General features: G+C 37.3%; 1 protein-coding gene across 2 annotated transcripts; it reads left to right on the top strand.

The window, feature by feature from the left end:
* The first annotated feature begins 44,425 nt into the window (after positions 1–44,425).
* On the top strand, positions 44,426–65,669 carry MGST1 (microsomal glutathione S-transferase 1). Of its 2 annotated transcripts, none has more exons than XM_025455217.2 (4): positions 44,426–44,583; positions 50,495–50,643; positions 52,711–52,805; positions 65,068–65,669. In XM_025455217.2, the coding sequence occupies exons 2-4, from the start codon at positions 50,518–50,520 to the stop codon at positions 65,312–65,314; spliced, it is 468 nt and encodes a 155-aa protein (XP_025311002.1). In that variant the 5' UTR covers positions 44,426–44,583; positions 50,495–50,517; the 3' UTR covers positions 65,315–65,669. The 2 variants fall into 2 exon arrangements, with proteins under 2 accessions (XP_025311002.1, XP_025311001.1); XM_025455216.3 differs by having other exon boundaries at positions 44,444–44,614.
* Positions 65,670–144,179: the final 78,510 nt, after the last annotated feature.

The following is a 144,179-nucleotide window of genomic DNA, read 5'->3' as shown; positions in this document are numbered from 1 at the left end:
GTAGACATTGTCCATCCATGACACATACTTTCACAATGTTCACAAACACCCAATATGTCACTATTGCAGGGCCTTTTCCTTAGCTTTTTCCTCTGTCTTGAATACTTTTCCCCTAAATATCTACATATCTAACTTCCTCACTTCCAACAAGGCTTTGCTCAGATACCATCTTCTCAATTAGGCATACACTGAACTTCCTCTTTAAAATTGTTTTCTGTCCCCCCCCCCCCCCCCCCAACACACACACACACGTTAGAGTGCCAACTTGTTCTGGTTTGCCTGGGATTTTTCTGGTTTTAACACTGCAAGTCTCACATCTTAAGAAGCCCTTTTAGTCCAGTATACCTTACCCTGCCTAATTTTTAACCAATGTATCCATCCATCTATCCATCCATTTATCTATCCATCCACACACACACACACACACACACACACACATACACACACATTTAATTGAATATTTCCCTATTGTAGATTAAGTTCCATAATAGCAGGATGCTTTGCTGTCCATCCTTACCCCCTCACAATGGAAACATCCAATAACCTCAAAGTAGTTCTCAAAGAATACTCACTAAATGAATGAAAAAATTTATATGTCAGGGCAGATTAGTAAAAATTAGAATAGAAAGGCCATGTTGATATTCCATCTGTCTAAATAGCTACCAGAATTAAGTTCTGATTTTTATCATTTTCTTAGCTTGTACTTACAGGTAAACTCTGAATGATTCAGAGTTTCCAAATGTAATGCCTTAAATACTGGTAGTTTGAACTGAAAATTGAGATTTATATAATGAAAATGCTGATTCATATCAGAATTGTGCTACAGGATAATCAGATTGAATAGAAATTTTCAGTGTGTCTCAGTCTGTTGGAGACACTGATAGAAAAATAAAGAAAAGAGAAGGAAATAATAGGCCTAAAAGAGCATTATAGAACTAGTTTGGCATCTGACTTTAAAGAAGGCATGGAACAGTAAGTACTAGCAGATTTAGATTCAAATTCAATCAACCAAAATGTACTGAGGCACTTTTATATGTAACATACAGATATATGTTATCTGGTAAAACAAAACAAAACAAAACACCAGAACACAAATATAATAAACCTGGGTATGTTATTAGATAGTGTTGGGGAGGAAAATGTTTCATTTACCCTTCAAAGATTCTTCCAGCTTGTCTAAGAATTAAGTTGACATGAGACAGACTAAGAGAAAAAAAATCAAATTTAATTTCATGTGTATGGGAATCCCACATGTATTAGGGGTTCAAAAACAGAAAGGCAAAATGAGATATATGCCATCTTGTGCTAAGGAATAGGATGGGGGACTGGGGCTTCAAAGGGGAGGAGGGCAATTCACAGGGCAATAAGAAGAGCAGATGTTTGGTAATTAGATGTTCACTCTGCCATGCTGAAGGGTCACTCAGATAAAATTTACCTCTAGTAATTACTTTAATTCTGGAAAAGACCTCCAGTTTGTATTCTTCTAGGTAGTAAAGGAAGGGGCAAAGAGTTTCTTGTGAGACCACAAGATCACCATATTTGAGCTTTTAGCTCAAAATAATCCACATGTTGGGGATTCTTGCTCAAATCCCTTCAATGGCATCAGTGCAAGTACCACAGGTAAAAATGAAGACTTTAGCTCAGGGAAATGGCATGATTTACCAGGATTACTCAGAGTCTCTTCCTACATGTCTTTATTATGTTTTCTGTTTAGCTTATGTCCTGGCCCTGGGGGTAAGCATTGTTACCTTTCATTGTTTCCCTTCCCCTTTCTCATTTAAACATCTGCCATTTGAGGTATTTCTCTTCTTTCACTGTCTTCCACATCCAATCAATCATTAGGCTGTAAGTATTTTACCTTCAGACACTTTTCAGATTGTCTCCTCTTTTTTATCCTTAGTGTTTCTTATTCCGGTCTTATTATCACTTGCCTTAATTATTGTAAGAGATTTCCTATTAATCACTTTGTCTGTACTTTGGTGACATTACAATCCCTTCTCTAGCTTCCATAGTCCTTTCCATATCCTGTCACTCCCCGGGATGAAGCCCTTGCTCCTTAAGAAGACTCTCATTGCTCACCATAATGTGGCTTCTCTCCCTCTCCCTTCAGGGTTCTCTCTGCTCCAACATTGAACTAATAGTTCCCAATGTAGCACTGGCCTTACTTTCTTTCCTTTGGCCATGAAGTTTTCTATTTTGTGAATACTATCCTCTCCAGTTGGCTAAGTTTTCTTCACATTTCCAGATTTATTTCAGCTTTTCTGTCCTCTAGGAAGATGTCCTTATGCTTTCAGTCCATGGCAGGTGACATGTTCTTTCTCTGTGCTTCTATGTAGCTGTAGTTCAAGATGTTATATTATTACACTCTATTTATATCACCTTTCCCCCACTTTGTCCTTCTCTCTTGAAGACATGGATGGAGTCTTATTCCTCTTCAAATTGACAGCATCTGGCAAAGTACTTGGTGATAAGACAACTGTCTATCAAATGATTGAATAAATGAATGAATGTTTATATGGCTTCACTGTTATCAGTGTTACATCTGTGGGCACGCTGAAGTCATTCATTGATCAGCAAAGGATTTCCTTTTAACTTTCTTTTCAAAGGACTCTCTTTTGTTTCTCTTATAGAGAATCTTCTTTTACTTCGACACCTGACAAATGAGTCACACCTCAGCTGTAATGAAATTTTCCTTCTACTGCCAATTCTCTGTTCCTCATGGAAGGATCCATGTTAAAACTTTTTACTTTATTCCCTTCAGACTATTGTAATAGTTTTTTGGCTGGTATCCCAGCACACATAATTAACAGACTTCAGTTGGTATGAAATGTTGCTGCTAAAATCCGATCCAACACTGGATCAAATAAGCACATAACTCTGGTTTTTGTGTCATCAAAATTAGAGATGGAAAATTATTATTAGTTCCGCATAGACCCATTCCTCTGGGGAATTAAGGCAAAATTATTCCCCTCTGGTGTTTTGTCCACTGAGTTTAAGTGAATCAAGCAACAGGTCCTCTACTATTTCCCTTGGGAGATTCTTTCACTGTCAAATAGAAGTGATTAAAAAGGAGAAGGAAAAGAAGGGGAAAAAAAACCTTTCAACTTATATTAGGTTTTCTTAACTTTTTTCTTTCTAGCCTCTGCTCAGTTGAATTCTGAAGCATCTGTACATGATGGAGTGTATCTTTTGGCCAAAAGGTTTATTTTCCTTTGCGATGCTCATTGAAGGCATTGCCTTTATAATGACCCATTTAATCCCAGTCACTTGGAAATGAGTTAAATACTGCCTCCTTCACACAATCTAAATTGGCTTAACATCTTTCAATGCAAGTTATTTATGTAATTCCCTGCACATGCTAATGTGTACACCTCAATCTGACTACATAGACATCAGGTCCAAACAAATGATTTCAGGGGCCCAGGAGTGAATTACTGTATTGATCTATTAAATAGACCTAAAATGCCTGTTTGGATTTGGAAGTCACTTGCAATCAACCGCATTTTAGTGAAAAGTCTAGTCTGGGAATGACTTAGTAGTAGGATGCAAAGCCATTGCCTAACTACTATAGGGATCAGTATTCTAAGAAGTTTCCTAAAGGTTTTCACTACTAGCAGGCTTTGCTATGAGACTTGATGTTAGTTTTCTCCATTAAAATAATTCTTGAAATTAGATTATGGTCATGGGGGGGAATTTCTCCATGAAGATCTCTTCACAGTTATATACTACATTCATTAGGGAGGATTTTAACGTAGGGGAAAGGAAGTTTGCTGGAATTTGAAGCCAGATGGACTTCCATTCAAATACCAATTCTTCCACCTTCTAGTGAAACATTAAAAACATTATTTGCCTCTCTAAATCTCTGATTTCTCATTTAAAAATTGGGAATGGTAATGTAATACTCATATGATTGCTGTGGGGATTAAATGAAATAACATATTTAGTCTATCTTGGCACATGGTAGATACTCAATAAAATTTTTATTTCTTTCTCCCCTTCCATAGTCTTGCTAAGACTATTCTACTACACAGACCAATGAGGATGTGTTGGAAAATGTAGATGAGCATCTGGAAGAAATTTAAGATGTATTTCATAGAGATAGGAAATCAAGGTACAGTTTATGTTTAATTATTAACAAATTATCACAAATATTATTAAATAAAAAGTTCCATATAAGTTCAAGATACTGCTACTGCTAATATCCATTTAGTGATTCATCACGTCCCTTAATAGCTTCCTCTTCACCAATAAAACCTTTTAAACTCTTTTCCCAATTTATCTTTCTATATCCTTAAATATTTGGGACACCTCAATCTTACCTGTTTGCATCAACAGTGTGTAAATGTATCATACTAAGAAGTTATCTCCTATGTTCTGGAGGCACTTTCCCCCCTTCTTATTTACAATCAATTGGTCAATAATATTAATTAAGTTCTTGGAGCAAGCAAAGTATCTGTGTGTGTGTGTGTGTGTGTGTTGTTTTGGGGGTACACAGGAATGTTGAGCAAAAAGTGAAAGAAAGAAGCATTATGGTATTTAATTGGATCCTGTCTTCAAAGCTTCCATCATCCTCCAGGCTGGTTTTTTAGGTCCTTGATGCTTTATTATTTGTTTTGTGTTACTGTATGTATATCTTACTTTGTTGCTTAAGTAAAACACAGTAGATTTTATGGACTTAGGATGTGGGTGTGGTATGGGTGTCCAGCAAGAGTGACCCAACCTCACACTACCAGATGGATTTCTTGCTAGTCTGGGCCAAGACTATAGAAAGCCAGTTTGATTGAGGTCCTATAGGAAACTCAGGAGAGGATGGACTGCTGTGAGGATTGTGATCTTTAGTACATGATCCATAAAAAAGCTGGTAGTGTCAAGGATTTCTAGAGGGTGTTTCAAGCTAAGTTATGATTCAGGAAAGAGAATCCATCCTTTTTTTGCTTTCTGATTTGTTTTCCCACCCAAAAAAGTTTCTTTGCTGCCTTAGCATTTAAGTCGCATGTTGTATTTAAAGAAGTTTTCTAACTTTCTTTTTCCTTAAATAACTCTGTGAGACAGATCAAAATCAATCTTGGTTGAAGAAAAATAGTTCCTAGAGGCAGATGTTTACTTTAACTTGTTTCTATCTAGAAATAGGCTCTGATCCCATTAAAAGAAGTGTCACAGCAGTATTAATTTGGTTATTTTTACATAAATCTGCATTAATATCCAAGACCCTACTCCAAGTATGCAAAATAAAGTGGCATTAATTAATTAGTGCTACCTCTGTCAACTATATTCAGCCCAAGATTTAAAGCGTGAAAGTGGCTGAAACACACAACAGGTATATAAACCAATTAGTGCTAATTCATGCTTAGAGGACACACATAAAGCAAGTTTCCATACATGCACATGCAAAGGAGGATGTCAAGAATAGATACCTCCATATTTGTAACTGGAAACATGACCACTCCCTTTCCATTCCTCCCTGCCCTACTTACCCAAAGAGTCGTGTCACAAATAACAACATACACACGCAGACTGGAGGGACAGAGAACTTTTGTCAAAGGCTTAATAAAGGCTTCATGTACAGTTTTTCAAATTTTATTATCATTTTAACTTTTAGATATGCCCTACTCTCAAAACTTAATGCAGAATTAAATGAGGTGGGGATAGGGAGCTGAACTGCTCTGCATTGGTATATTGAGAGCATGTGGGGGGTGGTTTAAGAGAGAGGCAGAGGGAAGGGAAGGGCTGGGAGGAAAGGAGGGAGTAGCCAGGAGGTCTATGCAGTAAGGATGAGAGGAATCCTGCAAAGGCTGACTATATACTTTGATTCACTGGAGCAGACAATATTATATAGGGAGAGATTAAAGAACAAGAAGAGGACAAAACTTGGGGGGAAACTAATTTATGAAAAAGAGGAAGAAAAGTGCCTGTGAAGGAGATTAAAAGCAAGTTTTCCTTTTCCTGAGTATGCTCCACCTTCTTAATTTTCATAGTACCGACACAGCACATAGCTCAGAGTGTGGTTATCTCCATCCTGGACCATTGCTAACACCTTTTCTCTAAACTCTGGACTTTGGAGAAAAATTGAAAGCAACCTAATTTTCAACAGCAGGAGAATTAATAGAGAGCTTGTATGACATTCACATGTGAACATTATACAGCAGGTAAATTGAGTGAAGTAGAGCTACATGTATTAGAAAGGGACAAAAGTCCTCAAAAGCGTAAGGATGAATGGGAAAGAACGTGCAAAATGATATATCTAGTATGACACCATGCATATAAAGTTTAAAAACTAAAAAAAAAATCTGTATCCAGTGTCATGGACACACAGATATGAATGGGAATGGTAAACAGGAATTTCATGATAAAAGTTATAATCGGAGAGAGGGTAGAGGGAATGGGATTTCGTACAGTTGATTGGGCTACGTCTCTATCTGCATATCATATTACTTCCTTTCTTTTCTATAGGAATAGAACTTTCACCTGAGCTTAAAAAGGGCACTTGTCTGCCTAGCTAAAGGTTATGTTTTGCAGTCACTTTTGCAGCCATTGTATGCTCATATGACTAAATTCTTGGTAGTGTGATTAGAAGTGATGTTTGTGACTTCCCGGCCACTTCCTTAGAGAAAATTGCTGTCTTTGCATCTTCTTCCCCTTTCCCGAGCGCTGGAATATGGGTATAATGCTGGTACTTTTTTTAACCCTGAGGACATGGATAGTACCGTACAGCACGGGTCCTTAGGCCAATGACCTCATCTGATGCATATAATAGTAATTCATTAACATTCATTCCTAAATCTTATTTTATTGTGTGAACACACCATGGTTTACCCTGTTGATGGACATTTAGGTCATTTCCTGTTTGGGGCTATTAAGGGTATCCTTATATAAGTCTCCTTCCTAAAAAAAAAAAAAAAAAAAAGTCTCCTTCCTCAAAGATTAAAGTTTCTCTGTGGTAATTTTCTGTCTTAGTCTGTTTGGGCTACTATAACAAAAGTACTATATTCTGAGTGGCTAATTAACAAACATGTATTTCTCACAGTTCTGGAGGTTGGGAAGTCCAGGATCAAGGCGATAGCAGAGTCAACATCTGATGAGAACGGAGCTTCTATTTTTTTTCTTTTGTATATTTTTTTTGATTGGAGTTTGATTTGCCAACATATGGTATAACATCCAGTGCTCATCCCGTCAAGTGCCCTCCTCAGTGCCTGTCACCCAGTCACCCCATCCCCCCTACCCACCTCCCCTTCCACTTCCCCTTGTTCATTTCTCAGAGTTGTGAGTCTCTCATGTTTTGTCACCCTCTCTGATTTTTCTCACTCATGTTCCCTCCTTTCCCCTATAATCCCTTTCATTATTTTTTATATTGCCCAAATGAATGAAACCATATAATGATCGCCCTTCTCTGATTGACGTACTTCACTCAGCATAATACCCTCCCGTTCCATCCATGTCAAAGCAAATGGTGGGTATTCATTGTTTCAAATGGCTGAGTAATATTCCATTGTATACATAAACCACATCTTCTTTATCCACTCATCTTTCAATGGATACCGAGGCTCCTTCCACAGTTTGGCTATTGTGGACATTGCTGCTAGAAACATTGGGGTGCAGGTGTCTTGGCTTTTCACTGCATCTGTGTCTTTGGGGTAAATTCCCAGCAGTGCAATTTCTGGGTTGTAGGGAAGGTCTATTTTTAACTCTTTGAGGAACCTCCACACAGTTTTCCAGAGTGGCTGCACCAGTTCACATTCCCACCAATAGTGGAAGAGGGTTCCCCTTTCTCCACATCCTCTCCAACATTGTTGTTTCCTGTCTTGTTAATTTTCCCCATTCTCACTGGTGTGAGGTGATATCTCATTGTGGTTTTGATTTGTATTTCCCTGATGGCAAGTGATGCAGAGCATTTTCTCATGTGCTTATTGGCCATGTGTATGTCTTCTTTGGTGAAATTTCTGTTCATGTCTTTTGCCCATTTCATGATTGGATTGTTTGTTTCTTGGGTGTTGAGTTTAATAAGTTCTTTACAAATCTTGGATACTAGCCCTTTACCTGATAGGTCATTTGCAAATATCTTCTTCCATTCTGTAGTTTGTCTTTTAGTTTTGTTGACTGTTTCTTTTGCTGTGCAGAAGCTTTTTATCTTGATTAAGTCCCAATAATTCATTTTTGCTCTTGTTTCCTTTGCCTTCATGGATGTATCTTGCAAGAAGTTGCTGTGGCCAAGTTCAAAAAGGGTGTTTCCTGTGTTCTTCTCTAGGATTTTGATCGATTCTTGTCTCACATTTAGATCTTTCATGCATTTTGAGTTTATCTTTGTGTCTAGTGTAAGAGAATGGTCTAGTTTCATTCTTCTGCATGTGGCTGTCCAATTTTCCCAGCATCATTTACTGAAGAGACTGTCCTTTATCCAGTGGACAGTCTTTTCTGCTTTGTTGAATATTAGTTAACCATAGAGTTGAGGGCTCATTTCTGGGTTCTCTATTCTGTTCCATTGATCTATGTGTCCGTTTTTGTGCCAGTACCACACTGTCTTGATGATCACAGCTTTGTAGTACAACCTGAAATCTGGCATTGTGATCCTTGGCTCTGGTTTTCTTTTTTAATATTCCCCTGGCTATTTGGGGTCTTTTCTGATTCCAAGCAAAACTACAGAACACTTCTGAAAGAAATTGAGGAAGACACAAAGAGATGGAAAAATAGTCCATGCTCATGGGTTGGAATAATTAATATTGTGAAAATGTCTATGCTACCCAGGACAATTTACAGGTTCAAAGCAATCCCTATTAAAATACCATGGATTTTCTTCAGAGAGTAGGATGAAGCTTCTGGATGGCCACCTTTCCTCTGTGTCCTCACAGGACATAAGGGGTAAGGGAGCTTTTTCTAGTTGTTTTTATAAGGGCACTAATCACTGAGGGCTCTAGACTCATGACCTCCTAAAGGCCCTGCCTCCTAATATTATCACCTTGGGAATTAGGTTTCAACATATGAATTTGGGGAGATACAATATTCAGACCATAGCATATATATTTAGGAATGAAACTAATGAATCAGGATATATCTATGTTCAATTTTCCCTTGTACTATCAGAATAAACTTTTTTCGAAGTGGCTGCAACAATTTAAATCATCACCAGCAGTGTGTTAGAGACTCTCACCTTGTTTTTGATTGAATTTTAATTTTTTAATTTATCATTTTAATTTTCACAAAATTAATTACTCACTTTTTTACTTTGATTTTAATTTACATTTTTTTCTGATTACCAATGAGGATAGGGATTTTTTTTTAAAAGACTTTATTTACTTAAGAGAGAGCACGTGAGCACAAGCTGGGAGAGGGGCAGAGACAGAGGGGGGAAGCAGACTCCTTACTGAGCCGGAAGACTGACAGGTGGCTCAGTCTTCTTACCCTGAGATCATGACTTGAGCAGAAGGCAGACACTTAACTGCTTAACCAACTGAGCTACCCAGGCGACCCGAGGATAGGAAGATAAGCATCTTAGTATGTGCTTAGGGCTATTTGCCTTTGCTGTGAAATGCTCATTTATATTTCTGCCAATTTTGCTATTGTGTTGTCTTTTGCTTATTGGCTCTACATATAATTCCATTGTTAAAAATATGTGTAGTGAAAGTCTTCTGCTCTATGGTTTGTCTTTTTTTTAAAGATTGTATTTATTTATTTATTTATATGAGACAGAGAGAGAGAGAGAGAGAGAGAGAGAGAACATGAGGAGAAGAGGCTGAGGGAGAGGAAGAGAGAAAGAATCCCCAGCAGACTCCATGCTGAGCACTAAGCCCAAGTAGGAACTGATCTCAGGACCCTGAGTGAGATTAAGACCCCAAGAGTTAGCTGATTAACCAACTGAACTACCCAGGTGCCTCTTTGTGATTTTTCTTTTTAACCCCTTATGTTGTTGGATGAATTTAAGTTTTTAGATTGTTTTAGTTTTTAGATTCAATGTAGCAACATACCTATCTTTTACTATATGATGTGCCAGTTTTATTATTAGGAAGTCTCTGCACTAAAAGATATCCTGTATTTTATTCTATAATTTCTAGTTTTACCTTTCATATTTGCCTTAAATCTACAAGGAGTAATTCATTTTTGGATATGGTATGGGTTAAGAATCCAATTTAATTAATTTCCATGTAGATAACAAATTGTCCTAGACTCACTGACTTAATAACGATTATTCCCCCCATTGATCTCTAATTCCCGCACCATGTCATTTGTGTGGGATTATTTTAGGATGCTATCTTTTCTATTATTCCACTTATCTTACCCCATGCAAATGCCACATGTTCTTATTATAACTTCAAGAGAAGTGTTGGTGTCAGGGGCACCTGGGTGGCTCAGTGATTGAGCATCTGCCTTTGGCTCAGGTCCTGATCCTAGGGTCCTGGGATCCAGTCCCACATCAGACTCCCTGCTCAGTGGGAAGCCTGCTTCTCCCTATGCCTGTGTCTCTGCCTCTCTCTCTCTGTATCTCATGAATAAATAAATAAAATCTTAAAAAAAATTGTTGGTGTTATATAGGACAAATCTCCTTCTCCTCCTCTTCCAATGGAAAATTATCTTGAAAAGTCTTGTTTCTTTGCTATTCTATCTTACCTTCAGAACCGGATTCTCATCTTGTTCCTTTGTATTGTAGATTCCATTGCTCTTATAGATTAATCTGGGGGATAATTTTGGCTCCTGTTCTTAATTTGTCTTTAAGTTTACTTAAACACACTTCTTTTGTAAACTCTATCATAAGACTGACTTTTATACTCTTTTGTTTTATATAGGTTATAATCTTAATTCAAAATTAAACAGAAAAGTAAATAGGTAATCCGTAAAGAATGGTTTAAAAGAAGAAGAAGAAAAGAGTTTTGGTTGTTGCTTAAAGAAGAAATTTATACATTCAGGAAAAAAACAAACAAACAAACAAACAACCTTAGATGGAAACAATGAAAGTGCAAGCCATAAAGGACAAACATGAGGAGCAAAGCATGTGCTTGATCCTGAAGAGCGAGGTAAGGAAGTAGAGGCCATGCTGGCTACCAGCTGGCTGACATTGGTGTAGGATGGCTCCGCTGCATTCTGGAGCACTCCCTGAGGGAGAGAGTAGAGGATCCTGAGGTAAATACTGAGGGTGGGAAAGAACGAGTTCATTATGTAAATAATAGTTGCAAGCCAGATGTTCATAGCTTGGGTATACCTTACTTGCCTAAGGCAGTTGTACAATGCATTTTGAGCAAGTTTTCATATCCTCAGGGGCCTTGCTATCAAATTCCAAAATTACTCCCTTTCCTCAGACAGCTTTCCTCACAACTGCTGAAAAAAAGAAACTGTTAGGAGGGCTTCACATTGAGGAAATGCTGGTAAAGTGTGTTGCATGCAAACAGGAACATAGTGGGAATTGAGCAATTCAGATAATTATTGTCATGAATGTTGGACTGTGCGGAAAAAAAGAGATCTTACTTTTCAGTATTTATATACTGAAGTACATAAGATGAAAAAAGAATGCCATGAACCTAATTTTTAAAAAAACTAAGTAGGCTTTTGGCTGCTCAGATCCCATAAAAATCAAAAGGACAAATGTGACTTAAACTTGCTTTACTGAAGCAAATTTTCTCAACCTGGCATTTAAATTGAGCTTTGGGGCACTCAAATAATCCCACAGGCTTGTAAAATCTGATACTGTATCTGCATGTAAGTATTCTGCTCTGGGATTTGGAATCCCAATTGGCAACCTGGGAAAACCATATTACTTACACTTGCTCAAATAGTCTCTAATTAGTTCTTCTGACCCTCTTGTATACTAATAAATGGCCCATTACGGAACATTAAAACTGAATTCTTTCCATTAAAAATGATTTCCTTGCTAGTGAACATGATCTAGGTTTAATGTACAATGTTGGTTAACATTAGGTTCTTCTAATGTACAGTGAATGCTTTCCAGTATGAAGTGATTGTAGCACTAATTAGGCTTTCTGGTTCAGTCAATTAGCTGAGAGGGGGGGATGAGTCTTCCTACAGTGGTCTAAATATTGCTTATATTCTTAGTTTGTTTTTGGTCTATTACTTTTTGATCTAAAGAGCTGAAAACTCTAATGTGAAATTGTATAATGAGCCTTGGAAAATTATGAGCCTAAAGAGACTTTTAGATCACCTCATCAGGTCAATTTTCAAGTTTTATTTGGTTAAGCCTGGTACAAACAGGCTGATGCAATAAAAACTTCTTTTGCGATTTTGGCACACTCCTTCGACCATCCAACACCCCCTTGGCACCTCAGTGCAGTGTCACACGTAGTAAGGGTCCGATGACTACACGTTAGATTAATATAATAAAATGATTCTGAGAGACTGGTCATTAATATTTTTGAAATGCTATCTAATTAATCAATATAAACATGCTTATTGGGCATCTATACATGCCCAGAACTGTACATGACAAGCCCTAAGGAAAATTTAAAAGATGCATTAATAAGCCTCTGTGAAACAATATCACAGAGATTAGATTATATTTTATTATTTTGGATAATTATAATTATCTTAGATTAGGAGTATCCCCCCAAAACTGGGCCACAGGCTTACAAACCACATGTTAGTCAGAATGTTGACTAGAAGTTCAGGGAAGATTTTAAAACAGCAAGCACATTTTATATTTCTGAGTTGATATGGTGGGACTTGGACTCACTGGACTAATATTTATTGAGCCCCTGGCATGTGCCCAGTGCCCTGCTAGGTTCTAGGCCCACAGATAAAGAGTTATGACTGCTTTTCAGAAGAGCATGGTCAAATGGAAAAGAAGGAGACATGCAAACAAATAAGCATCATGATGCTGTGATTACAGTTTTAGACTGACTGACCCTGCTGAACTGGGCTCTGCTTATGCAGATGGAGAGGCAAGAAGCCTATGATTGGACAGGGATAGCATGTGAAGTCAAAGGAGTTGGTCAAGGATGTTGAATAAATAGGAGAGTACAAAGAATAGGAAGTAGATACAGGAAAGGGGATACTTGTTAACTGGCATAAGGTCTGGTGGAGCTTTGGGGACCTAGTTAGCACTTTAATTGAGTTTGACTCTTTATTGTCTCTGTGTCTTTTTCAAAAATTCTGCTCATTGCTAACAGCCCTTGACTAACACTGCTTCTCTATGATGCTCTTCCTAATCCTCCTTTACTCCTGTCCACAGGGAGATTCTTCCTCACTTGAACACACACTGTAACTTATTTCTCTCTATGGTGTCTTCTGTTTTATATTATAGTTATTTGTATATATGTATGTTTTCAACCTGTTTGATGACAAGAGAATCTTATTGTACTCAACTTCTAGTCTTTTTTCTCACTTTGCTTATGAAGCCAATGTCCATCTTCTCACTTCAGATGAAAGAATGAACACTAGAGATTGTATCACCCCAGGCACAGATGGATCAACCAAGGAACCTATAGAGATGCAATCCCACTAGCCTACAAGTTGTTAATCAGCACTACTCTGAAGATATAGTCACCAGATGTACTTAAAGAAATCTATAATGTAAAGAATAAATATATTTTTCAGATTCCAAGTCTCCTGAGGTGGAAAAGACCTACCAGGGGACTGAATGAAGTGACACCAGAGCATCTGCTAATATGATCTTATGGACCTCTAATCAATGGGTTCCACCTTCTCAGAAGATCCCTGCCCCAAATTTTGCCCTGAAAAGCTCTCACTTTGAAATAAGAGTTCAGGACTTCTGAGCATTAGCTCCCCATTCTCTTGCATGGTGCCATACCATAAATAGCCTATCTTTTCTTCACCTCAAAAGCTCAGGGTCAGTTTTTATTGGTTTGCTGAGCATCAGGTAGAGGAACTATCATTTGGATCTGTTTCTCTTCCAGCAATCTGCCTAATGTAAGACCACAAATACCAGATACAAAAGATAAAATTGAATGCTGGATGGAGTTGATAGCGACAGACTTGAAAATCTCAGACAGAAGATAGGAGAGATGGGAGAGATGTAGAGTTGTGATCTGCCTGAACACTGTTGGAAGAATCCCTCTTGCTCTCACTCTCTCTGTCATGTGTGCATATGTGTACGCGTGTTTGAGGGTCTTCTAAATATTTAAATTAAGATTAGGAAGTCTCTGCTAAAAGCATTAATAGTTGCAACTATGCAAAACCATTATAACCTCCTTATTTATTGTGTAATGAGATTGACAGCCTCATTTAAACGTTGTGAATAATGCAAAATGCCTTTGTTGTGGATTCTAAGGTACAATTTTCCAACAGCTTCAATTAATGAATACAAATTATTTTCAATGCCAATGATTTCTGAGAATGATTTGACCCTGAAGATTTTTTTGTTCTCCCCTTGCATAATAAAAATTTCATAAAGAAATATTTTACGTACATATATATCTTAAGAAAATTATTTAAAAGTGCAGCAGAATATTTGTGGATACAAACAGAAAATCTGAATTCAGTACTTGTATGATGAAAGATATGTATGAAAAAAGTAAAAGGAAACATGGGGAGGAAATAGAACAGCACATACATTCAAATAAACAGTGCTAATCTGTATCTGCTAACATATTTCCAGAGATAGCTAGCTTACAACTCCTGGTGCTCTTTTCATACTTGTAGGAGATAAGCATTTTTTCAGATGTAGAAACAGGCCTAGGAAGATCATGTAATATGTTCTAATTTTCTTTCATGCATGCTCTAGCTTTTGCTCTCTCTTTCCTCACCATTTAAAGAAAAATTCATTATGAATGAAGAACTGACTACTCTATACTCTTGCTGTATCCTATTTGCTGGCCAACCTTTTAATCCCAGATTTTACTCTAAAAGCATGAATTGTTGAAAGGCAGACATTGTTACTTAAATTAGGGAAAATTCTTTCATTTTAATCCCTTCTCTTTCTCTGTTATTCCACCTACCAGCTCTAAAATATAGTTACTGATCTTCATTGAATCCAGGCTTTATATTTGTATTATTATTATTACTGTTTTTCTGATAAGTAGAATGAAGCCTAAAAAATTTATGAGACTTCTCCAAAGTCACTGGGATTCTAGGATTACAGGTTGAATTGTATCTCTCTACCCCTTGCCTCTATACTCCCGACTCTATTCACATGCTGCAGTACTGACTCTTACTTCAGAATATGACTTTATTTGGAAATAGAATTGTTGCAGGTGTAATTAGAAAAATTGAGATGAGATCATACAGGAGTAGGATGGGTCCCTAATCTAATATAACTGGTGTCCTTATAAAAGAGGGAAAATTAGAAACAGACACACATACAGGGAAATTGCTATGTGAAGATGAAGACAGTTTGGGATGATGCTTCTATTAGCCAAGGAATTCTAAAGATTGACAGCAAACCACTAAAATCAAGGTGAGAGACATCGCACAAATTCTTCCTCATAGTTCTCAGAAGGAACTAAATCTGCCAATACCTTGATTTTGGACTTTAAGTCTCTGGAGCTATGAGACAATGCGTTTCTGTTGTTCAGGCTGCCCAGTTGGTGATACTTTGTTATGGTAGCCCTGGCAAATGAATATAGATTACAATCCAGACCACTCAGGTCCTATGCCCTTTCTACTACATCACAGCTGCATTTTCTGAATAGATGTCTCTGACTTGGGCCTTAAGGTCTAGGTTAAATTATGGGGAAACACAGAAGAGGAAGTGATTTCTTTTGTCTGGGTGTCCTAGAAGGATTTACTGAAAAACTATCATTTGTTAGGGGCTTTGATCATAGAGTTGCAGACCATCAGATGTAGGCAGATTAGGGTGAAATTCCAGAGCAGGAACAATAGCTCTTGCATTCAAAGATAGGAAAAGGGGAGCAGAGTAGATTAGAAAACAGATTAGGGAAGATAGATAGATTAGGAAAATATCCTAAGTAGGCTTCTAGGAATATAGAGTTTTCATATTTAAGGAAAACTTGTTGGGGATTGACATGTTTCAATAAAACCAGTTCTAATCACAAGGATGGACTTGAAGGGAGGCCATAGGAGGCTGCTGTCATGGTTATTGTAATAGATTATGTGTCAGCTCAGATCTACCTAGCTCCACCTGTCTCCAAACCCAGCTTATTGTCTGCCTCTCTCCCTGGCCTGAGCAGCCCCAACAATGTCACTAAGCAGGCTCTTGAGCCTCTATGATGGCCACAATCATTTCATCTCCTAATATCACAAATTGGCTCAACCTCCTCTGGAACAAGGTCATCCTCTGACACAACCTTCATAGCTACATGAGATACAAATCTCTGTTAAGGCTGTCTGTGGCCTTAACAGTGTGTTTTAACTTGGTAAGGAAGTGCCTAAGCCTATCATTTTCTTTCATTAAGACCTCCAATGCCTTCACGAATCACTATCCTATGATAGTGATTAACAATCCTCATCATTATCAATGCCCCAACTATAACAGACACTTCCTTTCCTGTTAATACCTTGCTTTTGCATGCATATATGTATATTAACCAGTTAACCATAGGAGTTTTTTTTTTCCCCCAGTTAACCATAGGAGTTAGCTTTAAGAACTGGGATGCCACTGCATCTAGAGATCTGATCCTTACATGTATACTTCAGACCAGTGGGTAATTCAACGTCAAAATTCCATTCTGAGTCTGCTGCCTAATATTACCTATCATATAGCTGTGCTAGCCTATCTCAGAAACAGGCAAAATATGCGCTCGTGTTTTATTTTGTGGGGAGGAGGGAGATGAAGCATGATAGCCTGGGAATGTAAGCAGTGAAGGAAAAGGAAAGTGAAGCAAGAAATGAAACAGAGCAAATGTAAAGTGCTGGTTATAGTATCTAACAGAGAACCAAACCCCATACCTGACTGGCAAGACTGAATAGCACTTCTATTCAGAACATGTCAAAAACAGAAAGCAGTTTATCTGCCAGTTCTTCCCTGTCTTCTGTCTTCAACTGGCCAAAATCCTATGAGTGTTGATGCCCATTTTCTTTTGTGTTGTGTTACCTGGCCCCTCTGGGCAGCTGCTGGCAAAGCCAAAGTTACCATGAACAGTTGATTCCCACTGTAATAGCAAAGAGTGTAAATACAAGGTAAATTAGTTGTGCTGTTCTGTGACTTTCATCCAGCATTGTCCTTGATACTCCAGGATTTCTCTAATGGGCCTATAAATAGAGTGACCATGGTGGCAGCAGTGGAGTCTAAAGATAAGTTCAACAACAGGGTCTTCCACTTACTAAGGCAATCTAGCAGCCAGCACTGTGGCATGTACAATTCACCAGCAGCTATGACTAACACCTCTCCTAAGCCACCATGTTTTTGGAGCCAGCCACATGATCACAGGTCAATTACACTGAAGGCCTTCCATCTTGAAGAAGGCAGTAACTCATCTTTACCAGAACTGATAATAGATTGAAGCATATGAATCTGTCAATATATGACCATTTTTGTGCTACATAAATGACAGTTTTATCTGGTTCAACAAAATGCATTATTCTGGATGTGGATATGGCAGACAGAATGATGTTGCCCCCTCCTCAAATATGCCTATGTACTAATTACTGAAACCTATGAATATGTTAGCTCATGTGGCATATGGGGATTAGAGTTGCAGATGGAATTAAAGTTCTTCATTAGCTGACCTTAGATAGAGAGATTATCCTGGATTTTCTAGATAAGCCCAATGTTAATTATTAGGGCCCTTGGATGTGGATAAAAGAATCAGAAAGACGGCAGTGTGAGAAGGACTCAGCTCCACATTGATGGCTTGGAAATTGAGGAAGGGGACAATGAGCTAAGGAATGTGGACAGTCTCTAGAAAGTGGAAAAGTCAAGGAAGCACATTCCTCCCTAGAACCTACAGAAAAGAATACACTTTGCTAACACCTTGATCTTAGACCAGTGAAATCCATGTTGGACTTCTGATCTTCAGAACTGTAAGATAATTAATTTGTGTTGTTGCAAGCCACTAATTGTGGTGATTCATTATAGTGGTAATAGGAGATTAAAAGAGTGGGATTGTTTTTCTTTCCTGCAGTACCCATATCAGCATTACATTCCAGTCCTTACAGAAAGGCTAATCCATTGACACAGTATCCCACACAATATTGCCTTGGGCTAAGAGATCCATTTGTTTGGCAAGGGAGGTACAACATTTGGCTCACTCCCAAGATATTCATGTGTGTTTCTCATAATTCACAAGTAGAAAGTTTGATAAAATATGGAATAGACTGTTGAAGGCTGATTTAGGACAATTTTTAAGGGAGTAAGCCAGTATATTTGTTGTACCTGCAACAAGTAGTTGGAACCATATCCCTAATAGCAAAAATATTTAGGATAAGGAATGAAAAGATAGGAATAGGATCTATTTTTATGACACTTTCATTCTCCCACTTACCCTATAAAATTTAGGCTTTGCGAAGTTAGAACTGAAAGCTATAATTACTGCTTGGCCCCTATACGGTTTTTGTGCAGTAGACCATCAGGCAAAAAAAAAAAAAAAAAAAGAGTTACTCTATAGGCCACGGTGATTGACTCTGATTACTCTTAGGATCCAGGGCTTCTACTACACATGGGAGCAGTAAGGAACATGTGTGGAACTGGGGAGATTTATTGGGCTTTTCCTTGGCGCCTGTGTGCATTATAATAATTGTGAATGGGCAATTGTAGCAATCACAACCTGCCTAGGACAAGGAAATTATAGCTCATACCCTTCCAGAAGGAAGGCCTAAGGTTATCCACTAGGTAAGAAATACAGACCAACTAGAGTTCTGGCCAAGAATGAATACAATCGAAGTGGATAGAAGAGAGATATAATATATATTGATGTGGCTATAGGATTGGCCAAAGCAGCTGGGAATGTAGCTTGTGTTGTTAACCTCTTCAAGTTGTTTTAGGCGATGGCGACTGGCACAATCTTGGATAACTGGTTTTATACATTCCCTCCAGAGAACAAATGGGGCCATCTTGTTTACATATAAGATCATATATTATTAGAGGGTGAAAATAGAACTGAATTGCACTGAGTGAGCTTTATCAGACTCAGTCAGTTGTGTCCTCACATCAGCTTGCCTTTTTACCGCAACCTCAGTGAATTGCCTTATTTTCTGTCCAGGTGGGTACCAGCAACAGCTCACACCATGCCATGCTGGAGTCTTAGTCACCTATTTCCTAATACCACCAGTCACTTACACTTTCCCCAGGAGTTGAGGACCGGGCTTCAGCACGAATGTCATGCCACCCATTGCGATGGGGGAGCCACAGTAGCTATGATGTTAGGTCCTACTTGAGTGGACATGTAGAGGCTCCAATGTCTCGAGTGGCTGTCCAGAGGGATCCAGTAACAAGATGGAAGTATGGGAAAGTTAAAGCCCAAAAGGAAGACTCTGAGCAGTGAGAGATAGAGATAATCTGCTCGTCTTTCCTTTCCTTTCCCATAGATCCTTCCTAGTAGTGCTTTATTCTGCCTTATAGAACTGAAAAATTCTCTGGATTTCTTTGAGAAGCTATACCAGCTCCATAACAGATCATCTTGTATTTGCTCTTCCTTTTTCCCTGGCCTCATCTTCTCATTGCTCCTTATCCTTCCCCTCAATAAAATGTTAGTGTTTATGCTCTGCCTTAAACTCTGATTTTTAGAAAACCTGGGTTAAGATATTGCACTAAGACATGTTGAAGACTAGGGCTACATGAGTCACATGCAGATGGCAAAAAAGGGTTGATGGGTGAGATAATTAGGAAGAACACATTCCTGCATTCGCTATTGCATTGGATTGGACTTGGAAAGCTGAGTAAGGATGAGGGAGGTGATTATGAAAACTTTGAAGTTTATAGTATTGGCAACGGCTGAAAGGATGCATTAACAGATCTCAAATATTAAACGTTTGGAGAAGGTAATGAGTGGAATTTTGAATCCATTCTGCTTGAGAAAGCAGTGGCACAGACAAGTGTTGAAGTGTAGGAGGAAGTTGGAAATGTGTTCTGGGAGCTAAGGCAGTGGCTTTGGTAAATGAGAGGTTGAGGTCAGCTCACTACAGTGTAAATTTTTTATACACATAGATTTTTTATGGCCACATTTCTGGCAGACACGTAGGTGTGTTTCAGCAGTGAATATAACACCTTTTGGAAAATAAATCATCCAATAGCATTTATTTGAATGTCCCATGCCCTAAAACATTTTAACACTCCTGTCATTTATTCCTTCCAAATCATCTATCATTTATCCTTTCCTGGCTAAGGCCACATTTATCCACAGGGCTGGCTATGATGTGCTATCAGAGGAACCAGTAAGGCTGCTGTGTCTCAGGAAGCATCTCTCTACTGTCTTGCTCACGCTTGATATTCACAATTAGTGGTTCTAGTATTGAAATGAAAGATGTAATTCATCAAAACTCTGTAGGTCATTAGTGGGTTTGGAGGGACTAGGAGTGACAGATTCCTCCTGAGGGAAGATTTTTATTTTAAAGAGAGGTGTGTGTGTGTGTGTGTGTGTGTGTGTGTGTGTGTGTGTTGGAGTGGGGGTGGCAGGGGTGGGGGAGAAAGAACAAGAAAGAGAGAAAGAGCATTAGGCATGTCATGAAAAGTGTAAAATAGTGGTTCTATTTAGTGGTTAGGAGTTCAGGCTGCCTGGGTTCAGTTCTAGCTGTGTCGCCCCTGGTTCCATCATATTGGAAAAATCATTTTACTGAGATTCAATTTTGCCACATCTATTAAATTAAGTGTAATCAGAGTAAATGCCTACAGGGCTTCTGTGTGAATTAAGTGAGAAAATGGATGAAAGGCACTTAGTGGAATGCCTGGGTGACTCAGTGGTTAAGCATCTGACTTTGGTTTGGTTCGTGATCCTGGAGTCCTAGGATCAAGTCCTGCATCAGCTCCTTGCAGGGAGCCTGCTTCTCCCTCTGCCTATATCTGCCTCTCTCCCTGTGTCTCTCATGAATAAATAAATAAAAACAAAAAAAGAAAAAAATGAAAGGCATTCAGTTTATATAAGGTCTCAAAAATTATTAATAACGTTTTTGAAGTATGGATTGTGAAGCCAAGGACAAACATTACCTACTTTATAATCCTGTCTGGAAAAGGCCTTTTTGATCATGTATCATCACTTGTTAGTAGACTTAGGTTTGGGATCCATTTTTTTCCTCTTAATTCATTTACAGCTCTAATTTAAATTAATAAATAGATTTTAAGCACCCCTTACTCCCACCCCAGTTGAAGTGTCATCTACCTGTCTCACTTCTTGGTTCACTGAGAAAGCAGCCTCTCCTGTTATGGTGCTTATCCATCTACTTGGAAGATGTACTGTCTGCTTTACCTCCAAGATACAGCTTAAAATTTTCACCTCTCATCATCTATACACTCTTGACAATGGTAGTGACCTCCTGATGGACTCTGATTTTTGTTTTTTGCCCATCCTGTTTGCCTCTCAATACAGAGACGGTATTGAGAACAATTCAGTTGGTTCCTGTTTTAATTAGAATAAAATCCAAATTCCTAAACATGGCCTCCAAGCTCTAATGTTAGTAGATTCCTGCCACATTTCACACCTCATAATGCATCACAAATGTCACAAGCGATGCCCCTCCTGTGATTGTTACCGTAACATTCTCTTCATTTTCTTCATAGTTCTTGTATCACAATTTTTGGTGATTATCTTGTTTATTATTTCATTTGTATAAACCTCTCTCTTCCTCTAAGGGCTTCATCAGGCTAGACGCTTTGTATCTATTTTATTTATCTTTGAATATCTAATGTTAAAAGGGATGGCACAGAGAAGTTACACAACAAAATTTTGTTTAGTAAATGAATGAGTGAATAAACACAAGGACAAATATTGCCCATCCACATCTCCATGACTAAAAGTATCAGAAAATTAAGTGACAAAGAAGACCATCCACATGATAATAAACACAAAGTGTCTCTGTGCTTATAGGTAGTCACAAAGAAGTAAATGTGAAGGTCTTAACAGTTGAGAAAACAGAGCATGATAGCAAACATATTGTTTTTGTTTGTTTATTTACCAGGGATGATTCCAAGAAATTTAATCATATGAACTCAGTTAGCTGTCACTATAACCTCACAGGCTAGAAGCTGTTATTAACATCCTTACTTTATAGATGAGGAACAGTCACAAAGGAGTTGAGCAAATTGATGCTCAAGATCACACAGTTAGCAAGTGTCAGGGCAGGGTGTGAATCCAAGCACTCAATGTTCTAGACTCGTGCACATGCACGCCCTACTCTCTGACTCTCTGAAGTCGTCTAACAGGCTCACCAATGTGATGCTGATGTGATATGAAGAAAACAAGGAGGGCAGCCCGGGTACCTCAGCAGTTTAGCGCCACCTTCAGCCCAGGGCCTGATCCTGGAGACTCAGGATCGAGTCCCATGTCGGGCTCCCTGCATGGAGCCTGCTTTCTCCCTCTGCCTATATCTCTGCCAATCTCTCTCTCTCCCTCTCATTAATAAATAAATAAAATATAAAAAAAACAACCAAGGACTATATCTCATAAATGTTTATATACACTCCAGCACTTAATCCATTGCCTTGCCTGTGATGGCTGTGTATCAAATTGAATCAGATATTAAAGTCCCTAAAACTGTCAGCAGGGCAGGTAAGGAAAGAAAGGCCTTAAGCTAGACCTTAAAAATTAACACGTTAATTGGGAAAATGTTCTGGAGATGGAAAAAAAGGGAAAAAAGGATGATTAAATAAAAATGGGAAGCATGGTGATAATAAATACAAATAATAGAATTTTTATGGAATCCAGAAAAAAAAGTAGGGTGAAAATAAATGTATTTCCAGGGAAAGAATGACATTCAAAAGAAAGAGCGTAAGTTTACTAGAGAACACAAATATGTGATTAAATTGGCAAACACAACCCTTCAGTGGAGAGGAATGACTCACTAGGCTGCATAGTTTGATGAAACTATCATCTCTTGAGGCCATGCGATTTCCATTTCTCTGATTCCATATTTACCAAGCAACCTTTGAATTTAAACTCAATTTCTCAATGTTTCCTAGCATAAATAAGAAACAAAAACCTAAAAACACAAATAACCTGTCTGCTTTAAAGCAAAAATTTTCATGGGAATTTCTTAGATTTTCTCTGGATTGATTCCCGCCATGCTGCTTGAGTACCTTAGAAGGAACTCTTCCAGCTGTGGATGTGAAGATGATTGGATCACTCTTCCTGCTCTCAGCTTCTCTACGAGGTTGTGAGGCTGCTTGCTTTTGGTATAAATGTGGGCCTAATTGTCATCTGGGTGAGGTGACCACTACATTTCTTGATCTGTAGCAGTGAAGGATCAATCCTGGATGCACACTGCCTTCTGGTAATATATCTCCACCTTAAATGCCCATTTTCTAGGAAGGAATTTCCCTTTCAGACAGTGTGCTTGTTTGGTCCTGTTCGACCTTGATCCTCCTCCTTTTCTAGCCTGTGGACTAGTAGTACTGATCTGGCCAGCAACAGCCATTTCCCCAACTGAAGGCTAAGGTAAAGCTTGACCTTCCCTGATAGTAGCACCCTGTAATATTGGTGTTGTAATCTCCTTTTTAGTTGTGGCCTTGGGAAAACTTAAGAGATAAACATTATGTGATCTTGGCAATAACTCGGAAGATTTTTATTATTTAACTTGCCTCAAAAAGCCACAGAAGAATAAAGCATTTAAGCCTGTTTTAAGAGCAGTTGTTTTCAATAAAGAACTACGTAGCATGATCTCTCTCTCTAACACACACACACACACACACACACACACACACACACACACTGCCTCCTCCCAACATGTCATTATATAACCACACTTATCATGTGGGGTGACGACTGGGGAAAGGTACATGGAGATAACATTACCTTGAAAGACTTAAATAAACATGTTTACCACTGTGACCTTCACCCTTTGTCTGACTTCTCAGGTCCTAACATCTAATGATTTTCAGCATCATCCCATAATCTTTGGTATGGGGGGACCCTCCCAGGGCTAATGTTAATAAGCAGACATAAAAATACAGTTACATAGATCTTAAATATGAACACATCCTAAGACAAAGGGAATGGAGTTTATCCCAGAATGAGTGATAGATAGGAAATACAGGCTGGATGGCTAGAACACTGCCTTGCACTCTCGCATCTGTGACCTTCACCCCATGCTTAAATGGCAAATCCTCACCTCCTCCTCCAGCCTTGACTGAAATCATCTAAACTATGAGGCTTTTTTTCTTCCCGTCCCTTTTCTCCTCCGTTCCATTACTTTTTCATAGTTAATGTCTATGTGGAACTAACTCACTGCACTGTTTTTCAATTCGTACTCCCTAAAGCCTCCTCTGGAGTCATAAAACCATGAATAAGAGGAATTAGCAAACAGAAAGCCAATGATTTTAGAGTATCTGGGGTAAATGGGAATATAATTAGGCTGGTGCTGGTTTACAATTAGGAGAGGGATTATATCTGTCTTTACTCACTATCTCTGAAGGTAACCTGGAGAAATATGACTAATTTGGGGGAGAATTATCATGTTCGCCCATAGCTCTAGGTCAAGCTCTCTCTCCCCGAGCTGGGGAACCCTACAGGCTCCTTCTTCCAGAGAAAGCACCAGCTAGCCCCCCTGCTGCTTTATCAATGTTCTCTCCAACCTGAAGGGATTGTGCTCACAGCAGAGTGCAATTTTCATTTAGAAATGGGCTTCCAATTGTGTTGACACACCTCATTAGCTAAGCCCTGCCTCTTAAGTCAGGGACTTTTGAACAGGTGTTAAGTAGTGGAGGAAGAAAAAATAACAAGGAAAGGTAGAAAAGCATCATTCTTCACCTAAATAAATAAGGGAGGACTGCATTCTTTATTCCAAGTCCCTTGTAACATGTAATTCTAAACTGTATTATTGTTGTTGCTATTGTTTTATTCTATTTCACTTTCTTCACCCTCAGGCAAGAAGTCACATTAGCTGTAGACGATGAAGGTGAGGTTAGATCTGGGTTTAGCTTTTGAGAATTATAGAAAAATGGCTCAATATTGCTTTTCTCTTGATGGCTTCCACCACTGTGCATTCCCTTCATTGTCAGGTGTGCCATTTGAAAGTATTCAGCTAAATTTATTTAAATGTTTTATTTTATCAGCCTCTGCTGAGGGCATATTTGGCGCTTTATTTTACTTATTGGCTTATTCGATGAGTTGTTTCTCAGTTGTCTAAGGGAATATGTGTCCTGATAACTACAGCAGGTGTTTAAACGCTTGGCAGGGCTTGTCACTTGGAAGAAGACCAACCCAGCTCGGGCCACATCCTGGGGTAGTAAATTTCAGCTCTGCTGTAGGTTTCTCTTGCTCATTGATGATTTACATGTCAGGAAGAGCATCTAGGAGGTTCTGTTGAGTTAGATGACTCTGCCATCCTCAGAAATATTTAATGAATCAATTCTTATTACAAGACCAGGCTAGAGACAATTGCTCATTCGTTTTGCTCCTTTTCTTGTTTCTTTCTAGCACTTTCCTGAGGAAGAGAATTGCATCATAAACCTGTGGTGTGCAATTAATATTGATACTTGCCTTTTTCTGGACACTTTTGTATGTTTTGTGATTAGCTTTTGCTAACTGCAGAAATAGGAGACAGAAGCTACTGAAAAGGCTTTATGTAACAAACCATATTGTCAGACATTACCAGAAAAAACACAGCTGCAGAATGGTGGCAATGTGCAGGGAGGCAAAGCACCAATGGCCACCACAGATAACAACGTACATTTAATTTCCTTTAAGTTCTTTATTTACAGGTTATGGTTCTACAAAGCATATTTTGGAATGCTTTCTGGGTAAATTGATAGTTCTTAGTCAGAACATTCTTCATAGTAAACTCAGTTCTCCGTTTCCAGGTTTCATGGAATTCTTTTTGTTTTAGCTCTCATTCTATGTCCTTTTCATTTGACCTATTTTTAAACTATAATCTTGCTTCATTCTAATTATTGGCTGTCTCTAATGATGTTTCCAGAGCTGTCAAAGAATGATTCTAGTTTTGAATCACACCACTCCACCTAAAACAATAAGCAAATAGCCCATTGCCTGAAACACATGTCCTATTCTGTTCAAAAACATTTCCTACAGTCCAGAATTTGTGTTGAAATCTTCACTGGCTCATTTAAGACATGGAGGTATCACAAGAATTTTAGTCAGTCTCAAATTGTGCTCTAGAAAAGTTGCTCTAGGGCAGTGTTTCCAAAGCTTAAATAACCATAAAAATTGGCTTCTTGAAAATACAGATTCTTGCCTGGAATTAATTAGACTGTTTTGGATCAGAATTTCTAGGGGATATGGAGTTGAACCACTTCAAAGATCCTCAGAACCAAGGGTCCATAGACATGGCAGGGCTTCTAGAATAGGACTGTAACCAGATTATTGCTCTGGACTCGGGAGGACAAGGACATGAGTATAAAAAGAGAAATTGAAATTGGGAGATGGTTCCAAGGAGAAAGAAGAGCTGGCATATGAAGCAGGGTTAGACTGAATCTCATGTGTCTTGCTAAGCAGAGATGGAGTTATTACGGGGTAATATTATGGGGTAACATAGTTATTATGGGGCCTGTCTCTATAGAGACATCTGTCAGAGATCCAAAGAAACAGATACTCAGACATTCAGCAGTAGATGTCAAGAACCTACATACAGGGATGGGGCACAAATGAGGTGAAAGACCAGGTGCTAAAGATGGCTCAGGGACAGGAATCCAGCCCTGCAGAAACTTGGTTGCCCTAATCACAATGTCATGAAAGCAATCAACCTGATTTAACATGGAGATAAAGCATCTTAAATATGGACCCTTAAATTCCTTCTGCCTAAGGACTGGGCTGATGGTACTGTATGGGGTAAGTTTTAACCTATAGGTGAAGGCTGAATGTGCATTTTCCCAAGCGATACTCGGCTTTATGCGGCGAGAGCCAAGCACATCACTGAAAACTCCAGGGAGGTACTGAGGAAGGAAAGGGTGAAGGACTGGGGCACTGATTTGCAGAAAGACAGGCTTGGGAAACAGGAGAAGTCAGAAGTCATGGACACTGTCTTTTGGTGATCCATCTGTCTTTTTCTTCCTACACTCATCAGCTCTCTGGGCCTCTCACCCATTCTTCTTCCATCTATTGCCATTTGCTCCCCAAATAATGTCATTGTGTGGAAGCATATCTCCATTGCCCTGGGGAAGGATTATATACATTTATTAAATGGAAACAGAACTATATGTAATAAACGTATTTTTTTTAATTGAAAATACTACTCCTAAGGTAGTGACAGCCATGTAGCCTGCAACCCTGTCGTTGAACTACCGTTGGAGGGAAGAATCCAGCAGCTGGCACCTCTGCGAGGCTGGGAAAACCACTGGAGCCAAAACTAAGAAAACTTCATGTTTTGTAACCCACAGCAGTATTGATTATTCTCTGCTGCCTTCTGTGGGAACCAGAAATAATTGCAGCAAGAAGGCTGGCCAGGGGCAAGTGGAAAAAGAAGTTTCCATGTAGTTGAAGAAGCACCAGGGAGGGGAGTATCTATCGACTGGTGCCAGGCTGCCTATTGCAACCTGCCTCTTCCTCCATTTACCTCTGGCCAGTGTTGATGTGGAGTAATAGGGAAGATTTCTTCATTCCATTATTAGCAAACTCTGAAGGGAAGTCTTACCAGACTGCCTCCTGGTTGCTCTCATTTCTAAATTTTGAGCTGGCGACCAGTTATTATGAGGTGGGTCCCGGGTACCCAATGACTGAAATAATGCATATTTATTTATATCTTTGAGTAAGTTTTTTTAGGCACTTATTGTTCTCAGAAATGTCACAGTTAAGCTGGGGGTGGTGAGTTTGGGCTGGAAAGACAGATTCTGTTTTCTGAGTTTAAATTAAATCCTTGGCATTAGAAAACATTACGGATACATTACCATTGCCGATTGTGTACTGTTCGTACGCTTTTGCTATTGCATTATTCAGAATTAAGTTAAAAATTCTTTTTATTGTGTCTTAATGTTTCTAGGATGTGGACAGATCAATATTTCTAGTCTGTGCACACACTCTACCTAAGGGCTGTGAGTCATATTTGCTTTGAAAGAAATAGCACTTAAGGACTGTCAGTCAAGTCAGTTGTAAGAAACATAGAACTCTTTAAGAATTACTGTGCCTCCTCCTCACATCTAAATATAGCTAACCAGTTGGAGTGTCTAAAAAAGATAGCTAAGCTGTATTTTAAAAAGTGGTGCAACTGCAATTATTAATGCAAATAAAAAACTCCAGGTCTTTTTACCTATATGTCTCAAATATAGACTCTTTATTAAATTAACATTTATAGGGCACCTGAGTGGCTCGGTGGTTGAGCTTCTGCCTTTGGCTCAGGTCATGATCCTAGGGTTCTGGAATCGAGTCCCACATCAGGCTCCTCACGAGGAACCTACCTCTCCCTCTGTCAATGTCTCTGCCTCTCTCTCTGGGTCTCTCATAAATAAATAAATAAAATCTTTAAAAAATTAACATTCATATAACACTGCAAGTAAGTAATATTTATTTGTAAAGAAATGACCTAGTTTATTAAAGTAATTTGTATGTTAATATTATAGTATTTTGTTTTAATAGGTCCCAATGCCCTGGCTGGCAAAGCACTGGACAGCGGGTTCACACACTAGGATGGAATTTGTAGACTCCATTTGGCCATCACCTAACCGCATGATTTTTAAAAGCTACTGCTTTCCTTTCTTCCTTCCCAAGGTCTGCATCTCCTTTCAGACTGCAAGTTGAGAACTACTATTGAGAATTAACTGTGTATATTTTCAGATTTACTTGCCGTATCCCCCATGAGCAGTTGGCATTAATATCGTACAGCTTGATATACAAGAAATCCTCCTTTAGCACTGGCTTGCCTAATTCAGGTCTGTTTACTGTTCCTGAAAGTAAATAAAAGCAAAATTGTCCCTTTCATAGCTAATAGACAAATAAGGCAACAACTATTTATCCAATGGTACTTACCTTAGGGTCGTCACTATGTTACGTGTACACGCGTATATTTAATCTTCTCCCTGAGTGAGCTGCCATTTACCTACCACATAATCTATATTTGCAAAGTGATATTTGGATTCTTCTGGCATATTACTGCCACGGGTGCCAATAAAGGAACCATACTGTGCCCTAATATCCCTGATTATATTTGTATCAGTGTCTGTAGAGGTTGTATCAGTAGATGGAACAATGGACTGTACCATTAAATTAGCACAATTTTGCAGCATTGCCTGGCAGACGCTCACACTTAATCCAAGAGGTTATTCAACCCTATCCAATATGATTACTCTATAAATATTTGCCCAAGCTCAGCACCAGCCGTTATATCACTAATCACACACAGGTTTGTTATAGCAAAGACCCCCAGTGTCAGCAATTTGAAAAACAAAGCTAATTAGTTTTGATTTAAGGATGGGAAGACTTATTAAGTTGAAAGTGAAGAGTTCGCATAGGATAGTGGCTATTTGGAACACATATGAATACGAAAGAGATTTACTATTGTTTGCATAGGATTTTGAGAAAGAGTGGAAAGACTGCTAGGTTAAGGATACTGGATATGTGACAACAACCAGAGATGATTGCAGTGAGGGTGGGGCAATAGAATAGTCCCCTCCAAATAAATATACATTAAATAAACAGTGCACTTTCTATGCAGCCCCCTTTAGGACAAGTCCTTGGCTTCCCCTTCCAAACAGATCACTGCTCCTAAACTCCTCCACTAGAGAAATCTGATACCAACAACAATGTTGACTCAGATGGTTTGATTTGTGGGGAAGATAGCAAAAGAAACTGTTACCCCTATATCCTCAGCTATAGTCTATTGTGGTGCTGGGGTGATGATGATGATGATGATGATGATGATGATGATGATGTTTGCCTCCTTTAAAAATACTTTGAAATGCAAAAATTTTCCTTAGTAATATATATCTTTATTAGCACCAAATAACACAGCACTATTTATTCCAGTTTTTGAGAGGCACTATAGGTCAATGAAAAGACCTCTATTCTGAGACATGAAAGGAAGAGAATTAATGTTAATTGAGCCCTTTCATTGGGTCAACCACTGTGCTACCCTCTTTATTTATTTATTTTTTTTTGCTACCCTCTTTAATACACTTTCATTTAATTCAATAATCTTAACATTTTTATTTGGTAGGGCTTATAATTTCCCCTTTAAAGATGAAGAAGCTGAGACCCCATGGTTTAAATGACTTAGCTATCGTCATCTCACACTGTCTCCCATTGAAAATCAGTTTCTTCTACTCACTGTTGAGATCTTGGGTAAGTTGTTTCTTTCTTTGGGGTCACTTGCCTCCTCTGTGAAGAAGAGGACCAAGTGAGATCACTGGTCTCTCAGCTTTTTTGATTACATTATCTTATCAGTTAAAAAAAATTGAGCATTTACCCTCTAACATATAGTATTATAAGATATATATATAAATAATATACACACAAATATGTTATCATGAATCCATTCATTAAATAACAAACTCATTTCTTTTTTAAAATTTACATTTAAAATACATAAAATATAAATCCTAAAGTATTTCTCCCTCAACTAAATGAATCAAAACTCCTGTGTACTCTACTTTGGAAACTACTGGACTAGATGATCTCCACAAGTTCTAAAAATTATGATTCTAGGTTGTCTGTTCAGTTTTATAAATTAAAGAAAGTATGCATTGATAAAAATCTTATTGGCATGGGTAAATTACAATGGAAGAGTCAGAGAGAACCTGAAAAACAATAGGTCTGGAAAGTTCAATTGGGAGCAGTGAACAATGTAATGTGGAGAAACTAGGAACTCAATAAATAGGGAAGAAGTAGAGATCAAAGGAAGTTATGATTAATAATAATAATAATAATAATAGTGCAGTCATATATTTTCTATGTTCAGGCCCTGTTTGTTTTTTTTGTTTATGTATTTAATCATCACATTCCTATAAGGTAGATATGAACTATATTATTATTATTATTATTATTATTATTATTATTAATTATTATCTCTAAGTGAGAAACAGAGGAGAAAACATGGAACAGAGAGGTCAAATAACCTACCAAAGGTCATATATTTAATAAGTGGCCGAACTGAATTTCAAATCTAGCCAGCTACTTGGTCTAAAGAATGAGCTACAAAAGGAAGCAGAGAGAACAGAAGGTCATAAAAAATTGTGAAAACTTTGTGGATCTTTGTTCATTGTCTAGTTAGACCCATGCCTTGCTATGTCCTCCCTAAGACCATTCCTAGTTTCTGTCTCAACATCTGGATGAAGCTCTCTCTTATTCCCACCTCTGGAGGAAGACCCATTCAGCAATTGTATTAGCCTAGGGCTCTCCAGGGAAATGGAACTAGTAGGATGGGTAGATAGATCAAATAGGAGATAAAAAATGTATTATAAGGAATTGGCTTGAATGATGAAGGAAGCTGGGAAGTCAAGATCTTTAGTGTGGGCTGGCAGCTTGGAGACCAAGGAGACCTGATGGTGCAGATGAAAACCTTGGGCAGTCTACCAGAGGATTTCTTCTTGCTCTCGTTGGCTGGTCTTTTTCTTCTATTCAAGTCACCAACTGGTGGGATGAGGCCCACCCGCATTATGTAGGACAATCTGCTTATTCAAGGTTCACAGAGTTAAATATTAATCTCATGCAAAAGCACCTTCCACACTGACATGTAAAATTAACCACCACAGCAGCATGAGCCATTCATTGTATTTTATCTACCTCATTTCAGAGATGGATGCATGACCCAATTCACACCAATTAGGGTTGGGAAAGCTTACCTCTTTGACTTGATACATTTCTGGAGACAGGACTACCTGGCAAACATGAGGGGAGAGGTTGCCTGGAATGCAGCTGACACCAAGCAAGCAGAGCTGAGTAATGAAGAGAGATTGCAAATGCATTTTGTAAAACTTGGTCTAAGCTCTAAAGAAACTAGACGTACCTGTGGACTAATCATTTATGTCAATTATGTGAGTTAATAAATCACTTTTAATTGAATTTGGGTTGGGTATTCTGATACTTGGAACATAAAAATTTCTAATAAATGTATAGAGAGAACGTAGAGGAGGATCCCAAACTTTTTGGCATCAACCTCAGGTCATAGGCAATTACCACTTTGTTTCATAAAAGGACCAGGGCAGCTGACTAACAGATCCAGAATAACATTGCAGACATTTTCGTATATTTCTAGGTGCAGAGAAAAGCCTGGATGATCTTTGTTGTCAGATGAACTCTTCCTTACCTCAGGCTTTCACCTAAGGCTCACTTAATGACTAATAAATACAGAGAAGGATATGACCATCTATGAATTAGATCCAAGGCAGAAATCTGGAAAGATTTGTGACTGAAGTTATCTTGACATACTATATAAAATAATTCATCTTAAACTCCAGTGAAAAATAATCTTTGCAAGAATCCCCTCTACAAACATTTTACTTTTTTTTTTTTTTTTTTAAATCCAGGTCAATCTCGATCTATTTCTTTAAAATGTTTTTTCTATTTTTATTGAGAAATGATTGACACACATCACTGTATAAGTTGAAAGTATACAGCATGATGGTTTGATTTACATATATTGTGAAATAATTACCATGATAGGTTCAGACACTATCCATCTTCTCATTGTATATACAACAAGAAGAAAAAGAAGGAAAAAAGAAAATGAAAGGGAAAAAAAAATTCTCCCCATGACAAGAACTCATGGGATTTATACTCTTAACTTTTCTATATATCATACAGCTGTGTTAGCTACAGTCATCATGCTGTACACTACAGCTCAAGTGTCTTAGAACTGGAAATTTGTACCTTTTGACCATCTTCTACCAATTTCCCCTCCTTCCACCCTCTGCTTCTGGTAACCACAAGTCTGATCTATTTTTCTCTGAGTTTGGTTTTTGTTTGTTTGGTTGTTTGTTTTTAGATTTCACATATGAGACCAAACAGTGTTTGTTTTCGAGTGAATGTTTGCATTTCCTTTGGATATATTCCCAGAAGTGAAATTGCTGGATCATAGGTAGTATTCTTTTTCTTTTTCTGAGGATCTTCTATCCTGTTTTCCATAGTGGCTGTACCAATTTACATTCTCACCAACAGTGTACAAGGCTTCCCTTTGCTCCACATCCATATCAGCATTTGCTATCTCTTGTCTTTTTTTAATAAGATTTTATTTATTTATCCAACAGAGACACAGAGAAAGAGGCAGAGACATAGGTAGAGGGAGAAGCAGGCTCCATGCAGGGAGCCTGATGCAGGACTCGATACCAGGACTCCGGGATCATGTCCTGACCTAAAGGCAGACGCTCAACCATTGAGCCACCCAGATGCCCCCTATCTCTTGTCTTTTTGAAGATGGCCATTCTAATAGGCATGAGATGATATCTCGTTGTGATTTTAATTTACATTTCCCTGATGACAAGTGATATTGAGTAGTTTTTCAAGTCTCTGCTGGCCTTTCATATATCTTCTTTGGAGCAATGCCTATTCAGTTCCTTTGCCCATTTTTAAATTGGGTTCTCTGTTGTTATTATTATTTTTGTTATTGAGTCATATGATTTGCTTTATATCGTTTTTCCTTAATCTCTTATCAGATACATGATTTGCAAAGAAATATTTTTTCTCATTCTGTATGTTGTCTTATTACTTGGTTGATGGTTTCTTATGATGTGCAAAACTTTTTAGTTTGATGTAATGCCACTTATTTATTTTTTATTCTGTTACTTATGTTTTCAGTGTCACATACAAAAAATCATTACCAGGGCCCATGGTGAGGAGATTATTACTATGTTTTCTCCTAGGAGTTTCATGGTTTCAAGGCTTACATTAAGTCTTTAATCCATTTTGAGTTGATTTTTATAAGTAGTGTAAGATAGGGTTTCAGTTTCATTTTTGGACGTATGAATATCCAAATGTCCCAACATCATATATTTAAAAGACTACCTTTCTCCATGCATGGAGTATTCTTGGCTTCCTTGTCAAATCTTAGCTGACCAGATATACTTAAGTTTATTTCTGGGCTCTTGGTTCTATTTCTTTTTTTTTTTTTTAATTTATTTATTTATGATAGTCACATAGAGAGAAAGAGAGGCAGAGACACAGGCAGAGAGAAGCAGGCTCCATGCACCGGGAGCCCGACGTGGGAATCGATCCGGGGTCTCCAGGATCGCACCCTGGGCCAAAGGCAGGCGCCAAACCGCTGCGCCACCCAGAGATCCCTCCTGGTTCTCTTTCATTGGTCTATTAGTCTGTCCTTATGCCAGAACCACATTGTTTCGATGACGGTAGCTTTACAGTACTCCAATCAGAAAATGTGAAGCCTCCTGCTTTGTCCTTCTTTCTCAGGACTTCTTTTGGAGTTTTTTGTGGTTCCATATAAATTTTAGGAGTGTTTTTCTCTATTTCTGAAAAAAATGCCATTGGAATCTTGACAAGGATTGCATTGAATCTCTAGATGTCTTTTGGTAGTATTGACATTTTAACAATGATAGTTTTTCCAATCCATGAACACAGGATACCTTTTCATTTATTCATATCTTCTTCAATTACTTTTATCAATGTCTTACAGTTCTCAGCATAGAGATTTTATTCACCTCCTTAGTTAAATTTATTCCTAAGTATTTTATTCTTTTTGGTGCTATTACAGATAGTATTGATTTTTCTTTCTTTCTCAGAAAACTTGTTGTTAGTGTAGAGAAATACTACCATTTTTTATATGTTAATATGTTACTTTTGTATACTGAAACTTCATTGAATTCATTAATTAGATCTAATGGCTTTTTGATTGAGTCTTTAGGATTTTCTCTATAGAAAATCATGTCGTTTGCACACAGAAACAATTTTACTTCTTTTTCAATTCTGTTAACTTTTGCTTCTTTTTCTTGCCTGACTGCTTTAGGACTTCTGGTAGTATGTTGCATAAGAGTGATGAGAATGGACACCTTCATGTTGATCTTAGAGAAAAGCTTATTAGTCATTTGTTGTCTTATACCATTACTTTGTAGACTTGTGTGCATGAAAGAAAAAAATATATATATACACCACTTCAATCATTTTTAGAAAAGCAAGACAGAATGTACTCTCACATTTTCTCTATGGCTTGGACAAGAAAGAGAGAGCAGAAAAGTGGAGAAACCTAAATGTGTTGTTCAGCAAGGGAGTGGTAAGTTTGGGGAAAGGCACATGGTATCTGGAATACTTTCAACTGCAAAGTCAGGCCAAATGTGGAATAGACATAAAAGATGTACTTTAAGGTTCAAACAAGTCTTCACTGTCAAAAGAGGAGGAGCCATGTAGTAATGAGCATCTGGTCAGATAACAGGCGAGGCGCTAAAGACAAGCCCTGGGAAATCAGAAAATCACTATTGAGGAACAGACATTTTTGGCAGAGAATGTTTCTCTCAGGTCTGGAATGAAAGCAGGACTCTAGGTATTGATGACTAGTAAAGGATAAGGACTCAAGAATTCAAATGAGATGTACGTCACAATCCAGAATTGAGTCAGGGAAATGTCATGTCCTAAAATAATTGCAGTCAGGAATTAGGATGGTATGACATAACAGCCAGAACCTTAGACTTAGAAAATGCAAGTTCTAGTTACCAGCTGTGTTATCTTGACAGATACTGTAACCTCTCTGCCTCAATTTGCTTTCTGGTAAAATAAGAGGATTGAGCTACATGAACCCCAAGATTCCACAAGAATGATTTAGGGATTTCCTAACCTAGGAAATGCATATTTGTCCTAGTCACTAGAGATTTAGGACCATCTGAGAAACCTGTACCTTGGTGTAAATTATTTTAAATATTAAGGTTCTGTTTAAGATTTCATTTAAAAACAGAATTATACTTTAAATAGTTTGAAAACCACTTGAACTAATGCTACTCGAGTTTGTTTTCGTTATATGAACATGAGAACCAAGATTATTTATCTTTCTTGCAAATAACCCTAGATGATAAGTGGTTTGTATTTTATTGGTATCATTTGAGAGTATTTTGTGGAAAAAAAAAAAAAGCCTGAAGTACCTTTGGCAAGGGAAGTTATCAAATATTTAAATTTCTAACCAAATATATTTATTGTATTTTACATTAAAAAATTAATAGATATAATGGTGGACATTTTTCAAAAATAGAGATATGTAAAAGGAAGAAGATGGAAATCATACAGATGACTTTAGGCCAGAAAAAACAATTATTACCACTTTATTTCCTTCTAGTCTTTCTGTGTGTATGCATACATGCATGCACACACACGCACATTGTTTCTTAATGAACTGAGGGCCATTTATGTTTTTATACTCCATATTTAAAGGTGAGCAAAAATAATCTAATGATAGTGTTAAAATATTACAAAAGTTATCAAATTATAAGATAACATAAACATACCATAAAGGAGTAAATAAAATCTCCATGAAAGTTCAGTAGAGGGGCACATCTACCTTTGGCTCAGGGCATGATCTTGGGGTTCCAGGATCAAGTCTCTCATCGGGTTCCCCTCAGGGAGGCTGCTTCTCCATCTGCGTCTGTCTCTGCCTCTCTGTGTGTCTCTCATGAATAAATAAATAAAATCTTTTTAAAAGTTTCATAGACAACAAAATCACCTTTAATTTGTGAAAAGCCTCAGAATTAAGGAAAAATAGAAGTTAGGTTAGGCAATTTAAATTTTAGATAAACTGAGGTGAAAAGAAGATATTGTCAGATAAGACAAATGAGGAGAAGTACAGCAATGGAAGCAGGTAGAACATATGTCATCAATTAACCAAACCCAGAGTAAGCAACACATATAGACTCTCCCCCGCCCAGTCTTCTGATTTCTCTGCCTGTCCTGGAATTTCACGTACAGTTAAGACCTCAATAATTTGTATACTGGCCCCATAAGCTATTAAAATATTTTGGCATTCCTAAGCCATTGCTGACATTGATTATGAAGGATGAAGCCTCATGGTGTTGACAGAAGTGTCCTGTCACTGTAAATGTAGACCAATCTATTTACAGACCTCATGTAAAGCAGGAAGCAACTCTCTTTAACATAATAGGGAGTTTAAACCCCATCTCTACCTTTCGTATCCCCTGTGAATGAGAGCTGAGATGGTCACTGATCTTACAAAGAGATGGCAGACATGAAGAGCATCACTGTCTGTGCTTAAAGACCACATTGAAAAGAAAAATCTCTCCATACAGGTCATTTGTAGACTCCCACATGAGTGGACTACACTATGAGCAGGTGCCCAAGTTAATACTAAGACTTCAGAGTAAAGTTTCTAAAGCAAGATGCAACATAGATTTTGCTGGACAAAATAGAGTAGAATGTACAGGAGAAAAATGTATTCTGTATTAACTTTTTGCCATTATTGAGTTATTGAATCCAATTATTGTCATTTTCTTCCCAAGGAAGAACTGAAACTGTGGTCAGAGCCTGCTGTGTGTTCATTTTATGTTAGTGGTTTATCAAAACATGGCTGTGTTCAAGGGGCCTCTCTGTTTGTTGGAGTCCAGCTCAGCATCTCTCAGGAGTTCCAGATAGAAAATCAACTCCTTAAGACTTTAGAGAGAGTTGGATACTTTACTGAAGAGTGTATGGGAAAAGAAAGAGGAGGAAGGTTACATCATATACTGTGTCTGAAATCCTGATGAAAATCCTCATTAGCCACATCCATTCTTCCTTTGAAGTTCTTTGTCATCACCAGCCATCCTATCTCTTTCTCAACCCTTTGCCCTATGGCTCCTGCTGACCTGCTGGCTTTGGTTTGTAAAGTTTCTGCTCTAATAACCCTCTCCTCTTTTTCATCTCTTCTATCATATACAGAGTTACTTAAACTCTCTCTTTTTTAGTTACCAACTACTTTTGAGGGTGTCAAGAAATTGTAAACTAAAAATGTTCCCTAATACAAATTTCATATTTTACATATGTATACTGGATTTATTTTCAAAATATCTGCTTAACAATTTCCAACAAATCCTTTATACTCCTTTTAAAGAGAGAAGTTTAAGTTACACATACATATTCCGTTGGGTGCAGGTCCAACTTGCCTTAGTATTACATCAAGATTTTCACCCCCAAAGTTTATCAAATGAGGTAAGAAGACCCAATCTATTTCCCAACATTTTACTTTTACAGTCATATGATATATCCTGCAGATGAGATTGGAAAGGTAGACCAGTTGAGATCACTGTTCTTAAATCCTACCTTAAGTTGCTGTGGAGGAGTGGCTTGATCAGAACTGTGCTTCAGAAAGTCCAGACATGCCAAGCTCGGTAGGATATACTCGGGGGGAGAGAGGCTAAAATTGGAGAATCCACCTGGAAAGGGAGGACTTCGTAAACTAGATCTGAGTAGTCTGGCCAATAGATAGGCAGAGCTTTCTCTTTTTACTTAAATAAGAATTCTAATTTATAAACAGCAATAATAAATATGTCAGTATGAATTAATTTTGGAGAGCCTGAACACTGGCCTGGTGATGTCAATAAGAAGGAAGTGTTTAAAGACCGGCAACTGAGAGGCATCTTTGTCATGATTCCCATCCTTCTTTTCTTTTTTTTTATTTTTTAAAAAAAATTATTTATTAGAGCCGGTGGGGGGCGGGGGCGTGGAGAGAGAGAGAGAGAGAGAGAGAGAGAGAGAGAGAGAGATAGAGAAGGCAGAGACACAGGCAGAGGGAGAAGCAGGCTCCATGCAGGGAGCCCAACGTAGGACTCGATTCTGGGTCTCCAGGATCACGCCCTGGGCTGAAGGCAGCACTAAACCACTAAGCCACTGGGGCGGCCCCCCCATCCTTCTTTACATTTTTCATGGTCATGGACACTTCAGGGTCATTTAATCTCTGTTCTTAAGCTTTTAAATCTATGCAAAAAAGATAATGCTTGTTCTAAAGTGTTGTTTTAAGAATCAAATTCTCCGTGGAAGAAAAGACCCTTGGGAAAGAAGTGTTGTAAAAATGTAAAGGGTAAGAGGTCCACTTTCAAACAGAAATTGTTTGGCCTGTGTTCCTGATGGGCCATACCTGGTTGTGTTGAAAGGGTAAAAAACATTTAACTTATAGAAAATGTATGTCCCTGTCTAGTAATGTTTGCTGTAACATGCTCCATTGTTGAGCATTTTAAAATGTTGAGAAATATTTGTATTAGATTTATATTATTTCTAGCATAAAAATTTTTAGTTGGTATAAATTGGTTAACCCCATAAAAAATATTCTTGAATGGTTAGGAAGATGTCCAGCTATAATGGGCCAAATCAGATATTCTCAGTTTGGGTAAGTTGTTCTCTGCTCACCATAAACACAGTCCTTAGCATTTAATAATCTCACTGCCTGAATCTCCCATTTCCAGCTCTCATGCCATACACCTCAGCCTTGCTTAGAAATTTGTATTGTTGCTACCACTGATATATCTGTTCTAGAAAGAAACAGGCTTTCTTTCCAGGACTGTCAAATCAGGAGCTTTCACAAGAACACAAAGATTCACTCTATTATTGCACATCATAGAACTCATGCCTGTAGCTTGAAAATAGAAGTCTTTGGTGTAGGCATTTGCTTGTTTGACAGTTCTGTTCTAAATTTTGAAACTACTGGTACTGTAAAGTGCCTGTCTGACAATGGTGTACCAGAGCTTAGTCATGCAAAATAATTATAGTTCACGGTTCCTTAGCTGAAGTCAATAGCTCTGTGCAAAACACAACATAATGCAGAGATCTAAAGTTACTAAATCAAAACTGAGAAAAAGGAGAATTTTAAACATGTCTGGCAGAAAAAAAAGTAGGTTCTACAAGATTTGCCAAGTGATTTCTCTCAGCACATGGAAAGTAATGGTAACTCTTATTAGTACGTCCTGGTAATTGTTGTCAGTAAGCTTATATGAAGTGATAGAAGCAAAAGCAATTATGGAGATATTAGCAAATGGTGCATAGTGCTTACTTTCTAAACTTGAAATAATATTTTTAGGTTTGCTTCTGTGAATTCAGTGTTTTAAAGCCTCCAATATATCATCTACACTGAAAGGAATGATTAGATTAGCTTAGATTATTGAACTAAATTGGAGTGTCAGAATGGACCTATAGTAGGGCTCATGAGTGAGAGTAGTGGTATCTGCTGGAAAAGTTAACATTAATCCTACAAATGGAGAATTATGTCTCCATGTTGCCCGAAACATTTCCCAGAGAATCTTGGCAAGATTAGGTGTTGCTATTTAACTGCTTCAGTGAAAAGGATGATGTCCTTCTTAACACTTGGCAGACAATTGCACTTAAGAATATCCCTCTTCTGGGAAAAGCAAATAATATCTACTGTTTCTGTGGAAGAGGAAGAAACAGAGTAATAAATTAGGGTTTTACAGTCTTTTCTGAAATATATTTACATTTTCCTTCCATACATTCAACCCAAAATTAAGATGGAATCGATAGAGGTGAACATGTAATTTTTTTGGTTTAGCTCTTTACGACCTTTCACAGAGTTCATATTTCAAAAACAAATGAATTTGTATCAAGCAAATAGCACCAATTTTAAGTGTACAGTGAGTCTTGATGAATGTGTATTCTCACGTAACTGATATCCTGAATATTTATACCCCTCCAGAAAGTTTTCTTATGGTCTTTTTCAGCCAACTGGCACCCAATCCCACCACAACCTCTTTCCTCATTTCTGTGGTCACCAATTAGTTTTGTCTTTGAACTTCATATAAATGAAATGTGTCTTGTTTCTTGATAGAGTATCAAAATTCAGTTGTGTTACCATGCATCCGTACTTTCTATTTCTTGAGACCTAGTTAGTATTTCTTTTTTTTTTTTTTTTGACCTAGTTAGTATTTCTGTATGAATGTTACCACAATTTGTTTTCTCTTACTCTACTGATGAACATTTAGGTTTTTTTCCCAGGCTTTGGCAATTACAAATAAAGCTGCAAAAAAAAAAAAAAAAAACCTAAAATAATTCTCTTTGTGTCTATATGTCCTCATTTCTCTTGAGTGATACCTCAGCGTGGACATGTTGGATGATAGCCTGGATCTATGTTTATAAGAAACTACAAGCCAGTTTTTCTAGTGTGGGTGCTCCATTTTATACTATCACAGTCAATGTATAAGAATCCCATTTACTTCACACCCTCATCAATATTTGATTTTGTCTGTCATTTTAATTCTTGCCATTCTAATGTTTGGGAAGAAGTATCTCGTTGTGGTTTTGATTTGCATATCTCTGAATACTAATGACACTGAGCACCTTTACATCTGCTTCTTAGACATTCACATAATTTCTTTTGTGAAGTGTCTATTCAAATCTTTTGCATATTTTTTCTGTTTTTAATTGTATATTTTTGTCTCTTAATTATTGTTATAAGCTATTCTTTATATATTTTGCATACAAAATTCTTTGTCAGATAAATGTATTGAGAATGTTTTCTTTCAGTCTGTGCTTGCCTATTCATTCACTTAATATTTTTTGATTAGAAGATTTCAGTTCTGATGAAGTCCACTTTTTAATTTTTTTTTCTCTTATAGATAATGCTTTTTGTGCCTGGTCTGAGAAATCTTTGCCTACCCCCAAGATATTTTCCTATTTTCTTCTAGAAGTTTCAGTGTTAGTCTTTAGGTCTATGGTCCATGTTGAATTAATTTTTATGTATGGTGTGAATTAGAGTTGAAGTATACTTTTTTCCTATATGGCTATCCAGTTGCTCCAGCTCAATTTGTTGAAAACTCTCCTTCGTCCATTGAATTGCTTTGGCACCTTGTTGGGAATCAATTGACCAATTAAGTGTGATTCTATTTCTGGACTCTGTTCTGTCTTTTGACCTACCTGCCTGTTTTATACCTTTGCCATATTCACTTGATTAGTTTTATGAGTTTTATTATTTTTTAGTCCTGTTCCTCTCATTGTGGCTAATTTTTCCTCCTCTAGGTTTTAGGTTCAGACTTAATTTTTTTTTTTTTTTTTTTTTAGGTTCAGACTTTATTACAGAAGCTGGTAAAACTTCCAAATTGCTTTGGATCTCAGAGTGCATATATACAAAATGGGAAAAGTTGGGACTCTGTTATAAGATTGTTGGGAGACATAATCTATCATACTTTTACAAAGCATATTGTCATTCTAAAATAAAATTTGTATGCTTAGAATGTTGCTAATTTTTATTTCATGTTTTGGTTCTCTTAATCTTAAAGGTTCTCAGCCATGTTTACTCAAATCTTCAACAGGATATGCACCCTTAGTTTCAGGTTATAGAGGCATTTTTTCTGTGGATTTAGAAAAAAATGAAGATCTGAGATATTTACAAGAAATGATGGGCACCTGATCCCCTCCCACTTACAATAAGCCTTGTCTTGTGGTAATGGCAGTCCTTTCTGATATTTCTCCTTTGTGGCTTTTCTTAAAAGGTAAGAACTGCTAGGCTGCAAATGCTTTATTCTTCTAGACCTTTCTGATCTGATCCTTCTTTTCTTTGTTGTGGCAGCTACTCTGCTGAATGACCTTTGCTCTCCCACCACAAATCACTGACTTTTTAAAACTGTTTTAATATTTAATAAGGAATTACTTGTTCTGAATCTTGGGTCGAGCTTTCCTGAAAGATTTTATTATATACTTAAAATGATGGTGAAGAGAAGGGTTCAAAGCCTGAACCCCTCCCTTTACCCAAAGTAGAACAAGCTGGATAAAAACTCTTTCTCTTCTGTACCCATCTAAGAGTTTGTAACAAATAGAAGGTGTAAATTCTTTACTGCCCTAGTTCATACTCCAGTTATCATTCTCATTTCTCAACTGAAATATTTTCATCCTAAAGTTTGGTGGCCTTCATACTTTTCCGGCCTTTGTGTTTACTAGATTATAAACTCCTTGAGCAAAATTATTTGATGCTGTTCATCTTAGTTGCAGATTTTAGTATCAAGCCAAGGGCCTTGTATTCACTTCATAAATGCCTTTTGAATTAAATTTATTACTGTCAGATGCTGATGTTGTACTAAAGACAGTGTCATATATATAACAGACAGGCAATAATTGTGCATGGTTTGTTGATAGCAAGCACTCAGGATTTGTTCATTGATTAGTGAAATTTGAATACATCTTATAATTAGAGCATCAGATGAGTCAGGTGCTCTTTTCAAAAACACGTTTAGGGATCCCTGGGTGGCGCAGCGGTTTCGTGCCTGCCTTTGGCCCAGGGCCCGATCCTGGAGACCCGGGATCGAATCCCACGTCGGGCTCCCGGTGCATGGAGTCTGCTTCTCCCTCTGCCTGTGTCTCTGCCTCTCTCTCTCTCTCTGTGACTATCATAAATAAATAAAAATTAAAAAAAAAAGATTCAAAAACACGTTTAGAACTGCTCCACTGGAATTCTGTAGATCAAATTATTTAATAATAGCTCTTTGTACCTTTTTGGTAATGTTACGGTTTGGGCTGTATCCCCTCATAGTAAGTTAAAATACTAAAGTCTTGTGGTGAGAATTCAGAATAGAAACATCTCAAAGTCTGTCCTATTCGAGTTAGTGTTACCGCCAGGTTCCAGAGTACTTAACTAAGAAGATAAGGAAATAAATATAATTTTCAAAAGCTAGAGACCTGAAAATGAAGCACTACTATCTTCTGATGTTGGATTTCCCAGTACTCCTACTGATAGGCTTATGTAGAAATTGTTCTCCGGCTCCTGATTAATTTCTGCTTCCTAGAGCAAACTGTTAAGTCTTACTTCCTTTTTTGGTAGAACACGGACTTGTCTATCAATTCCTAGACAGCTACTCCTGAGGGTACAGCTTAAAACCTGAAGAAGGTAAAATTAGGACAAAACAAAAGAAGGAAAGAAAAAGGAAGTATACTATACAGCAGGTGGTAAATGTGTGAGAAGTATTACCAGGAGAGAAGTAACATAGATTGAAAACATAAATCCTTAAACAGTTTTAGATAAAACCATGGAAGCTAGGTCCATAAATATTTTTGTGGGGACTCGGAAGCTTAGAAATATTCCCTGCTCTAGATACTGATGTCAGGATAACCATGCCTTCCTACAACACTCCCCTAAATGTCCCTGTAAAAACCATACTAGGCTGACTGTGTAACGGACTGACGCAATATAATCTCCAATTCCATTTTGGACTCTGCACACGAGGGGCCAGAGCGAGGAGGCAAATTGCTGGGGATTAGAGATCTGGAAGCCAATAGGCGATCTTGACTAAACGTTGCATCGTGTCCGTGCCAGCCTTTGCCTTGCCACGGGTACAGGGAAAGTGAAGCTCAATGGGAAGCACTTTTGTGAATGGTTCCTAATCAGTCCTCCCCTCTCCCTCCTCCTCCCAGAGATCTAACTCCTCTAAGAGCTTTTAAAGCTTTCAAAATTCAGCATCAGCACCTTTGCAAATGGTTTCCAGCTACTAAAAGCTTTGCCAGCCTCCAGGCAGCAGAAGTCCCGTGCGAACCGCTCAGGTCCCCGCCCCCACCGTAAGGGGACAGAGCCCGGGAGGAGCCGCAGGGGGTCAAGGAAGGAGACCCGGGGGCGGGGATTACCCTGGAACAGAAAATCAGGCGATTGGGGGAGGTGCTTGGCCGGGCTGGGAGTCCGGCTGGCAGCGCCGGAGAGCGAATAAGAGCAAACCAGCCAGAGCGGGTGCGGTGCTAGGGCCCCGGGGCCGCGCCGGGCAAGTCACCGCAGTGGCCGTGCGCCCCGCCGCTGGCACAGGTGCGCCGCCGTTGCTCCTGCTCGATTCGCAGTACGTGCCCGGGGTGCGGGGTGGGGGCGCGGGGCGCGGGCGCGGGGCGCGGGGGGCGGAGGAGCGAGCGGGGCTGCAAGGGCCTGGGCTTCAGGGCTCTGCGGACGCGGGAAACTTCGCTGCTCCCTTGAGCTGCTGCGCGCTGGCGTCTCAGTCCGCCGCCTCCGAAAGGCAGGTGGGCTCCTGCACCCTTGAGGGTAGGTTGTCCCCGTGGTCAGACTCCAGGGAGGAAACTTCCGAGAGGAAATCTTTTCAGGTCCCCCCAACTTTGGGGTCCCGGAGAAGGGAAATCACAACCTGGAAGAGGCGGAGCCGAATTCACCCCTACCCCAGGCCAGCTCCGGCCTCTGTGTGCCCAACACGCTGGGTGCAAACTGGGAATGTATGAAGTCGCTACAGTTTTAAGCAACTTATGTTCTATCGAAGGGTGTGGAGTCTTGCAGCGGCTCTGGACGAATTGGCCTTTGCACCTACTGGGGTCTAGGAAGGATCTGCTCCTCATGGTTCACTTTGTTAGGCAAGAGGAACATCAGCAAGTTAAATAATTACTAATAATAAAAACAATAACAAAGTGCAAGAGAACATAAACTTTGTGATACTATAGCCAACCCCTTCCAACCACCTAACACCCCCCCCCCCCCCCCCCCCCCCCCGACTCAGCTATTACTGCTCTGGTTGGCTGGCCTGGGGCGGTGGAGAGAAGGGTGCATGCAAATCCCCCATCTCATTACTTTCTTCAAAATAGTCCCAAGGCTTCTTAGTATTCCGGGCACCCTTTTGTTTTCTCCTTTGCCCTCTGCCTGCTTTGTCTCCAAGGGAGTGCCAAGTGGGTTATAATCAAGCATTGTTGTATGGTCACATGGAAAATCCCCAGATCCTCTAGCTTACAGCCTTTCTTCCACGTAAGATGAGTTCTTTAGGGCCTTAGCTTGCCTTGAATACCAAGCTACACATACCTTTTGCATACCCTGAAGGCCTTCCATTCTGGGAGATAAGATAATGATAGGGTCTGTTGTCCTTTTCTGTTTCCAAAAGGAGAGGACTATGTGGGGACTTTGGTCATTTTTTAAAATGGCAAATCAGTCCGATTTTGAATGTTGCTCTTGGTGGCAAACAAGTACAGTTTTTCTCAGGGTTTGCTTTAGGGTGTAGTTTACTAACCACGGAGGCTGGGAAGGGAGATCAGATCAGCACAGCACCTGAGAGCCGCCTTACCCCACATCTTCCCAGCACCCCCAGCATGTTCCCCCCAGCACCTGGACTCTGAAGCATAGGAGGCCAGGTCTGCAGTCACCTTGCCCCGTTCAGAAAATTCTAGAATTGATAAACAGCAACAAGGCCGTTAAATTATCTTTTTTTCTTTATCTTAAGGTAGTGTTACGTTTGTTTGGGAAGTCATAAAATTGCAGAGTCATGGCTCAGGGGATGTGTGACCAGATTTTTGTGTGTTTCACAATATTGATGTTGCAAGGCCACCATAAATAAGAAGAGAACTTTGTCCTTTTTGGCCAAGAGCCTGTAAAGAGGAATATTCCATGGTTGAGAAATAAAGACTCAACTGTAATAGATACAGTTGGGGTAGGCATTGTGTTTAGATAGGAGGGCGAGATAGGAATACAAGATGGAACAGAAAAAGGCGCCCCCAGAAAACCAGAGCGGTCTAGAATTCTTGACCTTGATAGTGGCCGCTCATGAATTAAGCACTTGAGAAAACTGGGTTCTAGTCTTGGTCCATCCACAGTGAATTTGGGTCGCATTACTCCCTGTACCTCTTCAGGCCTCCGTTTCCTTATAGATTAAAGGCAGAGACAAATACTCCTTCCTGGCTCTGACTACCTTAGAGTTTTCTAGATCAAGTGAAATCATGGGAAAGCTGTTTGAAATTTCTAAAATTATCTCCTCGGTGCCTAGGACAGTACCAAAGCAGGAACTTATTTCCTGGATAGTTACACAGCACTTAGTTCTAAGCTCTGTACACTTTACTCATTTGACTCACAAGAATCCTGCGCGTCGGAGGTATTATTGACCTCATTATCCAAGGAAGGTAAGTAGGTCCCAGATTATTAACCTCATTATCCAAGGAAGGTAAGTAGGTCCCAGAGAAGTTAAACCACAGGCAGTAAACTAGCAGAGCCGAATGTCCCCGGCCTCTAGCCTCGTCCTTGCGTCTCTGTGTGTTCCCCATGCTGCTCCTTGTCCCTTCAACGGCGGTCACCTCCAGCTCAGGGAATGGAGCCCAGCTCTCTGGTGTTCTCTGCTATGCCAACCAGTGATGGACAGCAAAGGGAATGACACAAGGTACATTTAGAATTTGTCATGACAACAGTTCAGTTTCCTGTTTTGTCTTGTCTTAGATTATTCACCCCTCATTCCTGGAATACCCAAAACACCTGACATTTTACCCTCTGAATTATTAGTACTATGACACTCCTCTCCACCCTCCAGGTGACCTTCTCTAGCAAAAAGCTTATCCACTAATTTGAGAGAGAGCACGAGTGGGGGTAGGGGGAAGGGCAAAGGGAAAGGGAGAAGTGAGGCTTGATCCTAGGACCCCGAGATCATGACCTGAGCCAAAAGCAGATGCTTATTCACCACCTGAGCCGCCCAGGCACCCCAGTAATTTTGTCTTGACTGCAGCGCCCAGCCACAATGTAGGTTCAAGGCAACTTACTGACAGCTTTGGAAAAAAGTCTAGGCCAGCACCGTACTATTCCATGCTTGAAATCACTTCTGTTTCTTCGTGTCTTACCTTCACTGCTGCACACCTGGCCCGCAGGCCTGCTGGAGTGGAAGGTACTGGTCTCTGAGGAGCCGTTCTGGGACCTGTCGGGTGGGAAGGCAGAGGCTCAGCACTGGCCCATCTCCCGGAACCACAGACTGGAGGAGTTAGGCCACATTCTTGGTGCTGGAAAACCTCTTTGTGTGAGGTGCACTGTCAACTTGTTCACATTTAATGGAAAACAAAAACCCTGGCTTTGCCTTTTTCTCCAGCTGCCGACGTCTTTGTGTTCTTTTCCCACCAGCAGTTCTGGAAGGCTTCTGCTTTTTCTCTTCTTTTTCAATGCCAGTTTTCACTAAAAGAAAACCCATCCTCTGGACTTTTATTCCATTGCTAAATCTATTTCGTTCTGTAGACATCTGCAGAAACCTACGGAAACTATTTTAGTTGTAAAATTATTGCTAAATAACAACAGTTCCGACTTGATAAACTTCTATGTAACTTTTTTTTTTTTATTACTATTAACATTCCTGCTGTGTTTCCTCAGATCTCTGTCCAGAGGCATAGGACTTAAGGATCCCTTGTTAAGCTAATTACTCTACAGGAGCTTTGAAGGATAGTGAGGTTTTAATCATGACTTCTTCCCCACTCCCACGCCCTCTACCAGAACAAGAGCAGACCCATTAAATGGTGGTAAAGTATTACCTTGCGCTGAGAGCTTATATCACATTATGTGTTTCAAGACTACTGACTTTTGGAGGTGGATTAATGTCTCCTATGCATTTGGTTTTGTTTTTTAAACTGGAACATATAGTTTCTGTTTGCTTAAATCCGAAGTACATATTCAGCCTGCCTTTAAAAATAGGGGTTATTGGGGCATCTGCGTGGCTCAGTGGTTAAGCATCTGCTTTTGGCTCAGGTTGTGATCCTGGGGTCCTGGGATCGATTCCTGCATCGGGCTCCCTGCAGGGAGCCTACTTCTCCCTCTGCCCGTGTCTCTGCTTCTCTCTCAGTGTCTGCCATGAATGAATGAATGAATGAATGAATGAATAAGTAAATAAATAAATAAAATGTTTTTAAAAATATAAAATAAAATAAAATAATAAAATAAAATAAAATAAAATAGTAAAATAAAATAGGGGTTACTTTGGAAGCTTTGGTTTCTTTATCTGGAAAATGGGAATGATAGTACCTATCCTGTAGGTACAGGTACACTGTAGCATAATTGGGAGAGGAAACATGATAACAAAGAGTGTACCAGCCACAGAGCAGGCTTTCAAAGTTAGTTGAATCAGAATTAAGCAGTTTGCAGTCTCTTCTTGAAGGAGACAGTGCAGTGTACTTAGTGTACAAGCTAGGAAGGCAGAGATATGGGTTGTGTCCTAGCTTGGCTGCTCAACATTTCTGAATCACATTTTCTTCACCCGTGAAATGAATATAGTTATGAGAACTATACTAGTATAGTTACAAAGGCTATGTAATGCACATAAAGTACATGGCATAGTTGAACGCATAGTGGACTCATAAAATTAAGCATATATGTATCTGTGTGGTTGTATATATCACAGTAACAGCAATACTTAGACAACCGTATGACCTGAACCGAGTAAAGAAAGAGATACAGATTTTTTTTTAAGATTTTAAAGATAAAAAAAAAAAAAGATTTTAAAGATAGAATGATCAGAATTTGGTAGATGTCAGCCTGATAAGGTTGTATATAGGAGTTGAGTTTTAAAGGCAGGAACGGACGTTGTGACCAAGAGACCATGCCCAGCAGATTAAGTAGTACGGAAGCTTGAATGTGAGAAAAGATGTGTGTTTATGTGGAAGGGAGAGAAGAAGCAGACAGCAGGGCTGATAATTGAACAAGAGGATGTTAAAAAAGAATGGCTACCGTTTAGGGTAGGAAATTTACATGTTAAGCTTTACCCTAAATCCCTATCCACTTTGACTTCAGTATCACCAGATTGCCTTAGCTTCCCTTCTGGGTACATTCTCACTTACACTTCCAACTTCAGACAGATAGTTACATTCAGTGGAAGGTGAAATAAACTTGAGTTCTGTAAAGCTAATCTCCATTAGCTTATTCCTTCTTTGAAAGTCCCATAAGTGCTACTTCCTTACTTGCATTTGCCTGGCATTTTGTTTCAGTATCCTGCTTCTCCTTGTTCACTTGTGTTGGTATTAATGATGACTATAATCATGGTGATAATGATGATCATAAAGTATAATAAACCTTATCGAGGGTTCTTCATGGGCCAGGTTCTGTGCCAAGTATAAGTATATTCCACATGTTATCTCACTAAATCCTGACAACAAACTGGTAAATTAAGGACTATTTCTATTCTCATCTTATAAATGAAGAAATTTAGTTTCAGAGAGGCCAAGTCTCTCAACCAAAGTTGATAACCAAATGGTGGGATTGGAATTCAAATCTTGCAGCCTGGGATCTTAAATACTCTTGAAATGAGAAAACACTGTAAACTGGGTTTCTAAAGAAGGATATATATTTGAGCTTAGGGATTTATTTATTTATTTTTCTAAGACTATTTGAGAGAGTGTGTGTAACCAGGGGGAGAGGCAGAAGAAGAGGGAGAGAGAATCACAAGCCAACTTTGCTATGAGTGCAGAATCCAACTCAGGGCTCGGATCTCATGAGCCTGAGATCATGACCTGAGATGAAATTAAGAGTCAAATGCTTAACCAAAATGCTTAACCAACTGAGCCACCCCCAGGGGCCCAGAACTTCGGCATTTCTAATCAACCATTAATGGTGCTACTGTGTACGTAATTTAATGCTACTGGAGAGATCAATCCATAAACTCTGGTCCTTTACATCCAACTTATGGTTCATCTTGATGCAAAAATAAGATTTTCATCTCACTTTATAGCATTGTACCCATTTGTGTTTGCTTCTCATTCCCCTATGTTTTCATTTTCACTCCATGCTTGTTTAATATCTTCAAGCTTAATGTTATAGAACTAGAAAAACACAATATTGTTTATTTTGAAATTTTAGCAAAGATTATTTCTTCTGCAATAACCCAGGATATTTTTTAAGAACAGTGTGGTTAATGCTGCAATATAAGCACACCAAGTGACCATCAAGTTTTTTGAGGTATTCCCATCTACTTTTCCTATCTTGTCTAAAATCTTTTCAGGATTCCAGACCAAAATTGAGAAAATGGTTGACCTCACTGAGCTAATGGAAAATGAAGTATTCATGGCCTTTGCTTCTTACACAACAATTATTCTTTCAAAAATGATGTTTATGAGTACTGCAACTGCATTCTTTAGATTGACAAGAAAGGTAAGACATTTGGAGGCAATATTTTCCTTGAAGGGTTGGCATTTTGGAGAACAATTTTCTTGATTAACATTTTTTTGGGGGGGGGGTAGTGGGTAAAGCCCAATGGCACAGTGTTTAATGTTGCAAATGAATTATGCCATTTTTGGTACAGATGCATCTGGTATATTTATGGAACAGGTACTTTTTCCTGGAAACTAGTAAATGTTTTTTTCATTGTGGCTTTTACCCTTTATCAGGTATGCTTAGTATATGAGATTCTCAGAGTATCAGAGTTTTCAAGAAAACTTTCTGTGATTTTGAAGCTAATTTTGCCAACTAGAGTTTAGAAAATAGTCATTTTCCAGATGGGTAACCAGTGTCTTCGTTCTATTACAGGTCAAGGATATACGTTTGGGGACAGAATTATTATTATTATCATCAGTAGAGCCTTTAATGATGGGGCAAGGCATTTGAATTATGTGTAGTTCTGACTTCTTAAGTGGGTGCTATTTCTGCCCAGCATTATAAGAATGATTTTTTCTTAATGGTTGGGGAAAGTGATAGAAAGATTTCGAAAGCATGACATATACTCAAACAGGGTTTGTAACCCAGTAAGGGAGGATAGAGCAAAACTACCTTGACAAAGCTAAACTATTTCCATTGGTGTGGTCCCTATCTCTAGTCAGCAACTTCTTCCTGGAAACCACCTATTTCTCTCTCTCTGTTTCTCTTTCTGAGTCTCTAATGGGTCCAGGAGTCAGAGCAGCAAGCTGTGAAATGACTGCTTACCACCAGGTTTACAATGTCCTCCAGAAACATAGTAGTACTAAGCATAGCAGAAATGTACCCCATCTTACAAGAAAGGGAGAAAGGAATTCAGATTTGTGGAGTGCCAGTGGTATGTGCCAGGAGCTGCGTGGTGCTCTTTGTATGTGTGAAATCATGGACTCATTTTACATAGTTTTTAGTATTATCATGTGAAATGAGCATTGGTCCCCCCATTTTACAGATGAGAAACTGGAAGTCCGAGAGGTCAGGTAGCTTACCCAAGGTTACACACCCATAAAGCATGAAGCTAAGATTCTAATTCAGATTGCTTTAAATCTGAATCGCATGCACTTTCCACTTTAATACATTTATTTACTTATTTGAAACACATTTATTGAACATAAATGCCAGACATTTATTTAGAATGCAGACAGACAAAGCTGGCCTCAAGAACTGATACTCTATTAAGTCCCTTCCCATCAGTTCTCCTCAACGTCTTTATCTGAAATAAATGCTTATGTCATATTAAGAAAAGTAGTATAATATTTATGAATTTCTAAGCTTAAATTAGGCTAATTTTGTAGTTCATGTTTTTCTTTATTATAAATTATTAAACAGTGGAACACACTTAAATATTTTTAAATGCATTTTTCAAGTTTCAAGGGATGAGGAAATCATATCAAACAGCATAATAATTTGCAGGAAGGGATAAATGAACATATGCCCTAGAACATGGACTTGGTATTTTTAGGAATGCAATTCTACTTCTTATATTTCACTACATTATTCAACCCAAAGTGTTCATTAATTCAATAAAAGAAAAGAGATACACATATCTTAACAAAGTACAAAATACATTTCCTGCCCCTCGCTCTTAGGCTTCTTGTCTGTTCCCTAACATATGTGGTTAGTAAATTAAGGACCTTCATATAAACCAATCAGGTGGGAATATTAATACTCTTAAGGGAAGTTGTATCAATATCACTAGGAAAAGATTCCAGTTCACCTTAATAATAGTCGATGATGGATTGGAATTATGCTCTCTTTTCCACTTTTCCTTTTTTTTTCACTATTTTTATGCATTAGTTTTTATTTATGTTCTTATTTATGCTTTTCTTTAAAAAAATTTTTTTTGCACTGTTAAAAACTCAGGTTTAACGTATAGACCCCTCCTGGTGTTTGAGCTCCAAATTTTCTTTTCATAAGGGCCAACCTGAATACCTGTATTTCTCCTGTTAAAATGCAAATAATTTATCAGATAGAATACTCCCACGTTATTTGGTATTTGAAATAATTTTTTTTTCTTGGTATTTGGAATAGGTTTTTGCCAACCCAGAAGACTGTGCCAGCTTTGGCAAAGGAGAAAATGCCAAAAAGTATCTTCGGACAGATGATAGGGTGGAACGTGTACGGAGGTAAACCCACTGTCCTCTAAAGTTATTTACTTGATCAAAGAATTTTGGTCCCAGAGTTCACTGAGGATGTTGGGGGGTCATAAAAAGGGATAAAAGTCAGTTATCTTAATTAGTCCATACAATAATGATAGAAAATTAGGAATCTAGAAGTCTCCATCTCTCACTGCAATTGCACATGCTGCCAATTTCTTACCTTGTCGGGGTTAATGACTTTGTACTGTGTAGGGATTTTTCAAAAGGTATTAAAGGTAGGAGGTAAAACGAGGATGGTAGATTCTTCAGTTTTGTCATCTTTCTCCAGAGGTGAGACTGTCAGCTTGTTTGAAAAGTTGAAGATACTTTTGCATAAAACTCGAAATGTGAACGTGGGAAGTCTTGCCTTCCTTTTTCTCTCTCCTTTATAGGTATTATATTTAATGTACTGAGAATTCAATGAGCAATGAAAAGCCATAAGCCAAGACACTATCCATACCACTTCCTAATAATATAATTAATACACTGTTTTAGAAAAGCAAATTGAATCTTAGTCCTAAAAGTATACTTCTTAATCTTTGCCATAAAGTCATATAAATTACAAACTTTTTTTCACCTGAACTGTAATTGACAAATAAAATTGTAAGACATATAAAGTGCACAGCATCATGATTCAATAACACGTATGTTTAAAAAGTTTATCTGCATCGAGTTTATTAACACATCCATGACCTCCATAGTTACCACCCCCTCTGTTTTTTAATGAGAGCATTTAAGGTCTAATCTCTTAGCAAATTTCAATTATACAGTACAGTGTTATTAACTATAGTCACCATGTCACGCTTTAGGTCCTCAGACCTTCTTTATCTTATAACTGAACTTTTGTACCCTACCAACCTCTCATTTTCCCCCAGCCCCTGGCAACCAGCTTTCTACTGTTTCTATGAGTTTGAAAAATTTTTTTCCAGTCTTTTAGATTCCACGTATAAGTGGTACCATATAACATTTGTCTTTCTCTGCTTTATTTTACCGAGCCTACTGCCCTTCAGGTTCATCTGTGTTGTTGGATGTAATAGGATTTATTTCTTTTTTAAGAGTGAATAATGTCCCATTGCACATATATACCACATTTTCTTTATCCATTCATCTATTGATGGGCACTTAGGTTGTTTCTGTATCTTGGCTATTGTGAATGATGCTGCAGTGAACATGGGAGTGCAGATATCTCTTTGGAATTTGGATTTCTTTTCTTTTCTTTTCTTTTCTTTTCTTTTCTTTCTTTTCTTTTCTTTCTTTTCTTTCTCTTCTCTTCTCTTCTCTTCTCTTCTCTTCTCTTCTCTTCTCTTCTCTTCTCTTTTCTCTCTTTTCTTTCCTTTTCTTTTCTTTCTTTTCTTTTTTCTTTTTTATATATACCCAGCAGTGAGATTGCTGGATCATCCGGTTGTTCTATTTTTAATTTTTTGAGGAACCTCCAAACTGTTTTCCATTGTGGCTTATACAAGTTTACATTCCTACCAACAAAGTTCCCTTTTTTCCACATTTTTGCCAGCATTTATCATCTCTTGTTCTTTTGACAATAGCCATCCTAAGAGAGGTGAAGTTAATCAAAATCACTGATTTTGGATGATTTTTGAATAAAAATCAGTGGTTTTGGATGTCTTCTTTGGATAAAAATAACTATTCAGGTCTTTGCTTATATTTATTAACTGGATTATTGTTATTGCTATAGAGCTGTGTAAGTTCTTTGTATATTTTGGGTATTAAGCACGTGTCGGACATGTGGCTTGCAAATATTTCCTCCATAGATTGTCTTTCCATTTTGATTATGGTTTCCTTTGCTGAGCAGAAGCTTTCTGGTTTGATAGAGACTCATGTGTTTATTTTGGTTTTGTTGTCTTTGATTTTGGTGTCAAATCCAGAAAAATCATTGCTGAAGCCAGTGTCAAGGAGCTTACCCTCTATGTTTTCTTCCAGGAATTGTATGGTTTCAGGTCTTACATTTCAAGTCTTTAATCCCTTTAGAATTAATTTTTGTGAATAGTATAAAATAGGGTGTGGCTTCATTCTTTTGCATGTGGAAATTCAGTTTTCTCAACACAGTTTATTGAAGAGACTAGCCTTTCCTATTGTATATTTTTTTTCCTATTGTATATTATAATTATTTTTGCTACTTGTCTTTTAGTTTTTATACTAGACTTATGTAATTTACCCACCATCATTACATTATACACCCACTGTGTATTTTGAATTTAATTATATTTGCTTTTACTGGTGAGTTTTATACTTCTGTTTGTTATCTTCTTACAAAATAATGTCCTTCTGTTTCAACTTAAAGAAAATCCTTTAACATTTCTAGCTGCTGTAGTGGTGATGAACACTTTCAGCTTTTGTTTAGAGAATTTGTTGTCTCTCCTTCAATTCTGAAGGACAACTTTATCAGGTAGAGAATTCTTTTTTTTTTTTTTGTATATTTTTTTTATTGGAGTTCGATTTGCCAACATATAGCATAACACCCAGTGCTCATCCCATCAAGTGCCCCCGTCAGTGCATGTCACCCAGTCACCCCATTCCCCCTCCCACCTCCCCTTCCACTACCCCTTGTTCGTTTCCCAGAGTTAGGAGTCTCTCATGTTCTGTCACTCTCACTGATATTTCCCACTCATTTTCTCTCCTATCCCTTTTATGACCTTTCACTATTTTTTATATTCCCCAAATGAATGAGGCCATATAATGTTTGTCTTTCTCCGATTGACTTATTTCACTCAGCATAATACCCTCCAGTTCCATCCATGTCGAAGCAAATGGTGGGTATTTGTCATTTCTAATGGCTGAGGAATATTCCATTGTATACATAGACCACACCTTCTTTATCCATTCATCCTTCGATGGACACCAAGGCTCCTTCCACAGTTTGGCTATTGTGGCATTGCTGCTAGAAACATTGGGGGAGGGGCAGGTGTCTTGGCTTTTCACTGCATCTGTATCTTTGGGGTAAATCCCCAGCAGTGCAATTGCTGGGTTGTAGGGCAGATCTATTTTTAACTCTTTGAGGAACCTCCACACAGTTTTCCAGAGTGGCTGCACCAGTTCACATTCCCACCAACAGTGCAAGAGGGTTCCCTTTCTCCACAGCCTCTCCAAAATTTGTTGTTTCCTGTCTTGTTAATTTTCCCCATTCTCACTGGTGTGAGGTGATATCTCATTGTGGTTTTGATTTGTATTTCCCTGATGGCCAGTGATGCGGAGCATTTTCTCATGTGCTTGTTGGCCACGTCTATGTCTTCTTTGGTGAAATTTCTGTTCATGTCTTTTGCCCATTTCATGGTTGGATTGTTTGTTTCTTTGCTGTTGAGTTTAATAAGTTCTTTACAAATCTTGGATACTAGCCCTTTATCTGATATATCTTTTGCAAATATCTTCTCCCATTCTGTAGGTTATCTTTTAGTTTTGTTGACTGTTTCTTTTGCTGTGCAGAAGCTTTTTATCTTGATTAAGTCCCAGTAGTTCATTTTTGCTTTAGTTTCCCTTGCCTTCATAGATGTATCCTGCAAGAAGTTGCTGTGGCCAAGTTCAAAAAGGGTGTTGCCTGTATTCTTCTCTAGGATTTTGATGGATTCTTATCTCACATTTAGATCTTTCATCCATTTTGAGTGTATCTTCGTCTGTGGTGTAAGAGAATGGTCTAGTTTCATTCTTGTGCACATGGCTGTCCAATTTTCCCAGCACCATTTATTGAAAAGACTGTCCTTTTTGCAGTGGATAGTCTTTCCTGCTTTGTCGAATATTAGTTGATTATAGAGTTGAGGGCCCATTTCTGGGTTCTCTATTCTGTTCCATTGATCTATGTGTCTGTTTTTGTGCCAGTACCACACTGTCTTGATCGCAGCTTTGTAGTACAACTTGAAATCTGGCATTGTGATGCCCCCCGGCTCTGGTTTTCTTTTTCAATATTCCCCTGGCTATTCTGGGTCTTTTATGATTCCACACAAATTTTAAGATTGTTTGTTCCCACTCTCTGAAGAAAGTCCTTGGTATTTTGATAGGGATTGCATTAAATGTGTAAATTGCCCTGGGTAGCATTGACATTTTCACAATATTAATTCTTCCAATCCATGAGCATGGAATATTTTTCCATCTCTTTGTGTCTTCCTCAACTTCTTTCAGAAGTGTTCTGTAGTATTTAGGGTGTAAATCCTTTACCTCTTTGGTTCGGTTTATTCCTAGGTATCTTATGCTTTTGGGTGCAATTGTAAATGGGATTGACTGATTCCTTAATTTCTCTTTCTTCAGTCTCATTGTTAGTGTATAGAAATGCCACTGATTTCTGGGCATTGATTTTGTATCCTGCCACACTGCCAAATTGCTGTATGAGTTCTAGCAATCTTGGGGTCCATGGAGTCTTTTGGTTTTTCTATGCACAGTATCATGTCATCTGCAAAGAGGGAGAGTTTGACTTCTTCTTTGCCAATTTGAATGCCTTTTATTTCTTTTTGTTGTCTGATTGATGAGGCTGGGACTTCTAGTACTATGTTGAATAGCAGTGGTGACAGTGGACATCTCTGTCATGTTTCTGATCTTAGGGGAAAGGCTCCCAGTGTTTCCCCATTGAGAATAATATTTGCTGTGGGTTTTTCGTAGATGGCTTTTAATATGCTGAGGAATGTTCCCTCTATCCCTACACTCTGAAGAGTTTTGATCAGGAATGGATGCTGTATTTTGTCAAATGCTTTCTCTGCATCTAATGAGAGGATCATATGGTTCTTGTTTTTTCTCTTGTTGGTTTGATCTATCACATTGATTGCTTTACCAGTGTTGAACCAGCCTTGCATCCAGGGGATAAATCCCACTTGGTCATGGTGGATAATCTTCTTAATGTACTGTTGGATCCTATTGGAAGGAACAAGAATTCTCTTGTTGAGAATTTTTGCATCTGTGTTCATCAGGGATGTGGGTCTATAATTCTCCATTTTGGTGGGGTCTTTGTCTGGTTTTAGAATTAAGGTGATGCTGGCCTCATAGAATGAGTTTGGAAGTATTCCATACCTTTCTATCTTTCAGAACAGCTTTAGTAGAATAGGCATTGTTTCTTCTTTAAACAAACGTTTGATAGAATATCCCTGGGAAGCCTTCTGGGCCTGGACTTATATGTCTTGGGAGCTTTTTGATTACTGCTTTAATTTCCTCGCTGGTTATTGGCCTGTTCAGAATTTATATTTCTTCCTGCTCCAGTTTTGGTAATTTGTGTTTTTCCAGAAATGCGTCCATTTCTTCTAGATTGCCTAATTTATTGGTGTATAGCTGCTCACAATATGTTTTTTAAAATCGTTTGTATTTCCTTGGTATTGGTTGTGATCTCTCCTTTTTCATTCGTGATTTTATTAATTAGAGCCTTTTCTCTTTTGTTTTTAATAAGGCTGGCTAATGGTTTATCTATCTTATTAATTCTTCGAAAGAACCAACTCCTGGTTTTGTTAATCTGTTCAACAGTTCTGATCTCTGTTTCATTGAGTTCTGCTTGAATCCTTATTAACTCTCTTCTGCTTGGTGTAGGTTTTATTTGCTGTTTTTTCTTCAGTTCCTTTAGGTGCAAGGTTAGCTTGCGCATTTGAGTTTTTTCCAATTTTTTGAGGGATGCTTGTATGGCAATGTATTTCCCTCTTAGGACTGCTTTTGCTGTATCCCAAAGATTTTGAATGGTTGTATCTTCATTCTTATTAGTTTCTATGAATCTTTTTTAAAAATATTTTATTTATTTGTTCATGAGAGACACTGAGAGAGAGAGAAAGAAAGAGAGAGAGAGGCAGAGACACACACAGGCAGAGGGAGAAGCAGGCCCCGTGCAGGGAGCCCAATGAGGGACTTGATCCTAGGACCCCAGGATCACACCATGTACTGAAGGCAGGCACTAAACCGCTGAGCCACCCAGGGATCCTTAATTCTTCTCTAATTTCCTGGTTGACCCTTTTATCTTTAGCAGGATGGTCCTTAACCTCCACGTGTTTGAGGTCCTTCCAAACTTCTTGTTGTGATTTAGTTCTAATTTCAAGGCATTATGGTCTGAGAATATGCAGGGGACAATCCCAATCTTTTGGTATCGGTTCAGACCCGATTTGTGACCCAATATGTGGTCTATTCTGGAGAAAGTTCCATGTGCGCTTGAGAAGAATGTGTATTCAGTTGCGTTTGGATTAAAGTTCTGTAAATATCTGTGAAATCCATCTGGTCCAGCGTATCATTTAAAGCTCTTGTTTCTTTGGAGATGTGCTTAGAATATCTGTCATTTGCAGAAAGCGCCGTGTTGAAGTCTCCCAGTATTAGTGTATTATTATCTAAGTATGTTTTTACTTTGGTTATTAATTGATTGATATATTTGGCAGCTCCCACATTAGGGGCATCAATATTCATGATTGTTAGGTCCTCTTGTTGGATATATCCTTTAAGTATGATATAATGCCCCTCTTCATCTCTGACTATAGTCTTTTGGATAAACTTTAATTTATCTGATATGAGGATGGGTACCCCAGCTTTCTTTTGAGGACCATGTGAATGGTAAATGGTTCTCCAACCTTTCATTTTCAGACTGTAGGTGTCATTAGGTCTCAAATGAGTCTCTTGTAGACAGCAAATAGATCGGTCTTGCTTTTTTATCCTGTCTGAAACCCTGTCTTTTGATGGGGTCATTAAGCCCATTCACGTTCTGAGTTACTATTGAAAGATATGAATTTAGTGTCATCATAATACCTATTCAGTCCCTGTTTTTGTGGATTATTTCTTTGGACTTCCTTTCTTTTACAGAACCCCCCTTAATATTTCTTGCAGAGGCATTTTGGTGGTCACATATTCTTTCAATTTCTGCCTATCTTGGAAGCCCTTTATCTCTCCTATTCTGAATGAGAGCCTTGCTGGATAAAGTATTCTTGGCTGCATGTTCTTCTCATTTAGGACCTTGAATATATCCTGCCAGCCCTTTCTGGCCTTCCAGGTCTCTGGAGAGGTCTCCTGTTAACCTAACACTTCTCCCCATATAAGTTAGGGATCTCTTGTCTCTTGCTGCTTTAAGGATTTTCTCTTTATCTCTGGAATTTGCAAGTTTCACTATTAAATGTCGAGGTGTTGAATGGTTTTTATTGATTTTGGGGGGGACCCCTTTATCTCCTGGATCTGAATGCCTGTTTCCTTTCCCAATTTAGGGAAATTCTCAGCTATGATTTGTTCACATATGCTTTCTGGTCCTCTGTTCCTCTTGGTGTTGTCTGGAACCCCAATTAAACATAGATTTTTCCTTCTGAGGTGGCCATTTATTTCCCTTAACCTTTCCTCATGGTCTTATAATTGTTAAATTATATTTTCTCTTCCTTCCTTGCCATCCACTTGTCTTCTTTGTCACTCACTCTTTCTTCTACCTCATTAATACTCGTCATTAGGACTCCCAGTTTGGATTGCATCTCATTTAATTGATTTTTAATTTCGGCCTGATTAGATCTAAATTCTGCAGTCATGAAGTCTCTTGAATCCTTTATGCTTTTTTTCCAGAGCCACCAGTAGCTTTATAATTGTGCTTCTGAATTGGCTTTCTGACATTGAATTGTAATCCAAATTCTGTAACTCTGTGGCCTAGAGTACTGTTCCTGATTCTTTCTTTTGTGGTGAGTTCTTCTTTCTAGTCATTTTGCTCAGTGCAGAGTGGCTAAAAAAGAGTTGTACTTGTTAGATGTACTTGTTAGATGTGCAAACTCTTCTCTCTGTAGCATTCCAGCTGTGCTCCCTTAAATCTCAGGTCGAATTTGTAGGTTTTCAGGATGATTTGAAAGTTATCTAGGTAAGTTGGTGGGGACGGGTGACTTGGGGACCCTACTCCCCTGCCATCTTGCCCCACCCCCCTGGTAGAGAATTCTTTGTGAAATATTTGGTATTTATTATTTTATTAATTATATTTTTAAGACTCTTAAAAAGAGTCCCATCACACTCCCTTCTGCCTTGTAGTTTCTGATTAAAAGTATGCTGGTAGTCTTATGCGGTTCCCTTGTATAAGACAAGCTACTTTTCTCCTGCTGCTTTTAAAATTTTCCCTCTCTTTAACTTTTGGTAATTTAATTATAATATGCCTCGGTGTGTCTGTGTGGATTCGTATTTTTTGGTACATCTGAAGTTCCTACATCTGGATGTCTATTTCTTTCTCTGGGTTGGGAAGTTTTTAGCCATTATTTTTTGGTTAAGCTTTCTGCCCCCTTTTCACTCTCTTCTACTTCTGGGGCCTCGGAAATAAAGATATTCATCTTTTTGATGGCATTCTATAAGTTCCATAAATTATATTTTTCCTTTATTTTTTTTCTTTTTGTGCCTCCAGTTACATGAATTCCACTGACCAAGTCATTTATTAAACGGAATGTTTTTCTTCTAAGAGTAAAGTCTGGCTAGGTAGTTTGAATAAAATGTTAACTTCTGCTTCTCTTAGTTATATATTTGTTAAGTTCACATACATGATGCTAATCATGACCTTATGCTGATAACGTTGCCCAGGACTTGAGAGTGATAATAATAAGACACTTGATAGCACTAGTGGGTTTGGACGGAAGATCCAAGCGTCATGTGTGAAAGCTTAACAAAATAGATTTTATTTTGAGATTTTAGATTCTTCCCCATTCTCCCCTTCCAGCCTCCCCCTCCTTGCCATACCCATAAGACTGTACTTCTAGAGGAGCAAACCATTATTGAACCTGATCTTCTAGTCAGGTTGTGAACAATTGACCTTAGTTCTGAAAGGAATCAGTGTCCTTGAAGAGGTGCAGCGACTGTGTGCATAGCGCCCCCTGGTGATCAGACGCTGGCTTTTCAGTGTGGCAACAGAAAGTCTCCGAGAAAGATAGGGTGTCCAGTTTCCAGTTGTATTGTTTGAGACCTTATGGACCCCATCAAAAACTTTCTAAGAACAGTTTACTTTCGGTGAAACTTTACTGATAAAGTGTTTCCAGAATCTCCCCCATCTCATTTTTAACCTGGATTTTTTTTACACTACTTCCACATGTGAAGCTATTTCTATTAGTATATGCCAATGGCAGGGATGAAATGGGGCCATGAATGAAGATATGCAATCTTGAGAAAATTAATACATAAACATGTGGGAAAAGTAATTAAAAACAAAGGAATATGTGTGGAAATGTCAAGATAAGTGACTTATAGGTCAGTGACTCGGTGCTTTGGGCAGACAGAAATCAGTGATGATTAGAAAACATTTTATGTATGTATCTATTTAATCCTATCTCACGAGGTTCTAGAAAGAATTTGAGATCATATATACATTTGTTACAACTAGATAAAAGAAAAGTGTAAGGTAATTAGGGCAGCTGGAAAAATACAGGGAACTTTTCAAAAGGGAAAGAATGAAGGCTTCGGTTTGGTATATAGGGAAAGGAGAGATGTGTAGAACATACTACCTTCTGAGGTAGAAAATACTTTTTCACTGAGTGATGGAATTTAGGTGATGCTCACTGGGGATTCTTTCAAGGGACTGAAGCTTAGTCTAGGAGTTGAACTAGATGGCTTCCCTTCTGGACCCAGTGCATGAATAAAACATTCATTGAGAGATTGTTGTGTGCTCATTGATGTCACTTCTTCTATTAGGATATGATAAAAGAGCTTTAAGACTGGATTCCTGCCCTGGAAGGATTTATAATTTTTACCATGAAAATAAGGCCAACACACATGTAGTAATTAGAGAATGATATAAAGCAGCCTCTTATTAGATGTTAAGTTGTGCGGTACAAGGTATAAGTTCCTAAAGGATTTAGGAATATTGGATGGATGAAGAGCTTGAAGGATATTAGGATTTGGGAAGAGGAAGAGAAGAGTGATCATGTCAATTTGGGATAATTTCTTTGTGGGAATTTGAGCACACTGCTATATTCTGAGTGTGAAGAGCTTTGGTTGAGATAAGGTCCAGGTCAGATGGGTGATGCTGAAATCCAAGTGGTTCTGATCTGAGGGAAGAAGGTGTGACTGGAGCATCATGAGCACAGAGTAGGGCTGTGTGAAGGTCAGCCATAGAGCAAGTCTATACCAAGGGGCATCTGTCCACATGAGAAAAGAAAATGGGAATAGGAGTCATGATGGAGGGAAGGGGACAGACCAGATAGAAAGTGGTCATGAAGACATCTACCTACTAATAGATTTTGGTAGCCATCTAGAAAGGACAGGAAGATGAAAAAAGCTGCCCCTATAAGGTAAGCTGTGTTGTTCAATCAGAGAAAGGATTCCAGTGGAAAGGTGATACTGATCTATAGCAAGTGCTCACCGGTAGAGCTCGGTATGTGTATGCCTGGGCCAGCCAGGGTCTAAAAAGAACAGCATGTAAAATGGCATGAGTTAGTATTGAGTATGAGCGTCTATTGAAAACAGACAATTTCTAGGACAATGAGCAGTGTTATCTATAAGAACATTTGGAAGGCTGAAGACAGGAAAGGCAAATTGAAGAAGGGAAATAAGATATAGGGAGGCCAGAAAAAAATGGAGGGACTAATACTGTCCAAAGAAGCCCTTCTCTGACCTTCCTTCCCTCTACCCCCAGTGAAACCCATTACCGCTTATTGTCCTAGACTTTCTTCTCTGTTTTAAAACTGTATTCTATTTGCCAATTGCTTAAGTAGACATTATTTTTCATGGGGTCTCCCTTTTAAAACTTCTTCCCCAACTTTAGAATGTCTTACCTTTCAGAAAGCTGTGGGGGAGAAAACTAACATGGCCATCATTGGAGGTGAAGCTATATCTGTGGCACGGCAGGAGAATTCAAAGGACCAAACCAAATAGCCTTCATATAATTGAAGTGGATCCTTCCTAAATAGGAAATAGTATTCCTGCCCCTTCTCATCCGCCTTGCTATCAGTAGCCTGTTCCATGAAAGAGAAGGGACAGGAACACTCATACCATTCTGTCTTTGTTTTTATTTAGGAACAGGCCTTTTTAAAAAAATTATTTATTCATGAGAGACACAGGGAGAGAGGCAGAAACCTAGGCAGAGGGAGAAGTAGGCTCTCTGCCAGGAGCCCAATGCAGAACTCGATCCCAGGACCCTGGGCTCATGACCTGAGCTGAAGGCAGACGCTCAACCACTGAGCCACCCAGGTGCCCCAGGAACAGGTCATTCTTTATTTAAAGTTTTCAAAACTATTACTTATCTAGGTTATTATCATCTTTGTCACCATCAACCTTCATGTTGTCACCATCTTTGTCAGGCAAGCTATGGGAAACAGGAGAAAGGAAAAGAGGTGGGAGATGATGGTGATTGCTGAGCAGGGGATATATAATAATTTTTTTGGTAGAAGAAAAAAGAGTGACATAAGACAAATTTTTTTTTTCATTTTGAAATGCCTATCAGTAGCTGATAAAGCTCTATCAAAAATCTCAACTCCTAGTCTAGATTCTAAAACAATTTTAGTTCTGGAAACTTAAACAGGGACATTAGATTTTAAAATTAAGCACTTCAAAAAAATCAAGCCAATAATAAATGCACCTTCTATTCTCATTCCTGGCCAGAGAAACCCAGGGTGCCATAAATCAGAGGAAAACTTGTAGTTAAACCATGATTTTTGTCTTCTTCTAGCTATGGTATATAAAGATAGAATTTAGGAAACATATCTTTCTATATTGTCTATCATTTTTGTGTATTCTTTGTACTTTGCTTCTTCACTTCAGTAATTCCTTTTATAATTTGAGGATACATTGGCTAAGATTTTCCCCATATTTGAAAGGCTACTTATGTATTCTGTTGTTTGGAAGTTGAGGGCATAAGATTCTTAGTATTGAAATGGTAAATTAATTGTTGACAACCTAGTAGTTTGGGTGGATGAGCAAGGATTGGCTGAGTAATAATTTTGTAGATTGGCAGAAGTGATAGAGGAGCCTTACGAAAGATTATAACCAAAAGGATTTTCTTCTTTTGGAAAGAAGTGTTTTAAGAAGAATCTTGAATTGCTATTGTATGAATCTCGGAAGAGCAAGTATTTCATATCTAAAAACTGAAGTGAGTTTTATGACAATAGATGCAGCAGTTTTGATATGCCTGAGCGTGCAAAGTGCCTTCTTTGTTATATGTTGAAATACACTAAAGATAGAAACAAAAATAATGAGATATTTAAAATAAAAGCTAAATGGTTGAAGAAGGAAGACAATTTGAAAAAAAGTGAAATAATTCTGCATTTTAAGATCCACTAACATTAGTTTTAGAAGAAAGGGAAAATGAACGTATTTCTACTGATTTTGAAGTCAGTGTTTTGCTAATCATCTTTTCCCACAGAGCTCACCTGAATGACCTTGAAAATATTGTGCCATTTCTTGGCATTGGTCTTCTGTATTCCTTGAGTGGTCCAGATCTTTCTACAGCCCTCCTGCACTTCAGACTCTTTGTTGGAGCACGGATCTACCACACAATCGCGTATTTAACACCCCTTCCCCAGCCAAATCGCGCTTTGGCTTTCTTTATAGGATATGGAGTTACTTTTTCAATGGCTTACAGGTTGCTGAAAAGTAGATTGTATTTGTAAAGAGAATCATATAACTTGTCATCCAATTACTTTCTAAGAATTCTACAATTTCAATTTATAATGAATAGTTTGTTAGATTCTAGGTGGGAGGGGAGCAGGAAAATTAAGATGGGGCCAACAGTCTGAATATCAACATCACCAATGTCCTTTATTGTTTCATATTTGTGCTTGAAATTTAATGTAATTCTTAAAGTCTTTTGACTTCTTTAAGTGCCTTGTTGTAAATTCTGATTATAATTCATAATATTCTTTCAACATTTAATATTTTAAATCTATAAAAAGGGTGATTGCATGTATGATAAACATATTGTAATATCACTGAATTGGGCATATGAAATAAAGAATTTAAAGAATAGTGTTATTTGGTTTAATTTTTTCCCAACTTGTATTTTCGGAAGCAAAGTCTGTTCAGTGAGCAACTTTAACCTGTGATCGGACAGCACAGAGAAGGGTGCATAGTTTACATTAACATTATTTAATGTCACATTACATCAATTATTACATTAATTAATGATGGATATTTTCATGTTCCTGATACTTACTTAGAACTCTGAAAGCGAAGATTATGGTTTATTTATTCTTGTGTGTGGGTTCTCATTCATGCACACAGACAAGCAGGAAAACATTCACACCCACACACATCGAATTCATAAACACCTCACCTACACACACCCATGATGAGTACCAACACCATCACCAGTACTAACCATTATGGATACTTAATGATGAGGTAGCTTGGTACTTCTTCATACTGTGCCATCTCCCTTCATGGTACTTTTTCATACTATGCCATCTCCCTTCACACGTGCCTTGCTCTCTCCTCACTTACCCTAAACCAACTCTATCATAAGTAAGTTGAGATCCTTCTGTAGAAATCAGAAGATACTTACCTGTAATTCTAATAGGTATAGTATCTAGGGCAGTGCAGGGAATTTTGTTGGGAGGTGCAGTGACTCTCAGATGAGGCTGGATGGTGGGCCAAGTTTTGTTGAAATCTCTACAGCTAGCGTTTATACACACAGATGTGTATATATGTGGAGTCTATATTATTTAGCACACAAGCCCTATTGCTTTATCATATGATATGCCATAGAGTCTTCTGAACAGGTGGGGACATCTTTTTACAAGAAGTACCTATTTGGCTTGTGCATGTTGAAACGTGGTGGTGGGATATGAGAGGTCCATGTGTATCAAAGGCCTTAGTACTTTAAAAAAGATTAAGAAAACTTTATCTAATGAATGCCAAATGAGTAAGTCCCTCTGTTTTGAAGGCATACAGATTACTCTTTCAAGGTATAAGTGCCATAAGGTCCTGAGGGATAGAGTCATAAGATCCAAAATATAGATAAAGTTGAATTGGAATGGTAGGGAATTCATCAAAACTTGGTCTTGTAACTGTCCCATAGTCTGGTGGTCTGAATCCCAGGGGTTAATCCATTCTGCCTCCATGGTCAAGGTGACTTGGAAGCTGAAATCATGATCAGAAAGCTTCTGTTGATGTTCTCTGAGAGAGCCCTGCCAAAGGTACTAAAGTTACTCTAGGACCCAGGGCTCTCCACGCTGCAGGCTGGGCTTGTGTGGCAAAAATGTATACTTGGTGGGCATGGGTTAGACCAAAGACAGTTCAATGAATCAGATGTTTGATGTCATAAGACTGAAATAATCTGATACCTCCACTTCAAAATAGAGATGATCTCATAAATGGGGTTAAAAATACTCATAGTCCATTGGCCACAGCATGCCACACTCATTTCCACACTTGGAACAGCCTTGGAGGTGGCACTAGCAAGACCACATCTGATGATGCAAACCTCTAACCAATGTGGATGCTTAGGCAGACACACTCAACATGTATCTTTGTATATTATTTTTTCCCCATTTTCTTAGCTATTTGATCTCTCTTCTGACTGAGAGTCTACTTCTTGTGTCTTTTTTTTTTTTAAAGATTTTATTTATTTGTTTATGAGAGACGCACACGCAGAGAGAGGCAGAGACATATACAGAGGGAGGCTTCATGCAGGGAGCCTGACATGAGACTCGATCCTGGAACTCCAGGATCACGCCCTGGGCCGAAGGCAGGCGCTAAACCGCTGAGCCACCCAGGGATCCCCTACTTCTTGTGTCTTAATGACCTGGAAGCTAATGAGTTATAGCTGTGCTATGGTCCTAGGAGATTAACCATCAAAAAGGAATTGTGCAACTTTTGGTTCCTAGTAATTAGGGGAACCTCCAGAAGCACCGACACACTGCTAACAGCTACCCTCCTGCTCTCACATTCAATGATTCTGTGGTCAGATATTTCTCTGGGCAGTGTGGAGAAGGTCATGGAGTTTCTGGTGCCTAAAGCATGAAACTTTAAGGCAGAGAGACTCAAGCCTTGGGATTCCTGTGTTGTATAAACCATTCACCTGAAGAGTCTACTTTATAAATACCAAAAAAAAAAAAAAAGTTTTTTTTTTGAGTTGCGTAGTTGCATCACACTGACTCTTCTTGGAGGCAGATGGTGAGACGTGAGGGAGTTTGCCTTGGGTGTCTCTACAATCCATTTAGAAACAGCGGCACAAAAATCCCATGATCATCTCCCCCCTGCCAGCCTGAAATGTCAGCCCTGTGGGAAGCTGATAGGTGTTCCTGCTATCAGCAGAAGCAGCACCTCTACATTCGTATCTTCCAGAGTACTTTATTCACTATATATCCTATGTAAACTGTTGGATTTGACAAGGAGGAGTTGTCAAAGGCAGACTTCTGGGAAGGGGCTGTGTTGGGTTGAATTTGGCACCAATCTCTCACACTTGACAGCTCAAGTACAAGATCGCGGATGAGCAATAGAACCTATGAGCCCCCTCAGTCAGCACACGCAGGCCCTAAGTCACATTTAATTCAGAAAGGCCTGACAGCCCTGCATAAAATGGGAGCAGTAAAATGGAGAAATAGGAGTTATGTGCAAGAGTAGGCCATTTAAGTTATTTCCTTTTACTGGAGTTTTGGAAAATATGAACCAGGACAATATAGACTATGATACACCACGAAGAGATGCACATTAGCAGTCTAAGGAATATAATCCAAACTTTAAGCCAGAGTGACATGATTTTTAATAACTCAAAGCTAAAAGGGGAAACAGTGAAGAGTTAGAAGCTGCCTGAAGTTCTTATTTTTTAGCTTAAATTGTACATATCAATATCTTTATCTCCATGTAAACAAACAGAGAAAGAAAAGTAAAGGATTGTATAGTGAATAGAACACTGGATTTGAAAACACCTATATCTGAGTCTTGGCTCTGACACTTTCTGGCTGCCTGAGATAATGACCACGGTATTTAACCTCCTTAAGCCCCATCTTTAATTCTAAAATGGCCAAATTAATACTTCACCTACTGTATGAATAATCCTCTGCCACAATAATTCTGTGTAACAAATCACCCATGACTCAGTGGCTTTGCGAATGATTCCGCAGGGTTGAGCTCATGTTGGCTGGGTTTGCTCATGTGTCTGCCGTAAGCTACACATTGGCCAGGCAGTGCTGCTGGACGTGTGTCTGGTTGTCTTATGTATCTGGGAATTGGCTGCAGCTTGGCTAATTCCAAATGATCTCCACTAGGATTACTGGGGCAACTCATCTCTATTCCATGTGGCTCATCCTCTAATACAGGGGTCAGCAAACCATGGCTCTTCAGCCAAATCCAGCCCATGGGCTGGTTTTATAACATTTTATCGGAATACAGTTGTGCTCATTGATTTTCATATTTTCTGTGGCTACTTTTGTGTCACTGGCAGAGTTGAGTAGTTGAAGAATTGGCAATAGAGATCACCTGGCCCACAAAACCAAACAAAATTACGATCTGGTCTTTTACAGAAAAAGTTTGCTGACTCTCGCTCCAGTAGGCTAGCCTGGTGTATTAACTGTGGCCACGGCAAAGAGCAATAGAAGATGCATGCAAGATTCTGTATGCATCACATCAGTTAACATGTTATTGGCCAAAAACACACTATGTGAATTACAGTGAGAATTGCAGAATTCAAGTGCTAGGAAACAGACTCAACCTCATTAGTGAGAATTGCAAAGTCACACGGTGAAGGGGCATGGATGCATGGAGAGATAAAGAATTTAGGCTATTTATGCGATCAATCTACCACATCTGCTCACGTTATGACGTTTGATGAGGTTCAATTGGAACACATGTAGAGCATCTTATAAACTCTACAACACTAAAACAGCATTCATCCTAATGTGTCACAATTTTATCAGATTAGTGGTAATCTGTTATATACTCAGTATGATAGCAATGGTTATAACTAAATAAAATATGCGATACTGGGTATGTGAACTTGGCCTTCTCCCTCTCATTTGCAATGTGCTGCATAGGGAGACAGATGGGACAAGGAACAAATATTTGGATAGCCTTATTGCCTCCATAATCAAGTTGGTTCCCAAACTGTGCCCAGTCTGTTCCCTTGAATTATCATCTGCACCCTGCTCCCAACCAAGTGTTTCATCAAAATTAATCAATTTCCGACTATTGTATTGAATATAGAACAGACAATATTACTGGCCCAAATGTAAAATTTTTGTTTTAGTATTTGCTGGAATGGTTGAATATTATCTTTCAAAGCATTGTATTCATCATGAAAATAAGAGCTGTGCTAAATTCTTGTCTGAGCTACTAAATCTATAAACTTGATAACTCCTAGGATGTAATTCACTTTTTCTTTATAACTCATATTTCGTAACAATATAATTAGACTTGAGAACCAAGTATTGGTTCCAACAATAGTTTTGCCACCAGCTTGCATAAGACACACTTGCATATCACCTACTCTTGCTCTCTCCAGTATTTCACATTTAAAAGAGATTGAATTAGAAAAACATTTGAAAAAAAAAAAAAAAGAAAAACATTTGAGATATTCTCTGACTCTAGAAGTTCTGTTTGTTCCAGAGTCAGGTTTTGGATTCCTATTTTTTCCAGTGGATAAAATATGAAGAGCAGGATGTGGGAATAATTAGAGTAGAAAGCGTACAGCCTCTATTAATGAGGTCAAAGATAAGATTGTGAGTTAAATAGCATTTTGTGGCTTAATGTCTTAGAAGATTAATCTTTAATTTTAATTAAGTAAAATTTAATTTTTTCTGAATAGCCAGTGTGATGCCACCCAAATCAAATGATCATATTTTTAATTTTCAAGAAAAAAATGCATCATTACCCCCCTTTTAAGGTTTCCTTCTATGAAATTTCTTCAGACATGAACCATGCTATCATTTCACTAGACCAGTTACTGGTAGCAGTGAGTATTTGTGGGGCGAACAAATAGAATGCCCAGAAGTAAGTGAAATAGGATTCCTTGGTCTTTTTAATTCTTGGCTCCCAGCATGTTGATTCTAAGACTTAGTGAGGTTCCTCTAGTCCAAGTATCTATATGTAAAAAAGCAGAGAATGTTTTATTCATTGCTTCAGGAAAGAAATATTCACTGAGGGCCTCCTATGTGCCAGGCACTGTTCTAGGTACCTGGTATACATCAATGGTAGACAAATGAAGATATTTGCCTTGCAGAGTTTGTGTTCCAATAGGGATCCTTTAATTTAGGGCTTGTAAGAAAGGCAAAAGGAAAGCAAAAGGATTTGTTGAACTTACTGAACCTGTGCTAAAATGGGAATTATCTATGCCAGAGTCTAGTCTGCTATGGCCTATGGGCCACATCTGACCTGTTGCTTGTTATTATTGGGCCCATAAGCTAATTTTTTGTTGTTGTTGTTGTTTTCTAATGAACATTTGCACTAAATTTGATGATTGGGCACACTAACCTTGAACCCCAATTAAGCAAAATGGTACCTTAGAATAAAATTCCATTCTTCTCACTAGTAGAATTACAAAAACAAAATTGTGCTCCATTATTATTGTAATCTTTTGAATTTCCTACAAAGACTGTGGAAATTTGTTTTCTCTCTTGTTATGAAAGTACCTATGTTAACAGTTGAATTTGCCTTTTAGTTCATGAAGTCTAAATGTTTTTATAGAAAAAGTTTGTTAGCCTCTGATCTACACAACTGAACCAAAAAGATATAAATGGATACAGAAATTTCTCTAGTTCTTTTTGACTAAATAATTGGTGCCAGAATTTAGTCAAAATGACTAAGGAAACTTTATTTCAACATTGGTCCATATATATATATATATATATATATATATATATATATATATATATAAAGATTTCTTTAAATTTATTTATTTATGAGACACACACACACACACAGCGAGAGAGAGAGAGAGAGAGAGAGAGGCAGAGACATAGGCAGAGGGAGAAGCAGGTTCCCTGCAGGGAGCCTGATGTGGGACTTGATCCCTGGACTCCAGGATCATGCCCTGGGCCAAAGGCTGGCGCTAAACTACTGAGCCACCCAGGGATCCCTGATCCTTTTATATTTGATCCAAATGATCTATTTTTGTTCCAAATTATTATGTCCTACAAGGTATGGAGAGTGTGCTGAAATATTTGGTCATCTTTTAAGCATTTGCTGAATTGTTAAAGGATCAAAATACTGTTAATTGACCTCTCTGAAAACATACCTTCTTACCAGCATGTTCTGAACTTAGATGTGTACTCCCTGGTAGCTGAATTTTCCTCCCTGAGATTGTACTCTTGATGTTACCATAAGGGACGATGAAGTTTTAAAGGCTTTTTGGCTAGAAAAGTTTCCTTTTCCTTGGATTATATATACAGAAATCATGACACTTCCAGTGTAACACTATTTAATCACTCACTTGTCAGAAACAGTAGTTAAAACCATTAATGTTTGATCACTTCTAGTAGTTTACATTAACATAGAGCAGAATAAACTGTGGCCAAATGAAAGTAAATGGAAGACTCAGAAACAGCTATGAGATCTAATTTAACATTTTTGTTTCTTCCTGGGACATTTATGCTCATGGTGGTGATTTTATATTGCATACATATAATATAGTCATGGTTATTGCTTTTAAAATGGCACCTAGTTTCTTTGATGACTTTAAATTTATTACTATTTTATGGAGAAATAGTATATTGTTCCACTAGAAAAATCACAACTTCTCATTGTTCTGTCACACAATGAATTTTAAATTCACAAATTAAAAAATCACCCCAAACCTTTTACCAAAAATTAAAACAGTAACTGTTATGTTTAGAATTCTAAGTTAGAGTTTTAAAATACATTTCAAAATGTGAACTGGGAAAATTACATAGATACCCATTTTTAGGAATCCATCCCAAATATATGCGGCCAAAAATATGAAAGTACTGTGAACAAGGCTGTATTCACTGAAGTACCATTTGTAATGGCAAAGTACTGCAATTAATCCAAATATTAGCCAATAGGGAATAGCTGAATAATCTATGATACACATGGATTATTATGCAGCTATGAAAAAGAATGGGAAAATTTCTGTGTTAACTATGGAATAATCTCCAGGATGCACAAAAAAATGTGTGTGTGGGGGGCACACACTCAGGTGCACATGCATGCATGTGTGCTTTTATTTTAAGAATTAATAGAAAGATAAACCATAAGGTTCAGAAAAAAATAGTTGACAGTAGGGGAAGAAGAGGGCAGAGTAGAAAGGAGAAGAATAGAAACTATTCTTTTTTTCTTTAAAAAGTTTATTTTGAAGATATGACTTTGGAAATATAAATATTTTCCACAATAATAAAATTAATCACAAAGAGCATTTCCTAAACATAGAAAGTCAAAGGAAAAAGAAACCTAGGGTCTCCTGCATGGCTCAGTCAGTTATGCATCAGTCTTCGGCTCAGGTCATGATCCCAGGGTCCTGGAATTGAGCCCTGCATCAGATTTCCTGCTTGGCTCGGCCCCTGCTTGTGCTCACTCTCTTTCTCTCTCCCTCCTCTAAAAAAAAAAAAAAGAAAGAAAGAAACCTCAAAGCATATCCTGTTGAGGCACAGAGGAACTATCCCAAATGACTTTATAGCATAGCAGATTGACCATACATCCTTAGTGGGACCAAAGAACATAAAAAACACATAAAAAATCTTGTTTCCATAATGGTATAATTGGTGGTAGTGTTAATATTCTAAGACTTTTTTGTATGAGACTCAGTGTGAAATAAAGCCAATGAGTAATTGGTGTCTTTGAAAATCAAGATTTGGGGGCATGGCAGAAAGGAGATATAGCTATGAATTCAGTTATGAAAAAGCCACTATTCTAGATTTTGAGTTGGAGGTATTAGTATGAATTTATGATGTTTTTCATTCAAAACAAAACAGATATAACCTTTTTTCTATCTATGTTTTATTTATTTATGACAGACATAGAGAGAGAGAGAGAGAGAGAGAGAGAGAGGCAGAGACACAGGCAGAGGGAGAAGCAGGCTCCATGCCAGGAACCCGACGTGGGACTCGATACCGGGACTCCAGGATCGCGCCCTCGGCCAAAGGCAGGCGCTAAACTGCTGAGCCACCCAGGGATCCCCTTTTCTATGTTAACTGAAAAGAACTAACAGATCCCTGCCGGAAATGTAAGATGAACTGGGTTTCACATTAGAAAATAAGGATGCTATTCAAGACTACTGATGTCATCTCAAAAGGCCTCCTAAGGGGCTAAATGAATAGACTACCATGTCAAAGCCAGGGTGATTTGAGTGCCAGTAAGAACAATAATTGCAATCAATTCTAAGACATCAAAGGTATTTAAATCCATGAGTTGATGAAATACTTACAAATATATACACATACGTATGTGTACATATATACCTATTGTATATAGGATATACTAAGCAGACCATATGTATTATCTTCTTTGAAGGCTGTTAGGGGCCTTATTATTTTTGAAAACTTAAAAATAAAGAACCAAGAGTTTACAAATTGTACTGCAGCATAATCAGTTGCTGTTGAGAGGGAAATATGTATTTATAGAAGCAAACTAGTTAATAATTAAAGAAATAATCTATCTTTTCAATACCTTATGAATTAATGGATCTAAACAACAAGTATTAATGGCTACTAACATCACAAAAAGAAGACAACCAGGGATAATTTATCCCTGAGGACAGTGTACAATACCACATATGAAACAGACCAAAAAAAAAAAAAAAGCCAGCATGAGTCTCTACAGTCTCTAATTTTGTTTTTTTTTTTTTTTTTTTTTTTTCTTTTCCTTTAATTTTTTTATTCCCTTTTATCCTTATTCTTTTTTTTTTTTTTCAGTTCTATTGGTGTTCAATTTACTAACATACAGAATACTACCCAGTGCCCGTCACCCATTCACTCCCACCCCCCGCCCTCCTCCCCTTCTACCACCCCTAGTTCGTTTCCCAGAGTTAGCAGTCTTTACGTTCTGTCTCCCTTTCTGATATTTCCCACACATTTCTTCTCCCTTCCCTTCTTTTCCCTTTCACTATTATTTATATTCCCCAAATGAATGAGAACATATAATGTTTGTCCTTCTCCGACTGGCTTACTTCACTCAGCATAATACCCTCCAGTTCCATCCACGTTGAAGCAAATGGTGGGTATTTGTCATTTCTAATAGCTGAGTAATATTCCATTGTATACATAAACCACATCTTCTTTATCCATTCATCTTTCGTTGGACACCGAGGCTCCTTCCACAGTTTGGCTATAGTGGCCATTGCTGCTAGAAACATCGGGGTGCAGGTGTCCCGGCGTTTCATTGCATTTGTATCTTTGGGGTAAATCCCCAACAGTGCAATTGCTGGGTCGTAGGGCAGGTATATTTTTAACTGTTTGAGGAACCTCCACACAGTTTTCCAGAGTGGCTGCACCAGTTCACATTCCCACCAACAGTGTAAGAGGGTTCCCTTTTCTCCGCATCCTCTCCAACATTTGTTGTTTCCTGCCTTGTTAATGTTCCCCATTCTCACTGGTGTGAGGTGGTATCTCATTGTAGTTTTGATTTGTATTTCCCTGATGGCAAGTGATGCAGAGCATTTTCTCATATGCATGTTGGCCATGTCTATGTCTTCCTCTGTGAGATTTCTGTTCATGTCTTTTGCCCATTTCATGATTGGATTGTTTGTTTCTTTGGTGTTGAGTTTAATAAGTTCTTTATAGATCTTGGAAACTAGCCCTTTATCTGATATGTCATTTGCAAATATCTTCTCCCATTCTGTAGGTTGTCTTTGAGTTTTGTTGACTGTATCCTTTGCTGTGCAAAAGCTTCTTATCTTGATGAAGTCCCAATAGTTCATTTTTGCTTTTGTTTCTTTTGCCTTTGTGGATGTATCTTGCAAGAAGTTACTATGGCCGAGTTCAAAAAGGGTGTTGCCTGTGTTCTTCTCTAGGATTTTGATGGAATCTTGTCTCACATTTAGATCTTTCATCCATTTTGAGTTTATCTTTGTGTATGGTGCAAGAGAGTGGTCTAGTTTCATTCTTCTGCATGTGGATGTCCAATTTTCCCAGCACCATTTATTGAAGAGACTGTCTTTCTTCCAATGGATAGTCTTTCCTCCTTTATCGAATATTAGTTGCCCATAAAGTTCAGGGTCCACTTCTGGATTCTCTATTCTGTTCCACTGATCTATGTGTCTGTTTTTGTGCCAGTACCACACTGTCTTGATGACCACAGCTTTGTAGTACAACCTGAAATCTGGCATTGTGATGCCCCCAGATATGGTTTTCTTTTTTAAAATTCCCCTGGCTATTCGGGGTCTTTTCTGATTCCACACAAATCTTAAAATAATTTGTTCTAACTCTCTGAAGAAAGTCCATGGTATTTTGATAGGGATTGCATTAAACGTGTATATTGCCCTGGGTAACATTGACATTTTCACAATATTAATTCTGCCAATCCATGAGCATGGAATATTTTTCCATCTCTTTGTGTCTTCCTCAATTTCTTTCAGAAGTGTTCTATAGTTTTGAGGGTATAGATCCTTTACATCTTTGGTGAGGTTTATTCCTAGGTATCTTATGCTTTTGGGTGCAATTGTAAATGGGATTGACTCCTTAATTTCTCTTTCTTCAGTCTCATTGTTAGTGTATAGAAATGCCACTGACTTCTGGGCATTGATTTTGTATCCTGCCACGCTACCGAATTGCTGTATAAGTTCTAGCAATCTTGGGGTGGAGACTTTTGGGTTTTCTATGTAGAGTATCATGTCATCGGCGAAGAGAGAGAGTTTGACTTCTTCTTTGCCAATTTGAATGCCTTTAATGTCTTTTTGTTGTCTGATTGCTGAGGCTAGGACTTCCAGTACTATGTTGAATAGCAGTGGTGAGAGTGGACATCCCTGTCTTGTTCCTGATCTTAGGGGAAAGGCTCCCAGTGCTTCCCCATTGAGAATGATATTTGCTGTGGGCTTTTCATAGATGGCTTTTAAGATGTCGAGGAATGTTCCCTCTATCCCTACACTCTGAAGAGTTTTAATCAGGAATGGATGCTGTATTTTGTCAAATGCTTTCTCTGCATCCAATGAGAGGATCATATGGTTCTTGGTTTTTCTCTTGCTGATATGATGAATCACATTGATTGTTTTACGGGTGTTGAACCAGCCTTGTGTCCCAGGGATAAATCCTACTTGGTCATGGTGGATAATTTTCTTAATGTACTGTTGGATCCTATTGGCCAGTATCTTGTTGAGAATTTTTGCATCCATGTTCATCAGGGATATTGGTCTGTAATTCTCCTTTCTGGCGGGGTCTTTGTCTGGCTTTGGAATTAAGGTGATGCTGGCTTCATAGAACGAATTTGGAAGTACTCCATCTCTTTCTATCTTTCCAAACAGCTTTAGGAGAATAGGTATGATTTCTTCTTTAAACGTTTGATAAAATTCTCCTGGGAAGCCATCTGGCCCTGGACTCTTGTGTCTTGGGAGGTTTTTGATGACTGCTTCAATTTCCTCCCTGGTTATTGGCCTGTTCAGGTTTTCTATTTCTTCCTGTTCCAGTTTTGGTAGTTTGTGGCTTTCCAGGAATGCGTCCATTTCTTCTAGATTGCCTAATTTATTGGCGTATAGCTGTTCATAATATGTTTTTAAAATCGTTTGTATTTCCTTGGTGTTGGTAGTGATCTCTCCTTTCTCATTCATGATTTTATTAATTTGAGTCTTCTCTCTCTTCTTTTTAATAAGGCTGGCTAATGGTTTATCTATCTTATTAATTCTTTCAAAGAACCAACTCCTGGTTCTGTTGATCTGTTCCACAGTTCTTCTGGTCTCGATTTCGTTGAGTTCTGCTCGAATCTTTATTAACTCCCTTCTTCTCTTGGGTGTAGGATCTATTTGCTGTTTTTTCTCTAGCTCCTTTATGTGTAAGGTTAGCTTTTGTATTTGAGTTCTTTCCAGTTTTTGAATGGATGCTTGTATTGCGATGTATTTCCCCCTTAGGACTGCTTTTGCTGCATCCCAAAGATTTTGAACAGTTGTATCTTCATTCTCATTAGTTTCCATGAATCTTTTTAATTCTTCCTTAATTTCCTGGTTGACCCTTTTATCTTTTAGCAGGATGGTCCTTAACCTCCATGTGTTTGAGGTCCTTCCAAACTTCTTGTTGTGATTTAGTTCTAATTTCAAGGCATTATGGTCCGAGAATATGCAGGGGACAATCCCAATCTTTTGGTATCGGTTCAGACCCGATTTGTGACCCAATATGTGGTCTATTCTGGAGAAAGTTCCATGTGCACTTGAGAAGAATGTGTATTCAGTTGAGTTTGGATGTAAAGTTCTGTAGATATCTGTGAAATCCATCTGGTCCAGTGTATCATTTAAAGCTCTCGTTTCTTTGGAGATGTTTTGCTTAGAAGACCTATCGAGTATAGAAAGAGCTAGATTGAAGTCACCAAGTATAAGTGTATTATTATCTAAGTATTTCTTCACTTTGCTTAATAATTGATTTATATATTTGGCAGCTCCCACATTCGGAGCATATATATTGAGGATTGTTAAGTCCTCTTGTTGAATAGATCCTTTAAGTATGATATAGTGTCCCTCTTCATCTCTCACTACAGTCTTTGGGGTAAATTTTAGTTTATCTGATATAAGGATGGCTACCCCTGCTTTCTTTTGAGGACCATTCGAATGGTAAATGGTTCTCCAACCTTTTATTTTCAGGCTGTAGGTGTCCTTCTGTCTAAAATGAGTCTCTTGTAGACAGCAAATAGATGGGTCCTGCTTTTTTATCCAGTCTGAAACCCTGCGCCTTTTGATGGGGTCATTAAGCCCGTTCACATTCAGAGTTACTATTGAGAGATATGAGTTTAGTGTCATCATGATATCTATTCAGTCTTTGTTTTTGTGGACTGTTCCACTGAACTTCTTCTTAAAGGGGAATTTTAAGAGGCCCCCTTAAAATTTCTTGCAGAGCTGGTTTGGAGGTCACATATTCTTTTAGTTGCTGCCTGTCTTGGAAGCTCTTTATCTCTCCTTCCATTTTGAATGAGAGCCTTGCTGGATAAAGTATTCTTGGCTGCATGTTCTTCTCATTTAGGACCCTGAATATATCCTGCCAGCCCTTTCTGGCCTGCCAGGTCTCTGTGGAGAGGTCTGCTGTTACCCTAATACTCCTCCCCATAAAAGTCAGGGATTTCTTGTCTCTTGCTGCTTTAAGGATCTTCTCCTTATCTTTGGAATTTGCAAGCTTCACAATTAAATGTCGAGGTGTTGAACGGTTTTTATTGATTTTAGGGGGGGATCTCTCTATTTCCTGGATCTGAATGCCTGTTTCCCTTCCCAGATTAGGAAAGTTTTCAGCTAGAATTTGTTCAAATACATATTCTGGCCCTCTGTCCCTTTCGGCGCCCTCGGGAACCCCAATTAAACGTAGGTTTTTCTTCCTCAGGCTGTCGTTTATCTCCCTTAATCTATCTTCATGGTCTTTTAATTGTTTGTCTCTTTTTTCCTCAGTTTCCCTCTTTGCTATCAACTTGTCTTCTAGGTCACTCACTCGTTCTTCCACCTCGTTAACCCTCGTCGTTAGGACTTCTAGTTTGGATTGCATCTCATTCAATTGATTTTTAATTTCTGCCTGATTAGCTCTAAATTCTGCAGTCATGAAGTCTCTTGAGTCCTTTATACTTTTTTCTAGAGCCACCAGTAGCTGTATAATAGTGCTTCTGAATTGGCTTTCTGACATTGAATTGTTTTTTTTTTTTTTTTTTTTTTTTTTTATAAATTTTTATTTATTTATGATAGTCACACAGAGAGAGGGAGAGAGAGGCAGAGACACAGGCAGAGGGAGAAGCAGGCTCCATGCACCGGGAGCCCGACGTGGGATTCGATCCCGGGTCTCCAGGATCACGCCCTGGGCCAAAGGCAGGCGCCAAACCGCTGCGCCACCCAGGGATCCCCCTGACATTGAATTGTAATCCAGATTTTGTAACTCTGTGGGAGAGAGGACTGTTTCTGATTCTTTCTTTTGAGGTGAGGTTTTCCTTCTAGTCATTTTGCTCAGTGCAGAGTGGCCAAAAGCAAGTTGTATTGGGAAAAAGAGAAAAAGAGAGGAGAGAAAGAAGGAAAGAAAAGAGAAAGAGAAAAAAAAAGAAAAAAAAAAGGGAAGAAAAAGAAAAAAAAAAATGAAAAAAAAAAAAAAAAGAAAAAGAGAAAGAAAAAGAAAGGAGAAAAAAAGGGGGTGGGGGAAGGAAACAAATCAAAAAGCAAAACAAAACAAAAACAAAAACAAAAACAAAAACAAACAAACAAAAAAAGAACCACCGGGGAGTATCTTCTGATTCTGTGTACTTTAAGTCCCTTGGCTTCTCCTGGAAGTTGTCCGTCTAGCTGGTGTTCTGGGGGAGGGGCCTGTTGTGCTGATTTTCAGGTGTTAGCAGTTGGGGGAGCTGCTGTGCCCCTGCCTGGTGCAGGGCTCGGTGGGGGTTGTTTACCCCGTGAGGCCCCAGGAGGAACAGCCCCAGTGGCGGGGCAGCTCTGGAAACCTGGATTCAGCTCCGGCAGGAACTCCGTCTGCAGGGCCTGGAGGCTCCGGGGCGGGGCCGCTGATCTGCTCAGCTGGGGCAGGAGCGTCCTCGCTGTCCTGGGCCCTCCCGGCCTCTGCCTGTCCCGGGGGAGGCGGGATCCTGGGCTGTGTCCCGGCGCCCTGTGCTCCGGAGCCTGCGCTGGTGGATTCGCGCTCCGGGCCGCGCAGCCCCCTCCGTGGAGCCGCCGCCCGAGCCCCTCCGAGCTGCTCCTGGAACCGCGCAGGCCCCTCCGCACGGAGCCTCTTCCTCTGCCCGAGCCCCTCCGAGCTGCTCCCGGGGCCGCGCAGCCCCCTCCGCGGAGCCGCCGCCCGAGCCCCCCCGAGCTGCTCCGGGTCCCGCCGTGCGCGCTGCAGCCCTTAGGGAGGGAGCTCGGCGCACTCTCCCGGGGCGCAGGTGTCTGTTACTGTCCCCGGGAGCCCGAGGGCATCCCCGCCCTCCTGGGTCCTGCTCCACCTCCCTGGAGCCCCTTTCCCCCGGGAAGGTCGGTGCAGCTCCTGCTCCTCCGGGACGGGGCTCTCCTGTCCTGGGGACACTCGCCCCGGCCTCAGCCCGGCTCCTCCCGGCCCCTCCCCCTTGGAGGCCTTTGTTTCTTTATTTCTTTTTCCCCGTCTTCCTACCTTGATAGAAGCGCGAACTCTTCTCACTGTAGCATTCCAACTGGTCTCTCTTTAAATCTCAGGCCGAATTCATAGATTTTCAGGATAATTTGAAGGTTTTCTAGGTAGTTTGGTGGAGACAGGTGATTTGGAGACCCTGCTCTTCCGCCATCTTGCTCCTCCCCCCCCTACAGTCTCTAATTTTGAATACAGATTTATAGGAAATACAAAGGACACAAGTCACCATGAGTATGCAATTAAAAATTCAGACTAAGGAAAACTTTAGAGAACAAACAACTCATTTTTTTCAACAAAAACTTGAAGAAAGACAGTATAAGAAATAAAAAAAAAACAAAGACACACAGAGAGAACCTATAGATAAAAGAAATCTAAGAGATTTATCATCTCCCCATGTATGGATGTCATTTGGATTCTAATTCAAAAACAAAGTGAAAATCAGTAAGTAATTGGGAACACGTGAACACAATTTTATATTTGCTATCAAATAATATTTTTAAAAAAATAATTCCTTTAATATTTTCAGGTGTGGTAATGATATCGAATATGCAAAAAAAAAGTCTCCATCTTTTGAAATCTCTCTGAAATATTTTACAGATGATGTGATGTCCAAGACAATTTCATCTTCAGGGATGGAATAGAGAAGGAGAAGGTGTCAGTGTAAAGAAAGTAACATTTGTCTTGAGTTTTGAACTGTTGAAGCTGACTGATATGTTCATGAAGAATTACTGTTCTCTCTACTTTTATTTACATTTTGAAATGTTTTAGAATAAAACATTAAAACGTAGAGGGTAGAGGTAAACAAATTCTTCCAAGACCTAGAACTATAGCTTTGTCAAAGTCTAAATAAATTATATGTTATCTGTTGAACAATACTTTAAAAATATTTTGTACTCTTATGAGCACTGAGTAATATACAGAATTGTTGAATCACTATATCGTATACCTGAAACTAATATAACACTGCATGTTAACTATATTGGAATTAAAATTGAAAAAAATAAGTGAGCAACTGAACGAAAAAATATTTTGTACTCTAGAGAAGATTATACACAAATTTAGGATTAGTAGGTGCTCATGATTAGCATTTTTATCCATAGTGAAATTTTATATTGTTTTACATGACTGGATTTCTCCTTTAAAGTTTTTGTTGAGATGTTGCCATGTGGGGACAATATCTTAGTATAACAGATTCTGTGCATCTTTGCATATATAATAGAGACAATATTTTTAAAATATGTTAACAAAAACACTTTAATCTCTCTTTAACCACACAGTTTTTGCCATTAGTGCATGCCCTGAGACTTTATTACCCCTAAGACTTTACCAACCCAGGAAAGGGGAAAGTAAGTACTTTCTAGAGCTAAGGGGCCCAGAAATAGGAAAAAAAAGTAAATATGACACCAGAGAATTCTTCTTTGAAGAGGAACAGGAAGCAAAAATGCTTTTGATACAAAAAGAATGTGGTTCAGAAAGAATGCATCTAAGAATGATATGCTACTGGGATACCCTGTGGGGACCTACACACCCTTGGCTTTTGTGAGAAGATATGGCCCCAGTGAAAACTATGTGCCATGTAATTGGTTTAATAGTGCCCCCCCCCCCAACAAGATGTGTACAAGTCCTAACCCTTAGAACCTTTAAATGTGGTCTTATGTGAACCAAGAATCTTTGTAGATGTAATTAAATTAAAGATCTTGACTTGAGATTATTCTGAATCAAGATGGGTCCTAAATCCAATACCAAATCCTTGTAAGAGAAAGGAAGAAGGAACAGAGGCAGAGTCTATACAATGAGAAGAAGGTAATGGGAAGAGGGAGGCAGACTGGAATTAGACAACTTCACGCCAAGGAATGTCAAGGGTTGTTGGCAGCCATTGGAAGTGAGTAGAGTCATAGAACAGATTCTCCCTCAGAGTCCTCAGAGAGAACCAATCCTGCTGACAACTTGATTTCAGACTTCTGATCTCAAGAACTGGGAGAGAATAAACTTCTGTTGTTTCAACTTGTGAAACACTAATTGTGTATCACAGGAGTCCTAAGAAACTAATATGCCCTGCTTCTCTCTCTCTTTCTCTCTAAAAGATTTTATTTATTTATTTGAGAGAGAGAGAGAGAGAGAGCATGAATAAGAGGAAGGGCAGAGGGAGAGAGAGAGAATCCCAAGCAGACTCCCCACTGAGATCAAAGCCAGAGATCGGTCTCAATCTCATAACCCTAAGATCATAACCTGAGCTGAAATCAAGAGTCCAGTGCTCAACTAACTGACACCCCCCTCCCAGACCCCCTGGCCCTGCTTCTCATCATGAACCCTGGGAGGAGTGCATCTCATAGGGGTTCTGTGGCAATATGAGGGTAGTAATATCAGTGTCATGTGATTTGTAAGGGAGAGGTCCAGAAATAAGACCCTGGAGCCTCTCCTGGTTCATCTTCATAGACTGTTTCCTGAGGTTCTGATGTGTTCTGGGTGGAATAGCTGAGAACAGGTGGTCCTATCACAGAGGTCTTGCAATGCGGGTGGATTCTAGTGAGAGCCATAGCAGAGGCTGCAGGAGCAGATGGATAATAGAGGTGGAGACTGGGAAGGGACAGAAGTTGGGTGGGAATGGGGGATATTACCAGCCACTAAATGTGCTGAGAGCACAGACCAGGGATTCCACCAGTGTGGACCAGTCAGAGTGGATTTAGACAGGACAGTCAGAGGTAGGAGAGCAGAAGAAAACACTACTGCTCAGAAAAGCAGAAGCTAGGAGAAAAATACAACACAGACACTGGAGACCACCTCCCCAGTATGAACTTCTTCGTGTGCCCAAATTTCATTGGGGAAAGAGGAGAACCTTGAAAAGAGAAATTGCTCAAATAACTAGTTTGAACTGCGTAAGTTTGCCTACAATGGACGATTGTACTCAAGAGGAATGTTGGTGAGCATGAATGGGCAAATTTAAGAGTCTTCTTGTCATTAGAGGTTGGGGATAGGTGGGTCGAAGGGAGGACTTTGAGATTATATCAATTAGATACTATTATAAAAGCTGTACCAGGGTGCGTGAGTTGTAGTACAGAAAATTTGACCTTGCTACATGCAGAGGAGGCAAAAATCAGTGGTTACAGACTTTCAATATTTTTCTCATAATAAAATCCACTCTGATTTTTATCAGCTAATTTAGACCTAATCTAATTTATTTGCACATCTGTCTGCCTATGAAAGAGTCAGCTTTTGACAATGAATTTCTGATGCAACCATACTCATTTCTGCTTCAGTCCTACCATCAAAGGCCAGGAGCAGCCTGACTCTTCTGAGGGCTTTGTTTTATCAATCTGGGTGGCTGGCTTTGATTTGGCTTTGTCATCTTGCTGTGAAGCACGAGTAACCCTCATTAAGAGTTCTGCTGATGCTAATTTATAGATCAGCAAGTTTAGAGGACTGTTTTTAATGTATTCACTTTATTTTGAAGCTTTGCGTCTTTTCTACCTCTCAAGGGTCATGTCTGTTTTACAGACAACTAGAAAGAGAGTATGGAAGTAATTGCCCACAAAATGAGGGTCTCCCATCCATATACCCTCCTCAGTGCACTGGCCTGAAGAATATATCTGTTGTCCTCACTCTGCTTCATTTGGCTACACAGTGACTCATTAAGGTGTGGTCTAGCAAGTGGTAAAAGATTCAGGGACTCCATTTCGGGGGGCTGCAAATCCTTCTGACCTCTGTTTGCCTTCAAATGCAGTTGTTCATCTGCTAGGGTGGGAGGTAAAGTTCAATAAATGAACCTAATGTGCCCAAACAGCTCGTGGTTTGGAAATTCTTGGACTCCTCTAGAGCATTTTGGTGATTTCCCATTGCCACTAGATGTCCCTGTGTGGCTTTTCTTTTGGACATCAGTGCAGTAAGCATGCAAGTTATTTCTGTTCTGCTGCATGGAAGGAGAGTGCTCTGTTGTCTCTGAAGAGGCAGTTCACAGAGGAATATTATCCAAGCTGGCCTCCAACACACCTTATCCTAGGACACTGATTTCAAGTACAAGGCGAAAAGTACTCTGAGCTTGTGTAGAAATCAGGACTCTCTATAGAAGTCTCTGGAGTCATGCCAACTTGCATTTAACTTCCCTGCCTCTCGGCTCACTCTCAATAGCCCAAACCAAAACTTTTGAAACTATCGTGAAGAACTAGCTCTTTAAAATATGTTTTTGTACTTCCCATCTCTTGTAGACCAATACATGGTCTCGCAGTGCCTGACCAGCTTGCAGCTCTCATTATACGCAACTACCAGGCGAGTTTGATAACATCCAAACTGGGTGTTCCCTGTTTCAAAAAACAAGTTCACCGATTATGTGCTTGGTTGGGCCATCGTCCAGCAGTGTCAACTGATTATAAAAGTTTCTAATGCAAACTCTCAATTCTGTATTTCTGTATTTCTGTTGGGATTGATTGGCACCAGTTTGTAGACCAGCCATGATCTGAGGACCACAGTTTGAGTGGCACTGTCCTAGGTATTACCATCAGGCTTAGTTCTATATCCTTGAATGAAAACCAATGGGCCAGGAAGAAGTGGGGGTGCCCAAGGCAGCTTTGGAAAACTTGAATGGAGACTCACGCAATGTGCAGAGGGTTATGGTCTCTATCCTTTCGGGGCTTTTGCTCTATGTCAGGTTGGACTATCCACTGATCTCCTGCACTGAATCTCAAATTATGGCTACTTTAAACAGATACAATGAGTGATCCCTGGAAGCATAGCAAGGGAGAGGGAATGAGAGTTCTTACAGCTTCTGCACCTTCTTGCAGAAATTAAGTGCATCTCATAAAGGTTCACTCTGCACTTGAGAAAAGAAATAAAGGTGGCATAGGGATAAATACCGGGTACTTGGATTCATTTTAATAATTAGCCACAGTGACACCTAGGTGATAGATAGTGTGGTGGCTTACCCAGCAACCGGCTCCAATTACGGAAATAGCAGAAGAGAGTTCTAGCTTTACAAACTGGAAAGAAATAGTTTGTTTACTCAATGCACCAACAGTTTGCGTCCTAACAATCATTTATTAAGCCGGTTATTTGTAATGCAAAAGGACAATTTGCCTTAAAAAAAAAGTTGAGGATGGTGATTAAGTTTCCTGTGGGTTCACGGAAAATCATTTAAGCCAGCAATAATTGAATTAAAATAATAAAGCAATGTTTTTTTTTTTTCTTCTTTATGATTTCATAGGTTAGGTCAAGTCCAGCTAAAAAGAACATTGATTTCTCTGTTACAAATTCTTGGAAATCCCAACTCCAAATTTTGATAGAAGCTTTCCCCTCTCTTTCTCAGAAGAGCCACTGGAGGAATGAGGTTTCTCTGAACTTTCTTGCTTTGGTCAGGACAGCAATATGACATGAGTTCCTGATGGCAGTGGCCAGCAGGGAGGCAGGATTCTAGACAAAGGGAAACTTGGAAGAAGGGATTCATTAGCTGTTTCTTTGACATTTGAAGTATAAAACCATGTTCCATGAGAGTGCTGGAGTTTTTGTGGTAAAATCTTCTAGCAGTGGCTGGAAGTTAGGCATTGGATGTCCTGGAGTGGTAGTAGGGTCGTGAGTGCCAAGAAGCTCTGGGTCAGGTGCTACCAGGGGTAGGTGCTTACCAAGAGTAGGAGGAAGCTGCACAAGTAGAAAAGGAAGAGGCAAAAAATGCTCATGTGAGAAAAGAAGTTGAAGGACAATATACACAGCTCTAAGCTCTATCAATCAGAGATCAAAATTCTACATCCTTTTTATATGTTCACTTTTATGTGGCAAGGGCTCCAAAGGAGCGGCCCCGAATACATCCTCCCAGGATGATGACTCTACTGAGGGCCGACTTCTACAGCATCTCCCTCAGAAAATGTAACACAGGCAGGGGCACATCTAGGTTTTAAGGATCCTGAACCTTATGCAGTTTGTGGGTACCTCAGAAGAAAAGCAAATTTAAAAATATAAAATGAAGTATAAAAATAAATACTTATTGAGGTGAGACAATAAAAACAGAACAAAATATTCATTTTAAAGAGCTACTAAGTACCTCAAAATACAGAAAAGTAACAGTATTTTTAATTGTGAGACATATCTATATAATTTTTTCTACATATTTTCTTTTTTAAAGATTTTATTTATTAATTTGACAGAGAGAGAGGGAGCACATGCAGAAGGAGTAACAGGCAGAGGGAGAGGGAGAAAGAAGCAGGCTCCCTGCTGAGCAAGGAGCCCACCATGGGACTCCATCCCAGGAACCTCAGATCATGAACTGAGCCAAAGGCAGACACTTAACTGACTGAGCCACCCAGGTTCCCTCTATGCATTTCTATGGTGTCTTCTTTGAGTACTTCTCCAAATGACAATGATTGTATAATATGATTTTCTATAGCCATAATAGAAGGACAATTCTTTCCTATAACTTCTAGCATGAGATGGAGTTTAGGATGAGCTCTCCTCAAAATATGGCACCTTGATATGGGGTACTTAAGTGAAGGAATTTGAATACACAGGAATGTCACTCTGACCTTCCCAGCCCTTCTCACCTGAAACAAGTCATAAAACCCTCAGATGCCCTCCCTACACCTGGAGGAAAGAAGCCTCCTTATCTCTGAAGGCAAAGGGATGATGCCAAGAAGAATCTCACAAACCACCTTGCTAAGTTTCACCAGTATACTGCACTTAGCCCATACTCCTTAACCTACCATATTTCTACACAGCTACCCACACTTCATCAAACCTAGCATAAAAATATTCCAATCTAACTATCTCTTGGAGTTTTCATTTCCTAATGAAGGCCCCTGTGTCAGGTAACACATTAAATACATTTTTGTACCTTCCTCCTGTTAATCTGTCTTTGTTGATTTAAATTTCAGACCCCACCAGGGATCTTAAGAGGTTGGAGGGAAACTTTTTCCCTCCCTACACATGTTTGACCCAAAATTTTTAAAATACATTGATACACTTAGAAAAAGTTTAGTTTTATAATACATTATCAGTAAAAGCATGCAAACTTTCAGGATTGTTGACAAATTTAGGAACATTTCTATCAAATTTCTTCATACATGAGCTATTGAAAGATTTCTACAGACTAGCCTCTGGTTTCATGCATTTCAGCCTAAATTCTCTCCCTGTATTTATGTAATTTGGGTGGTTAACACAATAATATATGTTCAAATCATAATATAAATTCTAACCCTTCACTTTTGTTCTTACCAGATGAGCCAGCACAGTGGCCAATGCAAATATTCCTGCAAGCCATTACTACAGATAAATGCTTAGCAATAACTTCATCATGCCCAGAAATGACTACTAAGAATATCTGCTTCTCTCTCTCCCATCTCTACCTTTATTTTTGTATAGCTGTACCTATTGTATAATTATTTACATTTATTATGTAATTATATCTATATGGTTAGGTGGATGGATAGATAAAGAGATATAAATTGATACTGGTTTATATCCAACTCAAATATTATTAATGTATTCCCAGTTCAACTTCCCCTTAACCAAGGATCAAAAATGCTCTGAGTTGTTGTAGTGTCACTCAACATGAGTTGAAGTTTTCTGAAGGGTGTGTTAGAGTGGAAATAGATAGTGGTCTTAACTCATTCCTGTTTAAATACACCAGTTCTACAATGTGAACACATTGCTGGGGCTTTTTCCAGATCTTTTGAAAAAACCTGTGCAAATAAGAGGATATTAATGCTTAAGGGCTCATTAGCTTCACAATAAGTCAGCAAAAAGAGGTAGTAGTAGGAGAGTTTGTCCCCAGAAATATGGGAAATAAAAAGAAACCTACCTGGTCATGTACACAGGGAGGCAGAACTAGCTTCCTGCAGTTTCCTCCTCAGCCCCCAAACTGTGAACTATGGGAGGAGAACATAGGAAGAATAACTGCTTTCTTTTCCTGCCAGGGCAAGGAAAATCGACAGTGAGAGATCATCCACACAAGAGCAGTAAATCTGAGATATTACAATGGGAGCATAGGTGAAAACTACAGATTTGGAGCATAGTTTCATCAAATCTAATGCCTGGAGGAACAGCAGGCAACAGGGTTAATGGTTGTTATAAAAAAGTTTACAAACCTATGGCAATCACCTAGATTTGAGAGACATGGGTTTGAGGGAAAAAAGGAGGCTAATATGTCAGAGATTATGCTAACTGAGGCTCAGCTTGTTATACTTCTGTTACCCATACCCTCATGTTTTTCCATCCCTTGATCAGTGGCCCCAAAATATCTGCTACATTTAAATATTAGTAATGCATTTAAGCCACTAGGATATTGTATCATTTAACACTCAACTCAAACCCAGTCCTACCTAATGGTATGGTTCTTTTATCATCAATTTTGTTTAGTAATCTACTGAATTAATAGACCATACTTATCCAGTTTATAAACCTTTAGGTTGCTTCCTTACTTTTGCTATTATAAATATTGTGGCTGTGAACATCCAAACTCATGTGTCCCTGTGATTACAGACAAGATATTCTCTGGGGGATATACCTAGAAGACAAATTGTTGGGCTATAGAATATATAGCACTCTAATTTTATTTGGTAATTACAAATTGTTTTCCAAAGTGATGGCATTATAAAACACTTCCGCCAAGAGTATATGATAGACCTCCTTTTGCTCTACCTCTTTATCAATACTAGGTACTGGTAGACTTTTTAATATTTCTCAAATTTGTGAAAGGTTAATGGTATCTCATTGTGGTTTTAGTTTGCTTATTTGTCTTGTGGTAAGCATCTTTTCATACATTTTTTGGCTCTTGGAAATTTTGTCTCTTTGGAAGTGCTCATTCAGATCTTTTGGCCATTTTTCTATTAATTTATCCTTTTTTCTTTATTGGTTCATAGAGCTTCTTTATATTTTCTGAAAAGTAGCCCATATCAATTTTATGTACAGCAAATGTTTTCTCACAATTTCAAATAAAAGTATATTTTTAAAAATTCTCTTTGAGATGTCTTTTGACAAATGAAAACTTTAAATGCAATGGAACTTAAATATCTTTTCTCTTTTGGTTTTGGTGCTTTCTGAATAAAATTAATGATAAGTTTATAAAAATACCTGTATTTCTAAAATATTTATAGTTTTGTCTTTTTACAGACCATAATTAACTGGGGAGTAACATTTGAAAATACAAGACATTCTTGAAAAAGAACAAAACTGGAGGTATCACAGTTCCAGACATCAAGATATACTACAAAGCTGTAGTAATCAAAACAGTACAGTACTGCCACAAAAATGACATAGATCAATGGAACAGAATGGAGAGTCCAGAAATAAACTCATGATTACATGGTCAATTAATCTTCAACAAAGGAGGCAAGAATATACAATGGGATAAAGACAATCCCTTTAGCAAATGGTGTTGGGAAAACTGGACAGCTATATGCAAAAAGAAGGAAAGAAAGAAAAAGAAAGGGGACCATTTTCTTGCACCAAATACAAAATAAACTCAAAGTGGGTTAAACTCTAAATGTGAGACTTGGAACCATAAAAATTCTAGAAGAGAGGGATCCCTGGGTGGCGCAGCGGTTTAGCGCCTGCCTTTGGCCCAGGGCGCGATCCTGGAGACCCGGGATCGAATCCCACGTGGGGCTTCCGGTGCATGGAGCCTGCTTCTCCCTCTGCCTATGTCTCTGCCTCTCTCTCTCTCTCTCTGTGACTATCATAAATAAATAAATTTAAAAAAAAAATTAAAAATTCTAGAAGAGAGCACAAGTAAGAATTTCTCTGATACCAGCCATAACAACGTTTTTCTAGATATGTCTCCTGGGGAAAGGAAACAAAAGCCAAAATAAACTATTGAGACTACATCAAAATTAAAAAGGTTCTATCAGCAAAGGAAATAATCAAAAAAATAACAAATCAGCCTATTGAATGGGAGAAGGCATTTGCAAATGACTTATCTGATAAAGGATAAGCATCCAAAATATATTAAAAAAACTTATATAAACCACAAGACCCAAAAAAGAATAATCCAGTTAAAAAATGAGCAGAAGACATGAACAGACATTTCTCCCAAGAAGACATCTAGATGGCCAACAAACATATGAAAATGTGCTCAACATAACTCATCATCAGAGAAATGCAAATTAAAACCACAATGAGATATCACCTCACATCTATCAGAATAGCTAAAATAAAAAACACAAGGAACAACAGTTGTTGGCAAGGATGTGGAGAAAGGGGAACCCTCTTGTACTGTTGGTGGGAATGCAATGTGGTGTATCATTATGGAAATCAGTGTGGAGGTTCCTCAAAAAGTTAAACAATAGAACTACCCTACGATCCAATAATCACACTACTTGGTATTTACCCCCAAATACAGAATGCAACTAATTCAAAGGGATATATTCACCTTTATGTTTGTAGCAGCATCATTTACAATAAACAAATTATGGAAGCAGCCCAAGTGTCCATTGATAGATGAATGGATAAAAAAGAGGTTTTATATATATGATATATATTCCATTATAGAATATGTATAATGGAATATATTTAGATATTCTCTCTCTCGATCTCATATATATATATATATATGGAATATTACTCAGCTATAAAATGGAATGAAATCTTGCCATTCACAACAACATAGATGATCTAGAGGGTAAAATGCTAAATGAAATAGTAAAGGAAGACAGATATGACATGATCTCACTCATGTGGAATTTAAGAAACAAAACAAATGAACAAAAAAAGAAAAGAAAAGAAACAAACAAACAAAAAAACCCAGACTCTTAATTATATAGAACAGATGGTTACCAGAGGGGAAGTGGAAGGGGGAATGTGAAATAGGTGAAGAAGATTAAGAATACACTCATTAACTTAGGTCATGATCTCAGGATCATGAGTTAGAGCCCTGTGTGGGGCTCCATGCTGGGTTTGAAGCCTGCATAGGATTCTCTCTCCCTTTCCCTCTGTCCTCCTCCCTGCTTGCATGCATGCATGCCTTCTCGAAAGAAAGAAAGAAAGAGAAAGAAAGAAAGAAAGAAAGAAAGAAAGAAAGAAAGAAAAAGAAAGAAAGAAAGAAAGAAAGAAAGAAAGAAAGAAAGAAAGAAAGAAAGGAAGGAAGGAAGGAAGGAAGGAAGGAAGGAAGGAAGGAAGGAAGGAAGAAAGAAAGAGTACACTTATTGTGATGAGCACTGAATATTGTATAGAATTGTTGAATCCTGAAACTGGAACTCAACTAATATAACATTGTATATTTACTGTACTGGAATTAACATTTAAAATAAAACTAAATATAGTAGTTAAACAGAAGATAATACTTAAAAGAGAATCGGATTGATAAAGCACGTCAAGTCATCCACAGAATAAATTTAATAAATCTGTATCTAAAGAGCGAGCTACATGCAAGTCCAAAAATGATAAAACTAAAGGAGAAAACATAGGGGTGAATCTTTATGACTTTGGTTTTGGCAGTGGATTCTTGGGTATAACACCAAAAAATGCAAGCAACAAAAGAAAAAATAGGTAAACTGAACTTCATCAGAATTAAAAACTTGTGAAAAGACAACCTACAGATTGGGAGAAAACACTTGTGAATCATATAACTGATAAGGATCTAGAACCCAACACAACCCAATTTAAAAATGGATGAAGAATCTGAAGAACCATTTACTCAAAGATATAAACAAATGGCCAAGTGCATGAAAAGATGCTCAACACCATTAGTCTTTAGGGAAGTACAAATTAAATCCATAATGAGATATCACTTCACATCCACCAGGAAGACTATGATTAAAACAATAATGATAACAAGTTGTGGAAAAGTTGGAACCCTCACACATACTGTTTGAAATGTACAATGGTGTAGCCAGTTCAGAAAAAACTTTGGCAGTTCCTTAAAAGATCAAAGCAGCCAGGCACAAAAAGTCACATACTACATAATTCCATGAAAATGAAATAACCAGAAAAAGTAAATCCATAGAGAGAGCAAGCAGATAGGTGGTTTCCAGGGGATGAGGTGGGGAGCAAATGGAGAATGACTGCTTATTAAGTATGAGGTTTTCTTTGGGGCCGGTGAAATGTTTTAGAATTTAATAAAGGTGGTGATTGTACAACATTGTAAAAGAATATAGTATGAGGTAGGAAATACAATTTTCTCATCACCATTCATTGAGAATTCCATCATTTCCCACTTAAATGAAATAAACGTCTCCTCTCTCTTTTCTTCCCATGCATTTGTGTTTAGAACTGAGGGCCTGGTTGATATGACCGCTGCAGTTCTCTCTTTTCAAATCTGTAATACTCACAGTCAAGGAGAGAGTTTATTTCAGATATGCAAATAAATCTGAGATTCTAGAGTACACATTGAAAAAGAAATTGGGTCATGAATTATTTTATATAAATTTTGGACAGTTAAAGTAAAATACATTAGAAACTTAAGGCAGGTTCATAATATTTATATTTCCATTTAACCCATTTAAAAAATAAGTATTTTGACTAGAAAAAAATTGAGAACACAATTCTCTGTCTCCTCTCCATTTCAAAATCTCCCTCTTATCACCTGCAAATCAAATGTCTTTCCCTAATTTCCACTTTCTGAATACCCACTTGTACTCATCTGCTGTAGAGTTCTCTTTGAAAAAGACTTGCCTTTTCTTTTTCTTGCAGTTGTGTTTTTATATATGCAAACACATATATAGGTAAAACTATATATACACACACATATATAAATTTTTCTGGATTTTTTGTATCATCATATATGTAGTTTTCATATGTACATGTCATTTTCTGACCTCTCTATATTTAATTCCATTGTCTATTGCTACTCCATTATCAATAGCACAGGGTTTTAATTAAAATAGCTGTGCAATGCCCCCACCACACATACACATTACATTAAAATTTGGGGTAAGATTACATGAAATCTATAAATCAATTGAAGACCTGTTGGAAGATTTGACATCTGTACATATTGAATCTTCTAATTCATGATCACAAATATCTCTCCATCTATTTATATGCACTATGACATCTCTCAGAAGTATTTTGATTTCTTTATAGGATTTTGGGCATCCTTGATTAGATTTATAACTAATTTCTTAATATTGTTTTAAGATTTTATTTATTTATTCGTGAGAGACACACACAGAGAGGCAGAGACACAGGCAGAGGGAGAAGCAGGCTCCATGCACCGGGAGCCCAACGCGGGATTCGATCCCGGTTCTCCAGGATCGCGCCCTGGGCCAAAGACAGGCGCCAAACCGCTGCGCCACCCAGGGATCCCCCAACTTTCTCTATTGTTGATCCTCTCCATTATATGTGTGTTTTCTGTTTTATTTAATTTTTTTGTGGTTGTGTTTTCTGTTGTATTAATTTCTTTTTTTAACTACATTATTTCCTGTCTTCTAATTTGGACTTATTTTGGATTTTATTTTCTCCTTTTTTATATATTTAAGAATTATTCTATTTTTTTAGATAGATATTTGACTCAATGATTTTTGTCCTTTCAGCTTATTTTTAAAAAAGATTTATTTATTTACTTATTTATTTTAGATGAGTGGCATTGGAATAGAGAAACTCAAGCCAACTTCACACTGAGTGTGGAGCCTGACTTGGGGCTCCATCTCATGACCCCGAGATCATGGCCTGAGCCAAAACCCAGTCAGATGCTTAACCAACTGCACCAATCACCCTGGCACCCCATATCCTTTCAACTTTTATTTACCTATTTTTAATTATTTTATTTTCAACTTTTTAATATAAATATTTAAGACTATAAGTTTCCTAAAAGTACAACTTTAACTGCACCCTACACATTTGATATTTAGGATTTTTATAATTCAGTTAAAATGTTCTAAATTTTCTTTCCAACTTCTTTGACCCAGAAATTATATTAAATACTAAATGTGTGAATTTATTCCCTCTTTTTTGCTTGTTTTGTTGTTGTTCCTAGTTTCTGACTTAAGTACACTGAGGCAAGAAGATATGCCATGTATGATTTCAGTCATTTGAAATTTGCTTAAAACTTTTTTTATGGCCTATTATATGGTCAATTTTGTAAATGCTCCCTGTGTGTTTGAAAAAGCCTTATTTTGCAATAGATGGATATGATATTCTGTATGTGTCAAAATTTAATTATGCTGTAAAATTTTTGTCTGACTTTTTAATATCAATTATGGGAAAACTTGAAATCTACTATAATTGCAGAGATATTCATTTCTCCTTATAATTCAGTTTTTGTATCATGCATTTTGAGATTATGTTTTAGGCAGATGCAAAATTATGCGTGCAAATACATATATATTTGAACTGTAACTTCTGCCCTTGTTATATGACCCTCTTTCTCTCAAGAAATTCTTCCAGCCTTAAAGTCTATTTTGCATGATAATTAATATAAAATTATATAATAACTAGCTTCCTTTTAGCTAATGTTTATGCGGTACATTTTTTTCCATCTTTTACTTTCAACTTGTCTGAATTATGTTAGATATTTTTCTAATTGACAGCATATATTAGATTCTTTTTTAGAAATTTAACCTGACAGTCTTCATATTTTTATAAGTGCATTTAGTTCCTTTTTAGCCCATGTAACTGCTGATATATTTGTATTTACACCTAATCTTCTATTTTTCTTTTTGTATTATTGATCATTTATTCCTTTCCCACTATGAGTTTAGAAGCTATACATTCTGTTTATATCTTTTAATATTATTCTTAAATTACTACAGGTATCCTTAACTGCTCAAAGTCCAAATTTAGCTAATACTTTTAACCTTCTCTGGGATTATTTAGGGACTATAGAAACTTTTGCTTGATTTATTTCTTTCCTTACATGTATACTATTGTCCTCTTTTATTTTACTCTTTTTTTTTTAACTCTAGAGATTTTTTTTGAAGATTTTATTTATTTGAGAGAAAGAGAGAACATGAGTGAGGTCAGGTGCAGAGGGAGAAGCAGGCTCTGCACTAAGGATGGAGCCTGACATGGGCTGGGTCCCAGGACCCTGGGATCATGGCCTGAACTGAAGGCAGATACTTAGCTGACTGAGCCATGCAAGTGTCCCTAGAGATCTTCTTTAAAAGATATATTTATTTTACAGAGAGAGAGAGTGTGGGTGGAGGGGCAAAGAGAGGAGAGAATCTCAGGCAGATTCTCCACTGAATACAGAGCCCAATGCAGGACTCGCTCCTACAATGCTGAGATCATGACCTGAGTCAAAATCAAGAGTCAAATGCTTAACTCACTGAGCCACCCAGGTACCCCTAAAGTCTAGAGATATTATTACCATTGTATTCAGTCAACAGTCTTCTAGCTTTACATTTTCATATGCCACTTTATTGGCTCCTTATTTCTTTGCTTATCTTCCAACTTCCAACTAGGAACTAGGATTACTTACTTTCCTCTGGTTTGAGGTACATGCTATAGACCTGTTCTTAGTCCTGGATATGTTGGTGACAGTTTTATTTTTTGAAAAATGTCTTTATTCCACCTTTATTCTTGAAAGATATTTTGATGAGTATAGAATTACAGTGTGATAAATGTTTTTCTAAAAGCACATTCCAACTATCATTCTACTTATTTTTCACTTCCTTTAGTGTTGTTGAGATGAAAGCCATCAGTCTAAATGCTCCTCCTTTAAAGTTAATCTTTGCCTCTGACTACTTTTACTATGTTCTCTTTTATTTGGGCATTTGGCAGTTTTACAATGAATATTTTATTCTACTTTGAATTTATTGAGATTCTTATACTTGTGTTGTGGTATATTCCATTAGTCCTGGAAATTCTTAGCTAATATATCCTCAATTATTTTTTGTATTCTCTTTTCTCACTACTTCTGAAACTGATTTACTATGTTAGATCATCTCACTCTCTGTTCCATATTTTTTTTTGTTTTAATTTTTATTTATTTATGATAGTCACAGAGAGAGAGAGAGAGGCAGAGACACAGGCAGAGGGAGAAGCAGGCTCCATGCACCGGGAGCCTGACGTGGGATTCGATCCCGGGTCTCCAGGATCGCGCCCTGGGCCAAAGGCAGGCGCTAAACCGCTGCGCCACCCAGGGATCCCTGTTCCATATTTTTTTAACTCTGTTTTTCATATTTTCTAATTTTCTTGTAAATTTGTGTCACATTCTGTATAATTGCTTTTGATCTTTCTCTAATTCACAAATTCTATTTTTTAGTTGAGTCTAATCTACCCTAAAATCCATATCATCCACTCTAAATTCCATATATTCATTTTAAAACTTTGATTATTGTATTTATTTTTTAACTTATTTTGTTTATTTATTTATTAGAGAGTATTAGTAGGAAGAAGGGCAGAGTGAGAAGGAGAGAAAGAAAGAATCTCAGGCAGATTCCCTGCTTATCACGGAGCCCAGTGTGGGGCTTGATCTCAAACCCTGTGATCATGACCTGTGCTGATCATGACCTGCGCTAAAATCAAGGGCCAGATGCTTAACCAACTGAGTCATGCTGGTGCTCCAGGCTCCAGCACCTTTAGCTCTGTGGTCTTTAGAAAGTTACATAAGTTCTATAAGCCCTACTTGACATAGATGTTGAATGGAATTAATGATAATCTCATAAGGATTTATAAAAATAACAATTAAAATAAACATAACAACTCATATAAAGTACATAGCATAGTGTCTGCTAAATAATAAACTATTTATATGTTAGCTATTCTTATGATTAATAAAATGTTAGTTATTCTTATGATTTGGCCTGTGATATGTTTGAGTTTTTGCATTAAGGAGTTATGCATGTGCAATGTGGAATTGGAGCTAGATTATTCCTAGTTATTTCTTTTTACAGATCAAATTTGAAGTGCATTAGACTTGAAGTCAGAAAACTTAATATGGAATTCAATTCACTAACTATGACCATGGATACAACCTAAATCTTAACAACTACATCTATCATGTGAAACATGATAATATCTACCTTGGAGGGTTGTCTTAAGCTTATGAAATATAATTGATAAAGTAACTGCTCTATCTCTATCTATCAGGTTTCATTTTTATTATTTTGTACACTGACAAATGTAGTGAGATATATAGAAATATTAATTTTGTCTTAATCTCTTCCAGTTGGAAGTGGTCAGAGGCATTCATTACTTGAAGAGAGTTAGAATTGTAAATAACAAGCATTTAGAGAAAAAAAACAAAAACAAACCAAAACAAAACCCTGACACTACTTCTAGAGTCTTCTAATCTTCTAAGCAATATTTAGAAGACTCTGCTTTTTATGAAAAGTAGAAAAGTTTCTCAAAATTCAAGAATAAGACTCTTAAGGAAGTAGAGCATAGAGTATATGCCATGATAATAAGCTAAAAATAGAGTTGCAAACTCTTCTGTCTTTCTAGCCTTGGTGGTGGTAGTAGTCATTAATTTGGGGATGATTAATTTTAGTCAATGAGTGTCACCTAACAAGAAAGGAAGGAAGAGAGTGGATGAAGCCAACTTATCAGCATCAAGAAAACCACTATCACTATGGTTTTTCAAGCTCAATTTGTTGTGAAGGAGCTAAATTGATACCTGTGATGCTTTGTTGCCATTTTCGTGACCACCATGTGTCACTTGTGCTGAAGAACTTTGTTAGCTGCTGCTCATGTAACTGGTAGGAGAGAGTCTTGCGTTCACAAGTGCCTGTATGTTGTCTATGGATTCTTCAGCAGAAAAGACATTTGTTCATTACTCAAGATTTTGCTGTCATTCAAAGCAACCTCATTATGAAGAGATCATCCAATTTTTAGTGGCTTGGGAATTTTATGAACACTGAAAACAGCAAGTAAGTAGTTGTAAAGCATTTAATGAGAGAGAAATCTCCTAGTCTTGGTATCTGGATGAGAAAGACTTATGATATGCCCATTATGCTAGAATCCCTTTTTGTCCTCTTCCCAGATAATATAAGCAGAATCTACTTATCTTTGTAGATACATCTTAAATGTCTCACCCACTCTCAATTCTTCCCACACATTCTCAAAGAAGTGTTGATTACCCCTTCCTTTTGGGTAAACCACTATATCTTGTTGTTCTAGCACCTGTCATAGTATGTTGCCAATATTTGTTTACATTTATTTCCACTTCTAGACTATGCAATTAATAGTGTCATTCAATCTTGGCATCTCTAGCATATAATTCCTGGCACATAGAAGACTCTTAGCAAATGCCAAATGAATGAATGAATGTATGTACATATTATTCCCTTCTTGTAAACATAATATTAAGGCTTACTCTGTACAGTATTTCTTTAAAAATCAGAATGAACTTATGTTTTCTGAAAGTGTAGGGTCAGTAGCTAAATGTATGGTATATGCTTAGTAAAAGTGGTGACTATATGGTCTTATATGAACAATATAAGGTATTTCCTACCTTATATTGTGTAATTTTTTTGTGTGCATCTGGAATTCTCTTTCTAACCAAATACTCTTCATTCTCACTTCCAGGATACCTGGAAGTTGGTCTATTATAACAACATTTCAAATATTAAAGAATGCGAAGATGCAAAGTTATTAACATCACAAGTGATAGCCTTGGTGTCATAAAGATGGTAGAGAAGTGGAGAGGGAGAACCACAAATTTCAACATAAATTTTGAATGAGTTATAAGTTCAACCTAGTTGTAAACTAGACTTTGTTTTGAGTAAAATTGTAATATTGAAGTAGAGTCAGTACTATTTATTACACTACTAGTCAATACATTTATGTTCTCCTTCCTAGAACCATATACCACTTTTTCAATGGCCCTCTCAAACACAGTTCCAAACATTTTGATCTCCATCTTCTTATCAAATAAAGTTGGAATTTGCATTCATCTTGGACACTCCTGAAGGCCTACAAAGAGTGCATGGAGCCTTATAAAGAGGAGAGAACCACGGTGAGTTGAATTGTGAGGGTGCTGATACCATGTTCAGCAAGTCCCATTAGGATTGCTGTCCAGTATTTCATTGTCTGTTGTCAATTCTTAGAAAACCTTCTTGGAAAATTGTAAAATAATATAATTTAACCTCAAATATAATAATTATCAAATCTTATCAGCCACCAGCATTACCTGGAGCTTGTAAAAAAACAAAAGTTCTCATCTGTTTGTAGATTTTGTTTCAGTAGGTCTGAAGAGTTGCCTGTGCTTTTTCTTTTTAAAGTTCCCAAAGTGGTTCTGATATTCTATTGAGATCAAGCTTAATACTTGGAGTAACATTTATATATCATGTATTTCATTTCACAGATGTTTTGTACACCAAATAAACCAATTGGGGGTACAATCAAAAGTCCTTCCAATTGAAGACACTGGAAATTAGTGCCTAAATAAACGTTTTGCAAGATGTTTCTGCCAGTGTTAAGCTATTTCAGGGTCTGCAAACATTCCAGGTCAACACTATCTTCTCATCTTTATTCCAAGGCCCACTTAAAAATGTACTCTGAATGAAGGTTTCCTAAACTAATACTACTCATACTAATCTTTTTTCTCTCCATACCTTTGCATCCATAAAGCCTATAGTATCCAACTGAACATTTAAGGATATACCTTTATTAAATGGAATGGTGAGAGTTCTTTGTAATTGCTAACTATGATTCAAATGTTATGTTAACATTCAAATGTTAATCACACGCATTATTCTGTCCTATATTGTTTGCTGTTATATTCCTTTCTTCTCTTCCCCCTATCTAGATTTCAAAGTCTCTGAAAATTACAAGGTCTAGCACTTTTCTGGTCCAAAAAAAAAAAAAAATGCTGGTTAACTTGAGAATATGCTGCAAGAAGAAAGGGGGTTGCTAGTTCTACCAAGAGAAGTAATATTGGTATCCAAAAACACAATTAGACTTCCTAAGCTTTCATACTCTCTTTATCCTTTGGAGTGTCAATTTTTCTAGCTACTATCTCTTAGTTTTATGTACACAGATTTATCATTTTTTTTTAGACTAAAAATGTGGACTCTACACGTTCAGGGGCTCACATCAATTGGTAAGTCATTTATTCGGTTCAAGCTATTGAGAAAAAGTGAAAGATTCATGTCTTCCTCCATATTACCTCAAAAATTAATTTTTTTCTGAAAATTATTACATGTTTTAGCATTTATGATAGGTGAAAACATTTATAAGGAACTGAACATTAAGAGCCAATTTTGCATTTTGTAGTTGATATATATATTTCCTGGAATTACATGTAAGGGAGGAAAAATTTTTCCTTATACATTTCTGAGTTCTTGGATGACATCTTTATAATAAAAGACAGATTAACAAAAGAAAAACTGAAGTTTATGAACACATGTTCATGTGGGAGATACCCAGGGGAAATGAGTAACTCCCTATACTTGATTAGAATTCAGGGTTAAATACCATCTTAATATAGAAAGGAGACACAGAATGTAGATGTACTCTTAGCGGGGGGAGTTAATGATTTTTAAGAAAGGTGAATGGGTTCTTAGAAGACCATTTGGGAGATATGATAGTTCGCGACAAAGTGTGGGTGTCATGTCTAATTCTTATCTTCTGTGAGAAGAGTCAATTTTCTCTCATTGATGAAACTCAGGGAGAGAACTTATGACAATTGAGTTCTTTTTGGAGGATCTATCTTTAGGCAGATAAGGGAATTCAGAGAAAGCTTATCTGTGCATTTACTAATTTCCAAGGGCCTACAGATCAAAATAATCATTATACCAAAGCAGCATATTTTGGGGCAGCATATTCTGCTATTCTTCCCACACATTAAGGTTTTAGATATTCTATCCCTCACATATTTCTTTCTATTTTCCAGTTTGAATACCAATACAAGAATTTTTCTCAATAACATTTAGAGTTCATATTGTTTATTTCACAATGCCAGTTAATTAACTTCCACAGCAAGGAAGGACACATTGTGAATTATACAGGTTTGAGGACATCATCTTATTTATTCACCATATTTGCTTGGCCTAATCACACAAGTGAGGGGAAGCCCAAATTCTCAATGGCAGGAATGACTTGCTTATCTTCAATATCAGTAATATAAAACTCACAAACAAAATTCTATGAAGTGTCTTTTATAGATGGTTGTAACTATAGTGTAGAAATAACTTTAAGCTTTTTTGCATTTTCTATATTTTAACAAAAAAAAACATAATTTGTAGTCCCTTCATGTGTATTTGAATATAATAACTAAATAGTTGTCTATAACATTGGGTCAGCTGGGTCTACTCATTTTAATTCCAGAGTTTTAATTTTTAATTTGGAAACAAGATATAAAATGAAAGCATATGGGAAAGAAATAGCTTTATAGTTATAAATTTCATTGATTATGAAGTCAATTTACATCTTTATTTTAAAAACTGTTATATGTTCCTGCTTAAAAGTATTGTTTATAAATGTTCTAAACTTGTCATTTTGATGATGAAAATGAAGATAGGTTTCAAAAGTTGTAAATGAGTAAGGATCAAATACAGGCTAGAGAAGAAATACAAAAATGTCTAGCTATTGGACTAGATTGAAGTGCTATTGTTTAAGAATGGAAACTAGGAGAAATTTCTTTCACAGGAAAATAAACAATATAGATGAAGATGTAGATATTGAAAGAATTGCTACAGACTGAAGAGAACTTGTTGAAAACTTGAAAGTTCTTTGTCAAAAACTGAATTCAGAAATTTGTAGAAGTACTATTCCTCATCTCATCTGCCACAATGCATCCAATCAAAAGCATGACCACAAGGTAGCCAGCTGAAAATGCACCAGGTTCTTTAGCTTACAATTCCTATACTGATTGATTGTCTAATTGATTAAAATATTTCTTGATTCAACAAAGATTTTTTGTTTTGTAGTCTTTTACCTTCTTCTAGGTGCTCTGCTGGACTCTGAGCATAAGAATGGATGAGAAATGATGCCCATATTGGGAAAGCTCAGAGAGCTCCTTGTCCCAGGTGTTGCTGATGGAGAGTAGCAGAGCTAATGTGATAATCCAGGTTGTCATGACTCCTGGTTTAGTGCTCAATCTGTAAGGCCATGGTGCTTCTAAAGTTTAAAAGTCTGACCAATGCCAAAACAGAGAATGCTTGGCAGTGACATAAATGAATCAGTACCTCTAACTCATGATAGGTTAATAAAAACCTAGGTATTTTGGAACTATTAAAAGCAAACCTACAGTATCTGAGGTAATGGACCTTAACATCTGTACAATAGGGATCAAATTCTAAACCTAAAAAAAAATCCCCAAGCAAAAGTCCTAAAACATCAAAGGTATTGGTTTTAAAATACAAAATCACTAAAGCAAGTACTTAAAGTATCAAGACAAGTATTTAAATGTAATTGAGGTTCTTTCTTAAGTACTCAATTAAAGCGATTCTACATATATAAGATAGGAAATCTTCAATTTCCAGCTTGAGCAACTCTTCCTTGCTCTTTGCTGTAGAGAAAGACTTTTAAGACTTGGTGGTTGATTGCACATGTATCCCTTCATCAAGAAAATAAAGCAATCAAAGCAGGACAAAAGGAATTCACAATTATTGAGTATCCTTTGTGGGTCCTTAGCTTTATGTCTGTCATGTCCTTTAATCATCAAAACAACTTTATGTGGTAGGCATTATTGTCTTAATTTTACTAAAAACTGAATTTGAATATTTTAATACTATGCCCAAGGACAGTTAGTTAATGGAAAAGTCAGAAATGGAACAAGGCTAGTTTAATTCCAAGGTTCATGTTCTTTGCAGCATACCATTCCACCTCCAAGGCTTAGAGCAAGCTTCAAATGAGAGGGGAAAAAATCACCTAAAGGCGAAGTAGGGAAGATGAAAATCAAGAAGGGCTAACATTTATATTTTTGTTGAATAAGCAAATATATCAGCAGAAGGGCTAGGTTTATAATACTTGTTATTCTCTGATCAAAATCACTTTCCACATGTGCTGCCAGAGACAGAACGGAACTCAGTTCCCTTCCTTGTGTTATATGTACCCAGGAGCACACCCTAATACTCAGAGAATCTTCTGAGAGTCCTGCTTCCATTGAGAAGTAGGAAAATAAAATTCTGGACTTTGGAGGCAGAGGCCCTTTGTTTAAATACCACTTTTGCTACCAAGTGATCTATCTATCATCTATCTATCTATCTATCTATCTATCCATCTATCTTTCTATATAGACAAATTATTTCACCTTTTTGTGCTTTGGGTGTTTCAATGGGAATAATAATAATTATTTTTCACTCCTTAGCTTGTGGGGAATAAATAAGATGAGACATATATAAAGGATCTAATATTGTGTTTAATCTAAAGTGTGTACTCTGGTGAGACAGCGTCAGAAAAAAAATCAGATTTAACAGGGAACTTTCCTAATAAATTACCTTGTTTCATAAATTTGTATCAAATCATTCTATATATAAGATACTATAGGGAATATTCAGAAGAATATTATCTATTCCCTCAAGTAGCTTACCTTCTATTTAGGGAAATGAGACCTAGCCAAGATAAAACAACTGAGACACTTCTAATCCTCCTGGAATTTCTTTCAAAAATCTGAATATCTTTGTAGTGATTTTAAAGCATGACAATTTTAACTAAGCACTGGTTTTGAAGAGTTATATCTCTGCCTGAAGATATACTTTGATGGCCATAATCTTTGTCTTTCTGCTTCAATGACATGGAGATGGGTTGGATGCCAGGGTGTCAGAGAATCTTCCTAACTGATTAGACTGCTATAGACATAACAAAGGCCATACTTTAAATTAGCTCCAACAGTCTAATCAGAGTGAACAGACTACTTGGGTCTGTGATGGAGACATATTGGCAGCTGATGAAGGCTGTCTAGAGGGATTTTGGTGAAAAACCAAAGTATATTAATGCTGAAAGCACTTTGAGTCCAGTGTAAGGATTAAGCGTGATTTAGAGAGAAATATTTATTCTAATAATTTATTTCTGCTCTAAATTTTTCCCTTAAAATTTGTCTTTGTATATTGGCTTTAAGAATCATGCAAAATAAGGGATCCCTGGGTGGCGCAGCGGTTTAGCGCCTGCCTTTGGCCCAGGGCGCAATCCTGGAGACCCGGGATCGAATCCCACGTCGGGCTCCCGGTGCATGGAGCCTGCTTCTCCCTCTGCCTATGTCTCTGCCTCTCTCCTTCTCTCTCTGACTATCATAAATAAATTAAAAAAAAAAGAATCATGCAAAATAATATTTTTTCTCATTTCTTTCATGAGTGACTTAAAAATATTGATCTTTTTAAATAATCACACTCAGGAGTATTTTGATACTGTAGACCACCTCATCAAGATGCCCACTACCATATGGGGCCAAATACCCTAACTGCAGATTCAGGTCTTTTGATTGAAGGAGCAAATTGCATCTTAATTCTGCAACCTTGAGGATATTCATAATGTAAGGAAATATTGCATCATTGGTCATTAGAAGGAGTCTCATAATGAACTTTTCCAGAATTTATTTAATTAACTACCTATTTTTTAATCTAAATAGAAAACTGTCTTCACTTGGGTTTCCTGGGAAATAAATTTTGAGTCTGAGGCTTCCATGTTGGATGTTTACTGAGGAATGCTCTCAGGAACAACACCTGTGATGGAGTAAAACAGAAGAAGAATGACAGGGATCCCTGGGTGGCACAGCGGTTTGGTGCCTGCCTTTGGCCCAGGGCGCGATCCTGGAGACCCGGGATTGAATCCCACGTCGGGCTCCCGGTGCATGGAGCCTGCTTCTCCCTCTGCCTCTCTCTCTCTCTCTCTATGACTATCATAAATAAATAAAAATTTATTTAAAAAAAAAAAGTAGAATGACAGAGGGAGGAGTTCAATTGTGATGCCATCACAACAAAGCTTCACAGGATCCTAAAGAAAACTCTGGAACTGGAATGGCTCTTCAGAGTTGGACCTTTATTTTCTATTCATCAAAGACCTATGGGATTTGAGCTGTCCATAGGAAAGGGAGGTAACCTTGGGTGACATTGCTCTTTTCTGTCAGTTTCCAGAGGATTCATCTGAGAACTTTTATTTTTTTTTTTTTTTTTTTTTTTTTTTTTTTTTTTTTTGCAAATCATCTGAGAACTTTTAAATATTAGCTGAGGCATCCAGCAATTGAGAGAATGAGTGTCTCAACATCTATTACAGGTCACTCATTGAATTTCTCAGATCCATTTGCTTTTCATGATAAGTTCTAGGAACACTTTCTCCAGGATTCTGATAGGTCTCTCTGGGAGAAATTTGCCTGAGAAAGATTAGCGGGATGCCTTACTGGCCCATTTCTATAATTGTTCTCAAGACTGCAATTGATACTCCTTGTCTCCTTCCTCTACTAACTTCTATTACATTTCCCTGACTCATGGGTACCATCTTTTTTGGTCTAGATTACTTGACTGGAGATGATCCAGACTTCAGTCTTGAGGAGTGTGAATCTCTGATCCCTATACTCAGGGCTGTTACACATGTCCATTTATTAATAAAATTGGGCAAAGAAATAACAATGGGTCAACTGAGTACCAAACATATGCCCCCATTGTTTAACAGTAGCCTTATCACTTACTGATCAAGGTCCAATGCTTCTAACAGTCTGGCTACTCCTTTCCTTCTCTGCAGGTGTCTTGACAGGAGGATTCTGTGTCTGATCAGGTAATAGTCTTAGCTTAAAGCTTAATGAAACTCTTGTTTTGTTCCCTGATGAAAGCATTTCCCTTTGGGGAACTAGACCACTGTACTTATGAAACCCAGATTATCAAGAATGAGAAGCACAAATTCCCCAAGTGGGGACTCTCTTACTTCTAGTTCATGGCTTTTAGGTCCATATATTCTATTTATTGAAGGCATAGCATATTGTAAGTGTTGCATATTTAGAACGCATTCTTCATGAGAAAAATATTGTCCTATCCATGTGAAGAGTCATCTCCTAATTGTTATCTCACTTCTGCCTTCAAACAGTTCTTCCATCACCCTATCAAACCAACAGATTCTGGATGGTATAGTATATACATGTTCCATGGTCATGTCCATGGTGATATACTCACTGACATGATTCCTTTTTTGTAAAGTGGTTTCTTTGTCTGGAAAAACGTTAGAAGGAATTTCATGCTGATGGATCACACACTCTATACGTCCTAGCATAAAAAGTAAGGCGAACCCATACATGGAATGTATATCCATTTTGTTCAAGATGAACAACAGCACCTTCTAGAGTAGAAGAGTCTGATGTAATCAATTTGATACTAAGTGTCTTTTTTTATCTCCCTGAGGGATGGTGACATATCGGACCCAGGATTCATCTCTTGTCATCACTTTAGATCTCTGTGGCTGGCTATTTGGATATTTGTCATTGGGAGCAATGGCTAGATCAACTTTAGTGAGTGAGTCCATTCTGGACCCATGACTATATAGTCTTCATTCTATCATCTTAGATTCTTATGCCCATTGTGTCAACAATGTAATGGCCATTGGATGGCTGGTTAACATCAACCAACTGGATCTTCCTATTTCAATATTTATTGAATCCTTCTTCTGTGGAACAGGTGCTTTCTTCTAGGCTTTCTCCTGGCATTTTGTTTGTACATTCATTATGATTCTAATTACCTGAGGACTTGTTATTTTGCTGCCCAATATCCATTGACCCTTCCTAATGGTTTATTCTATTGGAATGATTAATTCAATTATTAAAATGATGACTTTTTCATTTCACTCTTCTTTCTAAAGGCACTTGATCTATCATAGGCCAGTACTATACTTCTTCCCTGGAGAGAAAATGGTCATTTTACCTAAGAGGGTACAGCTTCACCAGACCTTGCTATCACTACTCTGTGATGGTTCTTGCATCTTAGTCTTCTTTCTGGCCTTGGTGGCTGTCAGTGCTCTAGTCTGGTTCTTCAGCTTCCCATTAATTCTGGGAATCTCCTCAATTCATTTGATGTGTTCCTTTGCCCATAATATATCCAGAAGATAATATCCAAATTGACCTACACAAATTTGCTTATTGTTAGATATTTTTCTTGCAACTAGACTGTGAGCCACTAGAGAGCAAGAGCCATGATTTATGTATCTTCTTGTCTTTTGTAGTGCCAAGAAGAAATGTAGTTGTTAAATAAATGCTGCATTAAATTTAATCAATCATCAAATGTTTTTAGCACCTTTCTTGTGAAGGCTATGTTGTTTACTTACATGAGCATGTCACAGTCTAAGTCCAAAAGAATAGTCAGAATCAACTTCACTTTGACCTAAGCCTTTCTGAGAGAACTTTTGGAAGAAATAGACAGGATTTCCTACCTAAAAGTATACAGGAATGAAATGAAGTAAAGCCCTTCATGTACCACTTAGCAAAAAATCTTCAAACTTCTCTGCAAATTCTAGTGATCCAAAACTTTCTGAATCTGTAAGTTGCCTTTGATAACATCTAACTCTCCTCTCTCATGGACACCTTTTCATGTTGAGGCATTTGAGGTGCCATTTTTATATTTTGATCTTTTCTTCTAGTTAATTGTTTATTCCACTGAGGCCCAGGATTGAAATCTGTGCTCTGTTACTTCTCTACTTATTTGCTCTCATACTTCATATGTATGAAGTAGGAAGATGGTTTCCAAATCTTTATCCCAAAGCATAATTTCTCAGCTGTGCTCCAGTTTTATATCTGCTCCTGACTGAGTGACATGGGCATATGCATATACTGCCACCCATCAAAGCTAAATCTGGCACAAATTGAACTTCTCACCTTTTAAACTGTCACCTTGTCATTTTTCCCACCATCATTAAAACTACCATCAGCCCTCAGATTTAGAAAGGGAAATATAGCCTCTATTTTATTACCCTATTCATATAGATTAAGTCTACATGAGTCACATTTCCCCAAAATATCTTCTTTACCTCTCTTCATATATATGTGTGTGTGTGTATATATATATATATATATATATATATATATATATATACCAAAGAAAGAAATAAACAGATATGTTTGCATTGGAGGAAGGGAATTCTTATATGACGTGCCTTTTCTTTATCTCTCAAAGACAGGCTAAGTGTTGAGGGCCTTTCGTTTGTTTTCTTTCAAGTGGTATCCAGAAACGCTCAAATTTGTGTGCCTCCTCCCAATCCTGCAGAGTTGGGCTGGCTTTCTGCATATGCTCATGAGCCATCTGCAAAGAAGCACGCTCATCTTCTGTGGGGGCACATATGGGGAAACTGCCACACTGCCACAATAAGGCATGCAGAGCATTGGGGTTGTCCATGGCCAGTCAGGTGTCCATGGTGATGTGTCCCATGAAGCTCATGGATGGATTTCCTGATGGAATCTACACAGTAATTAGTAGAATCTATGGCCCTTTGATGAATTCTGAGCCCTGGTTATTTAGAACCAAAGTCCCTGCTCCCAGAACATATCTTCCTTGCTCCCAGGCTCTCTCAATCACCTGGCCATACCAGTTTTAGGTAGGATGAGAAAGAAGGAAGCAGTTTCTTGGGCAGCATCCTGCCTGGCTGGAAAAGATAGGCTCTCCCTCACTGAGTTCTCACTTTTCTACGTGGGAGAAATCATTGGCTGAGGGGTATCTCTCTTGTGCTGCCTTTGGGAGATGAATGACACAGATAAAGTAAAACTGTTCTTGCCTTCTTCAATGCATCTATTTTTGGGTTTTCCTGTTCCACTGATGTTCTGGAACTTCTCTGCTTGACTCCCAGACTCCCGAAAAAGTATTCTTGTCTTTGGGTGGTTGTCAAATCAGTATTCTGTCAGGGGATGACAGTGGAAAACTCCCATCCTACCATCTTGCTGATGTTACCCAACTGGTACTATTTTTAAGAATATATTATTGAATTCTCTTTGCTAGTATTTTAAGATTTTGTTTTCATTATTTATAGGTGAGATTTGTCCTTAATTTCTTTTCTTTTCTCTTCTTTTTTTTCTTTTCTTTTTTTCTTTTCATTTCTTCTTTTCTCTAAGCATTCAGACTTTGAAATACTATTATACTTGCTTTATAAAATGAATTGGAAATGTTCCTGCTTCCTACTCTGGGATAGTATAATATTGGGACATTTAAAAGTTGGGAGTAATTCCGTTTGAGGCCATCTGGATTTATTATTCACTGTGGAAGTGCCTCAATATTTGTTTCTTTATTTTTTTCTATTGTAATTGGTTTGTTTATTCATGGTGTCTCACTAGAAATAATTATGATGAGTTGCATTTTTCTAAAACGTATTCATTTCATCTAGTCCTCAGTATCTTATGATGTTTAAATTTTCAATGTCATTTGTTTTCAAATTTTGTGTATTTGTGCTTTCTTGATCTTTTCATGATTACGTTAGGCAATGGTTTTTCTAACTGGTTGATATTTTTAAAGAGTAACTTTGACTTCTTTTCTTCATTTCTGTTTTCTACCTTGATATTTTCTGTCTTTATCTTTATTAATTCTCTTATTTAATTTTCTTGTGTACTTTTTCTAGCTTTTTTTTCTTAGTTATTAACTCATGTATCTTTATGATAGAGATACTTACTGATACACATTGTCCTTTAACTTTAATCTCGAGTACTTTAACTTGAGATCATAGATTAGAAATGTTATGTTTTTGGGGTGCCTGGGTGGCACAGTTGTCTAAGCATTTGATTCTTGGCTTTGGCTCAGGTTGAGATCTCAGAGTTGTGAAATTGAGCCCCGCATCATGCTCTATGCTCAGTGCAGAGTCTGCTTAAGACTCTGTCCCTCTGTCACTCTTCCCAACGTGCTCTGTCTCTCAAATAAATAAATAAATAAATCTTATTAAAAAATGTTTTGTTTCCATTATCATTATTTTTAAGATGTTTCAAATTTTATATTTTGTTTTCCATTTTACCTGAAAGTCCTTTAGTAGTATGTGTTAAATTTCCTGGTATATGGGCTTTTTGGTTTTTCCTTAATTTTGTTAGTTTCTAATTTAATTGAATTATTGTTGGAATTCATAGATTGTACTATTTGTATTCTTTGAGATGCATTCAGATTCTATTTTACAACCTAGGAGACGATCAACTAATGCAATTGTTATATTCACATGGGAAAAGAAAGATACATTCTTTATTATGGGGGTATACAGTTCAATGAATATCTATGAAATTCACCTTATTGATTATGCTAAGTCTTCTGTATCCATACTATTTTTTTTTGCCCATTTTATCTGTCCTAGATTGAGAAAATGATGTTAAATTTTTGTATTATCAATGTGTTCTATTTCTCCTTGCATCTCCTAGAGTTTCTGGCTTATGAAAATTGTTGCTCTGTTATTAGATGCATAAATAACTATCATATCTTCATTGTGAATTGTGGTTCTTAGCAAAATAGAGTGTTCTTTCTCGATTTTATTGATTGTTTTTGTCCTGTATCTTACCTTCTCAGATACCTGTATCACATTCTTTGTTTTCTTTTTATTTGCATTTGCCTAGAATATGTTGAATAATCTTGGATTTATTTCACTATAACTCTAAAATTTATTTCTGATAATATGTAGGTTAATCACTTATATTTATTGTTAATTGGCATAACTGCCTGTAGTTTCTATCATTTACTTTAATGTATAAGAGCATAATTACATGTACATGTTTTATATAAATTTATTTCCATTATATAGATTATTATATTTAGTATTCCTTTTCATGTTTATCTATTGGTATTTTTAAAAAACATTTTATTTATTAACATGAGAGACACAGAGAGGCAGAGACACAGGCAGAAGGAGAAGTAGGCTCCCCAGAGGGAGGCTGTTGCAGGACTTTTTTCCAGGACCCCAGGATCATGACCTGAGCTAGAGGTAGACACTCAACCACTGAGCCACCCAAGTGCCCCTATCTATTGGTATTTAATAACGTTTTTACTTTTTGTTTTAATGATTACCTTATATTAGTACTTTACATAATACCTGTAATTCCTCCCCCCCTCCTTTTTTTTCTTTTTGACTACTATTAGTTACCTACTATAAGTAATACTGAAATAGAGGATTGCTTTCTTTATCTTTCATTTCCAGTCTCCCATTATTTGATGCTTTCCTCTATTCTCCACCATTTTTGCAATGATTGTCTTATTCCTACGTAGTCATAGGATACAGCTATTACATACAATAATGTTTGCCATACAAACATTTAAGCATATATTTTTACTTGAATTAACATGCATTTAAACACACACATATACACACATATATATACACATTATGTGTATCTATAAACATAATTATTTATATATAACTTGTTCTATAATAGATTCCTCAAGAAGAGCTCATAGAAAAAAATTTCTTGAACTCTTGAATGCTTGTAACAGTTTACTTATGTCTTTATATTTGATGGTCACTTCAGCTGAATATAAAGTCTTTGGCAAACATTTTTTTTTTAATTTTCTTGAATATTTAAATATGTTCATCCATAGTTTTGGGGCCCAAAACATTTCTATTGGAAGTTAAATAACAATCATATTTTATTTTCCTTGTAAGTAAAGAACTTGGTGTTTTTGCTTAATTACCTAACTTTTTGTTCCTTTAAAGGCCAGCATTTATAAGAATATGACTTATATTGGCTCTTCAGGGTTAATTTTTCCACCTAAGCATTATGGTTTTTGTATAGCTATTTCAAGTTTTATTTTAATTTCACACTTTAAAACTTACTTTTTAATATTTGTTCTTTTCCAGAAATTTGTATGTATACTAGATCTTTTTAGCTGTTTTCTGTGGCTTGTACAATTACTTTCATGTTGTAGGTGAACACTTGAAACTTATTGTTTTTCTGTAGATGTTTTGTTCTTATAGTTTTCTCTTTTTTATTGCAATATAATTGATATATAACATTATATTAACTCCAAGTGTACAAAATTATGATTTGATATTTGTATTTATTGTAAAATGATCACTACAATAAGTCTAGTTAACATCCATTACTATATGTAGATATAATTTGTTTATTTCTTTTGAGATTATTCAATGGCATTCTTCCCTATTACAGGTCTCTTAGCATAGTTAGGGCCTGGAGTCATGGGACTGAATAAATAAATGCTTATGGGCAGCCGGTATACTATCTAGTCAACACTGGGTGGTTGTTTTTTGCTTCATGGTTGTGATGGGGCAAGCAATGGATCTCTTAAGGACAGAATTGAGAGAGCCAAAAATATAGCTTAAAAATGAGTCAACATCCTAAACTTCTACTTTTGCTTTTGTCGTCCTCTGAACTTTATATTGTCATTCCTGATAATATATTTTCACCCCAAATCACACACACACACACACACACACACACTCACACACACTGTGTTAGGATTCTCCAGAGAAACAGAACCAATAGGATGTGTATGTGTTTGTCTACACACATGCATATATATACCTATACATATATATATACCTATATAAACAGAATATATATATATTCTATATATATAAATAGAATGTGTGTATATGCATGTATATATTATATGTATATAATATATATAATATATATAATATATATTATATATAGAGAGATATATATATGAGAGAGAGAGATTTAATAGAAGGAATTTGCTGTTATGATTATGGAGGTTGATCTGTCCTAAGATCTGCAGGTGAGTTGACAAACTGGGGACCCAGAGGAGTTGATGGTATAATTCCAGCCTTAGTCTGATGCCCTTAGAACCAGGACACAGATGGTCCAATTCTAATTTAAAGACAACATCCTACAAACCCAGGAAGATCTGATGTTTCTGTTTGAGCCAAAAGAAGGAAAAAGCCAATGTATGAGTTTGAAGGCAGTCAGGTAGGATTAATTCTCTCTTGTTCAGGGGAAGGCCAGTCTTTTTGTTCTATTCATGCCTTCAACCAATTGATAAAGCCACGCCCTTTTAGAGAGGGCAATCTGTTTTACTCAGTCTACAGATTTAAATGATAATCTCATTTAAAAACACATTTACCGAAACACCTAGAATAGTATTTGACCAATTAACTATACAACCTGTGATCCACTCAAGGTAACCATCAAGGACACACTTCCAATCCAAGATGGCCTTCAATGTCCCCATGGTTTTCTGTTAGTTTTAGTGTTGGTTTCTTTTTTAAAATTATTTTTTTAATTTAAATTCAATTTGCCAACATATAGTATAACACCCAGTGCTCATCCCATCAAGTGCTCTCCTTAGTGCCCATCACCCAGTGTTGGTTTCTTATATCCATGCTTCTACCTTTATTTTCTGAGGTCTACAGAGTTGATTTTGATAGAAGCCATTAAACCCATTAGCCCAGGCTAATTTTCTATCATGCCAGGGACTTCCTAGCCACAATTCCTGGATTATTTATATCAGCACCAATATCTTTTTTATGTATAAGAGTAAATTGCTTCTCTTTTCCTAAATTAACTTCTACTGTATCCATCTTTTTCCCCAGTCCCCATTATATTGTCCATTACACTGACCCAAGAACCTTATATGTATATCTGCATCCATGTATTTATTTCTGCTCTATCTAGACCAATAAGAATATTCCTCAGGGATCCCTGGGTGGCGCAGCGGTTTGGCACCTGTCTTTGGCCCGGGGCGCGATCCTGGAGACCTGGGATCGGGTCCCGCGTCGGGCTCCCGGTGCGTGGAGCCTGCTTCTCCCTCTGCCTGTGTCTCTGCCTCTCTCTCTCTCTCTCTCTCTCTCTGACTATCATAAATAAATAAAACTCTAAAAAAAAAAAAAAAAGAATATTCCTCACATAGACACACCATCAATGCTTATTAAGTAAACCGATAAATGAATGGATAATAAGTAGAAGAATGAAATAATCACTGAGAACAAATATTTAATGCAGAAATCATGAAACACTATGCAAATAAGAGAGAAATACATGTTATGAATGGTGGTAGAAAGTCATCCAGTTGAGATGTGAAACATTATAAAACACTTTCTAGTTTTAAAACATAAGATTAAGCAATAGAAATTGCTAGTTCTTGTGATAACTTTTTAGATCTTATTATAGTTCCAAGTAATTCTCATTTATTTTATTTCAATTTGAGTATGTGTGTGTTGCTGTTCATTTTGAACATGCTTCAACTAGATTTGGCTTGTGTCTATACGCCAGATACTAGGAAAAACTCTTAGGGAATTATTCTATGACTTGTTAAGTCCCTAGATGTTCCAGAAATTCATTGTCACCTTAATTAAAAAGCCTTTCTTTCTTACTTTTTCTTTCCTATCCTACCTCCTATATCCTCCTTGCACTCTCTTTTACTTCTTTTAGCAGGAATAAGTGGAAGTTTTGAATTGTTTTTGGAGCATTCAGTTGTCTTTGGGGAATTAATCAGCATGCTTGACTTCCAAGAACTCTTAAAGTAAAATGATTTGACAAATTGTAAATTTAACCCTACTTTGATAGCTTCCACTGTGTGGTTTTCTTAAACAGAGATCACATTTTATATTAAACCTTTTAATTTAATTAATTTAAATTAATTTAATTTAATTAAATATTTTATATTAGTTTGGTTTAGAAAATAATTTTCTTACGAAGTTGAAAGAACATACCAATGAAAATTAGAGAAGAAATGATATTTTTAGTTAGCTTAATCTGGTAGATTTGTATAACTCTTCCATTGTTTATTTTTAAATTTATCTGAGATTCTCTTTTAAATATATCCAAAAATAGGATGTCTATCTCTCTACCAAGAAATTAATTTTTAAAAAAACTTCAACTCATATTTATTGAGCACTTACTTCTTATATACCAATGTTCTAAGCTCTGTTCTAGGACTTGGGGATATAGATAACATAATAACTTTTCACAACATGGTCTTGTTATTTATCTTTAACTTTATGCTGATTTTATATCTTTGTCTCAATTAAATATACAAATAAAGAGTAATGAGAAACAAGAACATATAAATGTTCAAATACAAATACAAATGAATGAATATTGAAATAATACAGGTAAATTAATAAACTATTGTTTATAATTCCTTTGATTTATACTTAAAACCAATAGGCAATACTCTGGAAATATTACTAAGTGCTTTGTTTTTCATAATTCAAAGGAAATGTGCCTAAAATAAACTTGCACCTTGAGTTTTATATTCTCAATATTATTTTCTTCAATTCATAGCTAAAACATATATAATTTCAATCAAGTTATTACTACAAATTTTAATTTATATTAGAAACACTTTTGTCAAATAGTGTTTTTTCTTCTTCAACATTCTGAGTATTAATAGAAGGGAATTTCATCCATTTAACATTCAACAAATATTTAATAATCCTTCCTAACATGCTGAATAGTAGATGTAGAATAATAAAAAGACAAGGCATATAATCAAATCAGAGCTATAATTCTAAAAGTTATGAAAACAATTGTAACCTCAGATCTCAAAGAAGAAACAAATCACTCAGACTAAAGTGTGGAAAATTAAAAATTGTACATGATTATGTTGTTTATTATTTTTTCATAAGAAAATTAAAAATTGTACATGTGTTGTACTTAGGGGCATTGTTGCTTTAGATACTACTCTAGGATGACCTTGAGTTTTCAATAGCCCTTAAGTAATGAGATCTACGTAGAAAAATTAAAAACATAGAATCTATGTGATAGCCTTGAAAGAAACTAGCTATTTCCACCCTGACACAGGAATATATGTGTATATATCTCACAGATATAGCTGCTTTTGAAAATTGACTTCATAATTCCTTGGCTTATCTTTGTTTGTTTGTTTGTTTGTTTGTTTGAAGTAGGCTCTACACCCAGTGTGGAGCCCAACATGTGGTTTGAACCCATGACCCTGAGATCAAGACTTGAACTGAGATCAAGAGTTGGATGCTCAATCAATTGAGCCATGCAGGTGCCCCTCATTAGAGCTTCTAATTAGAATTACTGAAAAGGTCAACACTATGGAATCTCAACCTCTTCCAACAATAAAGTATTTCTAGAAGATCATTATTTACTTCTCCTGAGATTTGCACTAAAGAAATAATGATAAAAAGACTAAATCAGCTGCTATTTACCCATTGCTTACCATGTGAAAAGTATTCTTATAGATACTGTGAGTGATAAAAACATCAATAAGGCAGGCTCTGTCCTCAAGTGTTTTATAATCTAGTTAGGCAAGCTATGATATGCAATGTGCTGCATTCAGAGGAAGCCTCCATGAAGGCCTGATCAAAGAGATAGAGTAAGTTCATCTTAAAGGATCGGTATTCCTCACACTTTACATTCATTGAGAGAAGGAAATATGTTGCATATATCTTTCCATCTCCATGTTGCTTAGAACAATGTTTTAAACTCAATAGAAACTCGACAAATATTTTCCAATTGAACCCATATAAGAAAAAACAATAATGGAAGGCATTCTAGGGAAAATGTGAATAATTTTAATAACAAATATAACTACAATTTTTATTATAGCTGACATTTGTTAGGTACTGCTCTGTTTAAATGTGCTGACTCATTTATTAATTTTTCAGAACTCTATTGAAATGATTGATATCATTATGCCCATCCTAATGAAGAAGAAACTGAGGCACAAAAGTTCAATAGCTTGTTCAAGATCATACAACTAGTTAGTGGTTGAGCAACTTATTCCCAGGGGGTCTGGTTTCAGCATCTGTGCTTTTAACCACTACACAATGTTTCTCAAAGCTGTGGGTAATATAAAGAATGATATGACATGGTCACTGCCTTTGAAGAACTTATTATTTAACTGGGGAAAATTGTATAAATTTGGGACATTTAAATAGCTGAATAGTAATAAATACATTAAAATTCTAGCTTTTGCAACTGATTTTAAAATGAGGAGTAAGGGCATACCCGATTTCATTAGAGAAAGGGAGGATTACTGAAATTTGTGGTACTCCAGGAAAACTTCCTGGAGGAAGAGGAACTCAGATTAGAGTCCCAGGAAGGTGAGTGAGATCAAAGTAGGGAGACTCTGAAGAGCAAAGAACTATGCTCTGGGAAAAAAATTACAGACCAGACCATCTGAAAAGATGATTCCCTGTTTGGGAGTTGGTGGTAATGGTCAGAAAAATCTGAAGCAAATCTGTCTGAGGCTCCTGGTAGAGAAGCCTGCATGACAGGCTGAAATGGACTCTTCTTGATTCCTCAAATCTGATGACACTTGAATTAGGTCAAAGCAAGGTCACCTTGTACCCAGGGTTCAGTGGCTTTCAGAAATCCTTCCCAGAATAAACCCCAATAGTCTGCAGTGTTATCTCCATGAAGGGTTGGCACAAGTTTAACTTTGAAGTTCTTGATACTTTGGAGACTTCAGACTTCTTTTCAGACTATGTGAAATCACTTCCTCTTCCTTTTGGTCATCCTTAATGGCAAGCCACCTTTTTATCTCCCTGTCCATGGCACTTAGCATAATCACTTCCAAAAGTTTAGGCATTCTCAAAAGAGAAGGAACATACCTCTTCATCCTTTTGTAAATGTGCTCTGAGGCAAGAGATCAAAAAGTCTATTTGGAAAAGAGGAGTGAGTACAGAAATAAGAGACAGTAAAACATAGAATAAACAGAAATAAGCCCCTCACAGATTTATTTATCTATGAGTTTCATCAGAAGGTGACTTGTTGGTAACATGTCACATGGAAGGTGAAAGACTCACATCAAATATTTTAAAGTATCCCTGAGCGTCTTTCTTCTAAAACCCGGGTTGTTCTCACAAGGTTCACATTGTTTTAAAACTGTTTGGCATGGCTGGACTTTACCTCTATGGTACAGTAGAATTAGAAAAAAAAAAAAAAAAACCTGTGCCTGCTCTTGGAAGACAATATTGCGCTAAATATAGTGCAATATTCCACAGCTTATAAAATCAACTACGCGGCACAAACCTGAAGACATCTTCAAAAGAAATATGGCAAGAAAAGTACATTGCCTGCTGTAGTCATACCTGCCATTTCCCTCACGGAATTTCACTAAAGTGGCTGGACATCTGCATTCCACATCCTGGCTGGCATTAATGTGCTTTTTCTATAAAAGGAGAGGAGGACAAAGGGAAAAGCAAAATGTGCTCCACAATGGAAAATGTGATCCTCAGCCACCAGGATAAAATTACATTGACAGTGGGGGAGTTACTTTCTTCCTTCGAAGAACAATGTTTGATGTTTGAACTAGACTCTCTGGTGATGAAGCTCATAACTTGGGAGATAAATCAGGTTCAAATTTAGAAAAGAATTTTCAGAAGTTGCTTAGCAGGGTAGTTTTAGAGGTTAACATATGAATAGAGGTTACACTATGCCTTGTCTGTCTGTCCTGTGTTCATTGGACAGAGATAATATGGCTTCTTCCCCATGGTAGCACACAGAAAGAAATTTAAATTCTGCTGTAATTATTCATTATAAACACGGTGACATTTTAATATCTATAAAATGTTTAAATCTTGTCTAGTTTCTGCCTCTTTTCTCTCTTTATGTTGATTTCTACATCTCTTCTTATTTATCTCTTTTGTGCATCACACATATTTTACTATGAACTCGATTTTGTGGGTGAAAGGCCACAACTAACTGTTTGCATGCCTTATCTCTGCCCTAGAGAGTGGTAACTCACAAATGAGCCAGCTGCACCTACTGTACATAAAACAGCAACATCACTTTGATCTCTCCCTTAATGTGCTAGGTTTAGATTACTTTGTGAGCAAAAGGGGTGAAAGGTGGCCGGATACTATTTTAACTAACTACTGGGGGCAGTATTTATTCATGGTGCAGATTTTTAATAGGAAAGATGGAACATGAAAGCCTGTCAAATGTACTGTTCAAACAGTCTGACAACACAGAATTTTTTACAGATGAAAGGTGAGGAATCTCCAACTTCTCAGGATAACATAAATCATATGGAAAAAGTAAGACATGCAAAAAAGCCAGATAGAAAACTCTTCCTATCCCCTTATGATTGCATGAAACCCTGCCGCAAAACCAGAGGACCACCTCAGAGTTGGATTTGTCAGGTAGAAAGGGAACACAGTGAGCATTAAAAATACGCACTTTGAGAAAGATTCTCATTACATTTATGATTCATGTAATATTGCTTTATTAAGAACTGGGTGTTTTAAGGAAGTGTCTTCTCCAATTTGGTAACAAGGTGGAAACCAGAAATACACAAGAAATATACAAGGATACTATCCTCCAGGATTGGAAAAGGGGTTTTATCTGGAACCATCTATCGGACTCTGACTCCTATCATGTTGATTCAGAAATAGCTTGAAAATTCTGCCCTTGCCTTTGATGAGAGCTTCATCTTTCCTTTCTTGGCTTACCACAGCTTTTTCCTAAAACAGTGATTTTCAGTCTTTCTTGCTTTCTGCCCCCAAACACTGGTGGTACTTGATGTATTCCTGTTGGTTACAGTTGGCTCCCTGACTATCAAGGCAGAGGGAGAGGAGGTAAAGAGGTACATAAGAATTTCTAAGTAACTTGTGTGTTTTAAAGAAGCCTCTAAGATGACTTAGACATGCCCACAATTTTCTAATGCATGCCTAGGAACCATTATTGTTAAATTATTTAGCCCTTGGTGATCCAGCTGTAATCCATGCTATTAATTACATTGACAATTATGAACCGTAGGTATTTTTCCTGAATCTTGCCTTTTTATATATTATTCCATATATCTGGAATAGCAAAGTCTTACCTACCCTATTTTTCTCTTTCCCCAGAACATTTCTATTTCCTTTAAAATTCCAGGCTCAAAAAAAAAAAAAAAAAAAGAAATAAAATTCCAAACTCAAAATTGGTTCTTGAGGGAAGCCTTCTCCCTCAGTCCCAAAAGACTTGATTGTTGTCATCCTAGATATTTCCACAGCAACATGATAATGACTCTGAAAAGAATGTATGATATGATTTGTCTGTTTAAATACCTGTCTTTACAACCACCACCAGACTGAAGGCTGGGATATTCATTCATCCTTGTGAGTCCTAACTTCAAATACAGCGGTGAGCACATGATAAGTGATGAATAATGATTGAATATCATTTGCATATGTTTGCATATGTGTGTTTATATATGTTTTCATTTTCATTATAAATTGAGAAATTATATGCATATATATGTGTATATATATAGTAATATATATAAACCTTAAGTGTAGTGTTCAATAATTGTTACATTTGTACACCTCCATGTAACCCCCTACTCAGATGCAGATATAGAACAATTCCAACTTACCAGAAGGTTCCTTCGTGCCCCTTCCTAATCAACACCCTCTCCTCACCTCAGAGGTAACTTCTATTCTAACTTTAATGCAATAAATTAATTTGAACTACATATGGACTCTACAAGTGGAGTCAGTATTTACTTTTTTGTGTCTCTTTTATTTGGCATAACATTTTGGAGATTCATCCATGCCATTATATGTTCATGCTTTTGTATTGTGGTATGGAATCCCATTGCATAAATATGTCATGACTTATCTATCCATTCTCTTCTTCATGAGTATGTGGACTATTTATAGTTTTTAATTTCTATGAAGAAGTTACAATTAACATTTGTATCTATTGATATTGTCAGATGTTGATTTTAGCCATTCTGATGGTTTTATAATGGTTTCTCCTTGTAGATGGACTTTGCATTTCCTTAATGACCAATAATGCTGAGCAAATTTTCATGTGTGTATTGGACATTTGGATATCATATTTTATAAATTGCCTTTTCAGTGCTTTTGCACACTTTTTATTGGGCTGCTTGTCTTTTCTCACTGATTTGTTGTAGTTCTCTATATACCTGGATTCAATTTCTTTGTCAGATTATTGCAAATAAAATTTCTCAGGTATAGTTTGCCTCTCTTTTCATAAGCAGAAGTTCTTAATGAAGTTCAATTCTTTTTCCTTTTATCTATTAGTTCTCTTTATGTATTTTTAAGAAATCTTTACTTCAGCCAAGTTTATAAAGATATTGCTCTATATTCTTCTAGAAATTTGTTTAACTTTCAAATGTAGGTCTATTATCCACTTCAAACTTATTTTTCTTTATGGTGTATGGAAAGGTTTGAGGTCTGTTTATTTCTCATAGACATATACAACTGCTCCAGAACCATTTGTTGAAAAGATCATCTTTACTCTCATTAGCTTGCACTGTAAGCTTGCCATAAATTCAGTGACCATATATATGTAGGTTTACTTTTGGATTGTCAATTGGTAGATATGCCTTAATTATATATCTTTAAATCTGGTAGGGTAAGCCCTCTAACTTTGAATTTTATTAAGATTATTTTGAATATTCTAGGTTCCTAATTTTTCACATAAATGTTAGAATCAGCTTATCAATTCCTACCTACTGCCTCCCAAAACTGTCTAATATTGATTGGAATAATATTGAATCAGTAGATTTTAATTTGGATAAAAACACTGTAAAATACATGGACCTGTTTAGATGATCCATCTTGTGTTAGTTTTAGTAATGTGTTTTCCAATAATTATTTTTCCACATCACATATTTTTAAAATTTTAGTAAATGCAAATTCTTGATTTTTTAAAAATCACTTATTACCTTTTTAATATCTTTACAATATATAGTTATATTCCTGTTTTTACTTTGGATAGTGATAATTTATGTTTTTTATTCTCTTCCACCCCCTTTTCTTGTCCAGCTTACAGGTTGTTTATGAATTTCATTAATCTTTTCAAGATATCAACTTTTGGCTTTGTTGACTGTCTCTATTGTATGCCTGTTTCTGCTCTTGCCTTAATTATTTTCTTTCTTCTACCTACTTTGAGTTTAGTTTGCTGTTCTTTTCTCACTTTTTGAGGCAGAACCTTAAGTTAATGACTTGAGACCATTCTTTTATAATATATGCATATAAAATTATAAAATCTTGCTAAGTTTGCTTTAGCTGCAACCCACAAATTTTGTCGTTGTATTTTTATAATCATTTAGCTTGAAATATTTTCTTTTTTTAAAAGAGATTTGATTTATTTATTTGAGAGCTAGAGCATGAATGGGAGGAGGGGCAGAGAGAGGATGTAAAGCAGACTCCCCTTTGAGTGGGGAGCCCAAAGTGGGGGTCCATGTGGGGCTTGATCCCAGGTTCCTGAGATCAAGACCTGAGCTTACCTTAACTGACTGAGCCACCCAGCACCCCAGCTCAAAATATTTTCTAATTTCCTTTGTGATTTATTCTCTGAATTTAGGCTTACTTATGAGTATGTTGCTTAATTTCTAAACATTTATAGGTTTTCTAGTCATCTATCTGTTATTTAGTTCTAATGTAATACTTCAATGATCAGAATGTGACTTAGATCCCTAAGAATTTGTCAAGGCTAATTTTAAGGACAGAATATAGTCTATTTTGGTAAATGTGTTATGTGCACTATGGAAGAATATGCTTTTTGTGGTTGTTGCATATGATGTTCTATATATGTTAACTAGATAAATTTGGTTTGTCAGTTCTTCAAATCTTATTGATTTTTTTTTTTTTTAGGTTTGGGCAATTAACTTTTTTTTTATTTTAAATATCTTTTGTTTTTTAGGGCAGGTTTAGCTTCAGAGAAAAACCGAGTCAAAATTAGAGTTCCTTTCTACCTTCTACCCCAACAAATGCACATCCTCCTCCACTGTCAACACCCAAGTGTCTGGGGATCCCTGGGTTGCTCAGTGGTTTGGCTCCTGCCTTTGGCCCAGGCTGTGATCCTGGAGTCCCGGGTTCGAGTCCCGAATCAGACTCCCTGCATGGTGCCTGCTTCTCCCTCTGCCTGTGTCTCTGCCTCTCTCTCTCTCTCTCTCTGTCTCTCATGAATAAATAAATAAAATCTTTAAAAAAAAAAAAAACACCCGAGTGGTCGAGTGGTACATTTGTGGCAGTTGATAAGCCTCCACTGACACATCTTTTATGTCCAAACTCCACAATTGACGTTAGGTATCATTCAATGTGGTTCATATCATAGGTTTGGACAAATGTATAATGACATACATCCACCATTATAACGACACACAGAACAGTTTCAGTGCCCTAAATATCCTCTTTGTTCTATTCATCCCCCAACTCCTGGCAACCACTGATCCTTTTTATTGTCTCCATAGTTTTGCCTTTTCCAAAATGTTATATACAGTCATACAGTATGTGGCCTTTTCAGAATGACTTCTTACATTTAGTAATATGTATGCAAAGTTTCTCCATGTCTTTTCATGGTTTGATAGCTTTTATTTTTAGTACTGAGCAACATTCCATTCTTTGGATGTACCACAGTTTATTTAGCCATTCACCTACTGAAGGACGTCATGACTGCTTCCAAATGCTGGCAATTATGAATCAAGCTGTTATAAACATTCATGTGCAGGTTTTTGCGTGGACATAAATTTTCAACTCTTTTGGGTAAATACCGAGAAATGTAATCACTGGGTTGTATGGTTAGAGTAGTTAAATTTTGTAAGAAACTGCCGAACTGTTTTCCAAAGAGGCTACACCATTTTGCATTCACCCCAATGAGAAAGTTTCTGTTGCTCCGCTTCCTTGTCAGCATTTGGTGTCAATGTTCTGAATTTTGGAAATTCCAACAGATCTAGAGTGGTATTTCATTGTTGTTTTAATTTGCATTTCCATGTTGACATGTCATGTGGAACATATTTTCATGGTTATTTGCTATCTATATAACTTTGGTGAGCTGTCTTTAAGGCCTCTGGCACATTTATTTAAATTCAATTAACATATAGTGTATTGTTAATTTCAGAGGTAGAATTCAGTGATCCATCAGCTGCATAAAACACCCAGTGCTCATTACATCACGTGCTCTCCTTAATGCTTACCACCTTGTTACCCCATCCCCCTACACTCCTCCAGCAACCCGTAGTTCATTTCCTAGAGTTTAGAGTCTCTTATGGTTTGTTTCCTTTCCTGACTACATCTTGTTATATTTTTTTCCTCCTTTCCTCCATGGTCCTCTGTTTTGTTCTTACATTTCACATATGAATGAAACCATATGATAATTGTCTTTCTCTGATTGACTTATTTCTCTCAGCATAATACCCTCTAGTTCCATCCACATTATTGAAAATGGCAAGGTTTCATTTTTCGACAGGTAATAAGATATGGTGTACATATATATATATATATATATGTACACCATATCTTCTTTATCCATTCATCTGTTGATGGACATCCATGCTCTTTCCATAGTTTGGCTATTGTGGACATTGCTGCTATAAACATTGGGATGCAGGTACCCCTTCAGATCACTATATTTGTATCTTTGGGGTATATACCTAGAAGTGTAATTGCTGGGTTATAGGATAGCTCTATTTTTAACTTTTTGAGGAACCTCCATACTGTTTTCCAGAGTGGCTGCACCAGCTTGCATTCCCACCAGCAGTGTAAGAGGGTTCCCCTTTCTCCGAATCCTTGCCAACATTTGTTGTTTCCTGGTTCATTAATTTTAGCCATTCTGACCAGTGTGAGATGGTATCTCTTTGTGGTTTTGATTTGTATTTCCCTCATGCAAAGTGATGTTGAACATTTTTTCCCGTGTCGGCCATTTGTATGTCTTCTTTAGAAAAATGTCTGTTCATGTCTTCTGTTTAGTGCATTTTTAAAATGTATTATTTATCTTATTATTGCTGAGTCATAAGAGTTCTTTGTATATTTTGGATAATACTCCTTTATCAGATGTGTTTTTTTGCAAATATTTTCTCCCAGTCTGTGGCTTGTTTTTTCTTTCTCTTGACATTGCCTTTCACAGAACAGAAATTTTTAATTTTAATAAATTCAAATTTATTACTTTTTCATGAATCATGCCTTTGGTGTTTCATATAAGAATTCATTGCCATATCAAGATCACCTAGATTTTTCTTTTTTGTTATATTCTAGGACTTTATAATTTTACATTTTACATTTAAGTCTAGGATCCATTTTGAATTCACTTTTGTGATGATATAATATCTGCCTAAATTCTTTTCTCTCTCTCTCATTTTTGTTTTGTTTTATTTTGTTTTGTTTTGTTTGCATGTGGGTGTCCAGCTATTCTATTCTAGCACCAAGTGTTGGGAAGACTATCTTTTCTCCCTTGAATTGCCTTTTTTCCTTTGTCAAAGATCAGTCAACTATACTGATGTGGACCTACTTCTGGGCTTTCTATCATCTGTTCCTTCTCCAATGCCATGTTGTCTTGATTACTGTAGCTTTTTAGTAAGTTTTGAAGTCAGAGAATGTTGGTCCTCTAACTTTGTTCTCCTTCAATATCATATTGGCTATTTTGAGTCCACTTTCTTGGTTTTTTGTCTACTTGTTCTATTAGTTATTGAGAGAACTGGGTTGAAATCTAGTACTGTTTTATATACATTAGTTAAAACTTTGATGTATTATATTTTTCAAGTCTTATATACTTACTAAGGTTTTTTTAATCTGTTTATGCTCTCATTTACTGAGAAAGGTGTGTTAAAATGTCCAATTGCAATTGTTCATATATCTGTTTATTCCTTTAGTTCTAGTAATTCCTGCATTGTATATTTTGAATCTATATTATTAGGCCCGTTATGAGTTTAGGCTGATATATCTTGTTGAATGAGACTTTTATTTCTATGAAGTGTTTCTTTGTGTGTTGTAACATTGCTTGCACTCAATGCAATATTGTCTAATGTTAATATGGTAATATGGTAATAGCATCCTATGGTAAGTGTTTATGTGGAATATGTTTTTCCATTGTTTTACTTTCAACTTACCTTTACTTTTATATTTAAAGTATACTTCTTATAAACAGCATGCAATTAGATCTTTTAAAATCCAATATGGTAATCCTTGTGTTTTAATAGGAATACTTGGTCACTTTATATGTAATGTATTTATGACATGGTTAGGCTTAAGTCTAACAACTTTTGGTTTGAAGTCTAACTTTTTGGTTTTGTTGTTGTTTCATCTGTTATTTGTTACTGAAGACTTTTTTTCCACTTTCGGTTATATTGATTAAATATTTTTGTTATTCTTCTATTAGCTTTTTCCTAGGGGGTTATAACTCTTAGCATCATTATTTTGTGGTTACTGAGAAATTATTTCTTCAATTTATTCCAGTATACCTCAAATTAGAACTTTTAAAACATCTTTAAAATGCAAGCTCCTTCTACCACTTGACTCTATTTAATACATGTTCGTCTTTTTTTTTGCTAATTTTGTCATAACCCTAATTGAAATAATAAAAACCCCACAAAATATTGTGATTATTGCTCCAAATAGTCAGCAGTTCACATTTATCCATATATTTACCCATTCCAGAGTGGTTTATTTCTTTTCCCCACTCTGCCTTTATCATGGCTTATTTTTCTTATACCTGAAGGAAATCCTTTAGTATTTCTTGTAATGTTGGGCTGCTAGTGACACATCCTCTCAGCTTTTTCCCCTTTGTCTGAGAATGTCTTTATTTTACCTTCTAATCTGAGTGATGATTTCACTGGAGATAGCATACTCCAGTGAAATTTTAGCAGTTGTTTTCTCTAGCACTCTAAAGATGGTTTCTGGCTTCCATAGTGTGTCAGACATTGAAGCAGGGTTAAGGATCACACAATGTTTATTGGGGGATGGGAGGAGTAGGTAACTGTGAAAGATAAAAAGGCAGAAAGTGGGTTTGTCAGATCGCGAGACTGATCTGACATCTGTGAGCAGAAATTAGGAAAGAAAAAGACTTGGGCAGGAAGAGCCTCATGCCATGATATGAATCTGACAGTCTTGACTGACTCTTTGGATAGCTCTGAGGCAAATTCTACCCATTTAAAAGGAGTCCCATGTTAGTGAGAAATGGCTAGGTCATAGTACCCCCCACCCCGGCCGGGTCATAGTTTGGGCCACCTGGTGAAAACATAGCCTTGGCTCAAACATTGAAGTATATCCTTAAAGTATGTAGGTGAAGGCTGTTAGTTAACTCTACTCAATATAACTGAATGACAAGTTCTCCTCAAAGGAGGATCAGAGAGAGACAATTCCATGATTGCCATGATCCATGTCTTGCAATATGTGGATCTACTTTTTTTACGTTTATGGGACACCTCCTTCAGGGTTCTAATGGGCCTTTTCCAGGGTGGAAAAAAAAAGAAAGATTAATGGGACAAACTACAGCCCACCCTGCTGTAGTTGTTCTTGGGGCTACACTGGTATTCTTAGTATCTCTTCCACAATAATTTAAATTCCTCTCACCCTTAGTGCTATCTCTGCTGATCTCCATAACTTGTGAAGTGGCCCAGGGGTTTCTGAATCTCTTGTAGCAAAAATCTTCTCAGAATAGAGTTAATACATTTGTTCATTTAAATGCACTATCAGGCAATGAAGCACCAAGAGACAACCAAGTAGATTCCATGAAGATTCAATGATTGCCCAGATGGCAATCATAGGATGTAGGTCAATTGCTACACATGTCTGCTGGTAAGAGTACGACTCTATTGAGGATCAGGAGCTCAAACTGTACAGAACCCAGAGTTGTAGTAATGGAAACTTTAAAGTCCTCCAGTGGATCATTACGAATGATGGTATATATGTAGGCCCACTTTTAAAAAAAGATTGTATTATTTATTCATGAGAGAGAGACAGAGAGAGAGACAGAGAGAGGCAGAGACACAGGCAGAGGGAGAAGCAAGCTCCATGCAGGGATGTAGGCCCATGCTTAATTTTACCTTTTGGTTCATGTATACATGCATGTTTCATTTTGGGGACACAGTGTTATATAAGTATTTGATTCAATGTGGATGCTGCATCCTAAGGGATGGTGACCCATCCTCACAGAATATTGCTCCTGAGCTGGTGCTTCAGCATTACCTCCAGCAGGTCATTCGAAAGCTCTAAGGCTAGCAAATTCTTGGTGGTACATTGTATGATATGACTAGTGAATGCCATGATTTGAGTTTATTTTCATGTTTTGTGTGAGTATGCATGTGTGTGTGTGTGTGTGTGTGTGTGTGTGTGTGTGTGGAGAGACAGAGAGACAGAGAGTCAGAGATAGAGATTTTAAAGAACTGACTCAGGTAATTGTGGAGGCCGGCAAGTCTGAAGTTTGCAGGGTAGACCAGCAGGCTAGAGACTCAGAGAAAAATTGATGGTGCAGTCTTGAGTCCAAAGACTGTCTGGAGGAAGAATTCTTTCTTTCTTGTAGACTTTTCTCTTAAGGCTTTCAACAGATTGGATGAGGCCCACCAACATTACAGAAGGTAGACTGTTTTACTCAAAATCTACTAATTTAAATGTTAAACACATCTAAAAAATATCTTCACAGCAACATCTAGACTAGTGTGTAGCCCAAAGCTGGGTACCATGGCCTAGCAAACTTGACATGCAATATTGGTCATCAAAGCTGTAAAGTAGACACTTTGTAAGCTTCCAGATAATGGTTTTGGCTGAAGTTCTACAGGAAGAATTCAAACTCATGCCCAGTAAAAATGTCATTTGCCCTCCTAAGATAAAAAGAGCTAAAAGTACTCAGCTTGCCACCATATGAGGGTATCTCTTTTAGAAATAGTGCCATATTTTGTGTTTATCTTGTTGCTTGGTGATTGATCAGTCAGAGGACACAGTACCTATATCAGCCTTGGTAAGTGGTATTCCATGCTATTAGTCCCACACATAATCTCAGTCTTTGCTACTGTGGTCAATCCTTCTGTGTGCCTACTGAGCTAATTCTGAGTGGCTAATGACAAAGCCTGACTTATGACAACTTACTGAATTATCTTGTCTACTTGGTTTTTTAGTGCCTGTTCCATGGGTGGTGCTTCTATGGGCACTAACTTTCATTACAAAAATATTCACTTTATACCTATTCTCATGTATCTATGCACAGTCCTATCCTCTAGACCTTTTTGCAACTGATCTTTCCATTCATTTCCATCAGTCCCTTGGCAAGCCAGTCAAGCATTTACCACTGCCTTTGAATTCATTATGTGTTCTCAACTCGGAACCTTTTCTTTTACCAAAGCATGCATAGATAGAAGCAACACTAAAAGTCCAACCACTGGAGAGATTTTGCTTCACCAATGTTTTTCAAGGTCAATTCTAAGAATAACAATAGTGTAGACATCGTCATTGTCAGCTTATGACACATAACAGGCCAATCCTTCCATTAATCTCACCAACCCATCCATTGGACTTTGCATCCTTCTTCAGCTGATTATATAGTATCGTTCACATGGCCATTGGTGTTAACTGAAGGAAAGGTGGTGATACAGAAATGGTGAGTGACATGTGGTTTTGGGCAACTTGTTCACACAGCTTACTTATGCCTTCTGTTTAGGATATACAATTTCAATTTATGCTGGATTGCTGCTGGGACCACCTGATTATATGACTTGGTGGGTTCAACATAATTGAGTTCATGGAAAGTTTTACAGACTAATGGATAAACTATGAATCTAGTGGCATATCAGAAGCTGTTTTTTTTTTTTAAAGGGAATAATTTTGTTTTGTCTTGTTTTTTTGTTTTTCGTTTTTTTTTTTTTTTTTCTCCCTGTAGATGGTATGGCTTCTCTAGTGGCTTGAATTGTGAATTTCCCACTGGAATTTGTCATAAAATCCATAGTGCATATTTTATACTGCTAAAACCTCCACAATCATAAAGTCTGCTGTATTTTAAGCCTCCAACTGTAGGTTTTATTTATAGCAGCCTGGACTTACTGTAGAGACCTTTTCTGTTCCAGACCCTATTCAAGTCTATCAGTTCACTATATCTTTACTACATGGGCCAGAGCAGTATTCTTAGATGTGGAATGTGTGTTGCCTTCATAACCCAACTGAGGCCAAATGAGTGTTGTGATTCTTTCTGTGTGGTGGGCCATGTAAGATACAGTAAATAGTATTTACTTTGGTGAGGTCCGGAGATAGCCCTTATGATTGAGTACCAGAAATTTTGCTGAACTGGCAGGTCTCAGAATCTCCATAGATTTTGTTTTCTACTCCCTGGAGCTCATGTGTTTTACAAAACCTTATCATTTATAAACAAAGTTCTGTGACAGGATCTCCTAGTATCCACCTAGGCCTGAGGAACAGAGCCACCAATGACTTATTATTGATTCTGATATCCCTCAGACCAGTGGGTTCCTGATGACCTTGTTGAATGGTATTATATATGGAACATAATCTGAAATATAATTATGTTCCTGTGGAAATTAATCTTCTAGTGAGTCTTCTGGTCTCACATAATAATGCTAGCATGCCCACTTCCCTGAAGTTTTATCCCTTTCCCCATTGTCTGTCAGGGCAATTCAGGCATTGTAACTTCAATTATCATGGACCATCACTTTCTCTAAATTTCTAAAATCTACTATAGCAACAAATTTGCATCATCCTCTGGAGTCCTTGCCAAGTGTTAAAGTCATATCCTGAGAGAATGCTTCTAAATTAATAACTCTCCTTTATTTAGTTTTATGTCCTGTCCTCTTGATCAAGAATCCTCAAAAATCAAAAAGTATTTTGCACAGGCTCTTCTCCATACATGCTGGCTAATTATTGAAGATATTTCTTTTCTTTTCTTTTCTTTTCTTTTCTTTTCTTTTCTTTTCTTTTCTTTTCTTTTCTTTTCGTTTCTTTTCTTTCTTTCTTTCTTTCTTTCTTTCTCTTTCTTCTTTCTTTTTCTTTCTTCTTTCTTTCTTTCTTTCTTTCTTTCTTCTTTCTTTCTTTCTTCTTTCTCTTTCTTTTCTCTTTTTCTTTCTTTCCTTCTTTCTTTTCTATTTTTTTTTTCTTTTATTATAGATCCTTTCCTCACTAATTAGGCCTGGTATATCCTTGACTAGCTTTTACTATGACTTAAACCAAATTTTGGTTTGGCATTCAGGAAAGAAGATAAGGGAAAAAATCCTGAAGGTGACCCTGTTGCTTAGTGGGAGAGAGGACTCTACAGTGTTTCCCCTTATGTAGGAAGTGGAGCTTTTGAAAAGGCCACCTCTGTAGGATCTAAGTATTTAGAGGATTTGGGAAGCCCAATCTTTGGGCACATACATGCAGGTGACCATCATATGTTAGGATCTCAGGCTTTCCCAGCAAGGGCTCCAATCTTGGCATAAGAGATCTGACTTGATTAAACACTCTTTACTGTTTCCCAGCCCCAACTCTCAGCCAGATATCCTGGAAGCTCTCTCAACATAAGGCCAGCCCAGGAGATGTCCAAGGTCCTTATAGGTGGTAATAGTGCTCATCCATGAACCTTCCTTTCTTCATGAATTGTAGACTTGCCTCAATTGCTGTCAAATGCCTAAGAACCGTTCTCTTACATATATATTTTTTCTAGGTTTTCTAGTTGTTTATGGTGGGAACTTATTTAAAAACTAGGTACTCAAAAAAAAAAAACTAGGTACTCTATCATGGGCTCGATCAGAAGTCTCTCAATAAATAGTTGTTGAATTAATGGATTTGTCGAGTTAGAGGAAATTCTGGTATAACCTGATGAAAATGTTGAGATATTTGAAGTCATCTGTATATTGGTAGTAGTTAAAAGAGGCTATAAGACTTGTTGGGATTTTCAAGGAAGATTATCCAAATCCAAAGAGAGGAAGATTTTAAAAACAACAAAATTAGGAACAATTGTATTTATAGGATACTAGATTAGAGAATTCAGAAAAGGCTGGGAAAAGTGACAGAAATGTAAATATCTTATCTAGGCACTCTCTTATATTGCAATTAATTGACAAATACTTATTGAATTTATTATAAAATTTGTGTAATTAACAAGGAAAGGATTGTATAGATTGTGAGTGAGTCAAGGATTAGCCAGTGAGGAAGAATTTCTAAGAAGAGTAACTTTTGAGTTAAAGACTAATTGGATTAAATTGGATTATGAAATGGGATAGATGTAGACGATATTTCAGCCATCAGCTAAGCATTAGCAGGATTAAGACCTTGCCGCTGTACTGCATGTGAGGAAATAAAAGAAAGTATCAGAGTAGAAGAAAAACACCAATGGTTCCAGAATTTTCATGTTGATGGAGATTTGGAGCAACAATGTAGAAAGTAGATTCAGGGGGCTTGCCTGGAGGCCATTTTTCCCTAGTAAATACATTTTAAAAATCTGATGTCTATGTTATAGATCAATACAAGTGATATTGAGTTGAAGTTTTCAAATACAGTTTTGCTAATACTCCTGTTATTTAGATAACTAATTATTTAACTTGGGGTGGCTTTGAAAAGCTACTAAAGACTTTAGAAGACCGTTAGTTCTCTCCAACCCTATCCCAAGCCACCCTGATTCTGCTAATGAAATGTGTTAATGTGTTGATAGAAGAACAAGGTGGAAGATTCTAAATGAAAGAGGAAAGCAGGAAACATTACCCTAATTGGTCTGAAAGGCAGAAATTCACTTTAAATTAGATCTCATTTGTAAGTGAAGTAGGGAAAGATTAGGTCCTTAAAAATCAAGCTAACAATGATAAAAATAGCTCATAAAAATACTGGTAATTTTACACCTAGTAAGATGGAGAAAATAATGATGCTGTGGGGACTATGTTGAACTCCGTGTAAGTGTAGTTGTTAAGCTGAGTATACTGTAATGCATATGCAGGTGGATACTGTATAGTTAGCCAAAAGATACACAACTGGATGGAGACAGATTCATGGCCATCTGTTTGTTTCTGACATAACAAATACTCCATGATGAAACTGTTCATCAAAAATAGAATGGCAATAAGCAAGATAAACTATATCGCATTACCAATAGGGGGCTCTGTGGCTTTGCAATAGAATTGTTCTCATTCCTTTAAATTTCCCCCCCAATGAACCATACAGTTTCCTCTGTTAATAAACAATTGGGTCCTTCTATCCATCCATCTATCCCTCCATCCTTCCATTCTTTCAGCTAGTGTCATTTACCTGCATTCTTCATTAGTTAACAGTGAAAATACTCAGAAGGCAAATAGCTCCACTGTTTTCTCTCTACCTCATTGGAATTGTGGGAACTCTTATTGAGTGGTGAGGGTTAGGGTAATGAAACTTGGAAAAATGCCATCCTAGGATTCCTCTGTGCTACCAATATGCAAATAATTTAATAGTAATGCAGTCAAGAGTTCCCTGAGTAAAGACTCTCCATTTTCATCACTGTTGGTGAGTGCCAAGAGGGACAGATGAGAATAAGTTATAGCCACATTGTGACATGTAATAAATCTTCCAAAAGAGGTTTACACATACTCAGCTCTTTGGCTTTTATCCTGTGTACGACACTTCTGTTTGCTTTGCATCTAAGCAACAGAAAGTAATCAGCCTCTAAGAACTTAATTATTGGTTGCACGGATAACCCTTAGGGTGTGTGTGTCCAGTCACTTGGGCCTCCTTCTACATCTCTCATCACATAAAGCAATATGCTTCTCTGAGTGTCAGCCTCTCTGGAAAGCATGGTGGTTCATTTCTTCTTCAAGGGGGAAGACAAAGGGCTGCTGAAACAACAGAATACATTGAAATGGCCCTTCCTTGGGAAAATGAGCTCCTAATAGTTCTTGACTGAAACAAAGGAAGAGTCCTAGGGCTAGAAATCACTCAAGAACAGAGCCTTGATAACAGTCAGCAGCTGAGAAGTAGAAAGTGTGAGGAATTCTAGGGAGACGAATGGGGAAATACTGTAACAGGCTTGCAAAATCCAACTCTGAATCACACTAGTATGCTAATGAGACAAGTTTAAACCAGTCACACTCCCACCTCTTAACCAAACTGTTAACACAATTTAACACACTTTCAAAGGGGCACCCCTATGATGTGCTAATGAAGTCACTTTCTTCCCAGCAGGAGTCAATGGGTTTTCCTCTCTTTGTTGAGCTCTCTTTGATCAGGCAAACAAAATACTCAAATACCTCGTCAATCCTGGAAGGCGGTTAGTATGTCTTTCAACTATTTCTTAGGGGAAACTGAGGCAATAAAGGACCAAATTTAAAATTTAAAGGTAGCACAATTATTTGCATTTGGATTGATTTTCAGCCCCAGCTCTTCCCTACTGCTATTTAAATGTTGTGAAACAAAGTGCTGTTTGGGAATTACTATCTTTTAAGTTAACAAATAACTTGCAGGGTAACAATGGCTATGAAATGCTCTCTAATCCTTAAACACTGAACAAAGGTATGAAGTATTACATTTCAATTTTTTAAACTACATTGCAAATCAGTTTGTGTGAGTGGGACATTGAAACAATTGGGTTAAAAAAAAAACTATAAGTACTAACGGATACATTCTAGAAACCAATAGGTATATTTAGAGCAACCAAACAATTTAATTCAACGATTTTCAGAACAGCTTCAATGAAAGCAATTTTTTAAAAGGCGTTCCAGGTAGCTCCAAAGATAGAAACTATATTCTTTTAGGCTAAGACAGTAGTATGTATGTGGGGTGTTTATTTTTCTGTCCTTTAAACTATACACACAAAAAGATACAAAATATATTTTTTGTATGTATTGCACATTTCAGAATAAAAAAAGAATTTTCAAAAAGACTTTCTTTGTTGCATAGCTGAAATCTTAAAATGAATTGAGCAGAGACAACGCATTTAGCATTCCTAAAAGTTTCTTGTGAGATTTTATAGAAAAACTGCCCATTATTCTATTTGACAACTAGCCTATGAATTTTGAAAAATAAAAGTAAAAAGAGGATCTGTAAAAAACAAAAGTGTCTTTTTAACTGAACTGCATAATATACAGATCACTATCTGTAATTTTTTTTATGAGCATCTTGATTTCGGCAGAAAAGGTTTTAAAATTTCTTATTGCTCTTATAAACCTTTGTGATTATCTGACAATGATTCATGTAATATTATTGTATATCTGACTTTGGCAGTTACCCATTACACCATGTTAACATATTTCAATAAGTAATCAATTTGGTTTCCACTACACTGATTTAATTCAGGTTTCATTACTCGCCTAGTATTTATTTTTTAGGCATGTTGTCCATCTTAGTCTAGGACTGCCCTTTTTGCATTAGCCATTTTAGGATAAAATACTTAATAAGATTTGCATTTAAAAAATGAACTAGAGGAACTGGACCCCCTCCAGCCAGAACAAGTAATTATGTCATTTGTATTGCAAAGCAGGAGTGGCTATAAAGCAATGGTATACTTTTTTAAAGATTGATAACCCTAAGCAGTATTATATTACACATAAAATGGCAGGTCTGACAGAGGAACTAAACGTGGGCAGTGTATAAAATCCTGAGGCTTGTAGAGAGTTTCAAAGTTTTTACTTTTCCTTCCGATGACGTACTCAATTAAAAATAATCATTTGCAGTTTATGTCTTTATTTTCTCTTATATCTCTGTGTCATACATTCATCTTGCTCAGAGAAAACCCTATGTTTACGTAGATAGCAACTGTGCCATGTTATATACTAGCCAACACTTTCAAATTTACATCGTGATAATTCAGAGGCCAACGTTAGCTCGTGACTGTATGAAATGGCCAAATACAAATGAACCTAGTTAGTTGTCTTTAATCACTTAGGAGGCACTCAGTCTACCCCACTGAAATTTTCCAGTGTTCATAAGGCCTGAAAACTGGTAGTGCTGTCAATGTTACTGCTACTACTAAGAATACAACGGAGAGCCTTCGTTGAGCATTTGAGAGTCAGTACTATGCTCCAAGTGCTGTGCTAAGTACTTTTACATGCTCCATGTCAATAATCCTCACAATAACTTTCAAGGTTGGTGTTAGTAGTAGTACAGATGAGGACACTGTGTTTATGGAATTTGCTTCATGATCCCAGGGTCACCTGTTATTCAAGTGGTAAAATTGGGTTTTGAACTAAGTCTAGTGTAACTCCAGAGCCGATGTTCTTAATCATTATGGTCAATGTATAAAAGCTAAAAAATATTTTAAAAGTAATCCTAAGTTATTTTCCTAACAGAAGCATCTGTGACCGTATTTCAGTGAATGACAGGGCATTACAATTTCCTGGCCCTAAACTGAGATCTTTTGAATTAGAAGTGGTCTCCTAGTAGTTTTGTGGAGGAGGGTTTTTTGATAGAATGTGTCCCAATTATCAATTATGGGCTTTCCTTGGGATGAAAGGATATGTAACAGGTTATTATATAGGCCGTGGTCAAATTGATATTTCTTAGATCTGATGAAATTGTTCTGAACCTTAAGTTCACGGGGCTCACATTCTCATAAAGGGAAACAAAAAGAAATGCAAGGCAAATGGGGAAAGCAGTCTCATAAGAAAATCAAAATATCACAGAAGCACGAGCCAGTGTGATATGAACCAAGAATGCTGACCGAGAAGGCATCTTCTACTCTTCTCTCTTGCTCAGGAACCCATTTAGGGAGTTGTTAAAAACTGAGAGAGGCAATTTAGAGATAGCAACATGCTCTTAGACTTCAAAGAGAAGGAAATATATTTAGGGACCGTTCTGATATAAAAAGCCATTATCATTTTGAAGCTTTTTCTTAAGATATATTCTTCTCAATTTGAGACTCTAATGTTTGGAAATTGAATTTGATGTTTAATTGTTCAATATTTCAATCAACAGTCTACCTGAAACAATAAATCAATAAAATGAATTGTCCAATAGTATACTTTATATTATTTATACATACTTACAAACACATATATCTGCATATATATTTATATCATAATTGAAGCTCAGTACTTTTTAGTTAATTATGGAACAAGATTTATTATTTTCCTAGGGCTGCCAAGTCTCACAGTTAGGGAAGCTCCATAAGGTTGGTCTCTTCTGAAGCCTGTGAGTAAAATATCTGCCTTGTGCTTCCCTCCTTGCTTCTGATAGTTGGATGGCCATCTTTGATGTTCCTTGGCTTGTGAAGGCTCAGCAGGCTGATCTCTGCCTTCATTGTCACATGACATTTTCCCTGTGTGCATATTTGTCTCCAGTTTTCTCTTTTTATGAGGACACCAATCATATTGGATCAGGGATCTACTTTTCTCCATTATGGCCTCATCTTCACATTATATCTGTGATAATTCTATCTCCAAATAAGGTTACATTATAAGGTAGCAGGAATTAGGATTTCCACATATGAGTTTGAAAGGATCCAATTCAACTCTAACATAAGTTTTAACTTTGAAAGAAAGAAAATGTTTGGTATCATAAAATGTTAAAGTTGTAAGGAACTTTAGGAATCCATATGTCTTCTGTATAAGACTACCTCAGACCAGAGAAATTAGGTGGCTCATCCACTGATCACACAGCCGGTGGCACAGCTGGGACTAGAATTCAGATTCTTAAATCCAAGGACAATGCACTTCACATCACATAGGCTGGAACTTACTGATAGTGCACAAGGTATAAATTATTTCACTTAGAAACTGATTTCTTTTTCTGAAAGGAAAATTAAATTGTTAGATAAGATTTTCAAGTTGGGAGGATATATTTCTCATTTTTTTAAAGATTTTATTTATTTATTCATGAGAGACACAGAGAGGGCGGGGGGTGGGCAGAGACACAGGCAGAGGGAGAAGCAGGCTCCATGCAGGGAGCCCGACGTGGGACTCGATCCTGGGGTTCCAGGATCACGCCCCGGGCGAAGTGGTGCTAAACCGCTGAGCCACCTGGGCTGCCCTATATTTCACATTTTATGTAGAAAATTATGGAAGCTTCACAAGGAAAACATTGTAAATAATTAAATAGCATTAATTTAATCTCTAATTCTCTTTCCATTGGCACTTAGAGAACAAAGGCATTGTACAAAGCACTCTACTTCACTATCTCAATTTGTCCCTATCGTGACTTAGAAAGGTGAGTATAATTATTCTCATTATAGAGATGAGGAAAAGAGAAAGATGTCAAATAAATTGGCCAAAGTCATGCAGATAGTAAGCTATATAACCAGAAACCAAACAGTTCAACTCGACCACAAAGTTCTTTCTTTTTCAACTATCACCAAGCTGTCCCACATATTTGATTTTCGATATCACAGAATAGCCTGTAAAGATGTACAGGAAGAAGAGATGAAAAATGAACCATTTTAGACATAATTTTCGTACTGGAAAACATGGTCACCTTATGAGTAAAAATGCTCCTTAGGTAAGACTATGTAAAGGAGAAGTTCAAGGCATCAAAGCTGACCTGTCAATGAAATGTTAGCTAATGTGAAAAATGGTCAATAAATTTGAATAGACAAAGAGTTGGGAGATTAGAAAAGAACCAGGAAAGAATGATGAATGATGTCAGATATCTTGATACATTAGGAAAAATGTGAAGGAAGAGAGTTGTTGAACCTAATCCCATACTGGAAACAAGTCTTACTTATGTTTGCATCCGCAGTGCCTGGTTTGCAGGAAATGATGAATAAGTATATATAAATATATATTGGAATTAAAATTTTGATATTGGCTATAGGAAGACATTTTTCATAGAATTTTGAGGATGATAATTGGATGTAAGTATATCAAATGTACATAATCCCATAATTATCTATTCAGTTCATTTGAAAAATTGATCCATGCAAAGGAGAAGAGTAACCAACATTAACTGAGCACATACTATATTTTGGGGATTGTTGTAAATAGTTTATCAACATTGTATTTTTCTCTCAATGAATTTATGATGTGGGTACTATTTCGATCTCCATTTTAAAATGAGGAAAATGAGGTTTAGAAGTCACACAGAAAGACCCACTGTATTATTCAGAGCAATCATTCTTAACCACTGATATCACCAAGGAAGAAGAAATGATACAAGAAGGAATTTAACTCAGCTTTTTTTTTTCACCTATCACAGCACTTGGCAGGTATTTAATAAATGTTGGATAAAGTGAACTGAAGTTTTAAGTTATGTTTTATTAAGGATTGGGTGCGTGGAAATGCTGAATAGCACAGGGGTGTCTTCAGGGGATAAGGCAGATGATGCTAAAGAATGAGGGGAAACATCAGAACCAAGAAGCCTCATCAAGTAAAAAATAATCTGTGCATGAGCATGGATAGACGGGGTAACCTTGTGTAGAAAGGGAGATATTTTGCCATATATTGCTGTGTCTCATCAGATCTTGAATTTTAGAAATAAGCATAAGAAAGTTAAGTTTCTAATGGTCATGAAACCCATGGAAAGAATTCCTTATCTCTGAAGTTTATATATTTTGTAATTGTCTATTTAAAAAAAGATCCAAATGTGAATCATATTATTAATATTGTATAACCACAAAAATTTAAGCAGTAATAGATGCTGAGTGAATTATTTTGGGGTGTGCAAGTGTGTGTATAGATAGTTATCTTGAATTATTAAATGTCAAAATATCTTCATTTGTTTGATACTAAAATATATGAACATCTGCCATAATATAGGGACAACTTAAAATATATGGACAGCTATTTACTTTATGTTTCAAATATAAACATATTTATTTCACATTTATTGAGTTTCTAGTATGTGCCAGATACTGTGCCAGGCTCCAGGATGTCTTCGTATTTTTAAAATAAAAAATATTACTCTTTGTTAAACTTTTTGTTTATGAACCCTGGGCATACTTCACTTTACTATTTTTCCCCAACTGGAGAATTTTGATTTCTACATCTTTTAAATGAACTTAAATTTTTGTCAAATATTTTCTGAACGTTAGATGAAATTCGTTGCAGCTCAAACCATTAATTACTATGCTTATCAGATTTCTTTATTAACCATTAATTACTATGCTTATCAGATGGATTTAAAAATATAATATACTTAACATTTTCCATCTTTTTTGAGGAAATTGTTAGTACTCCTTTAACCTTTAGTACGAACTCAAAGATAGCTACTTCCGTCGGTTGCAAAAAAAATCTGTTGAGGTACGCAAGGCTCCCCCTCTCAGACCATGAGTCTAACCTACAGACTAAATCAAAAAGTAGATGGGGATATGCACAGAGAAACTTACCCAAGGAACATCAAATCAGTAGTTATTTCTGCAATAAATGCCTTTTTCAAACATCACTGTCTCAGTAGAGGCAAAGGGCCCAGGAAGAGCATTAATCTCAGTAGTTTGGAAATACTCTTAATTAACACATGAACTTAGTCACCTCCCCTACATACTCCCTCATCTATGTTCTCTAACTCATAAATAGCATTAGCAGCCTTCCGGTTTTTCCAAAATGGAAACCTCCAGCTATTCTCAAGTCCTCTCCCTCTCGACAGCCAATCAAATGTGAAAATCTGTCAGTCCCGCTTCTGAAAACTGATGGCATTCATTTCCTTCTCCACTTGTTCCTTAATTCAAATGCCCACCTTCTCACCTGGACTAATGCAGGAGTCACTAAAGCCCTACCTCCAGTCACTCTGCAGTTCACCCAAGTTAAAGCCCTGACTTGTCATCGCCTGCATAAGAATCTTTTAAGTTCTATCCAAAGAATCCAAAGAATTCTAAAGAATCTAAAACCATTCTTTTTATGGAATTCATGTTGAGAGGCTTCCGGCTTCTGCGCTGGTCTCTTCAGAGTCAAGCATCAATAAAAGAAATGATGTTGGTGTCACTAAATAGTTTTACTACAAATTTCTTACTAATGTGGACTTATTAAATATTTATGATTGTTCCAACCATCGCTTTAAATTCCTTTCAAAATATACATATACATATGTTATATGTGCTATGTATATGCTTTACCTATGTGTATCTATTTACATTTTACTTTGTTTTGAAAAACTTGGTAGGATGCCTTAAACCTTAGGAGTAGTGCTCTAAAGATGGCCATCTTATTAGGTTGCTAAAAGTGTGCCCTAAATACCCTAGTTTATAATTCAGCAAAGTGCTTGGAGGAGGCACGGTAGATGATGAATGGTAAAGATGGGATTATTACTCAAGTCTCATTTGTGACAGTTGACTTCCGTGATATTTATCTTACATTTTTCTTTTTGGCTGTGTGTGTGAGTGTAATACACTTTATATATTAGCATTGGTCCATCTGTTATTATATTGGCAGCAGGAGATTTTCATTGATTAGTTTCTCTCTATTTGCTTTTTCTTTCTCTAAACCTTCATGCTGTAATGCAGAAGATTTATTTTCAATGATTTATTAAAATGTAATTCTAAGGTGACTCCTTATCAAGGAAGTAATCTGCAGGCTATCTTTGTTTAAACTTGCAACCTGCTTTGTCAAGGAAAACTGCCTATGAAATTTTCATTATAATAGACAGCTTTTCATAATGAATGAAAAACAGCTATTATGATTGAAAACAAATTGCTCTGAAACATATTCTTTGAAACAATGTGCTGCTTAATTGTATTTTGGAGGAGGGGGGAAAGCAAAGGCAATTCTATTTAATTGGTTACATTTTTCAGTTCTATAAATTAATTTGCACTACCCAATATCACTTAATTTTTCCCTAGGAAAGCTTTTGCTTGCCCTAGCAATATTATAACTGCTAATTCAATTACACTGAAATTGTTTAATAGAAAATATAATTGCTTATTCATACAGAATACCCATTAAAGTAGTGCAAAAGCGTGAACCCGAGGGTTACTGCATATTAATACTTTGGGAATAAAGATGGGAATGTTGTGCAGAGAAGGTGCTGGCCGATCTTTAATTGTTCATCACCTGCCTCCAAAATAATATGAATGGACCCAAACTAAATGACCACTCATTACAAGTTTCAATTTAGGAGCTTGGCTGGGGTCAGCAGATTGCTTATGCTGATCGCAATGATTTGAAGTTGTGATTACCATAAGCAATTTAAATTTTATTGATCTCCTCTTCTGAAAGTTGTAATTGAGCATAGATGTTGGACCCAGAGCTCTCCAAACTAAATTGTACTCTGAAGCCCTTGCTGGATTCCTGCAAGAATCAATAAGCAGTCAGTCACATTAACAATGAAATAGGTCCATTAACATACGGTGCTATTGGTGAAACTTTATTTAGGAAGGGTGTTAGTTCACTTCATTGTTTTATCAATGAATCTTGGCTGTACAAGGAAAAGTATTGCTTTAATATGTGTAATAAGCTTGTATGAAAATGAAATTATATATTATAAATATATGGAATATGACTAGGTAGGCAGTTGAGTCCTTATATGAGAGTCATTGTGATTCATATCATCATTTTACTGTAAACAGAGGTTTCATATGACTGGAATTGCAGCTTGCCTGCTGCAGTGCTTTGCAGTAATTCGGAATTTTTATTCCTCTTTATTAGATACAGGTTTCCCTCCATCAAGGTTAAGTACATCTTGAAGTCTCCATGTTCAGAGGTAAGTAGTGGCTTGTTAGGGAAGCTATATGACCTATCCTGCTGAGCCAGAGAGAAAGCTGGGAATTCTAACAGAAATCCAAACAGTTCCAGCCAATCTGGGACAGTATTTTATACGTGGAGCACTATTGGGCCTTAGAAACCATTCTGGCTTACCTAGTATTATCAAATTACAAAATACTTAAAAACTGTAAACGTCTATTAAAATTTTATGATGGTTGTCTGGGTGGTGCAGTATGTTGAATATCTGACTCTTGGTTTTGGCTCAGGTCCTGGTCTCTAGTCATGAGATCCAGCCCCACATGGGGCTCTGTGCTGAGCGCCGAGTCTGCTTAAGACTCTCTCTTCCCCTCTCTCTCTGCCCTCCCCACTGTGCTTCCTCTCCCTCTCCCTCTCTCTCTCTCCTTAAAATAAAAAAATAAATCTTTAAAAAACCCCAACTTTATGACAATAGGACATTGCTTATTTTTCCCAAATTAATCAGTCCACTTTTCTTCCATTCATTTCCCTCTTGCTTCCCTCTCAGATAATGAATAATAAACTCTAGAGGACTGTCCATGTCTTGGAAATTTTAAATCTCAAGAAGTATGGAGATAACAACACAATCATCTAAGAAATTTCCTACTAATCCCATGAGTTTGGGGGTGTCTAAATTACTTATTGCATGGGGCTCTTTAACAAGGAACAGTATGGTGAAGGAGGAAGAAAATGAGGTCAATTTTATTACCTTCTGTCCAACTTTATTACTTAAGATTAATTTAATAATGGTACATATAGCTAAGTTTTATTTTTGGATTCAACCAGGGTCAGGAATGGTGAAAAGATAGGAAGAGAATGTCAGATCAAGGTAAAGAATTTTATCTGATTCAGGATGTGGTTCAGGTTTTTGCTACAATATCTCAAAGAATCCTGGGACTCAGCTTCTGAATGACATCTTTTGCCCTCATGACCTTGATAGTAAACATAAAGCCCAGCATGAATTTTACTTCAAATATGGCCATGGGTCACATCTGTTTTTATGGGGAATTTCTCAATGGGGACTTTGCTTAAAAAATCTAGAACAGCAATAAGGATTTGCATGGGCTCTGGGAAAGGCATGTTTTATGAATCTGAGTATCACATTTTTTTAGCCATTTGTGTTATAGAAATAAAAAGCTAAATGGATTGGAAATGCTATACAATCTGTCTGTGTCTCAGTTTCCTCAATAGTTGAAGGATAATAATAGAAGACACTTCATATACATGGTTAATATGGAGAATGAACAAGATTGTCCATATAAGGAATCTAGTACAGTGCTGCTACAGATTGTGCTGTCAATAGGGGTCGCTTCCACCTTCCTTGTGAGATCTCTGCCCTTGACTTCAAGGGGTCACAGTTCTGCCCAGACATCTCTTCCTTAGTGTGATGCTCCCATTCTGCTTGAGCCTGCCTAACACTTCCTAAGATAGCATCGGATTCAAGTCAGCTTTCTTTGGGGACATAGTTCACA

The sequence above is a fragment of the Canis lupus genome, chromosome 27, assembly GCF_003254725.2.
Source record: "Canis lupus dingo isolate Sandy chromosome 27, ASM325472v2, whole genome shotgun sequence".
Classification (NCBI taxonomy): Eukaryota; Metazoa; Chordata; class Mammalia; order Carnivora; family Canidae; genus Canis; species Canis lupus.
The sequence above is the reverse complement of the archived record's forward strand: the minus strand, read 5'-3'. Positions and strand labels throughout refer to the sequence as shown.

What these genes read in the sequence shown, in the direction of transcription:
- MGST1 (XM_025455217.2), top strand. Translation starts at nt 50,518, where the DNA reads ATGGTTGACCTCACTGAGCTAATGGAAAATGAAGTATTCATGGCCTTT. An exon ending in TCTTTAGATTGACAAGAAAG is followed by an intron (nt 50,644 to 52,710) that starts GTAAGACATTTG and finishes TATTTGGAATAG; the next exon opens with GTTTTTGCCAACCCAGAAGA. An exon ending in AGGGTGGAACGTGTACGGAG is followed by an intron (nt 52,806 to 65,067) that starts GTAAACCCACTG and finishes CTTTTCCCACAG; the next exon opens with AGCTCACCTGAATGACCTTG.